This window comes from Bufo bufo, chromosome 2 (genome assembly GCF_905171765.1).
Source record: "Bufo bufo chromosome 2, aBufBuf1.1, whole genome shotgun sequence".
Taxonomy (NCBI): Eukaryota; Metazoa; Chordata; class Amphibia; order Anura; family Bufonidae; genus Bufo; species Bufo bufo.
The window spans coordinates 696,411,086-696,555,264 of record NC_053390.1 but is presented as its reverse complement, the minus strand read 5'-3'; positions in this window follow the sequence as shown (position 1 = coordinate 696,555,264).

The following is a 144,179-nucleotide window of genomic DNA, read 5'->3' as shown; positions in this document are numbered from 1 at the left end:
TACAGAGTATGTCTTGCAGCACGGTAGTTATCTTATCCTAGGGGCCAGAAAAGCTAGATTCCCAAAGTAAGGGTGTGTTGTATACATGGTAATAATTGTGGGTATTGGATTGGCCTAGACAGAGGGCAACATAGATCTAGATGCAGTTTCTTGTAAAAAGGGAATGAAGTCCAGATTTCCCATCTAGACTTATGTTTATTTGGGTAGTTGAAGGCTGAAGCCATCATTCCCTCATAACAGCACTGATCGTTCATAGATCTGATAGTACTAAAGACATGTATGGGGTCTTTTTGTTTCCATGAGGAAACAATTTTTTGTTTAACTGCAATTCACATATGTGTGATGATGGTGGTATGTAGGAAGGAGAATCCATCTATTCCTATTAAAAGGAGAGCTAGAGCTGGATCAGGGTCTATAGGAAATTGACACAATTTAGAAAGGATTAGGAACACTTGTGTCCAAACTTTTTTTTACGTAAGTGCAGTCCCACCAATTGTGAATGTAAGTGCCTTCATCTACCTCGCATCTCCACACTTGTTTTGAGGTATCTGGAAAAATATGAGAAAGGCGAGTTGGTGTAAAGTACCATCTATAAAACACCTTACGATGTGTTACAATGTGAGAGGTGCATTTAGAGAGTTTTGATATGGATGAAAGGGCTGCTAGCCATGGATTGTTCGAGAAGACCTGATTTAAATCACTGTGCCATTGGTTCCTAATCCTTTCGGTCCAGTCTCTTCCCTCCAATAACAGGCTTCTATAGCAAAAGGAAATGCTGTGTGCATTGGAATTGGGATTAGATATCCATTATGATAATAATGGTGAGCGTGGTGTAGTAGACATGATAGGAGTTTTGATTTGGAGCAAGTGTCTCAGTTGTAGATATATAAAATGGTCTAGTTCTGTTAAGCCATATTTCTCTGCTAGCCTGGAAAATTGATACGGATTGATACCTCCAATATCCCTCAAACATTTGATCCCTTTGGCATTCCAACCTAATATCGAGAAATTGGGGATAAATAACTTAAAGACAGATAAAGGTATATCTAGTATGTCTGGAGTATTGAAATAATCGTGGGTCATTGGTTCTAGCCACATATGTACTATAGCTAATGTTGTGGAGTGTTCTGCCCATATTGTGCATAGTAAATGTATGTAATGTGCTGAAAAGATTATACTGCTATGTTATGTTTGACGTTGCTGCCATCTAGTGGTCAAAGTTAGTTACTACCTTGCCAGAACTTTACAGGAAGTGTATTTTTCTCAGAGTCAGAGGCAGTAACCTTTAACCTGGAACTGTATTTCCTCCATTTCATGACTGCTCCTGGATCTAGCAGGCTGCATGCAGAGGAGCTCTTGATCTATTCCTGGACTTATGATGGAATTGTCTGTGAGTACTCTCACTGATGGAGTGAGGTGCTGTATAATGTTTAATGTATTGACACATATGTTTTGTTTATGTTTATGTTGTAGTTTTACAAAGTTATTCAGAAAAAAGAATACATACAGATCTGATGTCTCACGTTTCTTGACTTCTGAATTATTGTTAAGCTGTCTGACTAGTGTTATACAACAGTCAATAATGCGAAGCAGAACATGGAGGAAAGAGGAGGAGATTTACTGAAAGGTATAAAGTTAAGATGCGCATTTAGAAAATGCGAGATGTCGTGGTTTTTCAACATCCCCGTTTCAATCTGGACCCATCTGTTAGAGATATCCTTTATCTATAGAGATTTGAGATAGAAAAGAATCACAGATTTGTAATATAATGAGAGAGAGGGACAGTTCACTCCTCCGTCAATAGTGTGTGTGAAGAGAATATTAGCATTCACTCTGCCCCTCTTACCATTCCAAATAAACTTCATAATGATGTCTTGGAGGGTTTTGATATAGGAAGCTGGTACATAGATTGCTGCATTCCTAAATGTGTATAAGATTTTAGGAAGTATCATCATTTTACAACTCTACCAAGCCATGAAATATCAAACATCATGAAGGAGGACAATTTGCTTTTGATTTCATCCAGTAATATAAGGTAATTGTTTGAAAACATTAAGGAAGGTGGGTAGGTTAGCTGAATGCCCAGATATGGAAGATTGTTTTTGACCCATTGGAAGTGAAATTTTGATTTAAGGTTTTAAGATCCGTTTGTCCAAGGTTTATAGGAAGTATTTGAGATTTGTTTACATTGACCCTATAATAGGATACTGCACTAAATTGGTTTATTATTTCTGTAGCCGCTGGTAGTGAAACTTTGGGGTTTGTCATAATCAGGATGTTATCATCAGCAAAGAGACCAATTTTGTGACCGGTAATACAGGAGATATCTTGGGAAATTATAATACTCTCTGCTAAGGGCTCCATGATTAAGGCAAAGATCAAAGGAGACATCCCTGACGTGTGCATTTAGTGATGTCAAATGGTTCTGACAAAAAACCATAGGTGTAGACTGTCGCATTTGGTCTGGAGTATAAAGCAAGAAGTGCTGTAAAGAAGTTAACCTGGAACCCAAATTTCTGTAGTGTATCTTTCAAAAAGTCCCAATTAATTCTGTTGAATGCCTTCTCTGCGTCCAGGGAAAGGAGCAGAGAAGGCACTTTGCGTTAGTCGATAATGTCCAGGATAAATCTTCTTGTACCGTCTGATGTCTGCCTGTTTTTGATGAATCCCACTTGCTTGTTATTCACTAAGTCTGTAAGGATATTTATTAACCGATTAGATAATAATTTGGCAAAAATCTTTAGGTCTGAATTTAGGAGGAATATGGGGCGAAAGTTGGCCGGGGTATTGGGGGATTTAACTGATTTAGGAAGTGTCACTATCATGGCCGAAAGCATTTCTTTAGGTATGGGATGTCCTGTCAGAAAATGTTGAAAACATTCTTTCATATGTTTTGAGAGGACTGGTGAGAATACTTTATAATATTCGTTAGTCAATCCGTCAGGGCCTGGGGATTTGTTTAGATTGAGGGAGGCAACAACTTCCACTATTTCTTCGGTCTTTATGTCCTGATTTAAGGTCAAGAGTTGGGTGTTTGTTAGTTTTGGAAGTGATATCTTACTTAAGAAAGCATCAATTGTCTCAGGGGTGGGGTGTAGGGTCGTCGTGTTTTTGTTTAGGTTAAATAGTAAGGAGTAATACGTAGCAAATTTGTTCGCTATGTTTTGCGTGTTTATGATTTTTTGTTGGTTTGCTTTGTAAAGATAAGGGATTCTGGACTTGGCCGATTTAGTTTTAATTCTATTTGCTAGAGATTTATTAGCTTTGTTTCCGCAGTGATAGTACATTGATTTGGATTTACGGAGATAGAATTCAAATCGGGATTGCATTAGGATGTATAATTTGTGTCTGAGTTCTTTTAATTGGAGGGAGAGAGTTGCCTTAGGGTTTTTTTTGTTTTTGTTTTCTAATTGTATGATTTGGTTGGTGAGTAGTTCAGTTTTTTGGGTGCGTTTTTTCTTTTCAAGGGCAGAGTATGTTAAAAAAAAGACCTCTCATTACTGCCTTATGTGCACACCATAAGGTTGTCGAGGATATATATGGTGTTGAGTTTATTTTAAAGTATTCCTGTAAAGATTCATGGAATATCTTTGAGTATTCCGAATGATTGAGAATGAAGTTATTTAATCTCCAGGGTGCAAAGTGTGATTTGGAGAATTGAGTTTTAATAGCAATAGATGTTGGAGCGTGATCCGACCAGGATATGGTTTCTATGCTTGTTGCAGTAACATTTTGGAGTATCATGTCTATGCGGGAATATGAGTTATGGGGAGTGGAAAAAATGCATAGTCTTTTTCAGATGTGTGAAGAATACGCCAGGGATCAAATAATTCTTCTTTGTGCAGAAGATCTCTAAAAGAAAAATCTTTGTCTCGTGTGTCTGGTGGAGATTTATCCGATGAAGGATCTATAACTTTATTGTAATTCCCACATAATACTAAGAGACCACGTTTTAATGTTTTCAGGGACTTGTTCAGAAACCAGGTTTGAGATTTATTGGGAGCATATATAGAGGCAATTGTGTAGGTTTGGTTATCAATTGAGCAGATTATAATGATATATCTTCTATGAAGGGCCGCATGGGATGAGATAAGGTTAACTGAGATCGTGTCTTTTACCGCTATCATGACACCAGCATTTTTTTGGATAGAATGTGAATGGAAAATATGAGGGAATCTTTTATTATGAATTGTAAAGTTGTCCTTGGCCAATAGGTGTGTTTCTTGAATGCAGACTATGTTGAATTTTAGTTTATCTGTTTCTTTTCATAAACTGGATCTTTTGAAGGGGGAGTTTAGTCCTTTAACATGTAGGGAGAATATTTTGAGCACCATATTAAAAGTGTATTGGTGTGCTATGGTAGATCTAAGTGAATGTAAGGTGTGAGGCAATTTGATAATGACCTCTTGACTCCAAGAGTGTAGTATTGTGTCGTTCTTACAATTGGTACAATATACATACTGCCCTCATAACATAAAGAACCAGTAACAATTAAACTAAACATTGCAGGGAATCCACAGATTCCCAAATAATCGCCAATCCCCCCCACACCTACCATATCAAGGGTTGGGGAAGATGTGGAGAGGCGTGACGACCAACTACGTACAAAATATAAATACAGATAGTATCAGAACAATACTAAAGTAAAGTAATTTATATAAGGTTCTGTAGAACAGGTTCGGTTGGCTCTGGTCTGTCAATAGCCATATAGTCCAAGACGAGTGTTTCCCTTATTTGGGAAAAACCTATAAATCAGTTGTGAAAGAAGAAATATGTAAATGGGAGAGAGAATAACATAATCCCCGGAAGAAACGTAGGGGTGGGAGTCCTTGAGTTGAGGTAGAGTGGAAAGTACCTCAAAGAAGATCAAGACTTCTGCTTTCCTGGAGATCTGTCTCCCACTTGTGGTATATGAGGGAACCATTTCCTCAGTAGTTCTGCAGCTTGTGCGGGAGATAAAAGCACATGGTTAGAGTCATTCCTGGTGACTATCAATTTAACTGGGAAACCCCACCAATATGGGATATTGTTTTCTCTAAGTATGGCGGTGTATTTAGCAAATTCTCTCCTTCTCGCTAATGTTGCAGGAGAAAAGTCATCATAGAGTGAGATTTGTTTAAACCTCTCAGATATGTCTTTTTTATGACCTGCTTCCCTTAACAAGTTATTTTTGAAGTGAAAGAAATGCAGTCTCATTAGAACGTCGCTCGGTACATTTGGAGGCATTGATCTGGGTTTAGGGACCCGGTGGGCTCTATCGATGAGGAGATCCCTTTCAGGAGTGTCTGGAAGGATTGCATTGAATAGATCTATCAAGAAATCTTGAAGCATATCATTTGTGACAGTTTCAGGAATGTTCCTAAGTCTAATGTTCCTTCTGGAGTCTGCCAGCTTTGATTTAATGGCAGCTACATCATCTTGTGTTTCATTATATGAGTCCACCATAGAGTTGTGAGCTTCTTTAAACTCTTACATCTTTTCTTATAAAGGGCAGTGTGATCTCCAATCGCTGTAAAATCAGACCTAATGGTGTTTAAAGCTGATTGTATATCTAAATGTATGGAGCTTTTAAGGTCTGCCATGAGCTCCTGCATGACTGACGCTCCTGTGTGCTATCTGGTGGCACGCTTTTGCTGAGCACTTGGTGTGTCTGCAGTTTCCTCATTCAAGAAGCGGGCACCATCTTGGATCTGCACCGATGAGAAGGAGGTAAGTTTCGCTGGGGGACCAGCTGTTTTCTTCATCTTGGTCATTGTAAGGTCTCCGGAGAGGTGAGGAGACTGTTTGGGAGCTTTTGGGCTGCCTGTGATGGACAGAGTTTGTTTTCAGAGCTGTGGTATGGCTGTAGCTGCCGGAGCACGAGCAGGACACATCCTTTGAGCTCTGCATCAGGCCACGCCCCCCCAATAGGGAAATTCCCCCATCATTTAACCCCTCATCATAGTTGCTGCAAGGTTTTCTTCAATCAAGACAGTAGCAGACAGGGTAAATGAGGGGGGACTACAGGATCACCACTTTCCATCATTTCATCTGCTCCATACAATGGAAAGCATTTTGCGATGAAGTAATTTGTAACAAATCAAATTTCTTGTCAAAATTTGGTGAAGCTGAAATCAAATTTTTCAAAACATCTTTCATCTCTAGCTATATACTGTACCTAATGTTCTATTGAAATAAACAAGCATTATGAGGTAACACAGTATGTCAGATATTATGTGATTCATTAATGCTGAGAACATTCGAGGTTAGAGTGATGGATTTAGGAAAGCTCATTGGCAGCAGGCCATTGTGCTTCTCCCAATGTCATTTTAGCTTGGCACCAGGCACCACATATACAGTATAGACTGTATAGACACCATTGTCTATGACAACAAAAAAAATATTCACATCATGTTTATGGTTCCCATTTTACATATAAGGAGGCATGTAAAGATGTGTCCACTATTACTTTTACTCAAATTTGGTTAAGGATTCCAATTCCTCTTGAAACAGTGAACAGAATAGACATCTTTTGACAGAATATCGCAAAATCATGTTTTAAAAAAGCTTATCATCTTATATCACACATCTCAGGATATGTTGAGCCAACAAGAAAGATGCTGTTGTATGAAATAAGGTAGTCTACTACACTGTTCCATACTGTCTTTGTGGTATACTGATCTATAACTACTAAGGGCCAGAAGAACACTGCCCCATCGGGCTAAGGTACTGAATGAACATTTTAGCATGTGTTTGAAGTTTACCAGATGTACATGCCAAATGTACATCACAAACATGATGTGAACTCAAGGCAAAAAGGTGCAAAATATTTCCTACCATGGGTAATTTTGGACAGCAAGACTGAAAATAATGTACAAGATTGATGGACTATTTAGTGTAAGCTCCCTGATGCCGTAATTAAAATGTGACTCTTTATATAAGAAGTCTCTCTCTCTCTCTCTCTCTCGATATATATATATATATATCAGTGTGATACTCTTGTAGAGTTACAGTAATGGGTATACCAACTAAAAAAGTCTTTCAAAATGTCCAATGGGTGGCTGAAAGAGAATACTTGGCTCTGTGAAGTCACAGTATTTATAAGTAGTTTGTATAGACTTTTTCCATTTTGTTATGAACTCTAAATTCTACTTCAGTCCACATGATCAACCAAAAGAGGAACATATGTTCAAGTAGTGCATAACTATACAGAAGAGCATACATATCATGCATATAAATATACTATAGAGATGTGCCCTTTCTTAGCTTTCCCCTTAACCTTGAGAAATCCCAATATGAATGATTTGAGGTGACCAGCTGTGAAAAAAATGTGTCATTCTGATTAGCATTGGTTATGCTGTACAATATATACATAAAAGTCTGATGGATGTGGGTCCCACCTCTGGCTCCTTTTCCTATGTTAAAGCGTCTTTCTCACCTCGTTATTTCATGGCTAGTGTTGTTCTCTAGCCCTGATTGTCCTTCCACTTAGGTGAGTGTTGACTAAAAGCTTGATTGATGGCATAGGCAAGCGGGGCTAGGATAACCTAATCCCGCCGCTTGCCTATGCATGTTCATTCCCGAGTCTGCTGGTGAAAGATTTTCACTAACAGCTTTAGCATCAAGGAACCTGCTAGAGAAGTAGCTGTGCAAAACTCCTCCAGGGTGACTATGCATGCTCTGGAGTTGTTTTACACAGTTTGCAGTCTACAGTTACAAGGTTTCTGAGATGGAAGCTGCTGAGCTTGTAAACTGACAAAAGGAATATATTAGTGAGGTATATTGACGTTTTAGCTATCATAAAAGCAATTTCATGAGGTGAAACTACCCCGTTAAGAACACAGAACTCCTGCATACTGCTTGGAATGGAAAGGAAGTCACATAGCTATCTTTATTCACTGCAATGGTTGTATGAGTTAATTTACTTAATTATTTTCAGAAAGCAGAAAATGGAGAGAGCTGTGAATGCATGGCCTTCTCTTCATTGCCACTGGTGCAATGGGGCCCTTTTCTTGATACAGGAGCGGGTGCCAGAGGTGATTGTTCAATAAATGTTCAAATAGAACAGCATAAGGCTACTTTCACACTGGCATTTTGGCTTTCCGTTTGTGAGATCCGTTCAGGGCTCTCACAAGCGGTCCAAAACAGATTAGTTTTGCCCTAATTACATAGTTACATAGTTACATAGTTAATACGGTTGAAAAAAGACAAACGTCCATCAAGTTCAACCAAGGGATAGGTTGGGACGCGAATCCCAGAAGGAAGTGAGACTCAGATTTCTACACGTTTTCATAAGCATTTATATTTTTTACTTTTAAGAATTAGTCTAAAACCTTTTTGAAGCTGTCCACTGCTCCTGCTGTGACCAGGTCCTGAGGAAGTCTATTCCACAGATTCACAGTTATCACAGTAAAGAAGCTTTGACACTTCTGGAGACTGAACTTTTTTTTCTTCAGTCGGAGGCAGTGCCCCCTTGTCTTTTGAGCACATTTTACATGGAACAGCTTTTCGCTGTATTTTTTTTATGGCCCATTTATATACCTGTACAGGTTAAGGCCTCATGCACACGACCGTATTCTTTTGCGGTCCGCAAAACGGGGTTCCGTTTTTCCGTGATCCGTGACCGTTTTTTCGTCCGTGGGTCTTCCTTGATTTTTGGAGGATCCACGGACATGAAAAAAAAGTCGTTTTGGTGTCCGCCTGGCCGTGCGGAGCCAAACGGATCCGTCCTGAATTACAATGCAAGTCAATGGGGACGGATCCGTTTGACGTTGACACAATATGGTGCAATTTCAAACAGATCCGTCCCCCATTGACTTTCAATGTAAAGTCAGGAGTTAATATACCATAGGATCAGAGTTTTCTCCAATCCGATGGTATATTTTAACTTGAAGTGTCCCCATCACCATGGGAACGCCTCTATGTTAGAATATACCGTCGGATTTGAGTTACATCGTGAAACTCAAATCCGACAGTATATTCTAACACAGAGGCGTTCCCATGGTGATGGGGACGCTTCAGGTTAGAATATACTAAAAGAACTGTGTACATGACTGCCCCCTGCTGCCTGGCAGGTGCTGCCAGGCAGCAGGGGGCAGCCCCCCCCTGTAGTTAACACATTGGTGGCCAGTGTGGCCGCCCCCCCCCCCTCCCTCCCCTGTAGTTAACTCGTTGGTGGCCAGTGTGGCCGCCCCCCCCTCCCCTGTAGTTAACTCATTGGTGGCCAGTGCGGCCGGCCCCCCTCCCTCCCCTGTAGTTAACTCGTTGGTGGCCAGTGGGCCCCCCTCCCTCCCCTGTAGTTAACTCATTGGTGGCCAGTGGGCCCCCCTCCCTCCCCTGTAGTTAACTCGTTGGTGGCCAGTGGGCCTTCTCCCCTCCCTCCCCCTCCTAATTAAAATCTCCCCCCTATCATTGGTGGCAGCGGAGAGTACCGATCGGAGTCCCAGTTTAATCGCTGGGGCTCCGATCGGTAACCATGGCAACCAGGACGCTACTGCAGTCCCGGTTGCCATGGTTACTTAGCAATTTGTAGAACCATTATACTTACCTGCGAGCTGCGATCTCTGCGTCCGGCCGGGAGCTCCTCCTACTGGTACGTGACATGACCTGTCGGAAAATGCGCCGTTTTGCAGCAGAGACTGTGATCCGTGTATCCTGTCCGTCAAAAAAATATGACCTGTCCTATTTGTCCTATTGACAAACTCAGCTCTGAAAAACTTCCATGCAGACGGATCTTCGGATCCGTCTGTATAAAAGTAACCTACGGCCATGGATCACGGACACGGATGCCAATCTTGTGTGCATCCGTGTTCTTTCACGGACCCATTGACTTGAATGGGCCTGTGAACAGTTGTCCGTCAAAAAAATAGGACAGGTCATATTTTTTTGACGGACAGGATACACGGATCACGGTCTCGGCTGCAAAACGGTGCATTCTCCGATTTTTCCACGGACCCATTGAAAGTCAATGGGTCCGCGAAAAAAAACGGAATACGGCACAACGGCCACGGATGCACACAACTGTCGTGTGCATGAGGCCTAATCATGTCCCCCCTTAGACGTCTCTTCTCAAGACTAAATAAATTCAATGATTTTAATCTTTCTTCATAACTAAGACCCTCCATGTCCCTTATCATTTTTGTCGCTCTCCTCTGTACTTGTTCCAGCTGCAGTGCATCCTTTCTATGTACTGATGCCCAGAACTAGACTGCATATTCCAGATGAGGCAGCACTAGCACTTTGTAAAGTGGTAATATTACATCCCTGCCCCGCGAGTCCATGCCTCGTTTAATGCATGACAATATCCTGGTGGCCTTAGAAGCAGCTGATTGACATTGTATATTATTCATTCTGAATAGAATAGGATCAGCTCAGAATGCATCAGTTTGCCTCCGTTCTGTCTACATTCCGCTTTGGAGGCGGACACCAAAATGCTGCTTGCAGCGTTTTGGTGTCCGTCTGATGAAACTGAGCCAAACGGATCCGTTCTGACACACAATGTAAGTCAATGGGTACGGATCCATTTTCTATGACACAATCTGGCACAATAGAAAACGGATCCGTCCTCTATTGACTTTCAATGGTGTTCAAGACGGATCTGTCTTGGCTATGTTAAAGATAATACAAACGGATCCGTTCTGAAAGGATGCAGACGGTTGTATTATCTGAACGGATCCATCTGTGCAGATCCATGATGGATCCGCACCAACGCCAGTGTGAAAAGTAGCCTAAGAAAATTTGAAGTAGTATAAAAAAATTAGAGCAGCATTTAGCCTTTTTTACACACTTTTTATTAAAATTAACAAGTTAAAGCCAGGTAATTAATTAAGTAGTTACTACGTAAAGATATAAATATTACAAATTTTGGACCCTTTCTCTCAATATGCTTGAGGGTTGAGAGCTTCGCTTATCTGGTGCTCCATTTAGTCAATAAAACAAGGTCAATAACATTGAGTTCTGATAGAAAGCTAATGTGTTAAATTATCGAATGTGATTTTTCAATGGCTAAAGTAATTAATGGACAACAAATTGTTTCAATATATTTTGACAGAAACATATTGTATAGTGCAAGTAGGTGATTTAGCATCATTATTATTTAAAGGGCTTTCTTAACTATTAATCATATGACAAATAGCTCAGTGTAATAGTTGATTTTTGTGTTAGCTATAAGGCATTAAAGGCCAATCCTAACCTTTTACTGATCAGAGTGGTTTGGTTCTAAATGACTAATGGCCCTAAATTTTAAGGTTTGTGACCTTTTTCATGACCCATAGGTCTGTTTTAAAAATGCTTTTTTCTTGAAATGTTTATTTTATTTGTTAGCTTTATTAGGGGTAATGTGCACAAAATGTAGATAAAAAATCTTTATTGTATAGTTCATTTATTTTATTTTTTTAATTGCTAATGTACACTAAGCTAAACAATTAGAATGGGTTCCCAATTTTGTTACGGTCAGATTATGGGGTTGCTATTGAAATGGTTTGATTGGTGCAGGTAAAGTCTTTTTCTTTATTTGTATTTAAGTTTAGTAATGTTTTTACTTATTTTTGAGTGCATAGTTTTAACAAAATATGTTCCCCATAATGTCATAAAAGACCTATTGGGAACTAAATCTTTATATATAAGAAAAAAAAAATGTATATTGATGTAAAGTACAGACCAAAAGTTTGGACATATCTTCTCATTCAAAGAGTTTTCTTTATTTTCATGACTATGAAAATTGTAGATTCACACTGAAGGCATCAAAACTATGAATTAACACATGTGGACACAAGTGTGAAACAACTGAAAATATGTCATATTCTAGGTTCTTCAAAGTAGCCACCTTTTGCTTTGATTACTGCTTTGCACACTCTTGGCATTCTTTTGATGAGCTTCAAGAGGTAGTCCCCTGAAATGGTTTTCACTTCACAGGTGTGCCCTGTCAGGTTTAATAAGTGGGATTTCTTGCCTTATAAATGGGGTTGGGACCATCAGTTGCGTTTAGGAGAAGTCAGGTGGATACACAGCTGATAGTCCTACTGAATAGACTGTTAGAATTTGTATTATGGCAAGAAAAAAGCAGCTAAGTAAATAAAAACGAGTGGCCATCATTACTTTAAGAAATGAAGGTCAGTCAGTCAGCCGAAAAATTTGGAAAACTTTGAAAGTAAGGGCTATTTGACCATGAAGGAGAGTGATGGGGTGCTGCGCCAGATGACCTGGCCTCCACAGTCACCAGACCTGAACCCAATCGAGATGGTTTGGGGTGAGCTGGACCGCAGAGTGAAGGCAAAAGGGCCAACAAGTTCTAAGCATCTCTGGGAACTCCTTCAAGACTGTTGGAAGACCATTTCAGGGGACTACCTCTTGAAGCTCATCAAGAGAATGCCAAGAGTGTGCAAAGCAGTAATCAAAGCAAAAGGTGGCTACTTTGAAGAACCTAGAATATGACATATTTTCAGTTGTTTCACACTTGTTTGTTATGTATATAATTCCACATGTGTTAATTCATAGTTTTGATGCCTTCATAGTCATGAAAATAAAGAAAACTCTTTGAATGAGAAGGTGTGTCCAAACTTTTGGTCTGTACTGTATAGAGATATGGTTCCTACAAGATTCACCTTAAGGAGGACAATTCCTTAGGAGCAAAATGGCAAAGGCTCAAGAAATAATTAATTAAAGGTGAACTCCACAGGGACTTATGCAGTGACTGGGTTTGGGGTAGGCCCCAACTCTACGTTGGGTCCACCCTGACAACGTCGAGGTGTCACCACATGTTTCTGCTCTTTCCGGAAGGGATGGTTGTTAAGGTGTGGTGCGCCCCAATGGGAAATAAGTCCAGAGAGTCAAGGTCTGAAGTAAATTAGGGTGCTTCTTTACTGGGGAAATTCAGGTACAAAACAATACAGGGCTGGCTTCTCCAGTCTCCTCCCTGGCAGAGGAAGGGTTTGATGATGCAAAAAGGCCTGGACTAGCTGTCCCTCTTTTTCTTCAGTAGGCTGGATCCCTGGTCCGAGGCTGGAGATCTAGGGTCTGTGGCAGTGTATCCCCGTCTCAGCGTCTGCTTCTGGTCACTCAGTAGTATGGCAGAGTCTCCTCTTCCAAACACTGTTGCCTAACTGCAGCACACTAGGGGCTCTGATTGCTCTCTGTATATACAGTTTTTGATTGACTAGAACCTTCTAGTGGGAGGGGTGAAGTGGAGAAACTCAGCACAAACAGAGACATTGTTTCATCTCCCATCTGGTATAGACTTACATTAGAGCATCAATGATACTCAATGGCAATGACACAGCAGATTTTCAAGACAAAAACAAGTTTCCAGACAAAACAGAGCTAAAACCAGACATTTAAAAGGTCAGGCTGTCTGCTTTTTGGTGGTAAGCAAGTCTGGGTTTTTCCCTCCAAAACATGGTCTTCTTTAAAACCTATGACAGCTGTGGAAAATTACCAGCTTCTCAATCGAAGACCAACAGTCTCCCAGTATTCATTAATCATTTCCACAGAGCCATGTAAATACAGTGATAATGAATAGAGATGTTGTGAACATAAAATTTTCCGTTCGCGAACGGCGAACGCAAACTTCCGCGAATGTTCGCGAACGGGCGAACCGGGCAAACCGCCATAGTCTTCAATAGACAGGCGAATTTTAAAACTCACAGGGACTCTTTCTGGCCACAATAGTGATGGAAAAGTTGTTTCAAGGGGACTAACACCTGGACTGTGGCATTCCGGAGGGGGATCCATGGCAAAACTCCCATGGAAAATTACGTAGTTGACACAGAGTGTGGTAAGTTGAATTCGCAATGCGATTAATATAACCTGTATTAATCGCATTGTGATTACAACTTAGATCTGAGTTCCTAATGGTTGTATTGCTAGAATTGACGAATATAACGAATATAGCCTATATTCTCAATCTTCGTTATATTCTGGCAATACAACCATTAGGTTGAATTCGCAATGCGATTAATATAACCTGTATTAATCGCATTGCGATTACAACTTAGTCAAATTTGTGAATCTAAGATGGATGCTGTCCTTGCTTTTTGATAGGAGGTGGGAGGGTCTGGGAGGGAGGGTATGCTGATTGGCTGGAATGTGTCTGCTGACTGTGAGGTACAGGGTCAAAGTTGGCTCAATGATGATGTATAGGGGGCGGACCGAACATCGCATATGTTCGCCCGCCGCGGCGAACACGAACAACCTATGTTCGCCGGGAACTGTTTGTCGGCGAATAGTTCGGGACATCTCTAATAATGATTAGGATATATATCACAACTAGTGTTGATCGAGCACCAAAGTGCTTGTGTGCTCTGGCCGAACACATTGGTATGCTTGTGTGCTCTACCAAGCACCCGAGCACAATGGAAGTCAATGGGAGAACCCCAGGCACCCCCTGCTCGGAAGAGAAGAGGGTGTCTGGTTCACAAAAAAAGGTTAGAAATTCATGGAAACCCCATCAAAATGGTTTGAAAACAGCATTAAGAGGATTGCTGGATGCGTCTTGGACTCCTATTATCTATTACATACAATAGACAACCACACAAAGACTATATGCCAAAAGCCAGGTATGTGGAAGCCAACAATCTATACATGAGACAGATAACAGTCAACATACCTTACAATGGCAGCCTTGTGCGCTATGAAACATTCCAAACTAGCTTTTTTTTTTTTCAGATAGGAATATTTACGATCTAGTAACATAGTACATAAGACCGAAAAAAGACATTTGTCCGTCCAGTTCGGCCTGTCATCCTGCAAGTTGATCCAGAGGAAGGCAAAAAAAAAACCCTGTGGGGTAGAAGCCAATTTTACCCACTTTAGGGGAATAAAAAATTCATTCCCAACTCCAATCAGGCAATTAGAATAACTCCCTAGATCAAAGACCTCTCTCTAGTAGCTATAGCCTGTAATATTATTACACTCCAGAAATACATCCAGGCCCCTCTTGAATTCCTTTATTGTACTCACCATCACCACCTTCTCAGGCAGAGAGTTCCATAGTCTCACTGCTCTTACCATAAAGAATCCTCTTCTATGTTTGTGTACAAACCTTCTTTCCTCCAGACGCAGAGGATGTCCCCTCGTCACAGTCCTGGGGATAAATAGATGATGGGATAGATCTCTGTACTGACCCCTGATATATTTATACATAGTAATTAGATCTCCCCTCAGTCGTCTTTTTTCTAAAGTGAATAACCCTCATTTTGATAATCTTTCAGGGTGCTGTAGTTGCCCCATTCCAGTTATTACTTTAGTTGCCCTCCTCTGGACCCTCTCCAGCTCTGCTATGTCTGCCTTGTTCACAGGAGCCCAGAACTGTACACAGTACTCCATGTGTGGTCTGACTAGCGATTTGTAAAGTGGTAGGACTATGTTCTTATTACGGGCATCTATGCCCCTTCTGATGCAACCCATTATCTTTTTGGCCTTGGCAGCAGCTGCCTGACACTGGTTTTTGCAGTTTAGTTTGCTGTTTATTAAAATTCCTAGATCATTTTCCATGTCAGTGTTACCGATTGTTTTACCATTTAGTATGTACGGATGACTTGCAATATTCCTTCCCATGTGCATAACTTTACATTTGTCAGTGTTAAACCTCATCTGCCACTTATCTGCCCAAGCCTCCAATCTATCCAGATCCCTCTGCAGTATTATACTGTCCTCTTCAGTGTTAATTACTTTACACAGTTTAATGTCATCTGCAAAGATTTATATTTTACTATGCAAGCCTTCTACAAGATCATTAATAAATATATTGAAGAGAATAGGGCCCAATACTGACCCCTGAGGTACCCCACTAGTGACAGTGACCCAATCTGAGTGTGTACCGTTAATAACTACCCTCTGTTTTCTTTCACTCAGCCAGTTACTTATCCACATACAGACGTTTTCTCCCAGTCCAAGCATTCTCATTTTATATACTAACGTTTTATGTGGTACAGTGTCAAATGCTTTGGAGAAGTCCAGATATACGACATCCATTTATTCGCCGCTGTCAAGTCTAGAACTTACCTCCTCATAGAAACTGATTAAATTAGTTTGGCATGACCGATCCCTCATGAAGACATGCTGATATGGCATTATTTGCTTATTTCCGTTGAGATGCTCTATGATAGCATCTCTTAGAAAACCTTCAAACAGTTTACCCACAACAGATGTTAAACTTACCGGCTTATAGTTTCCAGGCTCTGTTTTTGGACCCTTTTTGAATATTGGCACCACATTTGAATACGCCAATCCTGTGGGACATTTCCTCTCAGTATAGAGTCCGCAAATATCAGAATTAAGGGTCTGGCTATGACATTACTTAATTCCCTTAGGATACGGGGTTGTATGCCATCTGATTCTGGTGATTTGTCTATTTTAATATTTTTAAGTCGCTGTTGTACTTCTTCCTGGGTCAGACAGGACACCTTTAATGGGGAATTTTATTTTTACATTCAGCATTTCATCTCACAGTTTATTTTCCTCAGTAAATACATTGGAGAAAAAAATATTTAACAGCTTTGCTTTCTCCTCGTCGCTCTCTGTGACTCACCCCTCATTACTCTTTAAAGGACCGACACCTTCAGATTTATACTTTTTAACATTTATATAATTGAAGAACATTTTAGGGCTAGTTTTACTCTCTTTGGCAATTAATCTTTAGTTTGACCGCTTTTATTTGTTTTTTACATGTTCTATTTTTTTCCTTATAGTTTTTCAGTGCTTCCATGCTACCCTCCTGTTTTAGTGATTTATATGCTTTCTTTTTGTCATTTATTGCTTTCTTTACAGTTCTATTTATCCACATTGGTTTCTTTTTGTTCCTTAACCTTTTAATCCCATATGGTATGTACCTCTCACAATGAGATTTAAGGATGCTTTTAAAGATATTCCATGTTGTGGCTGTGTTTTTATTTTTGAGGACTTTGTCCCATTTAGTTAGGCCTATGGCCTCTCTTAGTTGGCTATATTTTGCTTTTTTGAAGTTTGGCATTTTTGTTCCTCCCTGTAGAAACGCTCTTTTGAATGATAATTGGAAGGTTATTACTTTATGGTCACTATTTCCCAGGTGTCCCCCAACCTGCACATCCGTTGTTCTGTCAGGCCTATAGGTTAATACTAAGTCCAGTATGGCTGACCCTCTAGTCGGGTCCTGAACCAGTTGGGAGAGGTAATTGTCTTTGGTTATTGCCAAGAACCTGTTTCCCTTATGAGATATACAAGTTTCCATTTCCCAGTCTATATCTGGGTAGTTGAAGTCCCCCATAATAACCACCTCATTATGATTTGCTGCCTTGTCTATCTTGTTTAGTAGTAGATTTTCTGTGGCCATTGGTATATTAGGTGGTTTACAGTGAACTCCTATTAGTAATTTATTATTGTTTTTAGCTACATGTATCTCTACCTACAGTGATTCCACATGTTCATGTCCCTCACTTATATCTTCCCGGAGTGTGAGCTTTAGACAGGATTTTACATAATCTATCACTCATAAACGTTACATCCCATCACCATCGGACTTTATTGAAAACTTTCTTATCAAGTTCTATCATTCCTAAACATGTAGGGAGTGTGATCGCAATCTATTTAGTTGAAAAAACGTTTCAAAGACCCAAAAGTCCTTTTAAAGACTATTGTGTGTGGTGGCAGCAATATAATATAACCATCATTTGTTTTCCTCATACTTTTCAATACTTTTTCTATAGACGGTGTCTGCAGTGACTTGTGACATCTGTGCAATACCTCCTGTGTGTCAGGGCCAGAGATAGGAAAAATATAAGTGAAAACTAGAATATTTTTTCCAGACTTTTCAATACTTTTTCTATAGAGGGTGTCTGCTAGTGATGGACGAACATCTGCCGGGACGTTTTTTCCATACTTTTCAATACTTTTTCTATAGAGGGTGTCTGCTAGTGATGGACGAACATCTGGCGGGACAGTTCGCGAACGCGATCGTGTGAACGCGATCAAATGTTCGCGACCCGCAGGGCGCGGCGTGTCACATTCATTTTAATGGCAGGCGAACCTGAAAAACCTTTAGCTCATATTTGTAGCCAATAAATAATTACTAGAAGTGCACAAATAGTCCCACAACATGGACAGTGACATAAGAGATGTATTATTTGAATTTGCGATCTCCATTCATTATTTTTTTCAATGCCAAATATCGGCAATATTTGCATGCGCAAATGCACTATAAAGAAAGTATATTGGTATATAATACCCCGCTTCAATCAGTTTTTTGGGGGGACGAATGGTATATCACACCAGTAGAAATTATTTGTTCCAATAACGCTTGTCCCTCTATATACCTGCAGTATCGCAGAAGAACCGCACACAACTGCCGCACAATACAAATGCACTATAATATACTTTCTAACATAGAAAGTATATTATAACATTGTACAAGGAAGGCAATTCATTAGAATATACATAAAGATAAAACGTAACCTTTAATAATGTTACTATGAGGATCCATTCATATGTCCGTAAGTGTTTTGCGGATCCGCAAAATACGGACACCGGCAATGTGCATTCCGCAATTTGCGGACCGCACATCGCCGGCACTATAATAGAAAATGCCTAATCTTGTCTGCAATTGTGGACAAGAATAGGACATGTTTTTTTTGTGGAAATGGAAGCACGGATGCGGAAGTGCGGATCCGCAAATGCGGATGTGAATCCGCAAATGTGCATGCGGACAGCACATTCCGGCCCCATTGAAAATGAATGGGTCTGCACCGATTCCGCAAAATTGCGGAACGGATGTGTACCCATTTTGCGGACGTGTGAATGGAAAAGATATCCTCAAAATGAAAATAAATTTAATTATTAAAGTTAAGCAAAAAGCATAGATGTGGTAGGCAATAACAAGTGCGCAGCGGCACTAAATCAGGTGCTCGGCGGCACCAAACATAAACCATATGTCCTACCACAATCCGGGGGGTTTCAGTGCACAGCCATGAATCCAGGAGGGAAAGCAAAAACCATCTATCCCTGGGCTAGATGATGATGTGGTATTGAAGGACAGGTTGGGCAAAGAACTGTCCCTGATTTTGCCCTACATTGGGGTGCTATTCTGGCCTTGATAGACTAACCACAGACCACCCGCCCTGATAAGAGCGACTCCGTCCGGAAGCTTACCCTATATAAAAATGGCCCCAGTAAGCCCCTAGTCCCTAGGCCCCTGACCTCCAGGTGATCATTATATAGATCTATGTGTTTTTGAATCATTATAAAAGTATATTATAAGTATATTGCACCCCTCTGTGTATCACACATATCGATAGCACACCTATACCAGTCCTTAAAAAGACTTTTGTGGCCCTATTAGCTAGCGTTTGGTGTCCCTAACAGCCTGTCCCTGCTCCATACAGCAACCTCTCTCTACACTGGCAAAAAACTGAATGTAAAATGGTGGCCAGATCAGGTTTATTTATAAGGTATGGGGTATGTCCATTGGCTGAAACGTCTCAATTGGCTGTCCTGTACCACCTGATGGATGTGTCATGGGTCAAAGTTCTTCACAATGTAAAAGAATATGGCGGGCGAGAATATCTCCATATGTTCGCATGTTTGGCGAATCGCAAACACGCAAAGTTTGCCGCGAAACGACTGCCGGCGAACCGTTCGCAAGGCCATCTCTAGTGTCTGCAGTGACTTGTAACATCTGTGCAATACCTTCTGTGTATCGGGGCCAGAGATAGGAAAAATATAAGTGAAAACTACTATATTACAAGTTCTGGTGGCCAGGGACGCTGCATTTCCCTGACCGCACACTGGGTGAATGTTGTGGAGGCTAGGAGCGAGTCGTACCCTGGGATGGCAGAGGTACTACAGACGCCGAGGATTGCGGGCCCTAATTCCATCAGGGTTTTTGCCACCACCTATGTTATTGGCTCCAACTCCCACTTCTCCTCCTCTGCCTCCTCTTCCACTTCCACATCCGAATTATCCGCGTGCAGCACCAGTCAGCCATCAGCCGGTAGCTGGAAGAAGTGTATCACTGCAGTGGGGAAGATTCAACAGGCTGTGCTGAAGTTGATATGCTTAGGGGACAAACAGCACACCGCCGCAGAGATTTCGCAGGAAATAAGAGACCAGACTGAGCTGTGGCTTTCGCCACTCAACCTACAAACATGCATGGTTGTGTGTGATAATGGCCGTAACTTGGTGGCGGCTTTGGAGCTTGGCAAGCTCACACACATCCCATGCCTAGCCCACGTCTTCAACTTAGTGGTTTAGTGGTATCTCAAAACCTACCCCAATTTGCATTAGCTACTGGTGAAGGTGCGTCGCGCGTGTGCACATTTCCGCAAGTCGTCGTCAGCTTCAGCCTGTCTGTCAATGCTGCAGAAGGGCTTTAAATTGCCAGCTCACCGGCTGTTGTGCGACATGAGCACGCGCTGGAACTTGACGTTCCACATGTTGGCCAGGCTTTGTGGGCAGCAGAGGGCAGTAGTGGAATACCAGCTGCAACATTGTCGTCACTTTTCCAGTCAGCTTCCGCTAATCAGAAGCGAGGAGTGGGAATGTCTGACCTCTGTGAGGTTTTAAGAAACTTTGAAGAATCAACACAGATGGTGAGCGGCAATAACGCTATTATCGGCGTAACCATCCCACTTCTGTGTCTCCTAAAACACTCGCTGCTCACAAGGACGACGCTTTGCATGTGGAAGAGGTAGAAATGGGGGAAGAAGACATTACACAGGGTGATAGCCAGACCACCCTCTGTCTGTCTTCTCATCGCGAATTGGACGATGAAGAGGAGGAGAAGACGGTTGCCTTCGCTACAGAGGGTAGTACCCAAGGAAGTTTAATTCCATCTGTTCAGTGTGAGTGTTCAGAAGAGAATGAGGAGATGGACAGTCATCCTCCTGATGACGACAGCGAAGTCTTGCCTGTTGTTACTCTGGCACACATGGCTGACTTCATGTTAGGCTGCCTTTCCCGTGACCCGCGCGTTATACGCATTTTAGACAACATGGATTACTGGGTGTTCACTCTTCTTGACCCTCTCTACAAAGAGAACTTCTCATCTCTCATTCCTCAGGTGGAGAGGATGAGAAAAACGGTGCAATATCAGAAGGTCCTTGTTGAAAATTTTTGGAAGATGGTGAAGGAGTACGTAGCAGATCGTGTCAGCGTCCTCAGTGATCCCTCAGTGCATTACAACTACTGGGTGTCAAAGATTGACACGTGGCACAAACTGGTGCTCTACGCCTTGGAGGTGCTGGCCTGCCCTGCCGCCAGCATTTTGTCTGAGCGGGTATTTAGTGCTGCTGATGGCATTATAACAATTAAGCGCATCTGCCTGCCAACTAAAAATGCTGACAGGTTGACTCTTAGAAAAATGAACAAGGCCTGGATTGCCCCAGGCTTCTCGACTCCACCAGAGGAAAGCAGATGAACAAAGGCACTTTAAATGTGTTGTTTAATGTACTCAATACACTGTATTCCCATGCACCCCTTCCACCACAAAAAAGGGTATATGGTTAAATATTCATTTTCTTATCCTCCTCCTCCTCTTCCATCATATCAACATGCTTATTTGTCGCATATAATGCCCTCACATATATGCCCTTGCATATAATTTTGTACAGGGTCAGCTCACCTGCAGGCCCTCACATATAATTTTTTAGAGGGCCTGCTCACCTGCAGGCCCTTGCATATAATGTTTCCAGGGTCAGCTCACCTGCAGGCCCTCGCATATAATTTTTTTACAGGGTCAGCTCACCTGCGGGCCCTCGCATATAATGTTTTTAAGGGTCAGCTCACCTGCAGGCCCTCACATATAATGTTTTATAGGGTCATCTTAACTGCAGGCCCTCACATATAATGTTTTACAGGGTCAGCTCACCTGCAGGCCCTCGCATATAATGTTTTACAGGGTCAGCTCCCACGACCCGCACGTTATACACATTTTAGACAACACGGATTACTGGTTGTTCACTCTTCTCAACCCCCGCTACAAAGATAACTTCTCATCTCTCATTCCTCTGGTGGAGAGGACAAGCAAAACGGTGCTATACCAGAAGGTCATTGTTGAAAAATTGCTCCAAAGTTGATAGAGCAGACATCCAAATGGATTGTCACATCACGGGGATGTGCGATCGCCTAGTCATTATCTAGAGTCAACAAAGCAGCAGCAGGCCCTCATCTACAAATCCAGTCTCAGCAGCCGAGAGTCTGGTCAACACAATCCTCACCATGACGGCACACTGGGTAAACGTTGTGGAGGCCGGAGCAAGTAGGCTGCTGGCACCAGACTTGCCCTCCAATAGATCCTTATTAATGGAAAGTGTACTCATTCCAATAACAGGGCCTCTTGTTATTTATCGTCACTACCTCCCCGAGTCGGGAGTGGGTAATTGCTGCGCACCTGCTGCCTTCCCTGGATGCTTGTGCTTTAATAACTCGACCCACCCTCTCTGGGTGGTTCACAATTAGGAAAAAAGGGGGCAGGGCAACAACAGCCAATCTGATTTCAGCCATTGACCTCCCTTGGATGTGGTAGCCATTTCTCAGGCTCCCTCTCCGGCATCAAACCCTGATTCCCATCATCACCATGGTAGGCGCAGAAAAGAACATCGAAAGTTGATAGGGCAGACATCTGAATGGATCGTCGCCGTCACTGGGACATGCAATTCTCCAGAGGTTATCTAGAGTCACCAATGCAGCAGCAGGCCCTCACCCTAATTTCTTAGATGGTTAGATCAGCAGGCCCTTGCTACAAATGTTTTTGAGGGTCACCAGCAGGCCATCAATCATAATTTTTCAAGGGTGTGTATGATGCCCTCCTTTATGTGTAACAAAGGGTGTTTTGAAGTGCCAGTTCCTTGTAATTTTTGGCAACCCATTCACATAGTAGATAGGCTTTATGAGTGTAGGAGTCCCACTACCTGAACAAAGCAAAGCAACTATTGTAACAACTATTGTAACACAATGTGAATGAGGCCCTCCATTATGTGATATTCAGGTTGTATCGGAGTACCTCTTCCTTGTAATTTTTGGAAGCACTTGCACTTTATATACAAGTAAATATATAGGAAAGAATGTTTCTTAACAATTTTTCTCTAAAATAGATTTTTTGTCATGGCGTACTAGTCGGACAACATGGTTCCCAGCAGCAACCTGGGAGTCCAAGATGCATCAAGACATCCTCCCCATGCTGTTCCTGAACCATTTCATTGGTTTCCATCAATTTCTGACCTTTTCATATGAACCACTTTGGTGCTCGATCAACACTATCGAGCACCCGCAGTATTCGGCCGAGCACTGTAATGTGCCTAGCATAGCGATGCTATGGCCGAGCATGCTCACTCAACACTAATCACAACATATATATATAAAATGCATTTACACAGTATAAAACACTTCAAGTTAACCCTTTTAGGTTAAATAAACTAAGAAGTTTTAACTTAGGGGAAATAGGCAAATGTCCAAAAATGTCCAAATGTCAAAGTACTCTCTGCTCCAGGGCACTACACTTATACATAATTACTGTTATTTAATAAAATGACACATAACAAAAATCCCACAGACATTGTGTAGATACCCAGAAAAGTTCCTGATCAGGAGAGGCCGACTCAAACAGGTGATTCTAAAGAGACAGCACCTCCCAGCATGGTCCTAAAACATTTCCTCAATATTTTTGGTTCTCAAGAAGACTGTTACAAGGACAAAATATACAATACAAAAAATAAATAGCTTAAAATAAACATTTATGGAAAACCACATCTAAAGATGGATCCACGAGTTTGATATAGCTTAGGAGCTCATTTAGCAGTAGTATAGTCCATATGTCTATTGGTGTAGGTCTAACAGTGTTTGCTGAAATAGAAAATCAATAAGTGGAACCTTAACCCTAAGCAGAGACTCCTAGAGATAATGTGGACCTCCAATGCATACACATAAGATGTTTATTTCTTCTTCTGGCAACATTGACATAGATAATACCATTCTATGGATATTGACAGTATGGACATCATTGTAGATATATTTATTAGATGACCTGCCAAATAAGCAAAAAGAGCCAGGACTTAGCTGTATATCCAACAATGTGGTCATTTCATTGAGACACAGTGGCTCAAGTGGCCATAAGGAGATTAAAAAAAAACACTGGTTGAAAACATGGGATGGATTCCCATTAGTCATGGGAAAATGCTGCTGATTTCCATGTGCAGGTTAAAGTAGTGTTTGTTATTTTGAGGGGCTATCGCTCCTCAACAGATCAACACTTCAGGATGTGGCTCAGATGAAAGATAAGACTGACGCTGCACATCATGGCAAAAGGGAAAAGACAGACATAGTTATAAACAGGAGTGCAAAACTACTCAACAAAGTAACTTTGCAATGGTAAGGGTGATTTATTATGGCACCTGTCCTACTCTCTTAGGAACTATGTAGAAGGGTGAGAGAGTATAGACATGTATTGGATTTGAACATCTATCTATTCATCTATCTATATCTATCTATCTGTCTACTAAAGAAACTGTAACTGAGTATAGTTTACTAACATTCTGGGATGTACAGTTTATACAGTTTAAAGGCTTTCTATGGAAATACAATATATTAGGTATTATAATAAAACAGCGTTAAAGAGGTTATCTTATCTTGAGGATATAAAGAATGATTGCACAACTATGGAACCGTCACCAATTAGGACAATGAGGGTCTGATCATCATACAGTTGTATATCTATGGAATACATTTAGTGTTACTCTTGAAACATACATGCTGAATCTAAGCCGATACATAGTGTGAACCTATTTTCATTGGCCAGCCATACATATAGCAGAGCTGTTGGCTGAATTCTTGTCCAGCAACTATCACAAGATCCCTTCATATATACTGTATGACTGCTTGGCTTGACGAAATAAGCTTGTGCTCTTAGTACAAATGAAAGAGAGGAAGGAAGCCAGTGGAGTATGACGGTGGCTTAGCTATCTGAAAACTAAAGGCTCAAACTGCTAATTCCTTATCTCTCCCAACATCTGCCATTGGGGAGAGTTAGGATGCCCCCATAAACATTGTATGTGCTGCTGGTTCTGCAAAATTTGGTGGCTTTGGTCTATAGAGCTCCCTCTGTTCAAGTCTTATACTTCTTTAAACAAATGTTTGCCAAGAGATTTGTGTCTTGAAGTTGGAGGTGTTTGCGGCAATTTTTAGAAAACAATTATAATGAAAAAATACTAAAAACCAAGTAAATATGAAGCTAACTTATGATACTCTCTTCACCATATGCTTCAGCTATCAACTATGCTATCAACTATTCAGAGGTGACTGGCAGAATGAGTCTTTGAATTGCTGAAAAGAAAACACAACTGTGGAACTAAAACAGAAATAAGAGATTTTCTTGGGCCAAGAAACACAAGGACATTAGGCAGTGTAAAACTGTATTTTGGTCTGATGAGACAAAATTTTAGATTTTTAGTTTCAACCACAATGCCTTTGTGAGACGCAGATAAGGTGAGCGAATTGTTTCTACATACATGGTTCTTACCACAAAACATTGAGGAGCAGGTGCAATGTTTTGACAGTGCAGGTGACACTGTTGGCGATTTATTTGAAATTCCAGAAATAGCATGGCTACCACAGCATTCTACCATCTTATCTGATATGCTCCTAGTGGGACCATCATTTGTTTTTAACAGGACAATTACTCCAAAGACACCTCTAGGGTATGTAAGCTCTGTTTGACTGTTTGACCAAAAAGGAGAGTGATAGATTACTGCATCAGATTATATGGTGCCTCTAACCCAAATGAGCTGGTTTGGGATGCTGCACTGCAGAGTATAGAAAAAGCAACCAACAAGTGCTTAGCACCTCTGGGAACTTGAAAACTATTCTAAGTGACAACCTCATGAAGCTGATTGAGAGAATGCCAAGAGTGTGCAAAGCTGTCATAAAATCAATAGGAGCTACTATGAAACATCTATATATTCTAATTTGTGTAACACTTTCTATCTCCTTAATTCTATATGTGTTCCTTCATCATTTTCATGTCTACAATATGAACCTACAATGTAGAAAATAAAATAAAACAAGAAAATCCATGAAATGGAAAAGATGTGTCCAAACTTTTAAATGGTACTGTAAGTAATTAATATGTGGTTTTATATGACCCTTTGGTGCAGAATACAACAATTTATCTGAAGAAAAGTATATTACTAGTGATGAGCGGCAGGGGTCATATTCGAATTTGTGATATTTTGCAAATATTTTTTAGAATATTCGTCATATATTTGCGAATTCGTATATTCGTTATATTCTACATTCTTTTTTTTTACGTAAAAATCGGCAAGGTAATGATCGCGTAATATATGCGAATATTGCGCACTCAATACAGACGTGGGTCAAAAATGAATATATAGCACTATAGAATGACGAATATTCGTCATTTTTTTCCAGCTGAGCACATGATTCCTCCCAACTTCTTGCTTGTGGGCCAATGAGTCATTGGCCCACAAGCAACTTAAGCAGGGAGGAATCATGACTTCATATGGAAAAAAATTATGAATATTCTAAAAAACAAATATATAGCACTATATTCAATATAGTGTTATATATTAGTTTTTTTGAATATTTGCAATTTTTTTTCCATCTGAAGTCATGATTCCTCCCTGATTAAGGCCGAGTTCACACGAACGTGTGTGAACCGTGCCTGTGCTGCGGCCCGCAAATAGCGGGCCGCAATGCACGATCGCCGGCCGTAGGTCAGCCGCATCGGATTGCGGACCCATTCACTTTAATGGGTCCGCGATCCGGCCGTTCCGCTAAAAGATAGGACTTGTTCTATCTTTTTGCGGAACGGAAGTACGGGACGTAACCCCACGGAGGCACTCCGTAGTGCTTCCGAGGGGTCCCGTCCCGTGCGCCCGTTCCGCGATTCCGGATTTGCGGACCCATTGAAGTGAATGGGTCCGCATCCGTGATGCGGAATTCACACGGAACTGTGGCCGTGTATTGCGGCCCGCGATTTGCGGGCCGCAATACGGCCACGGATCACACACGTTCATGTGAACTTAGCCTAAGTTGCTTGTGGGACAATAACTCATTGGCCCACAAGCAAGAAGGAGGGAGGAATCATGTGTTCAGATGGCAAAAAATGACGAATATTCGTCATTACGAATATATAGCCCTATATTCAAAATATTCTCGAATTCTCGAAGTGCCGATATTCGAGATTAAAATTTGCTTTTCGAATATTCGCGCTCAACACTATATATTACCCATCATCAAACAATATAATCTGTCCTCTGGCCAGCTTTACTGTCATCTTCAGGATAGGACATCAGTATCTGATCAGTAGGGGTACAACACCCTGGATGCACGCCGATCAGCTGTTTGAGGGCGCTGCCTTCTACAGCTCTTCCTGAGCCAGCTCAGCCCCATAGAAGTGAATGGAGCTGTGCTGTGAAACCAAGCACAGCCTTTGTACATTGTACGTCTCTGTGTTTGGTAAGGAGCGCCACTGACTTCTCAATCGGCCAGATTTTGTAAATTTTTTAAGCTACAACTCTGAAGTTCAGGGCAACATAAATGACTTAAAGGGTTTCTATCACTTCGTTTCACATATTTAGCTGTCAGACACTAGCGATCCGCTAGTGTCTGCTCTGCTCAACCATCCTAATATAATTGCTTTTGGGGCAGCCGTTTTGCTAAAAAAATAACTTTTATTAATATGCTAATGAGCCTCTAGGTGCTATGGGGGCGTCATTAGCACCTAGAGGCTCCGTCTACCTTCAGAAACTGCCGCCGCCCAGCGCGTCCCTTCAGCCCGCCCATCTGCGATCCTCCCTGTGAGCACCTGTATTCGGCGCATGCGCAGTGAAAGTCTGACCGCTTCCCTGCTCAGACATCTCCACTGCGCCTGCGCGATGACGTCATAGTGCTCCGAGGAACAGGCGCAGTGGAGATGTCTGAGCAGGGAAGCTGTCAGACATTCACTGCGCATGTGCCGAATACAGGCGCTCACAGGGAGGATCGCATTCAGGAGGAGATGGGCGGGCTGGAGGGACGCGCTGGGCGGCGGCAGTTTCTGAAGGTAGACGGAGCCTCTAGGTGCTAATGACGCCCCCATAGCACCTAGAGGCTCATTAGCATATTAATAAAAGTTCTTTTTTTAGCAAAACGGCTGCCCCAAAAGCAATTATATTAGGATGGTTGGGCAGAGCAGACACTAGCGGATCGCAGTGTCTGACAGCTAATTATGTGAAACGAAGTGATAAAAAACCCTTTAATGTGTCACAAAATCTCTATGTTATATGTGTCTACTGGTTGTGTTGTGCACTGTAGTCTATCAAGAGTTTTGCTAGCATGTTACAGCATTGTGTTGAATTTTTTTAATGAGAAATTGAACCTTAACCAAATTCTAGAGCAAGGTAAAATTGAACACAAATGTGTGTCATTTATAGTGACTGTGGAAAAATTGCAGAAGGTCATGGGACTTTTTGAATTTGGTTCATGACAAAAAATAGGACATTTTTAAAGATTAAATAGTAACAGGCCAATAAGAGTGTTATTTTTTTATTATTCATAGCATCTCTTTATCTGAGCAACCACAGAAAAATATTTTGTCTCTTATATTTAAAAAAAAACATAACATTTACTACAATACAATATTCATATAAAGACAAATTTTGCTAAAGAAACTGCTTCTTTCTTAAAGCAACCAAGAAACAATGCCAACAGAAAATTGGGTCTAATCATAGCAGGAGGTAAAAACTGTGCCAATTACTATTGAGTTATTAAAATGTACCATATTTTTCAGCAAATATAAAATCTACGGTATGTAGATAAACTCTTAAGAAACACTAGCTACTGCACTCAAATGTTTGTGTTTGGCATTTTATTTGCTCCAGATGGTAAGTTACAGTACCATCTTGCTATAATTAAAAATATGGTTAACTATTACGTTTCTCATATTTTTTGCTATTAGTGTCACAGTGCAGTTCACTGGTTGCCATGTAGGCTGGCTGCATGCGCTCTCACATACTGGCTGCAGGCTTTCCCCTGTGTATGCTGGTTGCTTGGGGCTGCGTGCTGGCTGTGGCTAGGGATGAGCGAATCGACTTCGGATGAAACATCTGAAGTCGATTCGTTTAAAACTTTTTTAGAATACTGTATGGCGTGGGAGCTCCGTACAGTATTAAAATGTATTAGCTCCGATGAGTCGAAGTTATTACTTCGCGAAGTGTTGCGAGACTTCGGGTAATTACTTAAAAAATGTATTTATACTGTAAAAAAACTTTTACCGAACTTGAGTTTGGTTCCAAGGTACCACTTGTGGTGGATCAGCAGGAACAGAGCTGGGTTATTATAGTTAGAGGGAGTAGAAAGGGATCCCAGAAGAGGAAGACCAATGTATTTTTGTGCCTTCAAGCTAAATATCTAAGATGGGCGATCATACAAGGGTGTTACTTTCAGAAATAGCAGCCCTAGCAGATACTGTTGTCCCTAACAGCCAGAAGAACAGCTTAGCTAGTAGTCAGGGAGATGGTAGTACAGGTAGAACATTTAGTCGTTATAGAGGATTCTATAATCAGGAAGACAGATAGAATAATTTGTCACCAAGACCACCTAAACTGAATGGTTTGCTGTGGTGGAACAGGTGGGTGAATTACTGGGGGAGGCTGGGGATGAACCAGCTGTCATGGTCCACGTTGGTACCAATGACAAAATAAATGGTAGGTGGAAGTTCCTTAGAATTATTTAAGAATAATTTAAAAACTAGGCTCCAAGCTAAAGGGAAGGACCTCCAAGGTAGTATTCTCTGGATACTGCCTGTGCCTTGTGCTACACAGGGCCATCAGTGGAGCTTAGGGAGTTAAATGCATGATTAAGTCTTGGTTTAGAGCAGAAGAGTTTGGGTTAATAAACCAGTGGGCTGACTTTTCACTGGGGTACAAACTGTTTTCTGCAGATAATTTGCACCTCATTGGAATGGGAACTGCTGTGTTGGGGGAAAGAATTCTGGCTGGGGTGGCAGTGCATTTAAACTTGGGACAAGGGGGGGAGGATATGGCTATAAATATGGAGGTTAGAGAGGTGTCAGTATAATTTGGTGGGGGAGGATTAGAAAAGTGGATAAGTAGATTAGTGTTGAGCGAAGCGAAGAATTCAAAGAAGAATTCTGTCTGAAAATTAGGAAAACATTGATTCACAACTAATCTGACTTTTTACATGCATCGTGGTAACAAATAGTGATGAGCAGCAGGGGCAATATTCAAATTTGTGATATTTTGCTAATATTTGGTAGAATATTCATCATATATTCACAAATTCGCAAAGTCGAGATTATTTTCTTGATCGCAAAAAATCGGCAATGTAATATTTGCGTAATACGTGCAAAATACAGGCGTGGGTCACTATAGCTACATTTTTCAAGCTGCTAGAAGTTTCCTGAGACCGGAGAAAATGGTTGGCACGGCAGAACATTACAATAGCTTTATATGCAGATAGAGTGCTCCAATATATTTGCAATTGCGAAATCGGCACTAATGATGCCAATATTTTGGCGTAATACGTGCAACTTCACATTTTAACAGATCTGACTACTTATTAGTAATTGGTGCACTAAGTATTGTTGTGAAATTGTGACATCACAGCACTATGTATGTATGTACTGTAGGTAGCATGCATGTATGGACAGCAGAACCTATCAGCTACACTATATCACTATCTAACCTACACTGACTATCTCCCACTAACTATCTGTATTATATATACACTATATATATATATATATATATATATATATATAAGCTAACTAACTAGCTATCTAATGTAATGACACAGGAAAGCAGAAAGCACAGCAATAACACTGCTGTCTTTCTCAGATCTGCAAAATACTGCATACAAGGCAACTAGGCAACTTTCCTATTGGTTGCTAGGGATGTTGCTAAGCTCTGACAAAGACATTGCAGCCTTCTCATTGGCCCACAAGCAAGAAGAGAGGTTACTGATGAAAAAAAATATCTAGAATATTCAAAATTACGAATATATATCACTATATTCTAAATATTCGCAAATTCTCGAAGTGCCTATATTCGCGATTAATATTCGCGCCCAACACTAGTAACAAATGAGTTTTTTCTAAAATGACGGCTGCACGTGCTACAAAGATGAAACTAATTGTAGAGGATACAAGTCCGCAAGATCACCCATAATGCTATGCAGCCAGCCAATCTACACATAGCAGTCTCCTATGATGTCACAGCACTATAAAAGCCTTATCCCGGATGATCTCCACCATTGTCCTGTCAGCTGAACATAGGGAGAGACATAGCAATTTGGCAAGTGCTCATGCACTAGGGACAGTGTTGCTGAAAACGATTAAAAGAAGAATTCAATACCAATAAGATAGAAGCCTTTATTATTCCAGTGCCCAGCATGCCAACCAATATCATCCAGTCTGTAACCCTTTAGGGGGCCAGGTCTTAATGATGGCTATCTTTTGCTGGATTTATTTCCTAGAAAAGTCAGCAAGATGCAGAGAGAGGAGGAGCAGGATGTTCCTCATGACATATTCTCATTGATATTAGATGATGTGGAATAGGTGGAAGAGCAGATGGCAGAAGAAGTACTCCTACCAGTAGGGCAGGAGAGCACTAGGGTTGGAGAAGTGGGTATGCCAGCATATTGTGTCCTCACCTAACCAGCCAAACCCCATACCAGCAACAGCCCCTGTTTAAAGGTCCCGCACAGCCATTAACAATGAAGACTGACTATACAGTGCAGTCTACATTAACATAGTAACATAGTAACATAGAAACATAGTTTATAAGGTGTCCATCCAGTTCAGCCAATTTTCCTCACTTTAGGGGAAAAAAATTCCTTCCCGACTCTAATCAGACTATCAGAATAACTCCCTGGATCAACAACCCCTGTCTAGTACAGTAACTATAGCCTATAATATTATTACACTCCAGAAATACATCCAGGTGCCTCTTGAACTCTTTTAGTGAACTCACCATCACCACCTCCTCAGGCAGAGAGTTACATGGTCTCACTGTTCTTACAGTAAAGAATGCTCTTCTAAATTTGTGTACAAACCTTCTTTCCTCCAGACGCAGAGGATGTCCCCTTGTCACAGTCATAGTCCTGGGGATAAATAGATGATGGGAGAGATCTCTGCACTGACCCCTGATATATTTATACATTGTAATTAGGTCTCCCCTCAGTCTTCTTTTTTCAAAAGTGAATAACTCTAATTTTGATAATCTTCCAGGGTACTGTAGTCCATCCATTCCTGGTTATTACTTTAGTTGATCTGCTATGTCTGCCTTGTTCACAGGAGACCAGAACTGTACACAGTACTCCATGTATGGTCTGACCAGTAATTTATAAAGTGGTAGGAATATGTTCTCATCACGGACATACATGCCCCTTTTGATGCAACCCATTATCTTACTGACCTTGGCAGCAGCTGCCTGACACTGATTTTTACAGCTTATTTTACGGTTCACAAAAATTCCTAAGTCCTTTTCCATGTCAGTGTTACCCAGTGTTTTACCATTTAGTATGTACTTATGACTTTCATTATTCCTTCCCATGTGCATAACCTTACATTTATCAATGTTAAACCTCATCTGCCACTTATCTGCCCAAGCCTGCAATCTATCCAGATCCATCTGCAGCCGTTTACTGTGCTCTTCCGTGCTAATTACTTAACACAGTTTAGTGTCATCTGCAAAAATGGATATTTTACTGTGCAAGCCTTCTACAAGATCATTAATTAATATATTGAACAGAATAGGGCCCAATACTGACCCCTGTGCTATTCCACTAGTGACAGTGACCCAATCCGAGTGTGTATAATTAATAACCACCCTCTGTTTTCTATTACTGAGCCAGTTACTTACCCATATAAAGACATTTTCCCCCAGTCCAAGCATTCTCATTTTATATATTAACCCCTTAAGGACTCAACTTCACCTTAAGGATTGGCCATTTTTTGCAAATCTGACCAGTGTCACTTTAAGTGCTGATAACTTTAAAACGCTTTGACTTATCCAGGCCATTCTGAGACTGTTTTTTCATCACATATTGTACTTCATGAAACTGGTAAAATGAAGTAAAAAAATAATAATTTTTATTTATAAAAAAATATCTAATTTACCAAAAATTTGTAAAAAAAATTAAAATTTCCAAGTTTCAATTTCTCTACTTCTATAATACATAGTAATACCTCCAAAAATAGTTATTACTTTACATTCCCCATATGTCTACTTCATGTTTGGATCATTTTGGGATTGATATTTTATTTTTTGGGGACATTAGAAGGCTTAGAAATTTAGAAGCAAATCTTAAAATTTTTCAGAAATTTTCAAAAACCCAATTTTTAGGGACCAGTTCATGTCGGAAGTCACTTTGCGAGGCTTACATAATAGAAACCACCCAAAAATGACCCCATTGTAGAAACTACACCCCTCAAGGTATTCATAACAGATTTTACTAACTTTTTTAACCCTTTAGGTGTTCCGCAAGAATTAATGGAAAATAAAGATACAATTTCAAAATTTTTGGCAGATTTTCACTTTTTAATATTTTTTTCCAGTTACAAAGCAAGGGTTAACAGCCAAACCAAACTCAATATTTATGGCCCTGATTCTGTAGTTTACAGAAACACCCCATATGTGGTCGTAAACTGCTGTACGGGCACACGGCAGGGCGCAGAAGGAAAGGAATGCCATACGGTTTTTGGAAGACAGGTTTTGCTGGACTGTTTATTTTTACACCATGTCCCATTTGAAGCCCCCCTGATGCCCCCCTAGAGTAGTAACTCCCAAAAAGTGACCCCATTTTAGAAACTACAGGATAGGGTGGCAGTATTGCTGGTACTAGTTTACGGTAAATATGATTTTTGGTTGCTCTATATTACACTTTTTGTGAGGCAAGGTAACAAGAAATAGCACCGTTTTTATTTTTTGTTATTTACAACATTCGTCTGACAGGTTAGATCATGTGATATTTTTATAGACCAGGTTGTCACGGATGCTGCGATACCTAATATGTATACTTTGTATACTTTTTATTTTTATTTATGTAAGTTTTACACAATGATTTCATTTTTGAAGCAGAAAAAAATCATGTTTTAGTGTTTCCATAGTCTGAGAGACATATTTTTTTCAGTTTTTGGGCGATTACCTTGGGTAGGGTATGATTTTTTCGGGATGAGTTGACTGTTTTATTGGCACTATTTTGGGATGCGTATGACTTTTTGATCGCTTGCTATTCACTTTTTGTGATGTAAGGTGATTTAATTTATTTTTACGGTGTTCATCTCAGGGGTGAGGTCATGTAATATTTTTATAGAGCCGGTTGATACAGATGCGGCGATACCTAATATGTATACTTTTTTTTATTTATGTAAGTTTCACACAATAACAGCTTTTTTAAAACAAAAAAAAATGATGTTTTGGTGTCTCCATATTCTGAGCCATAGTTTTTTTTTATTTTTTGGGCGATTATCTTAGGTAGGGTCTCATTTTTTGCAGGATGAGGTGATGGTTAGATTGGTACTATTTTAGTGGGCAAATGCCTTTTTGATCACTTGCATTTGTACTTTTTGTGATGTAAGGTGACAAAAAAATGGTTTATTTAGCACAGTTTTTATTTTTTATTTTTTGTGGTGTTCATCTGAGGGGTTAGGTCATGTGATATGTTTATAGAGCCGGTCGATACGGACACAGTGATACCTAATATGTATACTTTTTTCCCCCCTATTTTTTACCAATTTTTTTTACTTTAGGAAAATGACGTTTTTGTTTATTTTTACTTGAAACTTTACATTTTTTTGGGGGAAAACTTTCTTTTTTCTACATTTTTTTTACTTTATTTTTTTTGTACCACTTTGGGACTTTTGGGGGTCTAATCCCCTTTACAATGCATTCCAATACTTCTGTATTGGAATGCATTGGCTGTTTGAGTAATACAGTGTGTATTACTCATACAGCTTCCGGCCTGTGAAATCGGATGCCTCAGGAAGGAATCGCGCTGCCTTCCATGCCATCGGGTCACCCCTACAGCCGCATGGGGACCCGATGGCACCGCTGCCCGCCAGATAAGGTAAAACTGCAGGTCTGAATTGACCTGCGGTTTGCGGCGATCGCCGATGCAGGGGGGTCACATGACCTCCCCCGGCGTTGTAACAGGATGCCCGCTGAAGGATTTCAGCGGATATCCTGTTGCGATTAACCCCCGCCGCAATGCCGTTTTAAAGGTAGGACGTATCGGTACGTCCTGAGTCCTTAAGGACTCGGCAAACATGGCGTACCGGTACGTCCTAAGCCCCTAAGGGCTTAACCTTTTATGTGGTACAGTTTCAAATGCTTTGTAAAAGTCCAGATATACGTCATCCATTGATTAGCCACGGTCAAGTCTAGAACTTACCTCCTTGTAGAAACTAATTAAATTAGTTTAACATGACCGATCCCTCATAAAGCCATGCTAATATGTAGTGTTGAGCGCGAATATTCGAATCGCGAATTTTAATTGCGAATATCGCCACTTAGAGAATTTGTGAATATTTAGAATATAGTGCTATATATTTGTATTTGCAAATTTATTGCAAATTTATCGCAAATATATTACATTGCAAGTAAACAATGACTGGAGAACACAAATTTTCGAATTTGCTAATTTATGTCAGATATTCGGCCAAAATTTTCACGAAATATCGCAATTTTGAATATTGCCTATGCCGCTCATCATTACTAATATAGCATTATTTGCTTATTTTCATTGAGGCACTCCAATATAGCATCTCTTAGAAAACTTTCAAACAGTTTACCCATGACAAATGTTAAACTTACCGGCCTATAGTTTCCGGGCTCTGCTTTTGGGCCCTTTTTGAATATTAGCATCACGTTTGCTATGCGCCAATCCTGTGGAACACTCTCTGTCAGTATAGATTGCTTAAATATAAGAAATAAGGGTCTGGCTATGACATTGCATAATTCTCTTAGGATACTGGGGTGTATGTCTGGTCCTGGCAATTTGTCTATGTTAATCTTTTTAAGATGCCGCTATACTTCTTCCTGGGTCACACAGGGCACTTTTTATGGGGAATCTACTTTTACATTCTGCATTTCATCTGACTGTTTATTTTCCTCTGTGAATACAGTGGAGAAAAAAAGATTTAATAGCTTTGCTTTCTCCTCATCGCTCTCTGCAACTCCCCCCTCAATACTCTGTAAAGGACCGACACCTTAAGATTTATACTTTTTACCATTTATATAATTGAAAAATATTTTAGGGTTAGCTTTACTCTCTTTGGCAATTAATCTCTTGGTCTCTAGTTTGGCTACTTTTATTTGACTTTTACATATTCTATTTGTTTCCATATAGTTTTTAATGCTTCCTCGCTCCCCTTTTGTTTAAGTGATTTAAATGCTTTCTTTTTGTCATTTATTGCTTTCTTTACAATTCTATTTATCCACATTGTTGTTTTTTTTTGTTCCTTAACCTTTTATTCTCATACGGTATGTACCTTTTACAATTAGATTTTAGGATGCTTTTAAAAATATCACATTTTGTGGCTGTATTTTTATTTTTGAGGACTAAATATAGTTTTTTTGAAGTTTGGTATTTTTGTTCCTCCCTGAATAAACACTCTTTTGAATGACAATTGGAAGGTTATTACTTTCTGTTCACTATTTACCAGGTGTCCCCCAACCTGCACATCTGTTGTTCTGTCAGGTCTATTGGTTAATACTAAGTCCAGCATGGCCGTCCCTCTAGTCGGGTACTGAACCAGTTGGGAACATGTTGAGACATGGCTGGACTCTTCTCATGATTGGGCTGTAAATCTTCAAGGTTTTACACTCTTTTGAAATGACAGGGCTAACTGCAAAGGTAATCGTATGTGTCTGTATGCTTGGAGTGAAATGAAAGTAAATGTGAAAGAAACAATTGTGGATGACGGTTGAGACATTGTGGGTGGAATTATAGAGGGGAGAAAATAATGAAAAGAATTATTCTTGGTGTGTGATCGATGGAACCCCATTACCCCACATATCAGTGAGGAGATAGAAGATCAACTGTATTTGCAAATGGAGCAAGCAGCACAGGATGTCACAGTGGTGATAATGGGAGATTTTAACTATCCAAACATAGATTGGGAACATGGTTCTGCCTATGCTGTAAAAGGGAGAAAATTCCTAGCTTTTTGCAGGATAGTTTTATGGGCTAGTTTGTAGAAAATCCTACTAAAGGCAATGCTCTGCTGGATCTAGCAATTTTTAACAATGCAGAGCTTGTGGGAAATGTCACTGCCCATGAAAATCTTGCTAACAGTGACCACAATGTAATTATATTCCAACTAAAATTTAAAAAACAAACTCAGGTCAGTAAGGCAAAAACACTTAGGTGTTCTTAATAAGACACTGTTCTTAATAAGGCCTGGTGGAGCCGCCGCAGTTATGTAGAAGCGACGGCCTCTACATACAGTAACTTCAGCGGATTAACCGCAGCTTCCAAATGTAAGACAGCTTCCTACACAGACCTATTGAAATTAATGGATCGGGATTCAGTGATGCTATTCGTTCACTACACACATTGCAACCAGATGAAAAACTTGCTCATGTGAAAAAGCCCTTACACCACATGGGAGCCATAATTTTACTAGCTTCAGAGGCAATAGCAATAATGTACACTATGATGCCTAGAACCAATATAGAATATGATATCCTCTATACTGTTTCTCCTTAATTTAGCTAAAAGAGGTGCTTGATCTAATATTATGCATCAGGAGAAGGCCTCATGCACACAACAGTGTTTTTCCACTGTCAGTGATTTGGCTTCAGTGGTCCGTGTCCGATTTTGCTTCAGTTGTGTTTCCTTGTGTCTTCTTTTCAGGGGAATAAAAAGGAAGGTTAATGAAAAGTGTAATTTTATTGCACCAAGGTCTTTTAGAAAAAAACGGACATGGACGCGGACATGGATGACATACCAGTTGCGCATCCATTTTTTTGGACGTACCCATTGACTTGAATGGGTCCGTCCTCCGTTTTCCACTGACAAGAATAGGACAGGTTATATTTTTTTGATGGACTGAAATCACGGATCACGGACGCGGAGAAAAAAAAACGGAGGACTATCAGTTTTTTTTCACAGCTCCATAGAAATTAATGGGACCTCCGCTAAACTGTGAAAAATGACGGAACGGACGCGGATGCACACAGCGGTCGTGTGCATGAGGCCGAATACTGCTAAATAGGTGGAATGTTTGCTGCCACAATTTTGGTGCAATTTTAATGAATTTTTGTGTCAGAGCTTCAGGTGTACAATAAAAAGAAATAAAAAAACCCAAATGAGTTTGTCTGTCACTGGGAAATTACACCAGCAATGTTATTATTACTATTATTATTTTTATTCTCTCCTTGAAGCAATGTTTTCTCAGCAGAATACCATAAGATATTAGATAAAGAATTTTTAGGTGCTATAATTTGGAAGTGTACAAGTCAGATCTGAAACTTGGTTGTGTGCATCAGGCCTAATATCCCGAGGCTGTAATAGATCCTTGATTTACTGTTACACTAGTTTCAGGAAGGGGCTAAAACAAAAAGGTCCTGTCCAGCATTTTATTATCATCCATGTAACCTCCATATTTCACTCAGATCTTAGACATTTCCCTTTGTCCACCTCTAGATCGCAAATAAGTAGAACAACTGACACTGTCTAGGCCATTGAAACTTTTACTTTTGATAACCATCTCTGTTAAAGTACTAACGCACTACCTCATGTGTTCCTCTTTATCCCTTTTTATGAAATTGCGATGGTACATATTGTCATGTTGAGTGTGTGGATGATTGATTAAAGACATCACATAGTCCGGGAGATTAAATATATAGCCAGGAGTCTGGATAACTTGTGTGAATGTACAGATAAGTGAGTGATTGAACCTTGGCTTCTGGGTGAGCGGGTAGAATAACTGAGGAAACACTTGATATATTTATGCACATTATATCGAAAGGTACTAGAAACAACAGGCTACTCTAACAATGCTGGTTGTTCACAAGACTTCAGAACTGGACTTCTGTAGCAGTCACCTATCACAGGTGCTGACTGTGTACCCAGATACCCCAAGGACTTGCAGCAGAGATGAAATGGATAACAACCGGATCGATCAGGTCACCAGCAAATATATTATGACACATATATTAACACTGGTGAACAAGAACGCAGAAGTAAACTCACCTATGGATTACAGGAATTGAATCATGACGGCAAACGGATGAATGAGATAGTAGTTTGTCAATAGATAAGATGAAAGTGCTGAAAAACAGGTTGAGAATGGATGAATGACAGTGAACAGTGATAAAGACACTAATACAACCTAACCCTGATCAGGAATATAAATAAATCCAGCAAGACAGCAAGTGACAAACTGATAAAGAAACTCAGCAAATTGACAATATACAGAATCTTAAGAGAAAGAAAGGATTCAATGCTGGCAGCAGTGAAAGTTAGGTAGACTACCAATTCCTAGGTACACTGAGACAACACAAATAGACTACAACAGGACACAAGCAATGCAAGGATTCTGGCTATATATGTACAGAGCTTTTGCTATATTTAGCAACAAAAAAGCTGAAAACATGAAAATTTAAAGCAGTTACCCAATAAAAAAAACTCCTCCCTAAATCAACCAGGATGAGCAAGGTGATCACCTGACCAGAAATTAAGTGAAAGGCAGTTACACAGTAACTAAGCCACCCATGCAAGTCAAACAGGCAAACCTGAGGCAGCAGGGAAATCCCCGTTGCTCCTAAAAGTTATCTATCAGGGCTCATGCACACAACAGAAACATCGGGTCCGCAATATACGGGCCCCGGCCATTTTTGCGCCACATCACAGATGCGGACCCATTCACTTGAATGGGTCCACAATCCGAAAATTCCTGTGTGAAACAGAGGCTATGGAGTGCTTCCGTGGGGTTTCTGTCCGTGCCTCCACACCGCAAAAAAGTAGAGCATGCACTACTTTTTTGCAGTGCAGGCCATCTGATGAGGATTGCGGAACCAGTGAATGGGTCCACGTCTGCATGCGGTTGCCCTACGGTCGGTGCCCGTGCATTGTGGACCGCAATTTGTTGTCTGCAGCATGGACCCGGCCGGCACACATTTGAGGTAAATTATACCAAGCACAAACCTTCAATAAACCAAGAATTTCTTAAATCAATGAAGAAAATTAATGTAAAAAAGGTAATGGCTTTTCTAATTGCAGCATAATAATGTTTATTTGCCTATGCAGCCCTGGAAAATTCAGCAGTTGACAAAATGTATCTAATCCTCTTTACAGAAATTGTTAACTTCCAAAGTAGAGCTTTAGCTTTTCACACTCAATGTCTTTACACTTGTAGGAATATGCAGGAAATTTCTATTACTTTGTCTGTGATCTCCCTGGTTTTCCTGCTGTACAAATGAATTACAGTTCTAATGGCTACCAGCAGGTATTTCAGGTAAGTACAAAATGATCAAAAGTGAAATGTTTTTGATAAATTTCTATGACATTAACAACTCCTGTGCCTTGTAACTATAAAGAATTATGTATAAGACATTTTGAAATATAGGTTAGAACTCCTTTTTTCACATGCTGGATATCTATTTGTACAGTAACTGCACTGCAGGAAATCATGGAAAGTGAATGAGTTCTGGAAATGCTCTTGGAAATCTGTTTGACTGTACAACATAAAACATGCTGCAAGAACGATAACCAAGCCTACACACTTGCATACAAATTATTTGTAACATTATAGCAAAAGGTTTATAGAGTTGTATTAAAAAATACATTTGCATAATCTTGTATGGTACTTATTATATAAAAAAAAAAAAAACATTTTTGTGTGAACCATTTACATTTTCGAGTATAGATACATAGCGCAGTGAGTATGCTTTGTGTTTGTATATATCCCAATCTACCACATACCAAGCAAACAACATAGCACACAATTTAACTAGAATACAAAGCAATTAATGTATTAGATTGTAATATACAAGACGAAAAATAATATCCTTCTCCTTCCTAAATCAGCCCATGAGGAGAGTGTCATACCCCAGACCTGGTGGTAAAACAATTTTGTATATAGCTTTGCATTGTTTTATATTATATTGTTATGTATTTTGTATTGTATTATATGGTCATATCTACCAGTATGATACGAATAGTAAGGATTAGACAGGAACAGGGCTAATCACCCTGTTCTTCCCCTCTTAGTAAGAGTTGGCTGGTCTTGTTTCCTACCAGAAGGGGGAGTTCTTTTGAGGATGTAGTGTGAAGAGGAAGCAGAAGTCAGAGCTCCTGCTCCTGGAAAAGATTGTTTTACACTGGGCTAACTTTACACATCTTCCAGGAGGTCCTGGAGAAAGAGCTCAGGAGCATAGAAGTAGATAGTAAAAAACAGAATAATTCCAAAAATCTTAATGTGTCCCAAGCCCGAGCACTCCAAGAATTACAGGAGTGTGATTCCCTGGTCATTAAAATGGCGGACAAGGGGGGGGCGGTGGTCGTGATGGACAAAGAGACATATGGCAATCAATTACGGGATATGTTGGCAGATACATCCACGTACAGTAAATTACCAAAGGACCCATTACGGGAGTATATGGATAATTACCTGTCATTAATACTGAAAGGAAGGGAGATGGGTATTTTCAGTGACGGTGAATATAGATATCTGTGCGTAGATGCCCCGGTCACACCCATTATTCATGCATTGCCAAAAGTCCATAAAGGCCCCCCCCCCCCCCCCCCTTCGTCTTATAGTCTCTGGCATAGGCTCACTAACAGAGCGTCTGGGTAGTTGGTTGGATCATCTCCTCCAGCCCCTAGTCAGACGTATACCTGGGTTCTTAAAAGATACAGGAGATGTACTGCGAGCTATGTATGATTTCAAGTGGGAACAGAATTATATTTGGATCACGGCTGAGGTAGTTTCCCTTTATCCGTCTATTCCCCACGGGGTTGCTCTGATGGCAATGGAATACCACCTCCATCGATATACCGGACTCAGCACCGGTTATATCGATTTTGTTTGTGAAATTACAGCATATTTATTGACTCACAATTATTTTGTGTTTGATGGTGTGCATTATCTTCAGACCCGCGGAGTGTCAATGGGAGCTAGATTCTCCCCATCCTTGGCAAATTTGACGATGTCATATTGGGAGGAAAAATACATTTACAACCTGGATAACCCATTTATGCCTGGTTTGGTCTGGTACGGCAGGTACATCGATGACGTGCTCATGGTGTGGGCCGCCGGTGCATCTGCCGTCCCAGACCTCCAGGCATATCTAAACCATAATAACTACAATTTGCGGTTCACGTGTATTGCACATGAGTCTCATATCAATTTCCTCGACTTGACACTCCGCGGGGTCCCTGGTGAGGTTGTGCAGACCGTCACCTATAGGAAAGAGGTGTCAGGAAATTCCATCCTGAATGCCAAGAGTCACCATCCAATGCATACTGTCAGAGCAATCCCCGTGGGTGAATTTATCCGTACTGTCAGAAATTGCAGTGGAGTAGACAGATTAGAGGAAGAATTTGACAAAGTGGAAAAGAGACTGAGGGACAGAAATTATCCGGATTGGATGATTAATAGAGGAAGAGTGATAGCATTGCAAAAAGAGAGAAAAGATATGCTGTTTGGGAAACCAAAGTACAAGTCAAATATGAAAACCCCTGCTGGCAGTGTGGAGACACGGGCAGACGGTGACCGGGACAGTGTTCCTACTCTTTCCTTGACATATAGCAGTGAATTCAATACAATTAGTTCTGCAATAAAGAATTGCTTACCTATTTTGTTTGATGACGATATCCTATATCAAGCACTCAAATCAGGTTGCAGAATTGTCTCTAGAAGGCTCCTACCCTGTCCTGTTCGCTGTCCCCGTCTCTTTACACTGCCAGCAGCAGTGGTACAAACTTCAAGCCAAGTTGGCTCATCTACAAGGGATTTACGAAATGTGGAAACAATCGCTGTAAGACCTGCGACTATGTACTCCTTACGAGATCATTTGACAATGCAGATCATTCATGTAATTTTCCGATCCGTACGTACATTAATTGTAATACGGAGGGTGTCATTTATGTCATCCGATGCACCCATTGTGATCTGATGTACGTGGGAAGCACAGCTCGCAAGTTTAAAAGCTGAGTTCTTGAACATCTTAATTATATCAGCAACCCTAATATTCTAAATATTTCGAATATAGCGAGGCATTTCATACAAGCACATGCCCGCCAGGTATCATTTTTTCAGGCTTACGCCATTGAGAGAGTTTTGGCCCCTAAAAGGGGCGGAGACCACCGGAAGAAAATTCTTCTTCGTGAGGCCTACTGGATCTATAGACTGGGCACTAGGGTTCCAGTGGGTCTCAACCTGAAAAAAGAACTCATATACATTTATCAGTAAACCACTTGGTGCACCTAGTGGTGTGCTATTATTGTATATCACTATTAACATCTTATGTTTACCATACCAATATTTTAGTGGGTGTGCCCCTAATGTACATCACATTAATATCAAATGTGATAGGACAGTTTATCATGATCCGTGTAATATTATGTAATGCTTGGGTGTCTATATTACCTGGATTCCCACGCATCTCTGTTCATCTGCTTTCTAGAACGCTGGCCAGATAGGGCGGTTTCTCCCATTCATCCTGGTTGTGCATGATAATTTTCAATATAGCGCACCCAGGATCTTTTGGCAATCAGCTATTTCTATCTGATACATATACTCAATCTGTAGCATTTGTAGGTGGCAAAACTTTCAGCCTGTTATTAGGATTGCAGGGTTATTGCATTTCTATTATTGCTACTTATTATCAAATGTTCAGATAAGTCCGACTTGGGTTGCTGGTATCAGATAATGGACTTGAATATGTCGGGAGGCAAGAGGCCATTTGTGTTTGTGTTTGTCATTGCATTTTTTGTATTTGGTTTTTATATACACTATATGTTTTTAATTGATGAACCAATGGAGCATACACACTGTGCGGCTTTCTTGCTATTAAATGAAGACACGGGGCAATCCGGGGTTAACAAGCCTGAGGAATGTCCACACAGTGTGTCATCAATTACAACCTGATTGATGCAAAAAACGAAAAAAGGTGTGTCTAGGTGTGCTGCAACCGATGTTGTTTGAAATCAGTTCCTCCCTATTGGAGGAGGGGTGTTTTCAACTCCTTTATATTGAGGGGCCACACTCAGCAATTTGTTACGACTAAGGGTACTCAACCGAAACGCGTCAATGTTCCTGCCGTGTACCTGATGGTTATGTCTGTCAACTGCTTATGAATAATAAAGAAGAGCTGAAAGAGGACTCTATTTGTCTCCGGTATCCTTCCTTAACTTTTCATTGCCTGCTACGGGAACACTTCCCCAGGGCCTCTGGAGCCGGGACTATACACATGACCAGAAAGGTGAGCTGGAATAATCTTTTCCTAACTTTACACTATCTTGGCTTAGATTTACAAAAAAAAATGTGCCAAAATGATCAGTATTTGATAGTAAAAAAAAAACTCTATTACATTTAATTCTGGTCTCATTCTTCAATACTATATTTCCACTGCAATGATCTCCAGGGAGCAATGACCTGAGGGTGTACACTGTGACACAACAGTTTATCAGGGCCACTTCCACTGCCATCCTCTGCACAGGCTCCCCCAGGGCTTGCTGTAAGAGCACTTAGGGAACTTTCACACTAGCATTGTTCGGATCCAACAGGAAGTGAACTGCCTGCCGGATCCGGCAAACCGTATGCAAACGGAAATATGCTAGACGGATCCGCTGATATACCAGATCCATCTCATCCGGTATCATCCGGAATAACAGATCTGGTATTTAATTTTTTTTAAAGATCAAAAGCAAAAAATAGCTCCTCCTATGTCCCGGCGCATACTCAGACTGGAAAACCGGATCCGGTAACGAGTGTCATGGTCTTACCTTCTTGCTGTTCTCCTTCGTTTGACATGTGCTGGCGGCCATCTTGGTTTCTGGGTTTCTTGTAGCCTCCCACCCTGCGGCTCCTCCTTCCCACTGGGAGGAGCTGGATGCCTAGCTCATATATATAGGAGGTCTGTGGCTTCAGTTCCTCGCTTGGTCCTCCTGTGTTCACATGCTTCTAGTCTGCTGCTGCTTCTGGTTCCTGATCCTGGTTTCGTCCGACTACCCTGCTGGTTCCTGATCCTGGTTTCGTCCGACTACCCTGCTGGTTCCTGATCCTGGCTTCGTCTGACTAGCCTGCTGGTTCCTGATCCTGGCTTCGTCTGACTACCCTTCTGGTTCCTGACCTCTGGCTTCGCAAAGACTCTGCTTCGGTTTCGCCATCCGTTTGGACTTTTGCTTTACAGCTTTATTTTCAATAAAGCCTTCTTATTTTCACTTATCCCTTGTTGTACGTCTGGTTCATGGTTCCGTGACAACGAGGCAATTTTGCAGAAAACTTGGTACCGGATCCGGCATTAATACATCTCTATAAAAATTTATGCCGGATGGGGCAAGTGCGGTAGTTTTCTGGGATTTTGTCCGGTCAAATACAGTACAAAGGACGGAACAGAATACATCCTGATGCATACTGAACTGATTTCATTCCATTCAGAATGCATTAGGACAAAACTGATGCGTTTTTTCCGGTATTGAGACTCTTTATCGGATTTCAGTACCGGAAAAGAATAACGCTAGTGTGAAAGTACCCTTAATTATATATGTATCTCATTCAGACAGTAAATACAAAGTATTATTGTAACGGACCGTTTCAGAAGACAAGGGGTTAAAATCCGTTTAGGCGATAAGCCCCTTTCTGAGAGACAGGCACAGCTACTGCAGGACACCAACCTCCAGAACTGGATACAAAGTAGCACTCCAAACTGGAACCTCACGAATAGCTGCTAGCAGACGAACAGAAACCAGCTTACCCTCCTGGCAATCAGTCTCTAACAGCATACAGCGGATCCCCCCAATAACGAGACAAGGCTCCGTGTTGAGGGTCAAGCAGTGGTCTGAGGTGCTGGCACACCCAGCCTGGTTTTTATTACAGTTGTTTGCAAATACAGGTCCGCCCACAGGGAGGTATAAAACAACCAAGCCCATCCGGTGTACACGCCCCTAGGGGACCAGAATGAAGACTGTGACATAGGACAGATATGCAGCACTGTAGGATACACAGAGACAATACATCCCCACAATGCATCATGGTTTCCTCCTCTCTGCCCTGGAGACACCCGAGGCGTAATCCAATTATCTCTCAAGACAAAGAGAAATCACCAATACACACGTGCAGACAACAGGACAGACATCACCCTTTAAACACACAATGGGACAATGGCACAATAGAAACACACCCAGCATTTTCCTCCCAAGCTGACAAGTTACACTTATTATAAATTGTTACAACTTTGTGAGTTTACATTGGCCATACATATAACTTACATCAATTTAAACAGTATAACTTGGGGACAGACCTATCCAAAATTCACTTGAATAGGTTCAGGGGTTTAAAAGTTAGTATGGGCCATAATCCTGAGGCAAGAGGCTGATAAACAGGCCTCTCCAAAACCCAGTGGCGAGGTTGGTTTAGCCACAATTATAAAACGCCATATGGAAGAAATTACAATGATAATCATACTTTTGTAGGTCACATTACATTCTGATGATCATATAGTAAAAACGTCCTGTATAATCATCGCACAGTCAGCAAGATTAACCCCTTCCCAACCTATGACATACTACTACGTCAAGGGAACCACTGCGTTCCCGCAATTTGATGTAATAGTACGTCATAGTGATCGCGCTGGCACTGGAGCAGTGAGCGCGCGATATCTGCAGGGGCCCGGCAGTCCGTGGTAGTCGGGCCCCTGCTATATCCGCCGGCATCGCTGTAAAAGCCGATGCTGGCAGAATAACCCCTTCTATGCCGCGGTCCACGCTGACTGCGACATAGAAAGGGTTTGTGTCGGGTGAGTAATCGCATTGAGTCCACGCGCTGCAGTGGCGGGGACCCGATGCATCACAAGTCAGCCCGATGCCATGCAGAGGCTGCTCAATGCCTTGCACGGCATCGGGAACTGCATTCTACGGGTGCCGAGGAGATCCAGCCTCAGGCTGCGTCTCCTAGGCAACCTGTTAGTGTATGACTCAGTGTCATACACAAACAGGCAATGCAATACAATACAAGGGGCGTTTTTCTTTCTTTTTCACTTTAATTTCATTACTTTAGTAGAAATTTTATTAAAAACACATTTTTTTTACTTTTTTTCTTTACTTTATTTATGATGTTCACTTTTGTGGGTCTGATCCCCCCTGCAATGCATTACATTACATCTGCAATGCATTGCAGGGGGATCAGACCCACAAAAGTGAACATCATAAATAAAGTAAAGAAAAAAAGTAAAACAAAAGTGTTTTTAATAAAAATTTATAAAGTAATGAAATTAATAAAGTGAAAAAAAAAATAAAAAATGCCCCTTTCCACTTATTTTATAGTAAAAAAAATAAAAATAAATGAAAAACACACATATTAGGTATCGCCACATCTGTTTTTTTTAATGAATAAAAATGTTTTTTTTTTACTCATTTTTACCACTGTCATGAAGTACAATATGTGACAAGAAAACTGTCTCAGAATGGCTTGTATAAGTAAAAGCGTTTTAAAGTTATTACCACATAAAGTGACACATGTCATATTTGCAAAAAATGGCCTGGGCAGGAAGGTGAAAACAGGCCCGATGTTGAAGGGGTTAAAATGCCTGAAGTACGGTATATGGAAAACATTGTTGACTGAAAGATTGAAATGTGCAACCAAGATTCTAGTGAGTATACAAAAATAAAACCTAAGATAATCCCTTAAAAATATATGTTATTACAAACATATTGTCACGGGTCAAGTTTGCAGATAGCTGGAACTTATGAATAAATGAGCGACTGGCTTGATCCCAAACTAAGGAGCTTATAGGTGAGCCCTATAAAACCCTAAGAGCTCTCCCTGACCGCTATGCACATGCAAGGGTCTCGATGGTAGACCATTGCATGCCCACGTACCTAAGTCTGTGTGACTGTACTATTTTGCACTTGTTTGTCATCTCTTTGTTTATGTTTTTAACCATATGTCTAATAAAAATATACCTTTTTAGCTTAATAGTTCTCAGTGTCGCTTTGTAGGTTATCTAGTTATTTACTGAGTTAAGCTCTAGTTAGGGGCTTCATTGCTTTTACATGCCACTCTTCACGTAACCTATTTCTGTACTAACTAAGTCTGTGTGACACCTGAAAACCCTATAATAGTGAGGGGACACGACCACCGTGTCCCGGCACTTAATACGGACGGAGTCAGGGTCACCTAGAATCAAGCCAGCAAGGACACACAATAAAGTAAAGGACTTATCTGAGCAAACAGCAGAAGCAGCCTCCAGCAGTGAACACTTCATCCAGGAAGTAGTATAAACCGCAAAGTGAGGCAGTATGGGAGGGAATATAAAGGAAGACGATTAGTCTAAATAAGTGACACCTGGCAGAAGGAAAGGAGATGAGAAAGTGAAACCAAAACAAAGAACATCATACAAGAGGTAGAGAAGAACGTCTGCCAGACCTTCTCACAGAACTGGCGGTGACAGTACCCCTCCCTCTACGGGTGGACTCCGGACACTCAAAGCCCACCTTCTCAGGATGAGACCTATGGAAAGCCCTGATGAGACGAGTGGCCTTAATGTCCGCCACTGGGACCCACATCCTCTCCTCAGGACCATAACCCTCGAGAACGAGGTACTGAAGAGAACCACAGATAATGCGAGAATCCACAATCTTAGAGACCTGAAATTCAAGATTACCATCAACAACAATCGGAGGAGGAGGCAAAGAGGAGGGTACAGTGGGTTGGACATAAGGTTTTAATAGGGACTTGTGAAAAACATTATGGATCTTCCAAGTCTGAGGAAGATCAAGACGGAAGGCAACAGAATTGATGACGGACAAGATCTTGTAAGGCCCAATAAACTTAGGACCCAACTTCCAGGAGGGAACCTTCAGTTTGATATTCTCTGTAGACAACCACACCAGATCACCCACATTCAGGTCCAGACCAGGCACACGTCTCTTATCCGCCACACGCTTATATCTCTCACTCATCCTCTTCAGATTACCCTGAATCTTTTGCCAAAAAAATGACAAAGACGAGGAAAATCTCTCCTCATCAGGTAAACCAGAAGACCCCTCTCCAGAGAATGTCCCAAACTGCAGATGAAACCCATATACACCAAAAAATGGTGACTCCTGGCGACGGTTACTTAAAGCAAACTCAGCAAGGGACAAAAAGAATACCAATCCTCCTGATTCTCCGCCACAAAACAGCGCAGATATGTCTCCAGATTCTGATTGACGTGTTCGGTCTGACCATTCGACTGCGGGTGAAAAGCAGAAGAGAATGACAACCGAACCCCCAAGCGAGAACAGAAGGTCTTCCAGAATCTTGAAACAAATTGCGTGCCCCTATCAGAAACGATGTCTGAAGGAATGCCATGCAATTTAACAATATGATCAACAAAGGCTTGCGCCAGCGTCTTAGCATTGGGTAACCCAGGAAAGGGAATGAAATGTGCCATTTTGCTAAAACGGTCCACTACCACCAGAATCACAGTCTTCCCCAAGGAACAAAGCAGGTCCGTAATGAAGTCCATGGACAGATGCGCCCAAGGACGGGAAGGAATGGGTAACGGGAGGAGAGAATCCAATGGCCGTGAATGAGGGACCTTGGCACAAGCGCAGGTCTCGCAGGCTGCCACAAAACCCTCAATTGTCTTACGAAAAGCCAGCCACCAGAATCTCCGAGCAATGAGATTCACTGTGGCTCTACTCCCCGGGTGCCCAGCAAGGACAGTATCGTGGTGCTCCTTAAAAACCTTGTGTCGTAAAGCGAGAGGCACAAACAACCTCCCAGGAGGACAAAGATCAGGAGCCTCTGCCTGGGCTGCCTGAACCTCGGCCTCCAAATCAGGATAAAGAGCAGAGACGACCACCACTTCAGCCAAAATGGGACCCGGGTCTTCAATGTTCCCCCCTCCAGGAAAACAATGTGACAGAGCATCCGCCTTCACATTTTTAACCCCGGGGCGGAATGTAACAACAAAATTGAACTTAGAAAAGAACAAAGACCATCTGACCTGTCTCGGGTTCAGACGCTTGGCCGATTCCAAGTAGGCCAGATTCTTATGGTCAGTAAACACGGTAATAGGGTGTCTGGCTCCCTCTAACCAATGGCGCCATTCCTCAAAAGCTAATTTGATGGCCAACAACTCCCTATCTCCCACATCGTAATTTCTCTCTGCAGAGGATAGTTTCCTTGAGAAAAAGGCACACGGTCGCCATTTAGCAGGAGAGGGACCCTTAGATAAGACCGCACCCACACCCACCTCAGAAGCATCCACCTCAACAATAAAAGGTAGAGAGACATCAGGTTGTACCAAAATGGGAGCGGAAGCAAAACTCTCTTTGATACTAGAAAAGGCTTTAAGCGCATCTACCGACCACAAGGAAAAATCCACCCCTTTTTAGTCAGTGGCTTAACAACAGAGGAATAATTCTAAATTAACTTTCTGTAATAATTGGCAAAACCCAAAAACCGCATCAGCGCCTCCTGATTCTCAGGAAGCTCCCAATCAAGCACAGCGCGGACCTTCTCAGGGTCCATCCGAAAACCAGAAGCGGAGAGAAGAAAACCAAGAAATTTAATCTCCGGAACTGCAAACACACATTTTTCTAGTTTAGCGTACAATTTATTCTCCCGCAGAATCAGCCTGACATAGGTGGTCCTGATGAGTCTTGAAATCAGGAGAAAAAATAAAAATGTCATCTAGATACACCAGTACAAATTTACCCATTGAATGATAAAAAATGCTGTTCACAAAATGTTGGAAGACGGCCGGTGCATTCATCAAACCAAAGGGCATAACAACAATCTGGTTAAACAGGTCTGGGATCAGAGGTAGCGGATATGGGTCACGAATAGGGATGAGCGAACCCGAACTGTATATTTTGGGGTGTCCGTGACACGGACCCGAACCCGAACATTTTCGTAAAAGTCCAGGTTCGGGTTCGGTGTTCGGCGCTTTCTTGGCGCTTTTTGAAAGGCTGCAAAGCAGCCAATCAACAAGCGTCATACTACTTGGCCCAAGAGGCCATCACAGCCATGCCTACTATTGGCATGGCTGTGATTGGCCAGTGCACCATGTGACCCAGCCTCTATTTAAGCTGGAGTCACGTAGCGCCGCACGTCACTCTGCTATGATCAGTATAGGGAGAGGTTGCAGCTGCGACGTTAGGGCGAGATTAGGCAGATTAACTCCTCCAAAAGACTTGATTCTGTGATCGATCTGCAGCTGTGGATCATTGAAGTGCTATTATTGACTTGCTCACTTTTTTGAGGCTGCCCAGAGCGTTTTTAGATCACTTTTTTTCTGGGGTGATCGGCGGCCATTTTGTGACTTGTGGTGCGCCAGCACGAGCTACCACCAAGTGTATTTAACCATCGATAGTGTGGTTATTTTGTGCTATATCCTACATCAGCTGCAGGCTGAGCCTGTGTCACCGAAGTGCATTTAACCATTAACAGTCTGGTTATTTTTTGGCCATATACTACATCAGCTGCAGGCTGAGCCTGTGTCACCCAAGTGCATTTAACCATCAACAGTCTGATTATTTTTTGGCCATATACTACATCAGCTGCAGGCTGAGCCTGTGTCACCCAAGTGTATTTAACCATCGATAGTGTGGTTATTTTGTGCTATATCCTACATCAGCTGCAGGCTGAGCCTGTGTCACCCAAGTGCATTTAACCATCAACAGTCTGATTATTTTTTGGCCATATACTACATCTGGTGCAGGCTGAGCCTGTGTCACCCAAGTGCATTTAACCATCAACAGTCTGATTATTTTTTGGCCATATACTACATCTGGTGCAGGCTGAGCCTGTGTCACCCAAGTGCATTTAACCATCAACAGTGTGGTTATTTTTTGGCCATATATTACATCAGGGGCAAGTTGAGCCTGTCACCCAGCGCCTAAAAAATAGACCTGACATTTCTATTCAACCAAATCTGCACAGTTTTAGCTGGTCAAGTTATTTGTAGTGACCGTAAAAGCAGACTTTTTGTTCTGGGTTGAAAAAGCATTCCCAAATTTGCCATTGTGAAAATAACTAGTTTGTGGTATTTGAGGCCTACTTGAAATCTATCCCAAAAAGAAAATCTTACATTGAAAGTATTGATCGTGTCATTCAGAAAAACCTAAGACACACGCTAGCGTGCTGATAGAAGTGTCATTCTGTGATTAAACCTATAACTGTCACACAGCGCAAAAAAAAAACAGGTCTCACATCTCTATTCAACCAAATCTGCACAGTTTTAGCTGGTCAAGTTATTTGTAGTGACCGTAAAAGCAGACTTTTTGTTCTGGGTTGAAAAAGCATTCCCAAATTTGCCATTCTGAAAATAACTAGTTTGTGGTATTTGAGGCCTACTTGAAATCTATCCCAAAAAGAAAATCTTACATTGAAGGTATTGATAGTGTCATTCAGAAAAACCTAAGACACACGCTAGCGTGCTGATAGAAGTGTCATTCTGTGATTAAACCTATAACTGTCACACAGCGCAAAAAAAAACAGGTCTCACATCTCTATTCAACCAAATCTGCACAGTTTTAGCTGGTCAAGTTAATTGTAGTGACCGTAAAAGCAGACTTTTTGTTCTGGGTTGAAAAAGCATTCCCAAATTTGCCATTCTGAAAATTACTAGTTTGTGGTATTTGAGGCCTACTTGAAATCTATCCCAAAAAGAAAATCTTACATTGAAGGTATTGATAGTGTCATTCAGAAAAACCTAAGACACACGCTAGCGTGCTGATAGAAGTGTCATTCTGTGATTAAACCTATAACTGTCACACAGCGCAAAAAAAAAACAGGTCTCACATCTCTATTCAACCAAATCTGCACAGTTTTAGCTGGTCAAGTTATTTGTAGTGACCGTAAAAGCAGACTTTTTGTTCTGGGTTGAAAAAGCATTCCCAAATTTGCCATTCTAAAAATAACTAGTTTGTGGTATTTCAGGCCTACTTGAAATCTATCCCAAAAAGAAAATCTTACATTGAAGGTATTGATAGTGTCATTCAGAAAAACCTAAGACACACGCTAGCGTGCTAATAGAAGTGTCATTCTGTGATTAAACCTATAACTGTCACACAGCGCAAAAAAAAACAGGTCTCACATCTCTATTCAACCAAATCTGCACAGTTTTAGCTGGTCAAGTTCTTTGTAGTGACCGTAAAAGCAGACTTTTTGTTCTGGGTTGAAAAAGCATTCCCAAATTTCCCATTCTCAAAATAACTAGTTTCTGGTATTTGAGGCCTACTTGAAATCAATCTTAAAAAGGATATCTTACATTGAAGGTACTGATAGTGTCATTCAGAAAAACCTAAGACACACGCTACCGTGCAGATAGAAGTCTGATTCTGTGATTAAACCTTAACCTGTCACACAGTGCAAAAAAAAAACAGGTCTCACATTTCTATTCAATGGTCTGCCTGGTGTTCACTCCAAGGTCATGGAAGTCACGCCTGCGGCCACCCCGTTCTCCGAGGGATATGTCCTGAAATCCAGCTGAAAGCTGCAGAACATCAGTCGGAGGTCTCTCCACTACTGGCGGGCCTCTCTGGCGCCCTCTTCCCACAAGCAAAGGCTCGGCTGGTGGCTGCTGGGGTCTTTCAATGCGTCTAGGTTCTTGAGCCTCTTGCTCCTGTCCAGGCTGTCCTTGGCTGGGCTGCCCCCTGGCACGTGCTCTTCCGCGGGCTCTGGCTCGTCCACTCATCTTCTATTCCTGAGAGGATATAAACCGCTAATAAGGTCAATCTGCCGCCTAGCAGCTCCGCCGTTGCACAATCACCTCAGAACTCGCACACTGGTGACTTTAGGTATCTTCACTGGTCACTTTGAGCAGAATGATGACATCCGAGTCACGGCACCAAATGTAACCCTCTTTTCCTTGCACCATCTGCGACACCTCCAGCTTTCACACTCACTCGGTCACCAGCTCCTCCAGGCATAAACTCTAAGTGGACTCTAAGAGACGACACTCAGGTCTTCTGTGGTTTAAAGATTTATTGAGGTGTAGTGCACTTGGCTGGAGCCTGTAATACAACAGGGAAACACTGCCACTATGTGGTATACAGCCAGGTCACCAGCCCACCTATATCATAACAGGCAGTCATTATATTACATTCCCACATACATGTTACAGGATATAACACAGCATACAGAAAAATGAACAAGAGAAAATCATTTACAAAGATATTGCAGCAGGGTGACCTGGAATACAGCATGTCTTGCAGCCATTTTAGGAAGAACACATGTCTCTTTAACTGTACATCATCTACTCAGCCTAGCATGTGCTGCAGGGTTTAAAGGCTGCTAAAAAAAACATACAGTCACCTCTTTAAATTCTACAGAACTATTATGGGTATATATTATAACTTTTTACAATAGATAAATGAACTTTAGCTTTAGAGAACTTAGACAGAGATCCTACCTCCTTCACAGTAAATGTTTGCACTGAGGAGACCAAACCAAGTAGCAGAATACACAGGGGGCTTTCTGGAAGAGTCCACTGTAAAGACTCTGTCTGTTAAAACTTTCCTCAGTTATCTAATAGCACATTTGAAGAGGTTTATTTAGCATGTCCTGACTCTCTGCTAACAGCTTATGAATATATGGAACTATATTTAACAAGTGATCATTGCTGCAGCTCCTGTATATTGGTATGACCCTATTGCAAACCTGCAGACTGGATATTTGGTGAAACTTCATGTGGTTCATATCGACTGTACTACACCACTGACTTGGTGCCTGGGCCTAAATATGTGACAGTGGCCTGTTCCAGTGGTGGGTGACGTGATGCCCGATTCTCTGCTATGACATGAAGACAGATTCTGTGCTGACATAAGGTCAGATTCTCTGTTACGGGACCTCTCTCCTCTGCCTGGGCCTAAATGTGTGACAGTGGCCTGTTCCAGTGGTGGGTGACGTGATGCCTGATTCTCTGCTATGACATAAAGACAGATTCTGCGCTGACATAAGGCCAGATTCTCTGTTACGGGACCTCTCTCCTCTGCCTGGGTGCCTGGGCCTAAATGTGTGACAGTGGCCTGTTCCAGTGGTGGGTGACGTGAAGCCTGATTCTCTGCTATGACATGAAGACAGATTCTGCGCTGACATAAGGCCAGATTCTCTGTTACGGGACCTCTCTCCTCTGCCTGGGTGCCTGGGCCTAAATGTGTGACAGTGGCCTGTTCCAGTGGTGGGTGACGTGAAGCCTGATTCTATGCTATGACATGAAGACAGATTCTGCGCTGACATAAGGCCAGATTCTCTGTTACGGGACCTCTCTCCTCTGTCTGGGTGCCGGGGCCTAAATGTGTGACAGTGGCCTGTTCCAGTGGTGGGTGACGTGAAGCCTGATTCTCTGCTATGACATGAATACAGATTATGCGCTGACATAAGGCCAGATTCTCTGTTACGGGACCTCTCTCCTCTGCCTGGGTGCCTGGGCCTAAATATGTGACAGTGGCCTGTTCCAGTGGTGGGTGACGGGAAGCCTGATTCTCTGCTATGACATGAAGACAGATTCTGCGCTGACATAAGGCCAGATTCTCTGTTACGGGACCGCTCTCCTCTGTCTGGGTGCCGGGGCCTAAATGTGTGACAGTGGCCTGTTTCCAATGGTGGGTGACGTGAAGCCTGATTCTCTGCTATGACATGAATACAGATTCTGCGCTGACATAAGGCCAGATTCTCTGTTACGGGACCTCTCTCCTCTGCCTGGGTGCCTGGGCCTAAATGTGTGACAGTGGCCTGTTCCCGTGGTGGGTGACGTGAAGCCTGATTCTCTGCTATGACATGAAGACAGATTCTGCGCTGACATAAGGCCAGATTCTCTGTTACGGGACCTCTCTCCTCTGCCTGGGTGCCTGGGCCTAAATGTGTGACAGTGGCCTGTTCCAGTGGTGGGTGACGTGAAGCCTGATTCTCTGCTATGACATGAAGACAGATTCTGCGCTGACATAAGGCCAGATTCTGTGTTACGGGACCTCTCTCCTCTGCCTGGGTGCCTGGGCCTAAATGTGTGACAGTGGCCTGTTCCAGTGGTGGGTGACGTGAAGCCTGATTCTCTGCTATGACATGAAGACAGATTCTGCGCTGACATAAGGCCAGATTCTCTGTTACGGGACCTCTCTCCTCTGCCTGGGTGCCTGGGCCTAAATGTGTGACAGTGGCCTGTTCCAGTGGTGGGTGACGTGAAGCCTGATTCTCTGCTATGACATGAAGACTGATTCTGCGCTGACATGAAGCCAGATTCTTTGCTATGGCATGAAGAGACTGATTCTCTGCTGACGTGAAGCCAGATTCTCTGCTATGGGACCTCTGTCCAATTGATATTGGTTCATTTTTATTTTTTTAATTTTAATTTTAATTCATTTCTCTATCCACATTTGTTTGCAGGGGATTTACCTACATGTTTCTGCCTTTTGCAGCCCTCTAGCTCTTTCCTGGGCTGTTTTACAGCCTTTTTAGTGCCCAAAAGTTCGGGTCCCCATTGACTTCAATGGGGTTCGGGACGAAGTTCGGTTCGGGTTCGGATCCCGAACCCGAACATTTACGGGAAGTTCGGCCGAACTTCTCGAACCCGAACATCCAGGTGTTCGCTCAACTCTAGTCACGAATCGTGATACGGTTCAGCTCCCTGAAATCCAGACAAGGTCTTAAAGAAGCATCTTTTTTCTTAACAAAAAAATAAAACAGCGGCAACAGGTGACTTCGAGGGTCGGATGTGTCCCTTTCTCAGGCTCTCAGAGATATAAGTACGCATAACGACCCTTTCAGGTTGGGAGAGATTGTATAGTCATGATTTTGGCAGCTTGGCGCCTGGGATGAGATTAATAGGGCAGTCGTACTCCCGGTGAGGGGGCAACTCCTGGACACCAGTCTCGGAAAACACATCTGAAAATTCAGACAGAAAAGATGGCACAGTCTTGGTAGAAACCTCTGAAAGAGATGCCGTGAAGAAATTCTCTCTGCAAAACTCACTCCAACCATTTATTTGCCGTGCTTGCCAATCAATGGTGGGGTTATGTTTAGTGAGCCAGGGTAGCCCTAACACTAGAGGAATAGGAAATCCGCTTAGGATGAAACATGACATATCCTCAACATGAGCGTCACCCACAGTCAAACGGATATTGTGAACTATGTCCTTTAACGATCTTTGAGAAAGTGGAACGGAATCGATAGCAAAAACAAGTATATTCTTTTCCAAAGTGCATACCTGGAAACCATGCATTGTTGAAAATAGATTATCAATGAGATTGACAGCTGCTCCACTATCTACAAAAATCTCACAATGTTCTTGCTGTCTAGCGCCACCCTGGCAGGTAGGAGAAAACAGGAACTACAAGCAAACGGCAAACCTTCAATTTCCGCATGAACCTTGCCAATAGCAGCAAATGGAAAGGTTTTAGCGTTTTTTTTTTTTGTTTTTTTTTTATTACCCTCAGAAAACTTCATGAATCTCCTAGAGGGGCAAACATTAGCTAAATGATTTATACCCCCACAACAGAAACAAACCCTCCTCTGAGAGCTGAATCCTCTACTATCAGAGGCAAGCAAACCCAGCTGCATGGCCTCCTCCTCAGACGGGATTGAGACAGACTAAGACCCCTGCGCACTGAATGAGAAAGCCCCACTGTCCTTGGGCTGAATATGACAGGAAAGAGTAGTCTCCTCTCTCTCTCTAAGACGCCTGTCAATATGAACAGCTAGAGACATGGCTGACTCTAACGACGCTGGTTTCTCATGAAAAGCGAATGCATCTTTTAATCTTTCCGAAAGACCATGGCAAAATTGACTTCGGCGTGCAGCATCATTCCAACCAGTATCAGCTGCCCATCTCCGAAATTCAGAACAATATATCTCTGCGGAGTTTTTACCCTGGCATAAAAAACGCAGTTTAGATTCAGCCAGAGCAATACGATCCGGGTTATCATATATCTGCCCCAGGGCTACAAAAAATTAATCCACCGATCGGAGGGGCCGTGCCCCCACCGGCAGCGAAAGGGCCCAAGACTGAGTGTTATCCCTGAGCAGCGAGATGATGATCCCCACCCTCTGCTCCTCATCACCAGAGGAATGGGGAAGTAGGCGAAAATGGAGTTTGCAAGACTCTCTAAAGCGAACAAAATTCTCACTACCCCAGGAGAACGTATCCGGAAGCGAGATCTTAGGCTCGGAACAAACTCCATGAACACCAGCAGAACCGGTCACCTGAAACTGAGACACAGTTTTACGGAGATCGGCTACCTCCAGCGAAAGACCTTGCATGCGGTCAATCAAGGCTGAAACCGGATCCATGCTTAAGACGGTTATGGCGGTTTATAATGTCACGGGTGAAGTTTGCAGATAGCTGGAACTTATGAATAAACGATCGACTGGCTTGATCCCAAACTAAGGAGCTTATAGGTGAGCCCTATAAAACCCTAAGAGCTCTCCCTGACTGCTATGCACATGCAAGGGTCTCGATGGTAGACCATTGCATGCCCACGTACCTAAGTCTGTGTGACACCTGAAAACACTATAATAGTGAGGGGACACGACCACCGGCTCCCTGCACTTAATACGGACGGAGTCAGGGTCACCTAGAATCAAGCCAGCAAGGAAACACAATAAAGTAAAGGACTTATCTGAGCAAACAGCAGAAGCAGCCTCCAGCAGTGAACACTTCATCCAGGAAGTAGTATAAACCTCAAAGTGAGGCAGTATGGGAGGGAATATAAAGGAAGACGATTAGTCTAAATAAGTGACACCTGGCAGAAGGAAAGGAGATGAGAAAGTGAAACCAAAACAAAGAACATCATACAAGAGGTAGAGAAGAACGTCTGCCAGACCTTCTCACAGAACTAGCGGTGACACATATTTGATACATGATTACAACAGAGAAGGAGAGGACATCCAGGAAATTATAAATTCCAATTTAATAAATATGGATTAAAGTGATGCACAGTTGTTTTTTTGTCCTGAAATTGGTGGTTTGGCACCACTTGTTTTACCTATTACATTTTGATTTCTAATTTCCTACTACTTGGTGCTGGATGTCACCCCCTTCCTTTATATCTTCCTGGGATTGCTCAGCCTTGTCTGCCTACCAAGCAATCTGGAGTAAACATTCATCATAAAACTTTACTCATAAATGGACAGCGAGTTGATATATTTTATTTTGCCAGATTACCACAGCACAAGGAGATTTTTGGGTGTCAGCAGAATTTGAAGTGCACATGATCAGATTTGTATAGGTTTGTAAAAATCTGATTGTGGTAGATTTACTACTGGAGTAGATGGACTGCATTTATTAAGTGCTGTAGACACTTCAATATACATTTTTACAGCTCTCCCAACAAGGGGGAGTAGATTTGGGTGAAAGGGATAAGGGCTTAATTGCAAAGACATGCACCAAAAAATGCTGCAACATTTGGGCACATTTAGTGATTAAATCTAAGCCAACTAATATATGGTGTAAAGTTAGCCCATAAAGTGTAAAGATCTGCCAGATTCTTTATTAATATACAGCATATACAAGTCTAGTTTTATCAGTATATACAATATAGATATTACATGATTTGCTATTCAAAATTAGTGACTTTTAAAAATACCTTTATTTAGTTATAGTGCGGGTATAGGTATGCATATACCAACAGAGTGTACTACAATTTCAAAAGGATTATATATAAATTTCTTTTGACAGGGGAGTAGTGACCCCTAGCTAAAACGTATGTTAGTGACACAAAAACTATCAGTAAACTACGGCGGTTCGAGGATCAAAACAAAAATTAGTACATGGTCTGAGGAGAAAAGGGCAGGGCAGACAAGATGCTTACCCTAAAGGCCCTAAAACCTGCTCATCCCAGGGTAACCCCCTGATGGTGGAGGTTCCCTGTCCCCGAACCTAAAACTGTCAAGTCCCTAGGTTGACCCTAACCGGGGAAAGGTAATAGATATACAGTAACGGTATCAAAAAGAATATACCGGAGGGAAAAGGTGGTTCAGATAGCCAGGGTCGCCACCTGTCCTCTCCGAAATTCAAACAATACATATAATGAATACAAAAAGTGAGTGGAAGGGGGTCCAGATATTCGGGGGATCACCATTCCTCTCCAGTAAACAGTACGCACATTTTAAAATATACACATCTTATAACTCAGACCTCAACGCGTTTCACCTGTATAGAATCAGGCTCATCAGGAGGTAGATAGAAATTTGGACAAACGTCCAGCAATGATATAGATGTGACCAATGATGCGAAAGCGATAATATAATAAACCGATACTTAGCTAAAGATGTTCAGACGGAGGGAGCATAGATATAGCATTACCAGAAGGCAAGATAACTACATCAACACGTGATACCTAGAAAAATGTATATATAAAGGGGACACTTCAGTATAATATAAAGTAGCCACTCACAACTCTATAGAAAGTTCTCACCAATTAGAGAGATAAATCAGGACTTACATAGTGCTGGTGCTGGCCAATTTGCTGGGCCATTTTAACTATGGACCCTGACCTAACACAGGTGATTAGGAACTATCCGCAGGTAACTTACCGAAAAGGGAGAAGCCTGCGAGATCGGTTAGTCCATAGCCATTACGAAGGCCCAAAGAGAGAAGGCACATGGCTAGACCGTAGGCCCCTTGGTGTCTTCAAGTGCGGTTCCTGCAAAGCGTGTAACTTCATAAATCCATCTAAAACAATAATCTGCTCGGTGACCCGACGATCCTTTGCGATTCGTGACTTCGCCAACTGTAAAACCAAAGGCGTCGTCTACATTTACCAATGTAGTTGCCCCCTCGACTACATTGGCAAAACTAAGAGGGAATTACGGAGAAGAATCTGTGAACATCTGAACGATATTAAAAAATCGAAGGATACCCCGGTGGCTCATCACTTTAATAATTGCCACAAGGGAGATGTGAGCTCGGCTCGTTTCTCGGTATTGGAGGTGGTCCCTTTTCCCGAGAGGAGGGGCTTTCAATCCCAGTCCCCCCTCGGTCTCAACGAAAGACTCAATTTTGCATGTTTTATTTAATACTCTCCCTGTCTTGTGTTTAATTTTTGACGCTCCTCAGTAATTTATCTTCCAAGTATCTCTGGTATGTGACCCATGGTCTCTGTGCCGATCAGTGCGGAAAGCACCACGTAAAAAAGGGGGTTATTCAAGACTGATTCCCCATATCTTTAAATGCTACCTGTTACCTCTCAAACTCTATCAATATTAATGAAGAGGCAGGTTTTTGTGTATCTTGGTTGTTATCCTTTATTATTATATATCGTTTGCTCTGTGATTCATTTCTGTCTCATTGGGGGTCTTTGCTGAAGGTTTTCCTTAAATAACTGTGCCCCCAGGTTATAGTCTTCTCTATCGGCTAGCACAGCTGTATTTGGGACATGCCTACTCATAACCGTTACTTTCAGTGTTAACATACTGGCCGCTCATTCAACCTAAACCCCCTAGGATCAAAGCTGCATTGACAGCACGGCCTCTGCTGCCTTCCGGCGCCGGCATCAGGCCCTATGCGGCTCACGATGCGTTCCACGGCGCCGGAAGTGACGCAAACCGGAAGCGCCTTGCGTTCCATTATGCGTTCCAGGAGACCGGAAGTGCTCTTCCGGCGTCCGGACGCACTGATTAAGACCCTATAAATGGGTTCTATTCTCACTGGCACCTCACCTGGGCCCAAAGCAGGCTACTGGGGGAGGTATTGGCCAGCACCAGCACTATGTAAGTCCTGATTTATCTCTCTAATTGGTGAGAACTTTCTATAGAGTTGTGAGTGGCTACTTTATATTATACTGAAGTGTCCCCTTTATATATACATTTTTCTAGGTATCACGTGTTGATGTAGTTATCTTGCCTTCTGGTAATGCTATATCTACGCTCCCTCCGTCTGAACATCTTTAGCTAAGTATCGGTTTATTATATTATCGCTTTCGCATCATTGGTCACATCTATATCATTGCTGGACGTTTGTCCAAATTTCTATCTACCTCCTGATGAGCCTGATTCTATACAGGTGAAACGCGTTGAGGTCTGAGTTATAAGATGTGTATATTTTAAAATGTGCGTACTGTTTACTGGAGAGGAATGGTGATCCCCGAATATCTGGACCCCCTTCCACTCACTTTTTGTATTCATTATATGTATTGTTTGAATTTCGGAGAGGACAGGTGGCGACCCTGGCTATCTGAACCACCTTTTCCCTCCGGTATATTCTTTTTGATACCGTTACTGTATATCTATTACCTTTCCCTGGTTAGGGTCAACCTAGGGACTTGACAGTTTTAGGTTCGGGGACAGGGAACCTCCACCATCAGGGGGTTACACTGGGCTGAGCAGGTTTTAGGGCCTTTAGGGTAAGCATCTTGTCTGCCCTGCCCTTTTCTCCTCAGACCATGTACTAATTTTTGTTTTGATCCTCGAACCGCCGTAGTTTACTGATAGTTTTTGTGTCACTAACATACGTTTTAGCTAGGGGTCACTACTCCCCTGTCAAAAGAAATTTATATATAATCCTTTTGAAATTGTAGTACACTCTGTTGGTATATGCATACCTATACCCGCACTATAACTAAATAAAGGTATTTTTAAAAGTCACTAATTTCGAATAGCAAATTATGTTAAAACCCATGTGATAATATAATCTAATAAAAATCAAATTACTAGGCAATTTATAGATATTACATGCTTTAAATACAAAGAGAAGATGGGAGGAAGTCTATAATCACTGAAAATTCAGACAATCAAACAAGCTTGTATCTATGAAATGCATCTAGTTACCAAATTGAACAAATTAAGGCAGTACCAAAATATAAAACATAAAAGCACTCAAGAGAAATGTCAAAATGTCAGCTGCAGCAGATGTTATGGAATGTTATGAGGGAGGCTTAGATCAGAAATCAGGTGAAATCCTCAGTGAACAGCCAAAGTACCAGTTGAAAATATATACGGTACAGACCAAAAGTTTGGACACACCTTCTCATTCAAAGAGTTTTCTTTATTTTCATGACTATGAAAATTGTAGATTCACACTGAAGGCATCAAAACTATGAATTAACACATGTGGAATTATATACATAACAAACAAGTGTGAAACAACTGAAAATATGTCATATTCTAGGTTCTTCAAAGTAGCCACCTTTTACTTTGATTACTGCTTTGCACACTCTTGCCATTCTCTTGATGAGCTTCAAGAGGTAGTCCCCTGAAATGGTTTTCACTTCACAGGTGTGCCCTGCCAGGTTTAATAAGTGGGATCTCTTCCCTTATAAATGGGGTTGGGACCATCAATTGCATTGAGGAGAAGTCAGGTGGATACACAGCTGATAGTCCTACTGAATAGACTGTTAGAATTTGTATTATGGCAAGAAAAAAGCAGCTAAGTAAAGAAAAACGAGTGGCCATCATTACTTTAAGAAATGAAGGTCAGTCAGTCAGCCGAAAAATTGGGAAAACTTTGAAAGTAAGGGCTATTTGACCATGAAGGAGAGTGATGGGGTCCTGCGCCAGATGACCTGGCCTCCACAGTCACTGGACCTGAACCCAATCGAGATGGTTTGAGGTGAGCTAGACCGCAGAGTGAAGGCAAAAGGGCCAACAAGTGCTAAGCATCTCTGGGAACTCCTTCAAGACTGTTGGAAGACCATTTCAGGGGACTACCTCTTGAAGCTCATCAAGAGAATGCCAAGAGTGTGCAAAGCAGTAATCAAAGCAAAAGGTGGCTACTTTGAAGAACCTAGAATATGACATATTTTCAGTTGTTTCACACTTGTTTGTTATGTATATAATTCCACATGTGTTAATTCATAGTTTTGATGCCTTCATAGTCATGAAAATAAAGAAAACTCTTTGAATGAGAAGGTGTGTCCAAACTTTTGGTCTGTACTGTATATGGTGGGATAGCCTGTGCATGATGAGCAGCCCCAAACAATATTCCATCCCCTGCCATGAGAGAGAGGCCTGGTGAGATGTTTATATCATTTAATGTTTTTTTTGTAATTTTTCATGAAATACTATATTATATATATTTTTACTGTATCAATATATAACCAAGGAAAATATATTAAACAGCATACAAAGGTATTATAATACACTTGCATTTATTGACAACTCAATACATGAAGTGGAAGAAGTACTGTGGGGGACGATTTTGAAACCTTGTTTGCCAGAATAGTGGCCCCGAAAAAGTATTTTTTTTGTGTGTGTAAACCATTGTCTTTTCAATTTTACCATTTTACCCTTTTACACACCAGTTGCCACTTTTGTAAAAGGTAGATGGGGTGTTGGTTTGAGGGGATAGAGCCTAGACAGCTAAACATATTTATTATAATTTATGACTGAAAACTGGTGTAAATTATACTTGAAATCTACACCAGCTTTTAGATTTCAGTTCTAGAATATGGACAGCCTGAGATACACTACAATTATTGAGTTATGTGTATGTGATTAATTGTTGCACCTTATACATCAGAAGATCACAAATTAAAGATTAAAAAGGTTATTCCAATTTCCAAGACATTGGTGACCTATCCTAAGGAAATATTTGTCGGAATCTGAATTTCAACTCCCTGATGATCAGCTGTTTAAAGGGCTATGACACTCCTGTGAACTTTGTTTTCTCTTCCGTGTTTACCTGCATTCTGTCTATATTGTAGCAGCGGTGCAGTGTAATGAGGGCTTTCTCTCAAATATTAAGTTCCAGCTAAATTTAATTACATTGATATATTGGGGTTGAAAAGTTCATCTATGTTCCAGCAAAAAAGCCTCTAAAATCACAGTTTTATTAGTATGCATTAAAAAAGATCCAAGGAGGACCTCCGATACACAAAAAAAAAATAAAAAAAATTACAATAAGGTGGTTTACTATATAATTAATATAATGGATTGCATCCAGATGAGTGATAATGATGCTGGGGAAAGGGGAATAAATTGTCCCTATACTTACCCCTATCCTAAAGCCTCAGCCCATGGAGGACCCCTGATGGTGGAGACCCCCTGTCCACGTTCCTAGGCTATTATTAACCCTGCGTTATCCCTAAGGGTTTTAGATGTCAATAGGATATGAATACCCCCGGGTATAGGGCAGGGATAAAAAGTACACAAATACTGGATGATATAGGCAAAGTGCATATACATATAATCAGGGTTAACCATATAGTCAACACCTAGAATAAACCTCGACACGTTTCCCCCTAGTCAATACTATGGGATCATCAGGAGGTAAAGATATCAATCCAATATAGAATAATAATCTGTCAAGCACTGATGTAACACAATATATGCTGGGGCAACACCAGGTTACATAATAAGATAGCCGCTATGCATATAGTCTCAATGGGGAGCAATCTGAGACTAATCAACTTAGAATATAGCACCGTTCCAATTCAACCACAGATGTGGCAATGATATCGGTGCTGTAGTCGCAGGTGAAGGCCGGAGAAAAGTGTGTTCCACTGAGGCTTTAGGATAGGGGTAAGTATAGGGACAATTTATTACCCTTTCCCCAGCATCATTATCACTCATCTGGATGCAATCTATTATATTAATTATATAGTAAACCACCTTATTGTAATATTATTATTTTTTTAGTGTATCGGAGGTCCTCCTTGGATCTTTCTCTCAAATACAAGTGACTTGGATGAAAAGCTCTAATTATAATGCATTGCTACTACAATATAGATGGCATGCAGGCAAACATTGAAGAGGAAGGGGTAGTCATATGATTGAGGGAGTCTCATCAAACAGCTGATCAGTAGTGGTGCTGGGAGTCTGACCCCCTACTGATCTGATGTTAATGACATCCTGAGGATAGGTCACCAATACTTAATAAATTTCCCCCTGTATGTTTAGATAAACTTAGAATGGAAACAATTGCTCTAAAAACAGGTACAGTAATTGTATCTTTAAATATAAAATGTTTTAAGGATGCTAGAGATATTTAGTTCTTATCTTAAATATTTCAAGTTCTAGAGTGTTAAAAGATGTGAAACAATGATGTGATCTTGGTTTTGCACATAGTCTTTTTCAGAATTTCTTAGAGTTTTGTCACATTTTTTCATATTTTATTGCTCTACATGCTAGTTTAAAGTCTATAGCGAATTATGAAATTCACTACAAAACTTTTTTCATAGTGTTTTTACTTTTTAATGTTTTTGACTAGGGTTAAGCGAACCCAAACTGTAAAGTTCGGGTTCGTACCGAACTTTAGGGTTTTTTGTACCCGGACCAAAACATTTTCATAAAAATTTGGGTTCGAGTTCAGTGTTCGGCGATTTAATGGCGCTTGTTGAAAGGCTGCAGGGCAGCCAATCAACAAGCGTTTAACTCGAGTGCCCTTAGAAGCCATGCCTACCAATGGCATGGCTGTGATTGGCCAAGTGCAGCATGCAACCCGGCCTCCATATAAGCTGGAGTCACGTAGCGCTGCACGTCACTCCACTCTTACTAGTTGTAGGGATAGGATGCTGCTGCTGTGAGGGAGAGATTAGGAAAGACTCTGATATCTGCACTTGGTGTGAAGTCTGCAATCTACAGAGTTTTTTATTTGGGGGTCCAATGCAACATTTTTGCACCCTGCCCTGAGCCCAGTGAAACTGAAAAACAAGTTTTAATCATCTGTTAGTTAGGTGGGCGTCGGCGGCCATCTTGTGCAACAGCAGTGCACCAGCACTGCATATGTGCCAGGGACAATCATTTAATCCTGTTCTTGCACTGCATATGTGCCAGGGGAAGGGAAAATAATACCGTCTGTGAGTTCAGGGACCCAGGGAGTGAGATATCCCCATTTATTTCTGTAAAGTACCCCTGTGCTGCATTTCTGAGAGTTAAATATTATCAGTTAAATCCATCTGTTCCATTGTGGGGTGACATATTTACATTTTTTGTTGTAAAGTAGCTCTGAGGCCTGCACTGCATATGTGACAGGCAGGCACATAAATTCAGCAAATCCATCTGTTCCATTGTAGGGGTGACATATCCACAATTTTTTATGTAAAAAAACCCTGTGCTTCATTTGTGAGAGTGAAATATAATCTCAGTTAAATCCATCTGTTTCATTTATGGTTAAAGAAACCCTTATTTGGGGGCAATAAAGTACCTTTTTGCCCTGTACTGCATTTCTGACAGTCCAATAAAACCGCCTAATATTGCAGTTACATTTTTTGTTGAAAAATTCTAATTTTTGTTGCTAGAAAGTACATTTGCGGCCTGCGCTGCATTCCTGTCAGTCCAATAAAACAGCCAAATACTGCAGTTAAATTTTTTGTTGAAAAATGCAAATTTTTGTTGATAAATATTTTCATTTTTTGTTGTAAAGTAGCTCTGAGGCCTGCACTGCATATGTGACAGGCAGGCACATAAATTCAGCAAATCCATCTGTTCCATTGTAGGGGTGACATATCCACCATTTTTTTATGTAAAAAAACCCTGTGCTTCATTTGTGAGAGTGTAATATAATCTCAGTTAATTCCATCTGTTTAATTGTGTGTGAGAAAAAAAACTTTATTTTGAAAAAAAACTACTTTTGCTGCCTGCACTGCATAGCAGACCGGTTAAAATTCGTCTGCTCCATTGTTGGGTGACATTAACCCATTTTTCTATCAAAAAAACCCTGCTCTGCCTAGGTGACAGGGACCTAAATTTCTAAAATTCGTCTGTTCCATTGTTGGGTGACATTAACCCATTTTGGCCCTCAAAAAAACCTTGCTCTGCATTGTTCACAAGGAACTTAATTTAGCAAAAATGTCTGTTACTTTGGTGGGTGATCGCAAAAAATGAGGAGAGCGTCAAACAAGGGACGTGGCCCTGGTCGTGATACTGCTGGTGTTGGTGGAGCTCCTGTTACAGGGAGAGGATGTGGTCGATCTTTGCCAGCTACACGCCCAAGTGAAACACCTTCCTCAGGTGCGAGTAGGCGACAGAACCTTCCGCATTATTTGGTAGGGCCGAATGCGACTCTACGAATGGTGAGGCCAGAACAAGTACAGACGATAGTAGATTGGATGGCTAACAGTGCCTCCAGTTCCTTCACATTTTCTCCCACCCAGTCCCCTGCTAAAATCTCAGAGTTGGCACCTACAGCCCATGGCCATCTGTCTTTCATCTCACCCCCTTACAAATCAGGCAAGCAGTCTGAGCCCCATGTCATGCAGCATTCTCTTCTGCTCTTTGATGACTCTGCTGGCAGGGTTTCCGGGGGCCATCCACATAGCCTTGCCCCAGAAGTGGAAGAGATTGAGTGCACTGATGCCCAACCACTTATGTTTCAGGATGAGTACATGGGAGGACCACCGCAGGACGTCTCAGATGATGATAAAACACAGGTGCCAAATGCTGCGGCTTTCTGCATTGTGCGGACCGACAAGGAGGGCAGGGGTGAAGACTTGGTGGAAGATGATGCGGAGGACGATGAGGTCCTCGACCCCACATGGAATCAAGGTCATGCGAGTGACCTGTGTAGTTCGGAGGAAGAGGCGGTGGTCGCACAGAGCCTCCAGCACAGCAAAAGAGGGAGCAGAGTGGGGAAATTAATGGAAACCATACTTAAGGAGAGGATTGTGGAACATCTAAAAACCCATGGATTGAAAGATGAAAAACAGCATGGGTTTACTTCAGGAAGATCATCTCAAACTAATCTTATTGATATTTTTGATTGGGTGACTAAAATAATAGATGACGGAGGTGCAGTAGACATCGCTTGTCTAGACTTTAGTAAGGCTTTTGATACCGTCCCACATAGAAGGCTTATCAATAAATTGCAGTCTTTGGGTTTGGACTCCCATATTGTTGAATGGATTAGGCAGTGGCTGAGGGACAGACAACAGAGGGTTGTAGTCAATGGAGCATATTCAGACCAAGGTCTTGTTACCAGTGGGGTACCTCAGGGATCTGTTCTGGGACCCATATTGTTTAATATCTTTATCAGCGAAATTGCAGAAGGCCTCGATGGTAAGGTGTGTCTTTTTGCTGATGACACAAAGATTTGTAACAGGGTTGATGTTCCTGGAGGGATACACCAAATGGAAAAGGATTTAGGAAAACTAGAGGAATGGTAAAAAATCTGGCAACTACAATTTAATCTTGAGAAGAAAAGGGTGGGTTATTGGTGGCTCACCTGATCACTGCAATGTGTAGGTGCTCTGGTTCTGGACTGATTCACCCAATCAGGAAAGTAGTTTATAACAATAAAGGTATATAATGGAAAACCGGCACTCTACATCTATCAATAATGCTAAGGAAGCAATATACACAGGTGATAGTAAAAAATATATATTTATTTTTAGGAGGATGGGTTTAAGAGTGGAGAGTAGGAGTAGACGTTCTAAAAGTTCTAAAAAATGGGGTACTCAAGGAAAAAATGTTGATTTGCAATATGTGGCAGTGGGGGTGCACAGTAAAAAATTGTGTGCAAGGTGGGGGTATGACAATGCTGTGATTGTCTAGTGATGATAGCCCCCTTTCAGCAGGTACAGTGAGTAGCTGTGTCCATTAGTATACAGTCCATAGAAAATTGTCTTTATGTATTACCACATAGAAAAATATAGTAAAAAATATATAATATGGATAGAACAATAAAAGAATAAAAGGTAAAAATAAAGATAAGTGGTATGTCAGTCGGGTGCTGTACTTTAGTGTGGCATCCCACACATTTAGTAAAGACTGCACCCTGACTGTGTACCTTCTTTGTGGGGTATGGATCTCCTGGCTGTTGGAGCGGCCTTACAGCGCTCAGCGATGTCTGTTTCCCGGTCTTCTCGGCGTGCCACGTGTGTGTGACGTCACTTCTCTGGCGTCTCGCGTGTCTTTGCTGGGTTCGGTATTGGGATCTTCGCTGGTGGTTTTTTTTTCGATCCAGGGGACTTGAATGGAGTCGGTGGTGTGGAAGCGCTTCCAAAATAGAGTTCTTTAGCAGGTTTTTAGAGGGAAGTCACCAGACGCGTTTCGAAGGACTGAGCTGCCTTCTTCATCAAGTGATAAGTGCAAGATAATGCACCTGGGGCATAAAAATCCAAGAGCAGAATATAAAATCTTTGATACAGTCCTAACCTCAATATCTGAGGAAAGGGATTTAGGGGTCATTATTTCAGAAGACTTAAAGGTAGGCAGACAATGTCATAGAGCAGCAGGGAATGCTAGCAGAATGCTTGGGTGTATAGGGAGAGGCATTACCAGTAGAAAGAGGGAGGTGCTCATGCCGCTCTACAGAGCACTAGTGAGACCTCATTTGGAGTATTGTGCGCAGTACTGGAGACCATATCTCCAGAAGGATATTGATACTTTGGAGAGAGTTTAGAGAAGAGCTACTAAACTAGTATATGGATTGCAGGATAAAACTTACCAGGAAAGATTAAAGGACCTTAACATGTATAGCTTGGAAGAAAGACGAGACAGAGGGGATATGATAGAAACTTTTAAATACATAAAGGGAATCAACAAGGTAAAAGAGGAGAGAATATTTAAAAGAAGAAAAACTGCTACAAGAGGACATAGTTTTAAATTAGAGGGGCAAAGGTTTAAAAGTAATATCAGGAAGTATTACTTTACTGAGAGAGTAGTGGATGCATGGAATAGCCTTCCTGCAGAAGTAATAGCTGCAAATACAGTGAAGGAGTTCAATCATGCATGGGATAGGCATAAGGCTATTCATAGTATTCAGTATATTGGGCAGAATAGATGGGCTAAATGGTTCTTATCTGCCAACATATTCTATGTTTCTATGTTTCTAGAGTGCAAAAGCATCTGTTACATTCTTCGGTGACATTTTACCATTTTTGCCTTATACAAACCCCTGCTCTGCATAGGTGATCTAAATTTTGTAAAATCGTCTGTTCCATTGGTGGGTGACATGAACCTAGTTTTGGCATGAATAAATACCTGCTCTGCATAGGTGACAGGGACCTAAATTTCTAAAAATCGGATGTTACATTCTTGGGTGACATTTTACAATTTTTGCCGTATACAAACCACTGCTCTGCATAGGCGACAGGGACCTAAATTTAGTAAAATCATCTGTTCCATTGGTGGGTGACATGAACCCAGTTTTGCCGTGAATAAACCCCTGCTCTGCATACCGTAGGTGACAAGGACCTAAATTTCTAAAAATCGCCTGTTACATTCTCGGGTGACATTTTACCATTTTTACCGTATACAAACCCCTGCTCTGCATAGGTGACAGGGACCTAAATTTTGTAAAATCGTCTGTTCCATTGGTGGGTGACATGAACACAGTTTTGCCGTGAATAAACCCCTGCTCTGCATAGGTAAGAGGGAACTAGATTTCTAAAAATCGCCTGTTACATTCTCGGTTGAAATTTTACCATTTTTGCCGTATACAAACCCCTGCTCTGCATAGGTGACAGGGACCTAAATTTCAAAAAATTTGTCTGTTACATTGATGGTTGACATTAACGCATTTTTGCTGGTGAAAAACCCCCGCTCTGCATTGCTGACAGGGAACAAAATTTAGTAAAAAACGACTGTTACTGATCGGAATATGTGTGACTACAAGTGGACGCTGGTAGACGTGCTGCTGATGGCATTCCCACCTGACAGTGGGGGCTCAGTGGAAGCACTAGGCAAAGGCTGAGGAGGAGGAAGAGGTCGCAAACGCAGCTGGGGCACCGTCAGTGCCTCAGAAGGCAGGTTTAGCATGGCCGAAATGTGGAAAAGTTTTGCCAGCACACCACAACAACCAGCACCACCAGATGATATAAGACGTCTTAGCAGGAGGCAGCAATTCAGCAAAATGGTGGAGCAGTATGTGTGCACACGCCTACACGTACTGACTGATGGGTCTGCCCCCTTCAACTTCTCGGTCTCCAAATTGGGCATATGGCCTGAGTTTGCCCTTTTCGCCTTGGAGGTGCTAGCCTGCCCTGCAGCCAGTGTATTGTCTGAACGTTTGTTTAGCATGGCAGGAGGGTGTAATCACAGATAAGCGCAGCTGCCTGTCCACAGCCAATGTGGACAAGCTCACGTTCATTAAAATAAATCAGACAGTGATCCCACAGGACTTGTCCGTACCTTGTGCAGAATAGACATGTATACCGGCCTCACCCAGCCATTGTTGTACTCCAGCGCACTTTCTCTTTGTTTTTATTTTTTATATTTCCCAATATTTTGGGGTCTACCCAAATTTAAACAAAAAAAAAAAAAGAAAATATAATAAGAAAAAAAAAACAGTGTTGGCTACCTCCTCCTCCTCCACCACCGCTTCCATCTACACCGCCACATCCACCGGCTCCTCAACCTCCTACTCCATATGACTTTAATGGGGTTTGGGTTCGGGGTCAAGTTCGGGTCCCGAACCCGTTGAACCCAAACTTCCAGGTGTCCGCTCAACTCTATTTTTGACAAAAAACAGCACACTGGTGTTATGGCAGTTTTTAAGGTATTTTTCCTATTTTTTTTTTTGCTGAAACATGTGGAGAAAAAAAACATTTAAAGAAAACAAGATTTCAAAAATCTAAAAATTCAACAAAAAATAGAATTTGTTTTTTTTTACCACCCGAATAATTGTAAAACAATGATTATGGGCCAAATTTACAAATGTGTCTGCACACCAGATTCTGTCTTCAAAGTGGCACAGGTTGGTGCAAATTTTGCTGTAACAAGGGTTTTACAACTTTTTCTGACTCGTTTAAAAAGGGGGTAGGGCTTCATGGATAAAGGTGCATAGCCTAAGATGCAATGTTTTGGACCAAATTGTGCAAAATATTCTGTCTCGAAGTAAGCCAAGCAATAGTTGATTCAGAGCTAGACAATTGCCTATTTATGTACCAAATAGATTGTCCAGCCTTATTCACTGTGTTAAATCGGATACAAGTCTAGACAGTCAGTCTAGGTTTACACCATCTATAGGTTTAGTAAATCTGCCCTAATGTGTGAAGGAAGTCTAAAGGTCACAAACCATCTATAAATTATCAAGTCTATAGAAATGTGTCCTGGAAGAATCAATAGTTATAAAGCAGTAGTCTGAAAGTTAATTTTAAAGACACAGTGAAGACAGCACCCTAAGTAATTATCTATCTATCGATTGATCTGCCTTTCTGGTTATCTCTGTCTATCTACGGTATCTATTGAACCTATTTTTCTATCTGCTATATCTGTGTATTTATCTATCAATATAATTATTTTAGTTTACAGTGTATTATAAATAATAGAAAAAAAAAGATAATGCAGTGAAATCAAATTAAAATAGTAATAATTCCTTCCTATGATAAATTTGACATTTATTGTAATAAAATATTTTAACCAGAAAGTAAAGCTGATGGGAAAGCTAGAGAGATGGAAGAGACGAGATCTCACTTTGGAGCTACTGCAATTACTTTTATGGGATTGAAAAAGGCGTAGAGACTTCAACACCATGCATGTGCATTTAGATTTATTTTCTCAAAGGGATATTGTATGTGATGAAAGCATAATGTGTGAAGAAACACAAATCATTGCACTGCAGGAGACGCTGAAGCTTTTATTCCTAATTTACAGAAAAAGCCCATGTGAACATATATCAGTGTAGTTTCTGATACAGTTCTTCCTTCACCAGTAGGTGTAGGAAACATGACAAAATAGAAAAACATCAGGCTATTATATTTGTAAAATTTGAATATCCTTTGAGTGTTATTCTTTCACATAAGTTTTATTAGATGAAAATAATGGCTACAATACCAACCATTATTCTTGATAATTGTATTTAATATGTCTAACATTACACAAGATGGGGTCACTTAATGAGCTATTTATATTCTGAGCATTGTGGACCAATATATTTTCTATGTATTTAAGTTTTAAACTATAGCATAAATTTTACTATGAAAATACAGCAAGGTGCTTTTAAGAGCTTATATTGTATATAATTAGAGTTGAGCGGACACCTGGATTTTCGGGTTTGACAGGTTCGGCCGAACTTCGGAAAAAAATTCGAGTTCGGGACCCGAACTTGACCCCGAACCCCATTGAAGTCAATGGGGACCCGAACTTTTGAGCACTAAAATGGCTGTAAAAATGTCATGGAAAGGGCTAGAGGGCTGCAAATGTCGTCAAAATGTGGTTAAGAGCATGGCAAGTGCTCTGCAAACAAATGTGGATAGGAAAATAACTTTAAATAACATAAAATATGTAAAAAAAAAAAAAAAATCTTGATCTAGGAGGAGGAGGTCCATATGGAGTAGGAGGTTAAGGAGGCGGTGGATGTGGCGGTGTAGGAGGAAGTGGCGGTGGAGGAGGAGGTAGCCTACACTGCTTTTTGTTTTAAAATGAATTTTTATTTTTTTAAATTAGGGTACACCCCAAAACATTGGGAAATATAACCCTCCAGTCGTGCTAAACACACGTTCAGACAATATATTGGCTGCAGGGCAGGCCAGCACCTCCAAGGTGTAAAGGGCAAGCTCAGGCCATGTGCCCAATTTGGAGACCCAGAAGTTGCTGGGGCTGACCCCTGTCAGTTAGTTCGTGTAGGCATGTGAATACTTACTGCCCCACCATGTCGCATGTCCCCGTGATGTTCACGATCTAATTTGATATCTGCTCTATCAGCTTTCAATGTTCTTTTATGCGCCTACCATGGTGATTACGGGTGGCGGGGAATCAGGGTTCGAGGCCGGAGAGGGAGCGTGAGAAAAAGAGACCAAATTTAAGGGAGATAAATTTATTTTAAAAAATTGGGATCGAGAAGAAATGTGCGAAAAGCTATTGAGGCGCAAATGTGGGACAAATTACAGAAGCCCAAATGTGGGCCAAAAGAGTCAAGCGGAATTGTGGGAAAAGCTATTGAGGCGCAAATGTTGGCCAAAAGAGTATAGCGGAAATGTGGTACAAAGTATTGAAGCTTAAAGGGAACCTGTCACCAGGATTTTATGCATAGAGCTGGGGACATGGGCTGCTAGATGGCCGCTAGCACATCTGCAATACCCAGTCCCCATAGCTCTCTGTGCTTTTATTGTGTTAAAAAACCGTTTTGATCCATATGCAAATGAACCTGATATGAGTCCTGTGTCCAGAGATGAGTCAAGCGGAAAGGAGCCCAGCACCGCCCCGCGTCCTCCGAATCTCCTCCTTGCTGGCTGACGTCACAGAGCTGGAGCGCCAAAATCTTGCGATGCGCGAGCTAGCACATGCGTAGTTCGTTCCCTGTGCTGATGCCAGCACAGGGAATGAACATGATGCCGACACTGCGCATGTGCTAGCTCGCGCATCGCGAGATTTCGGTGCTCCAGCTCTGTGACGTCAGCCAGCAAGGAGGCGATTCGGAGGACGTGGGGCGGTGCTGGGCTCCTTTCCGCTTGACTCATCTCCGGACACAGGACTCATATCAGGTTCATTTGCATATGGATCAAAATGGTTTTTTAACACAATAAAAGCACAGAGAGCTATGGGGACTGAGTATTGCAGATGTGCTAGCGGCCATCTAGCAGCCCATGTCCCCAGCTCTATGCACAAAATCCTGGTGACAGGTTCCCTTTAACTGTGGTACAACTTGTTTAAGTTTAAGCATTGAATCAAAGGAGGTGGCGCGCATCAATTAAAGAAGCATTTCAGAAATTGTATTCCCTGTCACCTATGCAGAGCAGGGGTTTATTCACGTCTAAAATTGTATAATGTCAACCCAAGAATGTAACAGAAAAATTACAGAAATTAATTAACCTGTCTACTTTTTAGAGCAGGGGTCTATGACAGAAAACAATTGTTTATTGTCACCCAAAAATGTCAAATACAAATTATTGAAATATATTAAGCTGTCAATTAGGTAGAGGAGGGGTATATTACACCCAAAAATTGGTGAATTTGACCCTAAAATGTAACTGACAAATGTTTTTTTTTTTTTTTTTTTTTTTTTTAACGGTCTACTAGGTATAGCAGTGGTACTTCACACCCAAAAATTGTTGAATTTCAACTGAAAATGTAACTGACAATTTTTAATTTTTTTTTAACCGGCCTACTTGGTATAGCAGTGGTACATCACACCCAAAAATTGGTAAATTGCACCATAAAATGTAGCAGACAATTTTTTTTATTGTTTAACCTGTCTACTAGGTATAGCAGTGGTACTTCACATCCAAATATTGTTGAATTTAAACTGAAAATGCAACTGACAAATATTTTTTTTTTGTTAACCGGCCTACTAGGTATAGCAATGGTACTATACACCCCAAAATTGGTTAATTTCACCAGAAAATGTTTATGACAATTTTATTTTTATTTTTTAACCGGGCTACTAGGTATAGCAGTGGTACTATACACCCAAAAATTGGTGAATTTCACCCGAAAATGTTAATGACAATTTATTTCACCCAAAAATGTTAATGACAATTTATTTTTATGATTTTTAACCGGCCTACTAGGTATAGCAGTGGTACTATACACCCAAAAATTGTTTAATTTCACCAGAAAATGTTAATGACAAATTTTTATTTGTTCTTTTAACCGGCCTACTAGGTATAGCAGTGGTACTATACACCCAAAAATTGGTGAATTTCACCGGAAAATGTAAATGACAAAGTAGTGAAATGATATAAAATAAAACACGTACAAAAAAAAAATGGATTTATGAGGTGGAGTTCCATATGGAGTAGGAGTTTGAGGAGGCGGTGGACGTAGCGAAGTAGGTGGAAGCGACGGTGGATGAAGACGAGATAGCCAACACAGGTTTTTGGTTTTCATTTAATTTTGTAAAATTAAGGTACACTCCAAAAGAGTGTGAAATATCCAAAATACAAACATGAGCAATTGCGCTGCAGTATAACAATGGCTGCTTAGTGCCGGTATACATGTCTATTCTGCACAAGGTACGGACAAGTCCTGTGGCATCCATGCCTGGTTCATTTTAATGAACGTGAGCTGGTCCACTTTGGCTGTGGACAGGCGGCTGCGCTTGTCTGTTATGACGCCCCCTGTCGTCCTAAACACATGTTCAGAAAATACACTGGCTGCAGGGCAGGCCAGCACCTCCAAGGCGTAAATAGCAAGCTCAGGCCATGTGCCCAATTTGGAGACCCGGAAGTTGAAGGGGGCAGACACGTCATTCAGTACGTGTAGGCATGTGCACACATACTGCTCCACCATGTTGGTGAAATGCTGCCTCCTGCTAAGACGTTCCATATCAGCAGGTGGTGCTGGTTGTTGTGGCATGCTGACAAAGCTTTTCCACATTTTGGCCATGCTAACCCTGCCTTCTGAGGTGCTGGCGGTGCCCCAGCTGCATTGGCGACCTCTTCCTCGTCCTCTGCCTTCGCCTTGTGCTTCCACTTTGTCCCCGCTATCAGGTGGGAATGCCACCAGCAGAGCGTCTAAAAGCTTGCGCTTGTACTCGCGCATCTTACGATCACGCTCCAGTGATGGAATTAAGGACAGTACGTTGTCCTTGTAACGGGGATCCAGCTGTGTGGCCACCCAGTAATCAGCACAAGTTAGAATGTGGGCAATTCGGCGGTCGTTGCGGAGACACTGCAGCATGTAATCGCTCATGTGTGCCAGGCTGCCAAGAGGAAACGAAAAGCTGTCCTCTGTGGGAGGTGTATCATATGTGTCCTCTGTATCCCCCCATCCACGCACCAGTGATGGCCATGAGCTGGTCTGGGTGCCACCCTGCTGTGAACATGGTTCCTCCTCCTCCATCTCCTCATCCTCCACCTCCTCATCCTCCAGAACTGTGCCCTGGCTGGACAATTGTGTACCTTGGGTTTGTGGGTGCAGGAACCCACCCTCTGAGCCACTTGGGAATGACTGGCCGGAAACCCTACGAAATGGTCCCTCTTCCTCCTCCTCCTCCTCTGCCACATCCTCCTCAATCATCATCAGGAGTGTTTTTTCAAGGAGGCATAGAAGTGGGATAGTAACGCTGAGAACGGCGTTATCGGCACTGGCCATGTTGGTGGAGTACTCAAAACAGCGCAACAAGGAACAAAGGTCTCGCATGGAGGCCCAGTCATTGGTGGTGAAGTGGTGCTGTTCCGCAGAGCAACTCACCCGTGCATGCTGCAGCTGAAACTCCACTATCGCCTGCAGCTGCTCGCACAGTCTGGCCAGCATGTGCAAGGTGGAGTTACACCTTGTGGGCACGTTGCATATGAGGCGGTGAGCGGGAAGGCCGAAGTTACGCTGCAGCGCTGACAGGCAAGCAGCAGCTGGGTGAGAACGCCGAAAGCGCGCACAGACGGCCCGCACTTTGTGCAGCAGCTCTGACATATCGGGGTAATTTTTAAGGAATCTCTGCACCACCAAATTCAGCACATGCGCCAGGCAAGGGATGTGCGTCAAACCGGCTAGTCCCAGAGCTGCTACGAGATTTCGCCCATTATCGCACACCACCAGGCCGGGCTTGAGGCTGACTGGCACAAACCACTCATCGGTCTGTTGTTCAAGGCCCGTCAACAGCTCCTGCGCGGTGTGGGGTTTGTCCCCCAAACAGATAAGTTTTAAAACTGCCTGCTGTCGTTTACCCCTGGCTGTGCTGAAGTTGGTGGTGAAGGTGTTACACTGACCGCATGAGGAGCTGGTAGAGGATGAGGAAACAGAGTAGGTGGAGGAAGCAACAGGAGGCAAACTGAAGCGCCCTGCAATCCTCGATGGTGGAAGGACATGCGCCAAACTGCTATCCGCCTCAGGCCCAGCTGCCACTGCATTTACCCAGTGTGCTGTTATGGAGATATAACAGCCCTGACCGTGCTTACTGGTCCACGTATCCGTAGTCAGGTGCACCTTGACACAGATTGTGAAGGGAAGGGATGGCTCGCCTTGAAAAGTAGTGGCGGCTGGGCACGACGTACTGTGGGACAGCCACCACCATAAGGCCTTTAAAACTATCCGTCTCCACCAGACAGAATGACAGCATTTTAAAGGCCACTAATATAGAAATGCTGGCATTCAGGGCTAGGGATCGCTGGTGGGTAGGGGGGTACTTCCTCTCCAGCGTTTGAGATGTGGAGAGCTGAACGATTCCGTGGGACATTGTGGAGATGCTTGGTGACCCAGGTGTTGGTGCTGCTGGCAGATCTTCTGTTTGCGTGGTGCCAGGTGGCACTGTCACTCCAGAGGTGGATGAAGAGGCCGTGACGTGACTGCAGCAAAAGAGGAAGCAGGAGGATCCAGAGACCTTATTTGGTTTTTGAGGTGTCTACTCCACTGCAGCTCATGCTTTGCACTTAAATGCCTGGTCATGCAGGTTGTGCTCAGGTTGAGATCGTTTATGCCTCGCTTTAGGCTCTGATTGCACAGCGTGCAAACCACTCGTGTCTCACTCCTTGGAGCTGGTTTTGGTGTGCTCGGTCCCTTGCTGCGGTGGGCAGTAGGATGTGTACTGTCTAGAGGACGGCCACTCCGCTTTTGCACCCTGCTCCCTCTTCTGCTGTGCTGGTGGCTTTGTGCGACCACCGCCTCTTCCTCCGAACTACATCGGTCACTCGCATGACCTTGATTCCATGTGGGTTTGAGGACCTCATCGTCCTCCACATCATCTTCCACCCAGTTTTCACCCCTGCCTTCCTTGTCGGTCTGCACACTTTCGAAAGCCCCAGCAGTTGGCACCTGTGTTTCGGCATCATCCGCGACGTGCTGCGATGATCCTCCCATGTACGCATCTTGAAAGATAAGTGGTTGGGCATCGGGGCACTCAATCTCTTCCACTTCTGGGGCAGGGCTAGGTGAATGGCCCTGGGAAACCCTGCTAACAAAGTCATCAAAAAGCATAAGAGACTGCTGCATGACTTGGGGCTCAGACTGCTTGGCTGATTTTCAAGGGGGTGAGGTGAAAGACTGATGGACATCGGCTGTAGGTGCCAACTGTGTTCTTTCAGCAGGAGACTGGGTGGGAGACAATGTGAAGGAACTGGATCCACTGTCAGCAACCCAATCTACTATCGCCTGTACTTGTTCAGGCCTCACCATTTGTAGAGCCGAATTTGGCCCGACCAAATACCGCTGCAGGTTCTGTCGCCTACTCGCACCTGAGGAAGGGCTTTCACTTGTGCGTGTAGCTGGCACAGATCGACCATGTCCTCTCCCTTCAACAGGAGCTCCACCAGCAGCACCACGACCTGGGCCACGTCCCTTATTTGACGCTCTTCTCATATTTTTCGAATTTAGTATCTTGCCCTAAATGGGTGTTTAATTAATTGTAGAATAGAACGACAGTATGTAAAGGGTGTATCTCACACGGGCTGAACCAGACTAGGCCTAAATTTAATATTTCTTTGCACAAAATGGCTGTATTTCAAATGGCTGTATTTTAAATCCCTGAATCAAACCCCTGTATGTAGAGGGAGTATCTCACAGGGCCTGAACCAGTGTAGGCCTGAAGTAAATATTTCTCTGCCCAAAATGGCTGTATTTCAAATGGCTGTATTTCAAATCCCTGAATCAAACCCCTTTATTAAGAGGTAGTATCTCACAGGGCCTGAACCAGTGTAGGCCTGAAGTAAATATTTATTTTCCCAAAATGGCTGTATTTCAAATGCCTGATTCAAACCCCTGTATGTAGAGGGGGTATCTCACGCGGTCTGAACCAGTGTAGGCTTGAAGTAAATATTTATTTGCCCAAAATGGCTGTATTTCAAATGGCTGTATTTCAAATCCCTGAATCCAACCCCTGTATGTAGAGGGAGTATCTCACACAGTCTGAACCAGTGTAGGCCTGAATTCAATATTGGTGCACCAAATGGCGGTATTTAAAATCTCTGAATGTAACCCAAATGTATTAAGGGTGTATCTCACAATGACATCTGCATCAAAGGCTGCCAATTTTTTGTGCCCAAACGAGGCCTGTAATTTCACACGTGCTGATGCTGCAAGGCCTGAAAATAGTGTTTTTTGTCAAAAATGTGTGTTTTTCAAACCCCAAAAAATGATGGGTGTATTTCTAGCTTAAATTGCACACTGACTAATCAAGATGTTGTAGATTGCCAAAAAAGTGTTTTTTTTTGGTAACAGAATATGAAAGTTGTATAGATCAAACTTGAATTTAACACTTGCAGATATTGAAAATACTGTTTTTTGAAAAAAAAAGTGTGTTTTTCAAACTCCAGAAAATTATGGGTGTATCTCTAGCTTAAATTGCACACTGACTAATTCAGATGTTGTAGATTGCCAAAAAAAGTCTTTTTTTGGTAACAGAATATGAAAGCTGTATATATTAAACTTGAATTTAACACTTGCAGATCTGGAAAATACTGTTTGTTTGTTTTTTAAAGTGTGTTTTTCAAACCACAGAAAATGATGGGTGTATTTCTAGCTTAAATTGCACACTGACTAATCAAGATGTTGTAGATTGCCAAAAAAGTGTTTTTTTGGTAACAGAATATGAAAGCTGTATATATTAAACTTGAATTTAACACTTGCAGATCTGGAAAATACTGTTTTGTTTTTTTTTAAAGTGTGTTTTTCAAACCACAGAAAATGATGGGTGTATTTCTAGCTTAAATTGCACACTGACTAATCAAGATGTTGTAGATTGCCAAAAAAGTGTTTTTTTGGTAACAGAATATGAAAGCTGTATATATTAAACTTGAATTTTACTCTTGCAGATCAGGAAAATACTGTTTTTTGGCAAAAAAAGTATGTTTTTAAAACCCCAGAAAATGATGGGTGTATTTCTACCTTAAATTGCACACTGACTAATCCAGATGTTGTAGTTTGCCCCAAAAAAATGGTGATTTGCAATGTCCCAAAAGCTCAGATGCAGTGCTGGTGCACTGAGCTTGCATAAAATGGCCGCCGCCACCGCCACCCACCTAACTAACAGAATTATAAAAGTATTTTTTTTTTTTGGTCAATGGCCTCAGGGCAGGGTAAAAAGATTGTGCCCTGCACCCACACAACTATTTCTCTGTAGATCGCTGATTTAGATTCTCTCCTATTCTCTTTCTGAAATCACAAGTCCAGCAGCATCCTCTCCCTTCACTTGTAACAGCAGAGTGACGTGCAGTGCTACGTGACTCAAGCTTATATAGAGCCTGGGTCACATGCTGCTCTGGCCAATCACAGCCATGCCATTAGTAGGCAAGGATTTGATGGCTTCTAAGGTCAGACAGTTAACCGCTTGATGATTGGTTGCTGTGCATCCTTTCAAAAAACGCCAAAAAAGCGCCGAACACCGAACCCGAACTTTTACTGAAATGTTCGGGTTCGGGGTTCAAAAATCCTAAAGTTCAGTACGAACCCGAACTTTACAGTTCAGGTTCGCTCAACCCCATATATAATAGATGTACTTCCAAATTTCGACTGATATAACATAAAAGAAATAGCATCTGTATTTTATTTTAAGTATAAAGTATTGAGAAAAAGATCAAATAAAGACAAAATGTATTTTATAGTTTCAGTTCATTAAAAAATGAAAATAAATGTCAGTCAGTGAGTAACATAAAAGTTGAACATCTTGTTCCACTCACAATAGGATGTCAAGTTGAAATGTGAACTAAAACACATCTGGCTCTTTTGTGTTATCTTTTTCTGCCTTTATCTACTTTGTTCTCTGCTTGTTGATATACAGGAAACAGATTAATATACTTACCATGGTTTAACATTTTAAAGATAACCAAAGACATTGGCTTTCATGAAGCAGAGTACATATAAGTTAAGTCAATTCACTATGAAAAACAATATGGGGGTTTACGTTCCACACTAATATCCTATCACTGCCAAAAAGAACGTTTGAAATATAATACTCTTAATCATTATTAAATATCCACTTAAAATAAAGTAACAGACAGAAAGAATTGATCCTAAATCAATCAGAAAATGAATAAAAAATATTAATGACAACTGGGATAACGCTGGAGGAATTCAGTACTATCCGGGTGAGTAATAACCAACACTCTCCCACGGAACGTTCACTTGGTATTCTTGAAACCAGACCCCATTGTCATAAATAACTTCCCACAGTTGATGTGCCTGTACTTAGTACAATGTAGAAAGCTATGAAGTGCTTGAGATTACCAGTTTACTGTAGCGCTCATTAACTGGTATCTACCTTGTTGTTACTATGTGACATCAAATCAGCCGTGGGTGCTGCTGGAGTGTAAAAAATGAACATAAGGTGTGGACTTGACCAGTTAAATATGATATGCAAGTGGCCTAGTAGTAACCCACTAGCGATATCGCCACACCTATGTCCTTAACATATATCAAGGAGCTCCAGTAGCAACTAATTTAGAATTGCGTCTTCTTTAGCAGCCCATAACTAACTAATCATGTATATGTCTTCCCTAAGACGCGCTTACTCTAAGTGTTTGCCCGCTTGGCTCATCAGGAGCTATCAAAGTGTAGGGTGTAGACAAACAAACATATAGCTAGCCGACCACTTCCTGTGGTGAGGTGGCGGCATAGGCTCTAGGGTGGTCGTAACACGGCCGCCGATATCAGCTGATTATAAGAAGGAGACTCCTCCCCTCCCTATGATCCAGCACCCAAGCCAGCCAATAAGAGCCCCAGAGACGTGGCATAGCCATCTCTCCCTCCCGCCCACCTGACAGGCTTCCTTTCAGAGGCGATCGCGTTAAGAGTGTAAACACACTCTGAATATACAGGGACTACATGGCTCTTATAGAATACAAGGCAGGAGGGTTGCATTAAGACAAAAACTTTCTCATTATTGTGACGAAGAATGTATACATATGCAGTAGAATGTGGCGATCTCTATAGCTCTAAATGAATATATTTCTTTATTAGCTCCAAAATAAAGGAAAAAGCATAAGAAAAAATAAGAAAAAAATCAAAAAATCAATCATTTATCAATCTTCCTAGAATATTGGGAAATATGGAGGTGACAATATAACAAAACAATAATAAGGACAGGTGCACTCTGCAGTCTCACTAGACCCTCAAACTGATTTTAAAATTGAGAGATTAATCAACATGTCCTACGGTGTAGAACATGTCTAAGCCCGGACACCTCGCCAAGGTTTCTCAAATAGCCCGGGACCTAACACTCTCCTACCTTTAGGGGAGCAGGATTTGCTCCCCTATATATATGCACAACTGCATGTGGGTTTGAGCACCTCCTGCCAATGCCAAACTGTCCTCTTAGTTTGTATATATAGATTTCTGGAGGTGTATAAACTCCAATTTAAATGTGCCTGTTTTCCATCTACAGGCCACATTTAGGTGCACCTGTGAGGCCTGGGACATATCAGCCAGTCTTGAGTGGGACTCACAGACTCCTCCCTCCTCCCATTGGAAGCATGGCTACATGCTGGAGGTAACTGGTGAGCTGTTTGTGAGTCGGCCTTATGCTCCTGTAATTTGCCCACTGGCTCCTGGTATCGCCCATACGGCTCAGGTAGGAGAGTGTTAGGTCCCGGGCTACTTGAGAAACCTTGGCGTGGTGTCCGGGCTTAGACATGTTCTACACCGTAGGACATGTTGACTAATCTCTCAATTTTAAAATCAGTTTGAGGGTCTAGTGAGACTGCAGAGTGCACCTGTCCTTATTATTGTTTTGTTATATTGTTATATTAATTATGACATCCGCACTTGTTATCTTGTGTAGGATGTCTATTGTGGTACTTGTGGTTCGCCGCGGGCATCCTCCATTGTATGCATTTTGCTGGGGATTGCCATTAGCAACGGGCCACAAGTGCAGGATTTGCTCCCCTATATATATGCACAACTGCATGTGGGTTTGAGCACCTCCTGCCAACCTGTCCTCTTAGTTTGGAAATATGGAGGTGCTAGTATCTATGTTAGCAGGTCTCTCTCACAGATGTTTAATGCTAGGAGAACGGCAGTCTCAATAAGAGGACTATGTCATGATGTGTTACTGTGTTACTATGGCGCAATAGGAGGGCCGCAGATAGATGTCAAATGAAACATACATAAGAAATATGTTCATTCAAGCCCTCTGGATATACTGTAAGCAGTTTAAAAATCCATTGCGTTACCTTTTGTAGCAACATCTTATCAAAATCACCCCCCTGGGGGGCCTTCTGACCACCTCTACACCTTGGAATTTCCTCGCATCAATGTCGCTATCATGCACATTAGCCACATGACGTGCGATAGGAGTGTCCACATAATCGCGAATATCATTAAGATCCTCACCAATCCGCCTGCGAAACTCCTAAAATGTCTTGTCTACATATTGTTTACCGCATTTACATGTGGCTAAGTAGAAGTGGTTCTACAATTGATGAACGATCTGATGATAAAGATTGATAAATGATAGATTTTTTTCTTATGCTTTCTCCTTTATTTTGGAGCTAATAACGAACCCCCCCCCCCCCTTTGGAATGTAAATTACCATTCATTTAGAGCTATAGAGATCACCACGTTCTACTGCATACAGTGCCTTGCAAAAGTATTTACCCCTTGATTTTTTTTTTGTATTTTGGTGTCTCACAACCTGGAATTAACTTTTTTTTTTTGAGGACTTGCATCATTTAATTTACAGAACATGCCCACAACTTTGAAGATGCCCACATCAATGTGCATAACTATTTACCCCCCTAAAGTCAATACTTTGTAGAGCCACCTTTTGCAACAATCACAGCTCCAAGTCGCTTTGGATAAGTCTCTATGAGCTTGCCACATCTTACCACTGATATTTTTGCCCATTCCTTCTTGTAAAACTGCTCCAGCTCCTTCAAGTTGGATGGATTGAGCTTGTGAACAGAAATCTTTAAGTCTGACCACATTTTTTATTTTTATTTTTATAAATTTTTATTGTACAATCATGAAGGAAGCATAAATTGTACATAGTCATTAATAAATTGTACAAGGTTGGTAATTCGGATATAAACAGAAACAGAAAAGTGAACCTGTAAAGTGGACACATATGTTATTGTGTTTACATTAAGTGCAGTAATGTAAACACATTCCTATGAGAATCTGAAAGGAGAATATGCTTGTATTCCATTACTTTTTTAATTTGTTAATTAGATGACTATTTTCCAATTCTCTACTGACTGGAGAGTACCGTATATATTCCTATTGGCAAGAATTGCCTATTTGATAGGGATAGTTTGCCAGTGGTTAGAGTGTCTGTGTTTCACCCAATTATCCCATCTACCTTTAAATTTTTGGTAGTTGCGCGCTTCAGCAGCCGCTAGCTCTTCGAATCTGTATATTGTATCAACCTTTTCCCTCCATAGATCTGGGGATGGAAGTTTGGCTGTAAGCCAAAAATGGGGTAAAAGAAGGCGTGCAGCCATGAGAAGGGTGTAGAATAGTGGAGGAATCCTAGAAGTAGAGTCTGACGGTGGAAGACTTAACAAGGCTAATTGGGGGTTTGATGGTATTGAGGTTTTGCATATTTTGTTACTTAGGTTGAATATATCTTCCCACCATCTTAATACTTAGGGGCATAGCCACCAAATGTGGAGAAAGGTGCCCCTTGTTTCACTGCCCCTCCAACATTTATCTGATCTAGAGCTTTCGTATTTGGATGTGATGTCAGGGGTTTTGTACCACCTTGTTAGTAATTTGTAGCTGTTTTCCTGAATGAGGACACACCTTGAAGATTTATGTGGGGTAATAAATAGTTTGTTTAGGTCTTGTGATGAGAAGGAGATTTCCAGATCTCTTTCCCATAATCCTACAAAAGCTGGTTTTGGCATGTTAATAGGAGTATTCAGTTTTTTGTATAATTGAGAGATCGGCTTACTAATTGTAGTTTGGATACAGATCCATCCTTCAATGATTGGTCTGAGAAGTGTTTGAAGGGGGATATGTTTAATAATGTAAGTGTGAAGGAAAGATATTGGAGAAGGGATTGAATCGGAGATGGAGAGTAATGTGGCAATTTCTTTTTTGTTTGCTAATTTCCCTTCTACATCAAACAGTGATATAATAGGGATTTGGGATGTTTTAAGTGATTTGGGAAGACATTGTTTCAATTCCAATGGGGCCAACTCCAGCACATTTCTCACTTGGATCAGAGGTGATGGTAAGGGAAAACCCCAACTGGAGTCTTGAAACCATTTCCATACTTTGAGCGAGGAATTTATAATCGGGTTGGTGTTGGAAAGAGAGGTGAATTTTTCCCTATCACCCGTCAATAGTGCCCTGAATGAGAATTGGACTATGGAGGACTCCATTTCCACCCAGGATTTATGAGATGGGTTACGAAACCAATCTAGAACTCTGGACAAATGGATAGCTTTGTTGTAAAGTTGGGGGTTGGGAAGACCTATACCCCCCATGTCCCTGGGTTTCTGCAAATTAGTTGTCGCCAGTCTCTGGCTTTTTTGTTTCCAGATAAATCTACGGACCATTTTTATCAAGGTAGTGAATTTTTTTTTTTAAATTGGGAAAGGATGTACTTGCTGCAAATAGTTAAGTCTAGGAATGATTAGGGAGGTGACTAACTTTTTCCTACCGAACCACGACAGCGTCTGAAGGTCTAAATGGTGGAGTTGGTCAGAAATAGACTGAAGTAACAGGGTATAATTAAGGTTGAAGACATTGTTGGGATTAGAGCCTATTTTAATTCCTAGATAGGTGATATAAGGGTTATCCCAATTAAAGGGTGATTTAGCTTTTAGGGAAGTTATCGTGGATAAGGGAATGCCGATACCCATGGCTTGAGATTTGTTCATATTAATTTTGAAATTGGACAGGGGACTGAACTGTTCCAGTAAATTGTATATAACAGTTAAGGAGGTTTGTGGATTTGAGGTGAGGATTAAAAGATCATCCGCAAAGGCCGCAGCCTTGTGTTCTTGTTTTCCCAATTTTTATTCCCGCTCTTAATCTGCTTTGTGGGATGTTAAACAAAGTTTGGTAGTATTCTTGAAACTGAAGAGCTATTTCCTTAGAGGTTATGGCCATACCTCCTTCTTTTTTTATTAATTTCACTAATATGGTTTTGGTCTTTCCTAATTTTTATGAGGCCCATCATTTACTTTGAAGCTTTGTTGCCATGTGCAAAGTATTTAAATTGGGAGTGTAAGTAAAGTCTGGCTGATTTTGTATTGAGGAGGTTTTTTAGTTCTGATCTGAGATCGTTAAGTTGGGAGAGGTTTGAAACTAGTAGAGTCTTTTTGTGGATCTCCTCTATTTTCTGGATTTCTAAGAGAAGCTGTTCCACCCGCGCCATCCTCTTTTTTTTGAGTTGAGTTCCAAGTTTGATAAATTGTCCTCTTATATAAGCTTTGTGAGCATCCCACACCACATGAGCGGAGGTCTCAGGAATGGCATTCAGGTGGAAGTACTCCTCCAGGAGATTTTGTACCTGATTTTTAAGTTCGGGGATAGTAATTAGTTGTTCGTTTAATCTCCATTTGAATGCTTTTGGCGTATTCTGGGGGATGGTAATCGATAGATAAATGGGGGAGTGGTCTGAGAGGTGTATGGATCCAATTTTGGCATTAGTGCAATACTGGAGGTGTTCTTTAGAAATAAAAAAAGATAATCCAATCTATGGTAGGATTGATGTACATTGGAATAAAAAGTATAATCTCTACATAGGGGATTTTAAATTCTCCATGCATCCACCAACTGAAGAAAATGGAATTGTTTGGGGATATTCCTGAGATTTTTTTGGGAGAGAGAGGATTTTTGGGAGGTGGAAACTAGTGTAGGTTCTAGTGAGATGTTAAAATCCCCACCCATAATGACTATACCTTTTTTAAACTTTTCCACTATTGGAGAGAGTGCAGTAAACCATTTATTTTGATGGGTGTTGGGGGGCATATATGTTGATAAAAGTGTACAACTGATTTGCAAAAGTACCTTTCACCATTATGTAACGGCCGTCAGGATCTTGAATGTGGGAGCCATACTGGAATGGACTACCTCTTTTGAAACCTATGCTGACTCCCCTGGAGGCTGAAGAATCGGATCCACTATGATACCACACTGGAAAATTAGAAAATGAGAGGTTGGGATAATAGTCAATTTTCTAGTGTGTCTCTTGAAGGAAAATAATAGAGCAGTTCTCTTTTTTCAGTAGAGAGAAGATTTGGGCTCTTTTGGAAGGTGATTTGAAGCCTTTGACATTGTATGAGGAAATCTGGAGATGTCATGGCTTAAACATGAAGAAGTATCTCAGGCGTGCTACGAGGGCTTGGGTGTGAATGGATTCCAAGTCTCCAGCCTCCAGAGGAGCCGCCAGCTCACTCACATGACATAAGTTTTCCCCATTACTCAGATTCTGTATAGCGCCACAGTGTCCCTTTAAACTAACAGTAACATGAACAAGAAATGAGCAATATGCCCGGGTTAATGTATGAGCCATTGCTGAACAATACAACAAAATAACTTTTAAAAGTAAGTTAAGTAGTAGTAGTTAGAGGATTCAGGACCCGGGAAAACCGGGTATGAAGAGCGGGTGGGGGGGGGGGAGGACTTGGTTTTTATTTGGATCACCCTATGAAGAGGTTAGTAACCATCTAGAATACAATAGGTATATGACCATAGAGGATATACCATATCCTTAGAGAAGCAAATTGACATGAGAGGAAAACAAGATAGAGGGATAGGAAAAAGTAATTAAATCAGTATGCATCTAGTAGTGTATACTTAGCGGCGGTCATCGGGGCATCAATTGTCTACTGACAGACGTCTTGGAGATGGGCCGTGGATGTTCCTCCTATGTCTTTGGGATCACCCTATGAAGAGGTTAGTAACCATCTAGAATACAATAGGTATATGACCATAGAGGATATACCATATCCTTAGAGAAGCAAATTGACATGAGAGGAAAACAAGATAGAGGGATAGGAAAAAGTAATTAAATCAGTATGCATCTAGTAGTGTATACTTAGCGGCGGTCATCGGGGCATCAATTGTCTACTGACAGACGTCTTGGAGATGGGCCGTGGATGTTCCTCCTATGTCTTTGGGATCACCCTATGAAGAGGTTAGTAACCATCTAGAATACAATAGGTATATGACCATAGAGGATATACCATATCCTTAGAGAAGCAAATTGACATGAGAGGAAAACAAGATAGAGGGATAGGAAAAAGTAATTAAATCAGTATGCATCTAGTAGTGTATACTTAGCGGCGGTCATCGGGGCATCAATTGTCTACTGACAGACGTCTTGGAGATGGGCCGTGGATGTTCCTCCTATGTCTTTGGGATCACCCTATGAAGAGGTTAGTAACCATCTAGAATACAATAGGTATATGACCATAGAGGATATACCATATCCTTAGAGAAGCAAATTGACATGAGAGGAAAACAAGATAGAGGGATAGGAAAAAGTAATTAAATCAGTATGCATCTAGTAGTGTATACTTAGCGGCGGTCATCGGGGCATCAATTGTCTACTGACAGACGTCTTGGAGATGGGCCGTGGATGTTCCTCCTATGTCTTTGGGATCACCCTATGAAGAGGTTAGTAACCATCTAGAATACAATAGGTATATGACCATAGAGGATATACCATATCCTTAGAGAAGCAAATTGACATGAGAGGAAAACAAGATAGAGGGATAGGAAAAAGTAATTAAATCAGTATGCATCTAGTAGTGTATACTTAGCGGCGGTCATCGGGGCATCAATTGTCTACTGACAGACGTCTTGGAGATGGGCCGTGGATGTTCCTCCTATGTCTTTGGGATCACCCTATGAAGAGGTTAGTAACCATCTAGAATACAATAGGTATATGACCATAGAGGATATACCATATCCTTAGAGAAGCAAATTGACATGAGAGGAAAACAAGATAGAGGGATAGGAAAAAGTAATTAAATCAGTATGCATCTAGTAGTGTATACTTAGCGGCGGTCATCGGGGCATCAATTGTCTACTGACAGACGTCTTGGAGATGAGCCGTGGATGTTCCTCCTGTGTCTTTGGGACTTTGGTGTATGCTGTTTTTACCAAGGCTCCAATTTGGGTATCTCTGGAAGCTCCAAAAGATCTTGAACAGGATCCCAGTTTTGGATATTTAGAGGGCCGCAGCCCAGCAGATCATATAATGACTCTAAGTCCTGGTATGAGGTGATAGACAGTCTGCGTCCTTCAAACATAAACGAGATCCCAAAAGGAAAAGACCATCGGTAGAGAATCTTCTTGGACTTAAGCCAGTCTGTAAGAGGTTTAAGTGCTCTCCACTTCCTCAGGGTGGACTGGGCCAGGTCTTGAAATATGAAGATATCTTTCCCCTCCCATTGAATGGGGCCCCCGGATCTTGCTTTATACATGTTTGCTTCCTTCACAGGGAATGCCAGGAATTTACAGATCATGTCCCTGGGGGGATCAGATGGGGAAGGTCTGGGCTTTAAAGCTCTATGGGCCCTCTTCAGGATAACTTTGTGAGCTGTGTCAGGACCCAGAAGCATGAGGCATATGTGTACTACTGTATAGGGAAGATCACCTGCGGCTACAGATTCGGGTATGCCACGAAAGCGAAGGTTATTACGCCTACCTCTGTTCTCCTGGTCTTGAATTGCGCTAAATATGCTGTTAAGATTTTTTTGAATCGAGGAGACGCTGTTTGTAATCGCTTTCTGATGCTGAATGACGCTTGTCTGGTTTTCTTCCAGGGTCTCTACTCTTCTCCCTATCTGCTTCACATCTAGCTTGATGGACGACAGGTCAGAGCTGATCGGTTCTAGCGCTGATGCAAGTGAGGACGCCATGGCTTCTTTCAGAAAGGATCTGGACATAGGTAAGCTGTCTGTATCCTCCCCGCTTTCCCATTCTTGAGCTGGGGGTTCCGCCTGTCTGCGGCTTGAAGTGTTCGGGGTGTCCGGCGCCATTTTATGTTCTCTGGCCACGGCAGTTGCGGCTGCTTTTCTGATGAATTTGTCCATCTCACCGCTTGTTGGATTCGATTTTTGCTGACCAGCCGATTCCCCAGCTTTTGAGCCACCGATTTTTACCATTTTGGTTAATCCAGGCTGTATTGCCACGCTGTTAGGGTGTATAGTGGATCGGAGCAGCGAGGTTAAGCCATCTCGCTCTGGCGCTAGCTCCGCTCCGGAACTTGTTTTTTAGGTTTTAAAACAACCTGTGAATGAGGCTAGACATCTTCTGCCAAGTTGGACTAACAACCGAAATAGGTCACTGACTCTTTAAACAAGTGTATTCAAGGAAAGCAATCCTTAAGCAGCCTATATTTCTCCAGTATTAGCAACGATCTGCCAGAGGGTCAGGTGAGATGTAAAACACTGCTGCCCAACACTTAGCAAGCTCCTTATAGCTCTCAGATCCCTGCTATTAACGGGATGTGACCGTGGCTGGAAGCGATCTTACAGCTTTTTGACAGGCAGCACTTGAAACTGTCAGGCTCCAGTAATAGAGGTCTCACACTGGCTAATAAGCGCTTTATTTATTAGATACCAGGGATTACAGATGCCGCTGGTGACAAGCCTTCTGATTGCTATGTCCGATTTTCAAGATGGCGCCTGCAACGGGAAAAACAGCTTTCAAAATGGCGCTGTGACCCTCTATGCTGCCGGACTGAGGTAGGCACGGTTTATGGGGTAGATTACCTTGTGTCAGACTTGCGATAGTGTTATTCTTTCAGATTGAGACAGGGGTGAGTCTCTAATGTTGCCTGCGCTCCGTTACAAATCTAGGCCGGGGATTCTTCCTCCGCTAGGCCTCACTCGTAAATCCGGGTCGGAGCGGTCTTTCGGTCACAGAAAGGACTCAAATCGGAGCAGATGTTAGTCAGAGTCGCTTGAGATCTGAGATGAGGTCTGTAAACTTTATATAGTGGACGGATGAGGTTAGATTTAGTTTGCTGTGACAGAGCTGCTGTGAGAGACGTCTTCCTCAGTCAGCAGCTAGCCACGCCCCCCAAGTCTGACCACATTTTATATTGGATTGAGATCTGGGCTTTGACTAGGCCATTCCAACACATTTACATGTTTCCCCTTAAACCACTCAAGTGTTGCTTTAGCAGTGTGTTTGTGGTCATTGTCCTGCTGGAAGGTGAACCTCCGTCCTAGCCTCAAATCACGCACAGAGTGGTAAAGGTTTTGCTGAAGAATATCCCTGTATTTAGCACCATCCATCTTTCCCTCCACTCTGACCAGTTTCCCACTCCCAGCTTCTGAAAAACATCCCAACAGCATGATGCTGCCACCACCATGTTTCACTGTTGGGATGGTGTTCATTGGGTGATGTGATTTGTTGGGTTTGATCCAGATATAGCGTTTTCTTTGATGGCTGAAAAGTTAGATTTTAGTCTCCTCAGACCAGAGCACCTTCCTCCATACATTTTGGGAGTCTCCCACATGCCTTTTCGCAAACTCACAACGTGCCTTTTTGTTTTTAGCTGAAAGTAATAGCTTTCTTCTGGTCACTCTGCCATAAAGCCCAACTCTATGGAGCGTACGGCTTATTGTCATCCTATGTACAGATACTCCAGTCTCTGCTGTGTAACTCTGCAGCTCCTCCAGGGTTATCTTAGGTCTCTGTGCTGCCTCTCTGATTAATGCCCTCCTTGCCCGGTCCGTGAGTTTTGGTGGGCGACCGTCTCTTGGCAGGTTTGCTGTTGTGCCATGTTCTTTCCATTTGGTTATGATAGATTTGATGGTGCTCCTGGGCATCATCAAAGATTTGGATATGTTTTATAACCTATCCCTGACTTAGACTTCTCAATAACATTGTCCCTTACTTGTTTGGAGAGTTCCTTGGTCTTCATGGCAGCATTTGGTTAGTGATGCCTCTTGCTTAGCTGTTGCAGCCTTTGGGGCCTTTCAAAAAAGGTGTGCATATGTATTGACAGTTAATGCGACACTTAGATTGCACATAGGTGGACATCATTTCACTAATTATGTGACTTCTGAAGGTAATTGGTTGCACCAGAGATTTTTATGATCTTCCTAACAAAGGGGGTGAATACATACACACATGCCAATTTTCTGATTTCTATTTCTAAACAATTGTTTTATTTACATATTTTTCTTATTTCAATTCACTAACTTAGTCTATTTTGTAATAATCCATCACATAAAATTCAGATTTAAAAAAACATTGAACTTAACCCCTTAGGGACCGGCCTCATTTTCACCTTAAGGACCAGGCCATTTTTTGGAAATCTGACCAGTGTCACTTTATGTGGTGATAACTTTAAATTGCTTTGACTTATCCAGGCTATTCTGAGATAGTTTTTTCGTCACATATTGTACTTCATGACACTGGTAAAATGTAGTAAAAAAAAAGAAAACATTTTTTTTTATTAAAAAAATGCCAAATTTCCAAGTTTCAATTTCTCTACTTCTATAATGCATAGTAATACCTACAAAAATAGTTATTATTTTACATTCCCCATATGTCTACTTCATGTTTGGATCATTTTAGGAATGACATTTTATTTTTTGGGGATGTTACAAGGCTTAGAAGTTTAGAAGCAAATCTTGAAATCTTTCAGAAATTTTAAAAAACCCACTTTTCAAGGACCAGTTCAGGTCTGAAGTCACTTTGTGAGGCTTACATAATAGAAACCACAAGAATTAATGGAAAATAGAGATACAATTTAAAAATTTCACTTTTTTGGCAGATTTTCAATTTTAATATTTTTTTTTCCAGTTACAAAGCAAGGGTTAACAGACACACAAAACTAAATATTTATGGCCCTGATTCTGTAGTTTACAGAAACACCCCATATGTGGTCATAAACCGCTGTACGGGCACACGGCAGGGCGCAGAAGGAAAGGAATGCCATATGGTTTTTGGAAGGCAGATTTTGTTGGACTGGTTTTTTGACACCATGTCCCATTTGAAGCCCCCCTGATGCACCCCTAGAGTAGAAACTCCATAAAAGTGACCTCATTTTAGAAACTACGGCATAGGGTGGCAGTTTTGTTGGTACTATTTTAGGGTACATATGATTTTTGGTTGTTCTTTATTACACTTTTTGTGAGGCAAGGTAACAAGAAATAGCTGTTTTGGCACCGTTTTTATTTTTTGTTATTTACAACATTTATCTGACAGGTTAGATCATGTGGTATTTTTATAGACCAGGTTGTCACGGACGCGGCAATAGCTAATATGTATACTTTTTATTTATTTATTTATGTAAGTTTTACAGAATAATATCATTTTTGAAACAAAAAAAAAACATGTTTTAGTGTCTCCATATTCTGAGAGCCATAGTTTTTTCAGTTTTTGGGTGATTATCTTAGGTAGGGTCTCATTTTCTGTGGGATGAGATGACGGTTTGATTGGCACTATTTTGGGGTGCATATGACCTTTTGATCACTTGCTATTACACTTTTTGTGATGTAAGGTTACCAAAAATGGCTTATTTAGCACAGTTTTTATTTTTATTTTTTTACGGTGTTTATCTGAGGGGTTAAATCATGTGATATTTTTATAGAGCCGGTCGATACGGATGCGGCAATACCTAATATGTATACTTTTTTATTTATGTAAGTTTTACACAATAATATCTTTTTGGAAAAAAAACATGTTTTAGTGTCTCCATATTCTGAGAGCCATAGTTTTTTCAGTTTTTGGGTGATTATCTTAGGTAGGGTCTCATTTTTTGCGGGATGAGATGACGGTTTGATTGGCACTATTTTGGGGTGCATATGACCTTTTGATCGCTTGCTATTACACTTTTTGTGATGTAAGGTTACCAAAAATAGCTTATTTAGCACAGTTTTTATTTTTATTTTTTTACGGTGTTTATCTGAGGGGTTAAATCATGTGATATTTTTATAGAGCCGGTCGATACGGATGCGGCGATACCTAATATGTATACTTCTTTTATTTATGTAAGTTTTACACAATAATATCTTTTTTGAAACAAAAAAAAAATAATGTTTTAGTGTCTCCATGTTCTGAGAGCCATAGTTTTTTTCAGTTTTTGGGCGATTATCTTAGGTAGGTCTCATTTTTTGCGGGATGAGATGATGGTTTGATTGGCTGGTGGTTGGTGACTTTTAAAATAACGAACCACCAGCCATATAACACATTATATTTATAAATATAATGTGTTAAATGGCTTCTGTGCTCTCTGCTGGGTCCTTTTCGTCGGTTGGTCCCAGCAGAGAGCACAGATCACAGTGAGTACACCAAGCACTACATATTTAGCCCCAGATCACCCCCCATCACCCCAATTAACCCCTTGATCACCCCTGTCAATCACTAGTGAAAGGGAAAAAAGTGATCAGTGTAAACTGTCACTTTTTTTTCCCACCAGTATTGACTGTTAGGTTTAGGTTAGTTTAGGCCCCTTTAGTAGGTAGTTAGCTTCAGTTAGCCCCCAGCCCACCACACCGCAGTCACTGATTCGCTGATTAGCGTATCGCTAATCAGCATTGGTACTTTATAGTATCTGTAATAGTCAGATCTATAATAGTATTAGTGTCACCTTAGCTCGCCCTCCACCCAAAAAGCAGTGTTTGCCCGATCGGGCCTGATCGGTCGCCCACACGTGCGTTCACCAACGCCCGCCCCACCGCAGTGACAAAATTAGAATTCTTTTTTCATCACTGCACAATCACTACACAAGCGCTGCGGCGATCAAAAAAATCAGTTTTTATATTTTTTATCAATCGCAGTGGCTTCCTGTACTTCGCTAGCCTCCCATTTGTAAGACAGGCTTGCTTTTTTTCTTGGGTAGTCCCAGGGAATACCCCCTAAATTTAGTTGACCAAAAGGCAAATAAGGGGTATTCTTCTGAAGAGGCCTACAGGCTTCTGACCCAGTCGGATGAGGAATGGGAACCCTCATCTGATGAATCCAGCGGGTCAGAATATGAACCTGTAGAAAGCAGTGGCAGTCTGACCCAAAGTTCGGACGATGAGGTTGAGGTCCCTGATACCACCAGGCGTACCCGGCCCCGTGTTGCTAGACCACAGGTTGCGCAGGATCCGCTTCAAGGGCAGCAGAGTGGGGCTGGCGCTGTCGGATTACGTGGTGAGGCATACACCAGCAGCACAGCCCATCCTGGACCTAGTACCAGCACTGCCGTAGAACATGGTGAAGTGGCGAGCACCAGAAGGGCAGTTGAAGTTGGTACGGTGGCACGTGCAGTAGTTCCCCTGTCGCAGCTACCGCACAGACAGGCCCATAGAGCCCCTAGAGTCCCTGAGGTGCTGGCAAACCCTGATTTGCAGCCCCCATCTTCAGCCGCACCAGTAGTTCCCCCTTTCACCGCCCAGTCTGGAGTTTGGGTTGAGATAGCTCAGATCGGATCGGCACTGGGGTTTTTTGAGCTGTTCTTGACTGCGGAGCTCTTTGACTTAGTTGTGGCAGAAACAAACCGGTATGCCACTCAATTTATAGCCGCCAACCCGGGAAGCTTTTATGCCCAGTCTTTCCGGTGGAAACCCGTCCAAGTTTTCGAACTTAAGACTTTTCAGGGCCTCCTCCTCAACTTGGGCCTGCGTTGCTGCCTGTTTTTTTTTTTGTTTTTTTTACCTTCTAGGTGGACCAAGCGATCAACCAGCTGCAGCACTGATGTGCATTCTGACAGAAGCATTGCGCTGCTGTCAGATTACACAAAAGTCGGTGTATGCGGCGCTGCAAGACGAGATTTCTCCTCTGCAGTAAAAAAGATACGTTTGCCGAGGCTTATGAGCTGAGGGGCGGTGTTCATATGCTTTGGCAAACACTTTGTATATAAAAAAAACTTAAAAAAATTCCGACAATGATTTATTCATCCACATCGATTGATGTGAATGGAGAAATCGGGTTTGCCAGGGCATACGGGCTGAGTGGATTTGGATGTTGGGCGGAGCTCCTATGTCCTGGCAGACGCCTTTCCCCTCTTTTTTTTTTTTGCACATTTTTTGGCAGAGATTTTTTCATCCACATTGATCAATGCGAATGAAGAAATCTGTGTCGTTCATTTTTTCTTTCAGCCCAGAGGCTGAACGGAAAAAAAAATCTCATTACCCGTATGCTCAATATAAGGAGAATAGCAGAAACTCCTAATGCTGCCCACACATGTAATGATTGCGGAGACCCTCAAATGCCAGGGAAGTACAAGGATCTACTTTTCAAACATTATGTCCAATTGCCATCTAAATCTTTGCAACTGACCCAAAAATTTTCTGAGCTTATACTCAAATTCTCCATGGATGCATTTTGTAGTGTAGTGATCCGACCTACATACATGTGTATTTCTCCTTGATCATATAACTTATCCCACTGTAAGGATAGGTTAATGTATCACCCTTTAGCATATTACCACAATTACAGCATCCCAGACATGGGAAGTTCCTTTTCTAGGTTGAATTAGGAATGTTTGACCATCCCTTTTCATAGACCCAATATCAGATTTAAAGGGCTTGTCCGGGTTCAGAGCTGAACCCAGACATACCTCAATTTTTACCCCGACAGCCACAAATGACCCCATTTTGGAAAGAAGACGCCCCAAGGTATTCGCTGAGGGGCATATTGAGTCCATGAAAGATTGAACTTTTTGTCACAAGTTAGCGAAAAGGGAGACTTTGTGAGAAAAAACAAAAAAAAACAATTTCCACTAACTTGTGCCAAAAAAAAAAAAACTTCTATGAACTCGCCATGCCCCTCACGGAATACCTTGGGATGTCTTCTTTCCAAAATGGGGTCACATGTGGGGTACTTATACTGCCCTGGCATTTTAGGGGCCTTAAAGCGTGAGAAGAAGTCTGGAATCCAAATGCCTAAAAATGCCCTCCTAAAAGGTACTCATTGGAATTTGGGCCCCTTTGCGCACCTAGGCTGCAAAAAAGTGTCACACATGTGGTATCGCCGTACTCAGGAGAAGTAGGGCAATGTGGTTTGGGGTGCATTTTTACATATACCCATGATGGGTGAGAGAAATATCTCTGTAAATTGACAACTTTGTATAAAAAGATGTAAAAAGTTGTCATTTACAGAGATATTTCTCACACACAGTATGGGTATATGTAAAAATACACCCCAAAACACATTGCCCTACTTCTCCTGAGTATGGTGATACCACATGAGTGCCACTTTTTTGCAGCCAAGATCCGCAAAGGGGCCCAAATTCCAATGAGTACCTTTAGGATTTCACAGGGCATTTTAACGCATTTGGATTCCAAACTACTTCTCACGCTTTAGGGCCCCTAAAATACCAGGGCAGTATAAATACCCCACAAGTGACCCCATTTTAGAAATAAGACACCCCAAGGTATTCCGTGAGGGGCATGGCGAGTTCATAGAAGATTTTTTTTTTTTGGCACAAGTTAGCGGAAATTGTTTTTTTTTTTACAAAGTCTCATATTCCACTAACTTGTGACAAAAAATTTAATTTTACATGAACTCACCATACCCCTAACGGAATACCTTGGGGTGTCTTCTTTTTAAAATGGGGTTACTTGTGGAGTATTTATACTGCCCTGGCATTTTAGGGGCCCTAAAGCGTGAGAAGTAGTTTGGAATCCAAATGCGTAAAAATGCCCTGTGAAATCCTAAAGGTACTCATTGGAATTTGGGCCCCTTTGCGCATCTTGGCTGCAAAAAAGTGTCACTCATGTGGTATTGCCGTACTCAGGAGAAGGAGGGCAATGTGTTTTGGGGTGTATTTTTACATATACCCATGCTGGGTAAGAGAAATATCTCTGTAAATTGACAACTTTGTATAAAAAAATTTAAAAAGTTGTCATTTACAGAGATATTTTTCACACACAGTATGGATATATGTAAAAATACACCCCAAAACACATTGCCCTACTTCTTCTGAGTACGGCGATACCACATTTGTGACACTTTTTTGCAGCCTAGGTGCGCAAATGAGCCCAAATTCTAAAGAGCACCTTTAGGATTTCACAGGGCATTTTTTACACATTTGGATTTCAAACTATTCTCACACTTTAGGGCCCCTAAAATGCAAGGGCGGTATAAATACCCCACAAGTGACCCCATTTTAGAAAGAAGACACCCCAAGGTATTCTGTGAGGGGTATGGTGAATTCATGTAAAATTTTATTTTTTGTCACAAGTTAGTGGAATATGAGATTTTGTAAGAAAAAAATAATAATTCCATTTCCGCTAACTTGTGACAAAAAATAAAAACTTCCATGAACTCACTATGCCCATCAGCGAATACCTTAGGGTGTCTACTTTCCGAAATGGGGTCATTTGTGGGGTGTTTCTACTGTCTGGGCATTGTAGAACCTCAGGAAACATGACAGGTGCTCAGAAAGTCAAAGTGCGTAAATTAATTTTTTTGCATCATAGTTTTTTAAACGCTATAACTTTTACCCAAACCAATAAATATACACAAATATAGGGTTATTCACGTTAGAAAAAAGACGACTGAGGGGAGATCTAATTACTATGTATAAATATATCAGGGGTCAGTGCAGAGATCTATCCCATCATCTATTTATCCCCAGGACTGTGACTGTGACGAGGGGACATCCTCTGCGTTTGGAGGAAAGAAGGTTTGTACACAAACATAGAAAAGGATTCTTTACGGTAAGAGCAGTGAGACTATGGAACTCTCTGCCTGAGGAGGTGGTGATGGTGAGTACAATAAAGGAATTCAAGAGGGGTCTGGATGTGTTTCTGGAGCGTAATAATATTACAAGCTATAGCTACTAGAGAGGGGTCGTTGATCCAGGGAGTTATTCTGATTGCCTGATTGTAGTCGGGAAGGAATTTTTTATTCCCCCAAAGTGAGGAAAATTGGCTTCTACCTCACAGGGTTTTTTTGCCTTCCTCTGGATCAACTTGCAGGATAACAGGCCGAACTGGATGGACAAATGTCTTTTTTCGGCCTTATGTACTATGTTACTGTTACTTATTGCATTTTTTTTTATCAAGACATGTAGAACAATAAATTTCGAGAAAAATTTATATAGAAATGTAGTTTTATTTGAAAAATTTTACAACAGAAAGTGAAAAATTTCATTTTTTTGCTGAAATTTCGGTCATTTTTGATTAATATAAAAAAAAGTAAAAATGTCAGCAGCAATGAAATACCACCAAATGAAAGCTCTATTAGTGAGAAGAAAAGGAGGTAAAATTCATTTGGGTGGTAAGTTGTATGACCGAGCAATAAACCGTGAAAGTAGTGTAGTGCAGAATTGTAAAAAGTAATCTGGTCATTAAGGGGGTTTAAGCTAGGGGGGCTTAGGTGGTTAAGGAAGCCTGGTCTCAAGATGAATTAAGTTTTCTTTAACATTATTTGTTCAGATATAATTTGAGAAGCATAATAGCTTTGGATGTGGATAAAACATCTATATGGGTTATCTATCCACAATATTATACATAACTGGACGCCGGGATATAATTAAATCAGCCAATCTAGCACTATACTCAGTCCCTCAATACAGTGTTGTCCTCAGGGTTTTTATTTTGATAACTTTAAGATTTCTAACAGCACAAAGTCACAAATACTAAATATAATGATAGACTTTGGAACAAAATTCCTATTGCCGTGTTATGCATATTGCTAGAAAAACAATGATAGCACATACTTAGGAATAATTTTAACCAAGGATCTACTTTTCAAACATTATGTCCAATTGCCATCTAAATCTTTGCAACTGACCCAAAAATTTTCTGAGCTTATACTCAAATTCTCCATGGATGCATTTTGTAGTGTAGTGATCCGACCTACATACATGTGTATTTCTCCTTGATCATATAACTTATCCCACTGTAAGGATAGGTCAATGTATCCCTCTTTAGCATATTACCACAATTACAGCATCCCAGACATGGGAAGTTCCTTTTCTAGCTTGAATTAGGAATGTTTGACCATCCCTTTTCATAGACCCAATATCAGATTTAAATGGCTTATCCGGGTTCAGAGCTGAACCCAGACATACCTCAATTTTCACCCCGACAGCCCCCCTGACTTAAGCATCGGAGCAGTTCATGTTCCGATGCTCTCCTTTGCCCTCCACTAAATCGCTCATGGCAAAGGCATTTTTTGGAGATCCAGTGACGTACCAGGGCTCTCCATGGGGCTTCCAGGAAGCTCGGTGATGTCACCGGCACTGATGGGTGGGATTTAGCGGTGCCCTAGCCAATAAAAGTTTCCGCCCGGCAGTGTGTTATTGGAAACCAAAGAGACCTTGCCCTGCACGATTTTGCTCAGGGCAAGGGAACGCAGTGGAGCATGAGATGCTCCGATGCTAGCCTCAGGGGGGCTGCCTGGGTAAATATAAGGTTATGTCCGGGTTCAGCTCTTAACCCGGCCAACTCCTTTAACTAATCTATCCTTCAGATTTCTATTTCACCTTACATCTGCCTCCATTGTTTTATCCTCTTTGTATGTTAATGCCCATGTACCAAGTATGTCCAAATGGACCCCAGGGTATCCTTGCTGTGCAAACTTCGCACATATTTCACTTTTCTCATCCGATACAATCTGCCTCACCCTCAACAATTGACTCCAAGGTAAGTAGTCAATAATATGTTTTGGGTGGTTACTCTGGTAATATAGCATATTGTTCGTATCTGTTGGTTTGACAAAAATGTCTGTTTTCACTATCCCTTCCTCTATGTAAATCTAAACATTCAAAAATTGTATTGCTTGCTGGGACTTAATGAAGGTCAAACCTTTTAGGCTACTTTAACACTAGCGTTTTTACTGGATCTGGCAGGGTCCAGCAAAAATGCTTCCGTTACTGATAATACAACCATCTGCATGCATTATGGATGTGTCTGGTTGTATCATCTTTAACATTTCTTTAACATTGCCAAAACGGATCAGTTTTGAACTCCATTGAAAGTCAATGGAGACGGGATCCATTTTCTATTGTGGCAGATTCTGGCAGAGAAAATCCGTCCCCATTGACTTGCATTGGGGGTCATGACGGATCCGTTTTTCCCAGGATGGAAAACAAAATACAACGTGTTGCGGTTTTCTTTCCGGTCTGGGAATGCAACTAATTGGAACGGAATGCATTTTGGAGCATTCCGTTCTGTTCATTTCAGTTTTGTCCCCATTGACAATGAATGGGGACAAAACTGAAGCGTTTTTTTTTCCGGTATTGAGCACCTATTACGGAACTCAATATCGGAAAACTTTAACGCTAGTGTGAAAGTACCCTTAGCAAGTTAGTGTTGAGCGAATCCAGCTTAGATCCAAAATCAATTTGCTCAAAACTTTGTTTGAATGGTGTATGAAGATTTGTCCAAATGTATTGGCTGCGGCAAGAGAAACTAGTAATTACTGAAGTCTCGCAGGACTTCGTTGAGTAACTTGGGGATTAGATTTTTTAACTTGAAAGCCATTTTAAAACTTTGTACCGAAGTCGACTTTACTTTTGTAAAATGATTTTGAAGTTTAAAAATCTAACGCCAAAGTTATTCATCGAAGTCTTGCGAGACTTCGGTGATAACAAATTTCAACTAGCCAGAGACTGGCCTCTGTACAGTATTTAAGCAATGTTTTGAGCGAATCGAGCTTTGGATCTATGATCCGAAGCTCGATTCGCTCAACACTACAAGTAACCATGAAAGTAAACAAAAAGTATTGCCACTCCTTATGGTGTGCACTTACACAAATTGGAGAGGACTATCTGTTCTCTGTTCAGTGCTGACGATAAGCATTATATCTCATGTTGGAATATGCTAATAACCCAGCCAAGCAGGCACAAAAATGCACAATATAATAAATAGATATGCAGATGTACATGGCCATAATTACAGACAAAATCATACGAACACTTGTTAGAGATCATCTTCACGATTATCTGCAGTTGGAATATAAGTTTAAGTCATGTAGAAGAAAAGGGGGGGTAGAGTCATAAAGACATCCAATTGATACATATGAAAACATGACATTACATTGTTGCATACAGTATATTACTATAACTCATGGACGAGAAATGTGTTGGTGTAAAGGAACTTACAAGCATGTCCAATTTTCCTTCAACATGAAATTTTTTTTACCATTAGAGATGGCCTTGCGGTTGGCCCGGCGGTCGTTTCGCGGTGAACTCTGCGTGTTCGCGATTTGCCGAACATGCGAACATATGGAGAAATTCGCGCCCGCCATACTCTTTTACATTATGAATAACTTTGACCCATGACACATCCATCAGGTGGTACAGGACAGCCAATTGAGACATTTCAGCACATGGACATACCCCCTACCTTATAAATAAACCTGATCTGGCTGCCATTTTACATTCAGTGTTTTGCCAGTGTAGGGAGAGGTTGCTGTTTGGAGCAGGGACAGACTGTTAGGGACACCAAACGCTAGCTAATAGGGCCACAGAAGTCGTTTTAAGGACTAGTATATGTGTGCTATCGATATGTGTAACACACAGAGGGGTGCGATATACTTATAATATACTTTTATAATGAGTCAAAAATACATAGATCTATATAGTGATCACCTGGAAGTCTAAGGGCTAGGGGCTTACTAGGGCCATTTTTATATAGGGTAAGGTTCCGGACGGTGGCTCTTATCAGGGCGGGTGGTCTGTGGTTAGGCTATTAGGGCCAGAATAGCACCCCCTGTAGGGCAATATCAGGGACAGTTCTTTGCCCACCCTGTCCTTCAATACCACATCATCATCTAGCCCAGGGATAGATGTTTTTTTTGCTTTCCCTCCTGGATTCATCGATGTGCACTGGAACCCCCGGATTGTGTTAGGACATATGGTTTCTCATTTGGTGCCGCCGAGCACATGATTTAGTGCCGCCGAGCACTTGTTATTGCCTACCACATCTATGCTTTTTGCTTAACTTTAATACTTTAATTTATTTTCATTTTGAGGGATATCTTTTCCATTCACACGTCCGCAAAATGGGTCCACATCCGTTCTGCAATTTTGCGGAACGGGTGCAGACCCATTCATTTTCAATAGGGCCGGAATGTGCTGTCCGCATCCGCATTTGCGGATCCGCACTTCCGCATCTGTGCTTCCGTTTCCGCAAAAAAATAGAACATGTCCTATTCTTGTCCGCAATTGCAGACAAGATTAGGCATTTTCTATTATAGTGCCGGCGATGTGCGTTCCACAAATTGCGGAATACACATTGCCGGTGTCCGTGTTTTGCGGATCCGCAAAACACTTACGGACGTGTGAATGGACCCTCATAGCAAGATTATTAAAGGTTAATTTTTATCTTTATGTATATTCTAATGGATTGCCTTCCTTGTACAATGTTATAATATACTTGTTTATTCTATCTATGTTAGAAAGTATATTATAGTGCATTTGTATTGTGCGGCAGTTGTGTGCGGTTCTGCTGCGATACTGCAGGTATATAGAGGGACAAGCGTTATTGGAACAAATAATTTCTACTGATATACCAGTCGTCCCACAAAAAAAAACAGATTGAAGCGGGGTGTTATATACCAATATACTTTCTTTATAGTGCATTTTGGTACTGTATAGTGCATTTGCGCATGCGCATACGCGAAAATTATATTGATGATATTTTGCATTGAAAAAAATTATGAATGGAGATCGCAAATTCGAATAATACATCTGGTATGTCACTGTCCATGATGTGGGACTATTTGTGCACTTCTAGTAATTATTTCTTGGCTGCAAATATGAGCTGAAGGTTTTTCAGGTTCGCCTGCCATTAAAATGAATGGGACCCGCCACAAACTTGCGGTTCGCGAACATTTGATCGCGTTCGTGCGATAGCGTTCGCGAACCGTACCGGCAGATGTTCGTCCATTACTATTTACCATGCGCTTCCGCACTATGGCCCATTTTACAAAGAACTGGGGTATATGGCTAGCATTTATTGTTTATAACAGTTGCTATTTATTCTGTGTTAGCTCTCTTTGTCAGATGACTTGGGATTGGGCAGTCTGTATCTCTTAAAGATTATACAGTTGATATCTGGGGAATATGCTGGCCATTAGACATTTTGTACATGTATTGGGGAGATTTATTAAGACCAGCATTGTGTATGCCTGTCTTATTATGTCTTGTCATGAGATGCACCACAATCTGTGCCCTAGAATTGAAATCTACTATAGCTAGGAGCTGGCATAGATTTCTGCTATAAATTATAATTAATGAGTAGGACTGCCTAGGAGCTGGAGAAGACTACAGGTGTAATGTGAACCACATATTTGTAAACATTTTGGACCGCAGAGGCCCTAACCCTGGCATATAACTCACCCACTTTTTACAAAAGTGTTGAGAGTTGCAAATTTTGGTGTAAACCAGAACGTGTGCAGATATTTGAAACATTTCTATGCAAGAACACTGGTATGAAAGCCTAGTAATTATCTCCTAGATTGTCTTTAATCTCATGCCTCATTCCCAAATGGGATATGGACTAGTTACTAATGCATTTTGCTTTACCAGAGTAACAGAGGATCGTCTGGTGGGCCCAAGCTCTGACAATGATGGACCCCTAAAAAAACAGGACTCTTAAGGTCCTATGTACACAAAAGGTGAGCACTCAGAAACATTTCCTCTAGTGGGCCAAAAAGACGTCAGTCCAACTCAGATTTTTAGCAATCTGTGAGCTATATAAATAAAATGCATGATAACTTATTTTCATAGTGTTTTTTTTCATTGTGATTTTTGGTTTGTTTGCAATTTTTGCCATCTAATTGCCATCTCTTTGTAATGTTTAAAATATTTAATAACATTTCTAAATATAAAAGAAGAAAAACAAGTCTGTGTCATGGAGACCCCTCTCACAAGTTAAAGGGGTATTCTCTTGGTTAAAAGTAACTATTCTATCGGTGAGGGTCTCAGTGATTGAGAATGTGGGCTCCTTAACCCCTGCAGCACCCCTGAAATGACCAAAGCAGCCAGTCGCACATGTGCGCAGACACTTCATTCATTTCTATGGGATTTCCAGAGATAGAGGAAATGAATAGAACCCCGTTCTCATGACCTGATAGTTGTCCCCTATCCTGTGGATAGGGGACAACTTTAATCAACCAGAAGACCCTTATAAGCCTTAAAGTAACTGCTATTAAAATCCCGCTGTCAGATACCATAGGACACCTTCAGACGTCTTATACAGTCTATGCCTAAAATGGTCAGAACTATTTTGGTGGCATGATGGAGAACCAAATAATACAATCTATAGACAAAGCCCTATACACAATATTGCTTTGTTTTCTTTAAATATTATTTACTTGTTTGAAATTAACAAAAAAACTGCATCATTTTCTTTTTGGGATTATGCTGAATGTCATGATTATTTGTCATGATTGTGTGTTCATTTGTTGTCAATATATGGTGACAACTTCTTTTTCACCTGTCATAATCTGTCCATCCTAAAGCAGCGCTGAAAAGCAATTTTCTGCCTCAGAAGCACCATTTTTATTGTTGTCTTTGGACAATTTTTAGGTTTAAAACAGCTGCACAAGTATATACATACAAGAGAGGCCTTTAATAGGGTAATTTCTTGCTCTTAAAAAAAAACAAAAAAACATTTAGCTGAGAGTGCATCTAGCACTAACAGGCAGGAATATGCAGAGACAGTCTGTCGTGACACATATCCATTTTATTTAAATAATGGACTCTTGCTGAATCCTATTTCCATACACTATATTCGTTTCATGCCCTACAGTTCACTGAATAATTCTTTGTACATAAACTTGTACTGCTGCTTCGTATATAAAGGTCTGCCTTATAGAACATAGCAATGCTTAATGTATTCTTAATATGTACTTTTATGTCTGCTTTATACCACCATATTTTTTGCTTTATAAAATGGGGAGAAAATGGCAGTGTGTCTTATAAAGCAAATACTAGTGATTACATCCATTATGGAAACGCTCACCAGTATGCAATAGTTGCAGGGGGTGAGGCACTGTGAGCTCTGCCTGTACTCGCCCTTCCCTGGTTTTTCTCCCTGGGACTGTGCTACCCTGGCCTGACTGTGTGCAGCATCAGGATGTAGTATGCGCACTATGACCTGACACTGTATGCAGTCAGGTCATAGTGCAGCGTGGCCAGAAAAGACCTGGGAGCTTGACTAAAACAGGAGAGGTAAGTTAATTTATTTATTTTAAGGTCTGATCTGAGGTCTGCCCTGGGGGTTCTGATATGTAGGCCCAATGTGGGTCTGATCTGAGGTCTGATATAGAGTTTTGAAATGCAGGTCTAATAGGGGTCTGATCTGATGTCCTGATATGGGGTATAATCTGAGGTCCTGATATGGGGTATGGTCCAAGGTCCTGATATGGGGGTCTGATCTGAAGTCATGATTTGGGGGTCTGATTTGATGATCTAATACAGGGGTCTGATCTGAAGATCTGATATGGAGGTCTGATCTGAGGATCTAATATGGGGGTCTGATCTGAGGATCTGATATGGGGGTTTAATCAGAGGATCTGATGGGGTGTCTGATCTGGGCATCTCATATGGGGGTTTGATCTGAGGATCTGAAATTGGGATCTGATCTGATGATCTGATATTGGTGTCTGATCTGAAGATCTCATATGTGGGTCTGATCTGAAGTCTAATATGGGGGTCGGATCTGAGGTCTGATGTAAAATACGGTATTTCCAGAAATTTGTAATTGTTTTTAAACATTGAAAATTGTAATTATACAGATGTAGGAAACCAGTATGTTTCTTTCTTAAGTTTATTTCACTTTTAATACCAGCATTACATGCTGTTATTTTGTCTATAATGTAAAAGTATTCCTCTACATAACAGCTGTAGCTCAAGTTTAATATGGACTGTAACAACTCGGGTTACTTAGCTCTCCAGAATCACTAGCTTCTCAGCTTAGACAGTTGACAGACCTGAAAATGCCACTCCAATATTGCAGATTTGGGTGCAAACTGACCACTACCAGCTTTATTGCAATTTTTACAGCAGTCAAAATATAAACCATAAACATAAATCCTAGGCCGTCTGGCCATTAACAACACAGTAGATTTCCCTCTCTTTTTAGATCTGGGTCTACCACCCAGCTCTCCAAAACACAACTCAGTGCCTACCCAACACAGGGTTATAGTTCCTGTCTCCCACAGGCCTTAGCGCAGCCTGCTTCCTTCCCAGAGTGGGAGACCTATTTGAGGATATCAGCCCATACTTCACTGTTCTCCTCAGCTGGCTGCTAATTATCCTCATTACAAGCCTAGCTGATGCAGACAGAAGGAAAACCCTCTTTTCACAGCCTTTCTTGTTCTCACCCAGCTTCCTCTGGGTGAGATAGACCATTTTAATGGTCCTCATATGGCCCTCTGGCAGCTCCACTGCCACAGTACCTATGGATGTCAATTAATAACACTGACTTAAAACTAACTATAAAGTGAATATCGCTACACTTACCTCTTTATTCAGTAGTAGTCATTCGCAGCCTAAAAAACAAATAGAATAGGTTTCATTGCAATGTTATTTAGCAGTTATATGAACTTTTAGTATCAAAATGAGAATAAAGCCTCATTCACACGTCAGTATTTTGGTCAGTGATTTCCATCAGTGATTGTGAGCTAGAGATAAGGTATAAGGGAAAAATCTGCACCTGTTCTGTGTTTAGAGCTGCACCTGGTTTTGGATCACAATCACTGATGGAACTCACTGACCGAACACTGATGTGTGAATGAGAGGCATAACACAGAAATGAAATATTAAAGAGGTTGTCAGAGTTATGTTAAAAAAAATAAAAACACTGTAAATCTGATGTCAGCTTTCTCTCTCTCTCTCTCTCTATATATATATATATATATATATATATACAGTTGCAAGAAAAAGTATGTGAACCCTTTGGAATGATATGGATTTCTGCACAAATTGGTCATAAAATGTGATCTGATCTTCATCTAAGTCACAACAATAGACAATCACAGTCTGCTTAAACTAATAACACACACAGAATTAAATGTTACCATGTTTTTATTGAATACACCATGTAAACATTCACAGTGCAGGTGGAAAAAGTATGTGAACCCCTAGACTAATGACATCTCCAAGAGATAATTGGAGTGAGGTGTCAGCCAATTGGAGTCCAATCAATGAGATGAGATTGGAGGTGTTGGTTACAGCTGCCCTGCCCTATAAAAAACACACACCAGTTCTGTGTTTGCTTTTCACAAGAAGCATTGCCTGATGTGAATGATGCCTCGCACAAAAGAGCTCTCAGAAGACCTACGATTAAGAATTGTTGACTTGCATAAAGATGAAAAGGGTTATATAAGTATCTCCAAAAGCCTTGCTGTTCATCAGTCCACGGTTAGACAAATTGTCTATAAATGGAGAAAGTTCAGCACTGCTGCTACTCTCCCTAGGAGTGGCCGTCCTGTAAAGATGACTGCAAGAGTACAGCGCAGACTGCTCAATGAGGTGATGAAGAATCCTAGAGTGTCAGCTAAAGACTCTGGCATTTGCTAACATCCCTGTTAGCGAATCTACGATACGTAAAACACTAAACAAGAATGGATTTCATGGGAGGATACCACAGAGGAAGCCACTGCTGTCCAAAAAAAACATTGCTGCACGTTTACTGTTTGCACAAGAGCACCTGGATGTTCCACAGCAGTACTGGCAAAATATTATGTGTACAGATGAAACCAAAGTTGAGTTGTTTGGCAGAAACACACAACACTATGTGTGGAGAAAAAGAGGCACAGCACACCAACATCAAAACCTCATCCCAACTGTGAAGTATGGTGGTGGGGGCATCATGGTTTGGGGCTGCTTTGCTGCGTCAGGGCCTGGACGGATTGCTATCATCGAAGGAAAAATTAATTCCCAAGTTTATCAAGACATTTTGCAGGAGAACTTAAGGCCATCTGTCCACCAGCTGACGCTCAACAGAAGATGGGAGTTGCAACAGGACAACGACCCAAAGCATAGAAGTAAATCAACAACAGAATGGCTTAAACAGAAGAAAATACGCCTTCTGGAGTGGCCCAGTCAGAGTCCTGACCTCAACCCGATTGAGATTCTGTGGCATGACCTCAAGAAAGCGATTCACACCAGACATCCCAAGAATATTGCTGAACTGAAACAGTTCTGTAAAGAGGAATGGTCAAGAATTACTCCTGACCGTTGTGCACGTCTGATCTGCAACTACAGGATACGTTCGGTTGAAGTTATTGCTGCCAAAGGAGGTTCAACCAGTTATTAAATGCAAGGGTTCACATACTTTTTCCACCTGCACTGTGGATGTTTACATGGTGTGTTCAATAAAAACATGGTAACATTTAATTCTTTGTGTGTTATTAGTTTAAGCAGGCTGTGATTGTCTATTGTTGTGACTTAGATGAAGATCAGATCACATTTTATGACCAATTTGTATAATGAATGGCAGCACCAACCTTTTGGAAAAGAAAATTGGGTGCAAGCTCCAATAGGAAAAGCGTCCCTGGATAATAGAAAATAAAAAGTAGAGCAGCACTCCAGTTGTGTTGGAGCCGAAACGTCACGTCATTACTGGGTGAATAAACAGTTTTCTTTTTTCACCACAACTGGAGTGCTGCTCTACTTTTTATTATATACATATATATATATATATATATATATATATATACACACACACACACGCTAAGTAAGTTTTAGGGAACAAAATCCATGCTTACGTATTTCCCTATTTCTGTTCTGGCCCTTTGTTGACATGCAGTTGCAGAGCTATGGGACTGTGTAACAACAATCTCTGAGGTTTTACTCATGAATATTTGTGAGTGTCAACAAAGGGTGCCTTTCCCCTCCTCCTGCTCTGCAAAGGGACCTCCAGCAGGCTGTTCTGTTAGGTGAACAGCATGTCGGATCCGTCCTGCCGCTAGTGACCGTGTGCCCCCGGACTGCCGCTCCGTCCTCATTGACTATAATGGGTATGGGGCGGAGTTCCGGCAGAGGCGCAGTTTTATTCCGGCAGCCTCTAGCCATGCGCTGCCGTGCCTCCACCGGAACTCCGCCCCCGCCCCCATTATAGTCGATGGGGACGGGGCGGCAGTCCGGTGGCACACGGTCACTAGCGGAAGGACGGATCCACAGGCTGTTTACCCGATGGAATGGAATAGCCTGCCGGAGGTCCAGTGTGAAAGTAGCCACCTTTATATTACAATGGCATTGTTGATACACACAGGATTTTCCCCCTACCTGTTCTTGTGCAATGTTCTGCTGACACTTCTTCACAACTGGCAGAAGAGTACAGAGGAGAGAACTCCTTCAGCCTTTGTCAGCTTTGTGTTTGCAGGGTGAGGAGGGAAAATTCTGTGCACATAATTTGTCTCTTCATTGCCTGGAGAAGAGGAATACCTAAAGCTGCTCAGTACCTGAGGCAGAGCCTCCAACACTGAGTCTGTGCTTCTTATGGTAGAGGTTTAAAATGTGCTGAAGAATCCAGTGGGAGGGGAGACACAAGGAAGACAGTTCAGCCAGCAGATCGGCAGTCCAGGGGTGTGTGGCATGTCTCTACAGCTAGCCCAGCCTTCACAGTGACTTTCTGTGTACAGAGGCAGACCTGCTCCCTCAGGATACTTCAGGCTTGTGTACGAAAGTAGGCTTGAGCGAATCAACCTTCATAGATCATAGATCTGGAGTCTATTTGTTCAAAAACTTTGATGTAAGTGCTGTTTCTGTACAGCATTAATATGTATTGGCTCCAAAGAGCAAAACTTTGTCTCCCCTACAAAATTACTACTATATTGATATCTTCGTATTTAAAAACAATTTAAAATAGAAATCCAAAGTGGTCTTTGGTACTGGCTGGTACCTCGGTACGAAAGCCAACTTAAGATTCCAATTTTAAATTGTTGCAACTTCAGGCGAGATGAAGTTTGGCTCCACAAAGCCAATATATTTTAATGCTGTACGGAAATAGCATTTATATCAAACTTTTTGAACAAAACGACTTTGGAGCTCCAAAGGTCAATTTTCTCAAGCCTACACGGAACCTTATCAGAGCAGGTAAATAAGCTAACATCACAGGTCATGTGATGCTCGGCTAACTAGGAGAATAGGGCCAATGTAGATGACGTAGGCGAATTGAAAACCCCTTACATTTGCTTAGTTAGAAACATGCACAGAACAAAAAATAACTTGAACCTTTAAATGCCATATTGATATATTGATTTATTTATCTGTTGACAAACACGGGACAAATTCTACTTCTTTATTTGAATAATTCCGTGTAAAGTTAATTTTTAACTGGCGCTTATTTTTAAATCTATTATAATAGTATTATTTTCTCATAAAAACAAATACACAAACATTATAAAGCGGCTATAGACACTGTATTTTCTTATTTTAATGGCAGTACATGTGAACAATTTCCATAATTATACATTCTATAAAATCCTCCAGGAGGCCAAGGGTCTGGCAAAATAATGGGGCCTCTAAAACAATGAAGCCTCAATGAGTAAGAAGAATATAGCCCCATTTGGAGCTTTTCCACATTTTATCATATTACACCAACACAGTTAAATGTGTTTTATTGTCATTTTATGTGATAGACTAACACAAAGTAGAAAGTATGTAGGAAGTGAAAAGAAAATGATACATGGTTTTCAAAATTTGTAATAAATAAAAATCTGAAAAGTGTGGCAAGCCTTTGTATTCAGCCCTATGTACTCTGATAACCCAAAATAAAATCCAGTGTGACCAATTGCCTTCAGAAGTCACCTAAATAGTAAATCCACCTGTGTGTAATTTCCTCTCAGTATAACTACAGCTGTTTTGTGATGGCCTCAGACAGCATCATGAAAACAAAGGAACACACCAGACTGGCAGTAGCGTAACTAGAGTTCTATGGGTTTCAGGGCAAACTTTGGAACGGGGCCCCCCTTCCCATAATATGTTTGAATGCATTGTAGTACACAGTCTATTTTAAACGCTGCCACTGATCACTACACAAACCCACAGCATCTACACCATGTGTGGACTCCCCGACCTTTACAAATTAAATTATGCTCCCAATTTATAAAATATAAATGACCTGCTTTAACATCTCTTACTCTAATGTAATCCATGTGATGAAATTAAGTTTAATATTCATCATTTTTTCCACCTGAAGTCATTATTCCTCCCTGCTTAACCCCTTCAGGCCTTATTTCACCTTAAGGACCAGGCCATTTTTTGCAAATCAGACCAGTGTCACTTTATGTGGTGATAACTTTAAAACGCTTTTACTTAGCCAGGCATTTCTGAGATTGCTTTTTCGTCACATAGTGTACTTCATGACACTGGTAAAATTGAGTCAAAAAAATTCATTTTTATTTATAAAAAAATACCAAAAATTTACCAAAATTTTTGAAAAATTTGCAAATTTCTAACTTTCAATTTCTCTACTTCTAAAATACATAGTAATAACTCCAAAAATAGTTATTAATTTACATACCCTTATATGTCTACTTCATGTTTAGATCATTTTTGGAATGATATTTTATTTTTTGGGGATGTTACAAGGCTTAGAAGTTTAGAAGCAAATCTTTCAAAATTTTTAGAAATTTAAAAAAAAAAAAATTCTAGGGACCAGTTCAGGCCTGAAGTCACTTTGCGAGGCTTACATAATAGAAACCACCCAAAAATGACCCCATTCTTTGAACTAAAACGCTCAAGGTATTCAAAACTGATTTTACAAACTTTGTCAACCCTTCAGGTGTTCCACAAGAATTAATGGAAAATAGAGATACAATTTAAAAATTTCACTTTTTTGGCAGATTTTCCATTTTAATATTATTCTTTTTTACTTTTACAAAGCAAGGGTTAACAGCCAAACAAAACACATTATTTATGGCCCTGATTCTGTAGTTCACAGAAACACCCCATATGTGGTCGTAAACTACTGTACGGGCACACGGCAGGGCGCAGAAGGAAAGGAATGCCATACGGTTTTTGGAAGGCAGGTTTTGCTGGACTGTTTTTTTTTACACCATGTCCCTTTTGAAGCCCCCCTGATGAGACTCTAGAGTAGAAACTCCATAAAAGTGACCCCATCTAAGAAACTACACCCCTCAAGGTATTCAAAACTGATTTTTACAAACGTCGTTAACCCTTTAGGTGTTCCACAAGAGTTATTGGCAAATGGAGATTAAATTTCAGAATTTCAATTTTTTGGCAAATTTTCCATTTTAATCCATTTTTCCCCAGTAGCAAAGCAAGGGTTAACAGCCAAACCAAACTCAATATTTATGGCCCTGATTCCGTCGTTTACAGAAACACCCCATATGTGGTCGTAAACCGCTGTACGGGCACATGGCAGGGCGCAGAAGGAAAGGAATGCCATACGGTTTTTGGAAGGCAGGTTTTGCTGGACTGGTTTTTTTGACACCATATTCCATTTGAAGCCCCCCGATGCACCCCTAGAGTAGAAACTCCATAAAAGTGACCCCATTTTAGAAACTATGAGATAGGGTGGCAGTATTGTTGGTACTAGTTTAGGGTACATATGATTTTTGGTTGCTCTATATTACACTTTTTGTGTGGCAAGGTAACAAGAAATAGCTATTTTGGCACCGTTTTTATTTTTTATTTACAACATTCATCTGACAGGTTAGATCATGTGATATTTTTATAGACCAGGTTGTCACGGATGCGACGATACCTAATATGTATACTTTTTATTTATTTATGCAAGTTTTACACAATGATTTCTTTCTTGAAAAAAATCATCTTTTAGTGTTTCCATATTCTGAGAGCCATAATTTTTTCAGTTTTTGGGCGATTATCTTGGGTAGGGTATGATTTTTGCGGGATGAGATGCCGATTTTATTGGCACTATTTTGGAGTGCGTGTGACTTTTTGATCGCTTGCTATTAAATTTTTTGTGATGTAAGGTGACAAAAAATGGCTTTTTTTACACCTTTTTTTTTTTTTTTACGGTATTCACCTGAGGGGTTAGATCATGTGATATTTTTATAGAGCAAGTTATTACGGACGCTGCGATACCTAATATGTATACTTTTTTTTTATTTATGTAAGTGTTACACAATAATATCATTTTTAAAACAAAAAAAAAATCATGTTTAAGGCTGGGTTCACACTTGAGCGTTTTACAGCGCGTTCAAACGCGCTGTAAAACGCTCAACACATGAAAACCAATGCTTCCCTATGGCCCTGGTTCTCACTTGAGCGTTTTACAGCGCATTTGAACACGCTGAAAAAGTCCTACGCTCAAACAAGTTCTTGAGCTTCTTTGGGGCGTTTTGACGCGCGTTTGTGGCCATAGGACACTGCAGTCAATCACACAAACGCGCGTCAGACGCACGTTTACTATTGCAAAAAACGCGCATAAAAACGCGCGACAAAAACGCGCGTTAAACGCGCATATCAAATACGCTCAGGTCTGAACCCAGCCTTAGTGTCTCCATATTCTGAGAGCCATAGTTTTTACAGTTTTTGGGCGATTATCTTAGGTAGGGTCTCATTTTTTGCGGGATGAGATGACAGTTAATTGGCACTATTTTGGGATGCGTGTGACTCTTTGATCGCTTGCTATTACACTTTTTGTGATGTAAGGTGACAAAAAATAGTTTATTTAGCACAGTTTTTTTTTTTTTACGGTGTTCATCTGAGGGGTTAGGTCATGTGATATTTTTATAGAGCCGGTCAATACGGACGAGGCGATACCTAATATGTATACTTTTTTTTTATTTATGTAAGTTTTACACAATAACAGCTTTTTAAAAAAAAAAAAATGATGTTTTAGTGTCTCCATATTCTGAGCCATAGTTTTTTCATTTTTTGGGCGATTGTCTCAGGTAGGAGCTAATTTTTGTTGGATGAGGTGACGGTTAGATTGGTACTATTTTGGTGGGCAAACGCCTTTTTGATCACTTGCTGTTGTACTTTTTGTGATGTAAGTTTACAAAAAAATGGTTTATTTAGCACAGTTTTTATTTTTTTATTTTTTACAGTATTCATCTGAGGGGTTAGGTCATGTGATATGTTTATAGAGCCAGTCGATACGGACGCGTCGATACCTAATATGTATACTTTTTTTTTTCCCCCTATTTTTTACCAATTTTTGTTTACTTTATTTGGGGAAAATGACGTTTTTGTTTATTTATACTTGAAACTTTAAATTTTTTTGAGGGAAAACTTTATTTTTTCAACTTATTATTTCCCTTTATTTTTTGTCCCACTTTGGGACTTGAACTTTTGGGGGTCTAATCCTTTACAATGCATTCCAATATTTCTGTATTGGAATGCATTGGCTGTATGAGTAATACTGTGTTTATTACTCATACAGCTTCTGGCCTGTGAGATCCAGGGGGCTGGATCTCACAGGCTCGTCACCGTAAGGCAGCACGATGCCTTCCTTAGGCATCGCACTGCCTTCCATGCCATTGGTTCCCCCCTACAGCCGCATGGGGACCCGATGGCACCGCCGCCAGCAGCCGCAAACCGCAGGTAAAGCCGCAAACTGCAGGTCTGAATTGACCTGCGGTTTGCGGTGATCGCCGACACGGGGGGGGGTCACAGGACCCCCCGTGCATTTAGCCAAGGTGCCTTCTCAATGATTTGAGCAGGCACCGGGTTCCGATCACCGCCCACCGGGCGGCGGTGATCGGAAATAAACAGGACGTACCCAAACGCCCTGTGTCCTTAAGTACCAGGACATCAGGGCGTACCGGTATGCCCTGTGTCCTGAAGAGGTTAAATTGCTTTTGGGCCAATGACTCATTGGCCCACAAGCAAGAAGCAGGAATCATGTGTTCAGATGGAAAAAATGACGAATATTCTAAAAACTAATATATAGCACTATATTCTATAGTGCTATATATTCGCTTTTGATCCACGCCAGTATTGATCGCATAATATTCGCATATTACGCGATCATTACCTTGCCGATTTTCGAGTAAAAAATATAATGTATAATATAACGAATATTCAAATTTTTGAATATTTGACGAATATTCTACAAAATATTTGCGAAATATTGCGAATTTGAATATTGCCCCTGACGCTCATCTCTAGTAATAAAGTCCACCATAATGCCCCACAGTAGTAATAATTATCTTTATAATATGACAGTAGAAAAATCCCCCCTTAAAATGAGCACCAGAACAAAAATAACCCCCTTATGTGTGCCAGTACAAAAATGTTCCCTTATAATGTGTTCCAGTGCAAAAAATGCCCCCTTCTAATGTGCACTATTGCAAAAATACCCCTGTTCTGTGTGTACTGTACACTAGTACATAAAATACACCTTCTTAGTCACCCCCATTGAGCTACTGTCCCCATAGTGCCCCCATAATGTGTGCCAGTATAAAATACCCCTATATAAGGCCCCCAGTAAATGCCCCACCCTTAGTGCCCCATAATGTACCAGTATAAAATGCCCCTATATAGTGCCCCTAGTAAATGCCTCCACAGTGCTTCTCTCCCTCCTTCCCCAGTGTCCCATACTCTAGTATAAAATGCTCCAATATAGTGCCCCCAGTGCTCCCCCAACCCCATAGTGTTTCCCATATGTGCCAGTTTAAGATACCCCCACGCCATAATGTACGCCATAGTGTACGCCATAATGCGCCAGTATAAATGCTCCTTTTTAGTGCCCATAAAAGATGCCTCTATAGTGTTTCTGACCTCCCCTTGCCCATAGTGCCCCTCATAATGCGCTAGTAAATAATGATCCTAAATAGTGATCCCATAGTGCTCTACCCCACAACAGCATTGTGCCAAAGGAAAAAAAAAAACAGATTTATTTACCTCCATGCTTTGTCAGTGATGCGGTACAGCCTCTTCCGGCCTGTGTCCCGCACTGTATGCTGACATCATCACGCCACCTGCACCATACTCTGATAAGTTGCAGGTACTAGGCCTGCAGCCTATTGGGGAACAAGGAAGTGAGACAACTCTCTCCAGCCCTGCGGCAGCAATCATCTATATACAGATAAATGTAGAGAGATGAGCGCTTCCCCAATAGAAGTGCTCGTTTCCCTCAGCCCCCTTTTTCCAGCTGGGCCCAGTCATTATGCCCCTGCAGACAGGTCAATGATACAGATGTGAAGCTATTTGATAGCAGAGTTAGGTTATAAAAAATATTCCATTCCCAAGTCCTGCACATCTCTCAGAGAACTGATCAATCCATAATCTGAAAATGGAAAGAGTATGGAACAACTGCAAACCTACCAAGACATGGCTGTCCACCTAAACTGATAGCCCAAGCAAGGAGAGCAATAATTAGAGAAGCAGCCAAGAGGCCATTATCTCTCTGCATCTGTAGAGATGCACAACTCAGGTGGGAGAATCTGTCCACAGTACAACTATTAGTTGTGTACTCCACTACACTGCTCTGGTCAGGTGAGACCAAAGTGAGGCCTAAATGCAAAACACTATGTGTGGCGGAAAACACTGTACATCACCCTGAACACACAATCACCCCTGTGAAACATGGTGGTGGCAGCATCACGCTGTGGGGATGCCTTTCTTCAGCAGGGACAGGGAAGCTGGTCAGATTTAATGGGAAGATGGATAGAGCTAAATACTGGGCAATCCTGGTGGAAAACCTAGTAGAGTATGTAAAAGACTTGAGACTGGGGCCGAGCTTGACTTTCCAGCAGGACAGCGACCCTAAACATTCAGCCAGAGCTGCAATTGAATGGTTTAGATCAAAGCATATTAGAAAGGCCCATCAAAAGGTTGTCCTACAAAAGTATTGTCAGGGGGGCTCAATACAAATGCAAGCCACGCTTTCCAGATTTGGCTTATCTCCCAAGAGAACAAAAGGATATCATTTCACCTCATCCTTGTCTCCCTTGACATTATCTTTTAGGAGAGAATTGGGAGCTCCCCACACACATTAATGTGTTGGACAAACTCCCCGTTATTGGTGGGTTTGACCGACAAAAGTATAATGTGTATGGCCAGCTTTAGTCCTTATTAATAATTTGTTCTGGCTGTGTGAGGATAGCAACAAAGTTTACAACGCAGATGAAATTTAGGTGAACATTTTCTGCTCCATTTATCTTAGGCTACTTTCACACTAGCGTTTTTCTTTTCCGGCGCTGAGTTCCGTCCTAGGGGCTCAAATCCGGAAAAGAACTGATCAGTTTTATCCCCATGCATTCTGAATGGAGAGTCAGTCCTTCAGGATGCATCAGGATGTCTTCAGTTCAGTCTTTTTGACTGATCAGGCTTTTCAGAAAAACGTAGCATGCAGTATTTTTACCTCCGGCCAAAAAGCCTGAACACTTTGACTGAACGCCTGATCAGGCCTTTTTCCCATTGACTTGCATTAACGCCGGATCTGGCACTGTGTGTTCAGTCAAAACGGATCCGGCTTTTGCATGTTAAGCCCGAAAAATGTGAAAAAAAAGTTAAAGTCCATAAATGGCGGATCCGTTTTTTCCAATGCATTTTTTCATTGTGATCAAAATCCTGATCAGGATTCAAATGTAATCCGTTTTCACACGTTTTTCCGGATCCGGCGGGCAGTTCCGGTGTCGGAATTGAACGCCGGATTAAAACAACGCTAGTGTGAAAGTAGCCTTAGTAAATATCTCTCAACATCTTTACTCAAAAAATGCTTCTATAAACAATCATGCATACGTAATATGTGCTTAAAGGTAAACTCTATACTAATTATAGCTAGATCTGTGTCAATAATGTGTCCATTTCGTTTATACCTTTATCCCAATCTACACAAATTGGTTCAGATTTATCTAAACTGTTTAACAAAAAGAAACTGGGGTCAATCATTAAGACCAATGTTTTAGATGCTGGTCTTAATAACCCCTGTGCTGCAGTGGATCTGCCAAAGTTATGTAAAAGAGCTGGACTTTACATAACTTTGGCGCATCCACTGCCAGTCTAAATCTACTCCAACTTCCTTGCTAGTGTAGAGTTAGAACATTTTCTAAATCTAAAACAGGCATAGAAAATTATAAATGAGACGGGCCTGCCGACCTGTCCCCTTAATCGGCCAATCCACGCCCCTTGTTTAAGACCTGGCATGAGTGAGGAAAAGTTGCAGATTGCAGTGCAAATATATACTATATATACTTATATACTATGTTACTATGTAAATAACCTTTGTGATGCAATCTACAACAGATATACGCCAGAAAACTGACTTATATCCCCCCGCTCCCCGTCTAATGGAAACCAATGAAAGAAAAACTGCACTATGATTGACTACTAAGAGAAACAATCACAGTTGTGATAAATTAGGCCAAATGTTTATATTGTAATTAGAAATGTAACAAAATATTAAAGTTTTCCAATCCTTTTGCATTAATGATCTATCCTCACCCCACCTATTAGCTGTTCTGCAATAGCTCAGGCACCAGAACTTGGCAACGCTACTGTATCTCTATCCATTGGCCAAGATTTACTAATCCTATAAATGGTGTAAACATAGGCTGTCTACATTTGCTCAGATTTATCATAGTGGCTCTGGCTGATGATGACTGTGGTGCAGGGATAGACACTTTTGTCTGACTCTAGACCAACTATTGGTTATATTGGTTGACACTGAAATTTACACCAGAATTGTGGAGCTAAATGGTGCATCTTAGGTCATGCTCCCTTCCTACTGAACAGTGATGGCCAGTTCGCCATGTTCGCCCGCGAACACATGCGGGCTGCCATCTTAACTCACAAGTCCGGCGATGCACAGGTAAGCCCTTACCTGTGCCTGTGCGCGAGCGTGAGCCGGTCTGAAACAAATGGGGAAGCAGGCAGTTCTGAGAACAGCCGCTGGGGGCCTTCATCGGGCTGTTCTCGGAACTGCCTGCTCCCGGTGACCACATTTGTTTCAGACCGGCTCGCGCACAGGCACAGGTAAGGGCTTACCTGTGCATCGCCGGACTTGTGAGTTAAGATGGCAGCCCGCATGTGTTTGCGGGTGAACTGACCATCACTGCTACTGAAGACTCACTCTTTTCTGGCCCCTTTCTGATAAGACTCAACCTTTTCAAGCAAGTCAGAAAAATATAATAGCCCGAGCTGCACCAAATTGTGAAAAAAATTTCCAATTTTCACAACATTTAGACAGATTTTAGTCGCAGACAGATTAGTAAATTTGGGTCATTGCATGTAGTGGATGGAGCTGATTACTGCAGAGCTGCTCCTATTATAGTGAATTGTAACAAAGCTGCAGTAAATAGTTCCATTCACTACATAGAATGGATTGAGCTATAGTTCCAGCTACAGTTGTCATTTGTACAACATATTTCTAATGATATTTTTAATACAAATGTGCATATATTAAGTTTGTGGAACTAGATAAGTTCTCAAAGTCATGGGACTGAGACACATACAAGAGTTTTTTTATATAAAATAGGTCACACTGTCAATTTAAGCAGCATACATGAGGTAATTTGGAACTGCATATAAACTTTTAAAACTGATTACATTAATAATGCATATTAATCAAATCCAGTGGATGGCTATCATAAAAATATTTAAGGAATCAACCTTGAAGTTTATTTAATTACCCCCTATGAGGTAAAAAAATAAGGTGATTTTTTATTTTTCTGTGTTTTTATAGAGGGTCACAAGAATTTTTTATGATGGCTGAATATTTTCCTGAGCACTTTATGTCCAATGTTATATTCCACTACTTTACGAATATATAACTTGCAGTTCAGATAATAATATTTATATTAAATAGATGCACCACTCCACTTGGCTTGTGGGTGAAATTTTAGGATGAAACTAAAATGCACTCTAACCTTTACAGGTGAAAGCAATGTGACCTACTCTGAACAATTGAATCCACATGTTCAACTGTTCAATGTTTCAGTACTTTTTGCTAAACTTGCTAAGCTCTAACAAGGAGCTTAACGGCAAAATTCACAACAGGTGTTTGATCCATGAATCATCCAATAAATTTCCTGGTTCAATTAGAATTGGTATTTAGACAGTCCTCCTCATTATGCTGTTTAGTGATGAGCGAATTGCGAATATCGTCACTTTGAGAATATTTAGAATATAGTGCTATATATTCGTATTTGCGAATAGTGTTGAATATTCTAATCGTTAATTTATCGCAAATATATTACATTGATATTTTCACAATCAAGTAATCAATGATGAGATCGTGAATTCTCAAATTTGCTAATTTATGGCGAATATTCGGTCAAAAATTTGCGAAATATCACAAATTAGAATATTGCCTATGCCGCTCATCACTAATGCTGTTCACATTTAGACAACATGAGACCACGATGACACCTAACAAGTAATCAACAGTACCACGCCATTGTGAGGCTTCAAGCAGGGTGTTCTCAGATGGAAGTGGCCACTGAGCTTAGAGTGTCACAGAGTGTCATCAGCAGGTCACAATACAGATATAGAAAGACTGGAAGAGTCACAGAAAAGCATAGAAGTTGACGACCTTTGGCCACATCCCACACTGATGACCACTTAATTGTGAACAATGCCCTGCAGAACTTGATGATGAATGCCACACAATTCCAGGTACATTTAAGGAAGGTGAGAGGCACCCAAGTGTCATGTCAGACAATTCAAAACCATTTACATGATAATGGTCTGCATGCTAGACGACCTGCAAGGGTACCTGATCACATTAATTGTCTTGCATGTGCCAGGGAGCATCTACGCTGGATGAGGGACCAGTGGGCCTCAGTATGGTTCACTAATGAAAGTCAATTCACACTGAGCAGAAATGATAGCCGCCAACTATGTTGGAGACATCAAAGAGAGCGCTATGCATCAGCCACAGTTTACCTTTGGTGATGGTTGTGTTACAGTGTGAGCAGGTGTGTCTAGTCAATACAGAACTGTGCTACACTTTGTGAATGGTACAGTGACAAGCTCATACTACTTAAATAACATCATTAATCCAGTTATTGTGCATCTGCATGAACAACACATGCCTGATTTCATCTTCATGGATGACAATGCGCAAGCTCATCGAGGTCACATCATTAAGTAATGGCTACTGGAGACTGGGGTACCTCAAATTGAGTGGCCTACACTTTCTCTAGACCTGAATCCCATTGAAAACCTGTAGGATCAGCTGAGTCGCCGTCTAGAGGCTTGTAACTCTGTACCCCAGAACCTCAATGATCTGAGGGGCGCTCTTCAAGAAGAGTGGGATGCCAGCAGACAATAAGTCAACTTGTGAACAGCATGAGACGTCATTCTCAAGTTGTAATTGATGCTCAAGGCCACATGATAAGTTATTGAGACATTGACATTTGTGTGTGGTATACCCACCACTGTTGTTGGCTTTTGTTTCAATAAATTGTTTGAGATGAGGAAATCACTCTTGCATGCTTCTACTTAAAGGGCTTCTGTCACCCCACTAAACACTTTTTATTTTTTTTTGTTACTTATAATCCCTATACTGCGATTTATGCATACATACTGTAATTAATCATTTTGGTTCAGCAGATTCTGTTAAAAACGTACTTTTAAAATATGCAAATTACCTTGCTACCAGAAAGTAGGGTGGCTACTTGCTGGTAGCAGCCGCATCCTCCTATCCTAAAGACGCCCCCTCCGCATGAGGATTGACAGGGCCAGCGGACGGGATCTTTCTCTGCTGGCCCTGTTTGCATTCAAATTCTGGCGCCTGCGCCGTACCTGTCTTCAGTCGGCGCAGGCGCACTGAGAGGAGGACGCTCGCTCGGCCGCTCCTTCCTCAATGCGCCTGCGCCGGGTGTAGATGTGACGTCATCGGCGCAGGCGCATTGAGGATGGAGCCGCTGAGCAAGCGTCTGCCTCTCAGTGTGCCTGCGCCGACTGAAGACAGGTACGGCGCAGGCGCGAGATCTTGATAGCAGACAGGGCCAGCAGAGAAAGATCCAGTCCGCTGGCCCTGTCAATCAACATGCGGAGGGGGCATCTTTAGGATAGGAGGATGCGGCTGCTACCAGCAAGTTGCCGCCCTACTTGCTGGTAGCAAGGTAATTTGCATATTTTAAAAGTACATTTTTAACAGAATCTGCTGAACCAAAATGATTAATTACAGTATGTATGCATAAATCGCAGTATAGGGATTATAAGTAACCATAGTGGGGTAACTGTTTAGTGGGGTGACAGAAGCCCTTTAAATGCCCTACTTTTTTTTTTATATAATATCACTGTAGTGTGAACTTTTTACGTTTTTTCAATAAATTGTAGCCGAAATCCAAAGATCCCTAACTTTTTGGTGAGTAGTGTATTCCTAAATAGATATAAACACATTAACTAAAGATAGTTAGAAATATTAATTGATATTTTATGTTATAGTTTGTATTAAAAATAAGTTTAATTTGTAGTATAGGCATTTGATTAGCCTTAGATAAGGCAAAATGCTAGTAAGAACCCTGGTGGATCCTAACATCTCCATTCTATACAGGTGGTTGTCTGCTCTGTAGATTCTATTAATACACAATTATCAAAACCTTACAAACTCCCATATCTCTGATGGAGTCCATCAGGAGCTGTAGTAACTTATTGTCCTATGACCCATTTTCTACTTCTAAGATAGAAAGAAAAGTGGAAATCAAAACACAATGGAAACGCAGCCTAAGATGGCTACCAGTACCAAATACTTCAGTCAGGAGGTGGACGTATAATGCAATAGAAGTAAAGACCCTAAAGACTATGTATAACTTTGTGGGCAATTTATTTTTATAATTGTGTTCTACTCATTTTGGGCTAAAATCATCTTTTTCAGATGGTCTGTCTCAAAGCGATAATTGTTTGCCTAGTAGTGTGAATTACACTTTCACTTAGTGCAGTCATATAAAAAACCTTAAAACCTAAATTACTAAAAGGTCAAATAATATGTTTTAGCTCAAAAGGAGTGCAATGCAATAGTAAAAAACAAACAAAAAAATAATACTTTATTATGCAACAGGTATAACAGGTACAATGTTAGAACATAACAGCATTACACACTATTTGGGCTCATGGCTGTGGCATTACCATACATCAAATCCATATGCTAACTGACATTGTACAATGCAGCCTGATAAGATAACAGACACAATGCACTAAACATGTGTTACATTCATTAGCAGAAACCCGGCGAGTATGACGCCTGGTGCACGTGCGAGCGGGCGCCATGTTTAGGGACCAGACTTATGCCATATATGTACTTAAGAGGTTAAACCACCTATGCACAAGGAGTTTTAGAGAAAGGAGGTTGTACCTATTGCATAAATAGTAATAGCACCTAGTTGAAAGTGATGATGTGTCACGGATGTTTAAGTGAATGGGGGTTCAAAGTATCATCAAGAGAACTAGTGCTGGGACCCCTACTGATCAGTCACAGATATATCTGAGCAACATGCCTTCAATGTCATTCATCAGAAAATCTCTTGAAAATGAGTTGTCCCATTATAATAACTTATCTCCTATACACTGGATAATAGACAAGTGTCTGATCAGAGTGGTTGCCCCTACTGATCTGTAGAATGGAGGCTTGTGTTCCCCCATTTGAATGAAGAGGCATACATGCATTCTTGCTGCCACTCTATTCAGCTCTATAGAACTGCCAGAGATAGCTGAGTACAAGTCCTAGTCTAGCTCAGGCAGCCCCATAGAGTTGAATGGAACAGCAGCACACACGTATGTCTACCAGTCCATGCAAACAGAGGAATACAGACTCCTATTCCAGTGCTTGACAAGGACCCAGTGGTCAGACCCAACTGATCAAATATCAAAGTTATTGCAATGGGACAACCCTTTTGACAAAGTACTTTTCAACATGTAATTTGGACATCACCAATTCAAGTGGCTATTATGCATGCTACATGTATATAAATAAAGTAATACAGCTATGGCTACTTTCACACTTGGGCAGATCCGTCATGGATCAGCAAAAACGGATCCGTTACAATAATACAACCGCATGCATCCGTCATGAACGGATCTGTTTGTATTATCTGTAACATAGCCAAGACGGATCCATCATGAACTCCATTGAAAGTCAATGAGAGACGGATCTGTTTTCAATTGTGCCAGATTGTGTCAGAGAAAACGGATCTGTCCCCATTGACTTACATTGTGTGCCAGGACGGATCCGCTTGGCTCAGTTTTATCAGTTTTGTCAAGCGGACAGCAAAACGCTGCAGGCAGTGTTTTGGTGTCCGCCTCCAGAGCTGAATGGAGACTGATCGCAGGCAAACTGATGCATTCTGAGCGGATCCTTTTCCATTCAGAATGCATTCGGGCAAAACTGATCCGTTTTGGACCGCTTGTGAGAGCCCATGATGGATCTCACAAACGGAAAGCCAAAACATGAGTGTGAAAGTAGCTTATGTTATTTTACTCATCATGAAATTATCTAAATGGAAAATAGCCAGCTATGAACTTTTACGTTAAGTAATTTAACCCTAGTGAAAAGATGCCTGTCTCACCTTAAAGTTCGAAATGCAACATTGTGTTCAGCAGAACATATAAATAAATCAAACCATAGTGATGTAGCTCTAAATCATCTTTATAACTTCACCATTCTTAGAAAAGGGACATTCATTCTTGAAAGTCTTACAATTCAGTTTGTGGGCTTAAAATCATTGTGGGTCTTCCAAGGAATAGATGCCCGGTTGCAATTTATAGATTGTCATCTTGTACACTATTGTTCCCATTTGAAGGGTTTAACAATCTCATAAAGTGATGCCACTTAGAAAGGCTATGCTTTCACTTTTTGATCAGTTGGGATCCTCACTGATCCTTAGAATGAAGAACCCACAGTGCTGCAAAATGTACCATTCACAAGTTACATACATTTTAGACTCCGGGAATAACAACCCCTATATCTGGCAGTGGATTGCCGGAGTTATGAACAGGCACTGGCCTCTACCTAAATTTGGTGCATTCAGCGCCAGTCTAAACGTAAAGCCAGCTGGCTTAAATTTACACAATTTTCTATGCCTAAAAACCCCACGCGCAACAACCTTTTTTAGACCAGGCATGAGCAGGGAAAAGTTGTGATCTACGCCAGAAATACACCTAATATCGGCGAATTTCTGGTCAACAAATGAACCCCTAAGATTTCAGGTAGATTTCTTGATTTCTATATTAATAAATATAGTTTAAAATGTAACAGAAATGTTGGCCATACATAGTAAAATATGGTAGTAGCCAAGTGCAAATAGCTTTTAATTCATGTGTTATTTTTAATTTGATTGATCAATGTTCATACACAGAGCAGGTGCATATGGGCTGCCATATTTATTTCCTGTTGTCCCACCCCCTTCAAATAAAGGACAGCTATCAAACTGTGAAAGAAATATTGTTAGGCACTCAGAAATGTTATCAAAGAACATAAAGTCCAAAGCAATCAGTGGGACATTAGTTATGTATTTGAGAGTGATTAAATCAGAATTCTGACATACAGCTATTTACATTTTTAGTTCCTGTGGTGAACTAGTTTTCCCCAGTTGTAGATTAAAGCCCAGGTACATCAAATGAGAGATGTCACATCTAGAGACAAGTAAGTTTTAATAGAATTGTTAAAGAATGATGTGCATATGCACTGATGGGTTATAGCGCACACATGCTTTTGCTGTTCAGTTGTATCATATTGTGTTTTATACAGGTAAACTTTTGTGGTGTATATCTGGCGCAGATTCTGTGACACGCCAGGTGCGGTAGAATCTGCTACTTCTTCCAAGCTCACTCTAGGTCTAAAAAAATTGAATGTGGTGTGGGAGGGGAAGAAGATGGCTTGGAGGCCCGTCTCCTTCATCATTTTCTATGCCTGGTTTATGTGTAGAAAATGGCCTAAATGTGAGACAGCTGTCTTACATTTAGAAGTGGCGGTGGATCCGATGCCTCTACATAACTTTGGCGATCCACCGCCAGCTATAGGGCTTATAAAGACCGGTGTCTAAACGCCATTCTTAATAAATGTGCCCTATAGTTTTTATGCTGAAAAAGATTATTATATAACTTCAAGTGTCCAGCAAAATAACAAAATTCGGTACAAAATAAATGAGAGTTGGAGAAGGAACATCAAGGAGCCCTAATCTTTTGTCAGCATAGGTACTAGATACTTCTAACCAGAAGCCCAGTCTGAATAGTCTCTAATGGAAATGGATATACATAAGCAGACTACAAGATTGGTAGGCCGGATATCTAGGCTGGTGAAGCAACAGTACATAGGTAGATAAGTTGTAACTGAGTAAGTTAGGTACTAAAAATAAGACAAACATGCAGTGGTCAGTAGCACATACACAGGACATTATGTGAGCAAACCAAAAAACAACATTGTGCTCAATAAAGTATATAAATAAATCAAACCATAGTGATGTAGCGCTAAATCATCTTTAAGATATCACCATCCTTAGAATAGGAACATTAATTCTTAAAAGTCTTACAATTCAGTTTGTGGGCTTATGTACAGAGGTAATATTTCTTTGGAGTTGTAACCAAACATCTATATTTGACAGAGATTAGGAGGGGGTGGTTTGAGGTAAAAGTGGAAAAACAATACAATACAAAACATAAAATTGGTTTGATAAAAAAATATCTAAAAGCACTTAATTGTATTAAGATGGCTATTCTTTTTCTGCTTTTAATATAGTAGTATCTAAAGGTTATTCAGAAAAAAAACTGGCAAATTCTTTCCTACCAGCATTTTATGGAAATCCTAGTACTGTAGCTCAGCAGCAGCAGGAACAAAAAATACTCTGTAGTCACTTTTTACTGAGCAGAATATTTAATCTTACATTTACTAGACATTGTATATCCTTATAATCAAGCTTTCTCCATGATCAACTGATAATTCCAAACATATTACACTCAGTAAAAGAACAAAACTGGGTCCAAAATAAATGAGAACTACTGAAGGAACATCAAGGGGCTTTAATCTTTTGTCTGCATAAGGACTAGGTACTTCTGTCTGAATATTCTTCAATGGTAATGGATAGAGATAAGCGAATTAGATTCTGCCATTACCGAAAAGATTCAATTCAATCAGAATTTATTTGAGGCGAATCAAATTAAAAACTGCTATTTATCGGCTGCAGAGAGCTTGTATAGTGGTGTAGAGCAATGTGCCTTGCAGTAACACGCATAGGGAGTCTGCTATGGTAGTGAAACAATACTGTGAGTCAGTATGACACGCACATAACAAGTGTCACTCTTAGAATCACTGCATACTTCACTTATTGGGGCAGTTACTGGGCTAAAACTGTCAAAATAACTCAAGTGTGAACGCAGCCTTACAGGTCGATGTTAGCCCCAGGTATAAAGAACCGTGCAGAGGCCCAAGATCCTATTATAGCGTGAAAGAGCGCACACCTTTTAAACCGTCATCAGCTGATTCCACATAGATGTCAACAGAACCTGTTCCATTAAATGCTCATAAAAGTAGAGCCCCCCTGACAGAGTGGAGAGGATGTCAGCAGTAAGTTTGTGTTGATGTCACTGATTATTTTGCCCTTCCTCTGATCTGTCAGAACAATAACCCCCAAAAAACACGTATCCTGTCTGTTGACCATACACCTTTACTAGGTGAGGATTTGATCAGTAATCCTAAAGCAAAAAAAAAAACAGGAGTGGATCCAAAACAGAGATGACACGTGAATTAAATATTTGCATGTCTTCTGTGTTTTGTACCCACTCCTGCTTTTGGCTACCAAATTATAAGCCAATTCTGATGAGACCATACAGACTTTACAGCTGCTACACAGACAGGATCCGTTGTGTGTCTCATTTTTCCTTCCTTCTGACAGATCAGAAGAAAAGTCAAATAAATGATGATGTCAACCAGGCCAAAAAGGCAAAATAGAGGCCCAGTCACAGAGTGGGGAGGGTGGGATAACAGCTTAAGAAGTCCACAGAGTGGCCCAATGACATAGTGTTGAGGTAGCAGCAGCATGAGGAGACCACAGAGTGGCCCATTCACATAGTGGAGAGGTGGGTGACAATAACAGTACCCGCTGGCAATGGTGGGCATAAGAAGGAGCACTTGGCATCAGATTGTGTGGCATCAGACGGGTAGCAGCATTAGAATAGAGGCAAGTAGCCAGAAGAAACCGATAACTTTTGTCAAGGTTTGGGTGAGGCAGCATTGATGATCCAATCTGATGCATCAGGCATTGGTGGATGAAAATCCTGGCTGATTCACGCCTGATTCATCTTCACAAAGGTCAGTCTCTCCACATTTAGGGTGGACAGGCGAGTTCTCCTTCGGGTAACTTTGGCCCCCACCACACTAAACACCTGTGCTGATGCCACGCTACTGGCCGGGCAGCTTTTACAGGGCAAACTCGGCCAGTTGTTGCCACAAATTCAGTCTGGCTGCCCAGTAGTCGAGTGAATCTTCAATGTGGGGTGGCAGGGTGCTGTCGAAGTATGCCACCACCTGCTGGTTAAGGTTCTGCTCCAGGTCTAGCTGCTGTTGCTGGTGAGTAGTTTCTTCACTATGTGGGTGAAGAAAGATTTTCATCAGCGACTCTAGACTCAGGCTGCTGCTGATGGAGCTGGTACTGCTCCTGCCACCTCCTTCCACAGCAGCCATGGCAGTGAAACATGAGTGCAGAGGGCCCCCCGGTCAGACCTGCGAAAGGATGGACGATGGCGCAGATAGGCAGCAGCCAACTGACTACATAGGATGTCTCTATAGTAGTTCAGTTTTTCTTCCCTCTCAGCGGGTGTAAAAAAGCCCCCCATTTTGGACCTGTAGTGAGGGTCCTACAAGGTGGAAAGACAGAAGTCATCTCTCTGCCGAATGGTGACAATTCGGCTGTCACTACCCAAGCAAACGAGCATGCAGCAGCCCATTTGCGCAAGTGACTCAGAGCGACTCCCTGCCTCCATCTCCACTACATACTGACACAGTGTGCCTGGGTCATCTGTCTCGTCTTCCTCATCTCCCTCTTGCTCCTCCGGCTGTTCCTGTTCCTCCTCTCCTGTCACCTGTGTAGAAAAACCACCCATTACGCTACACATTGCTTGTGCTTCAATGTCCTCCTCCTCCTCCAGTTCAGTCCCCACAGGGCTCATGTGGCTTTGAGATATAGGTGCCACGTCTCCAGTCCCCTGACCAGCCAGATGTACCAGCATCTGTTACTGGATATAAAGCAGTGGAATAACATTGTTCATCCCATAGTCCTGATGACTGAGAAATAACGTGGCATCCTCAATGGGCCTGGGCAAACGGCAGGTGTCACGCATGAGCTGCCACTGGCTGACATCAAAGTTACACAGGGGAGTACTCCTGTCTGCTTGGATCATCAAGAAATCGCTTATGGCTAGGGTTGAGCGAACCCGAACTTTACAGTTCGGGTTCGTACCGAACTTTAGGTTTTTCGGCACCTGGACCCGAACATTTCCGTAAAAGTTTGGTTTCGGGTTCGGTGTTCGGCGCTTTCTTGGCGCTTTTTGAAAGGCTGCACAGCAGCCAATCAACAAGCGTCATACTACTTGCCCCAAAAGGCCATCACAGCCAGCCATGGCTGTGATTGGCCAACTGCAGCATGTGACCCAGCCTCTATTTTAGCTGGAGTCTCGTAGCGCCGCCCGTCACTCTGCTCAGATTAGTGTAGGGAGAGGCTGCAGCTGCTGTCAGGGAGAGATCAGGGAGAAATATTATGAAGAACGGCCTTTTTACTCAGCGATCTACATCAAATGTGTTTTGTGGGAGCAGTGCACAATTTTTTTAAGCCTGCACTAAGCCAACTACAGACAAACAATTTTTTTTTACTTCAGTTTGTCAATATCAATACATAATCGGCAGCCATTTTATGCAACGATAGTGCACCAGCACTATCTATCTGTATGTCTGCTAGTCCAGAAATACAGCGTTTTGCTTACTGTGCTTGAAAAATTTTTTTTTTTCATATAGTGCACATCTAGGATTAGACGTGCATAAGTGACTGTCACATTTAGGCCACAAATAAGGCTTTTAGGATACTGTGGTGAAAAATCCCTCCGATATACTGCACATCTGGGATTACACGTGCATAAGGTACTGTCACGCTTAGGCCACAAATACTGCTATTAGGTTACTGTTGTTAAAAAAAAACTTTTTTTCATATACTGCACATCTGTGATTACACATGCATAAGGTGACTGTCACATTTAGGCCACAAATAAGGCTTTTAGAATACTGTGGTGAAAAAAAAAAAATTTATGTTTTCATATATTGCACATCTGCGATTACACTTGCATAGATGACTGTCACATTTTGGCCACAAATATGGCTATTAGAATACTGTGGTGAAAAAAAACCCTTTTTTTCATATACTGCACATCTGTGATTACACGTGCATAGGTGACTGTCACATTTAGGCCACAAATACCGCTGTCATATAGAGTAAAAAAAATAAATATAGAGTGCAATACCCTACATCAGGGTTTATATTGGCGGTTAATTATTTTTAACATACTTAACAACTTTTTACTTTGCGAATGCTAACTATGAGGCAAACATCTAATAAGGGACGCGGTCATGGTCGTGGTGGTGGTGTTGGTGGACCCTCTGGGGCAGGGAGAGGACGTGGCCATTCTGCCACGGCTACACGACCTACTGAAACTACTACCTCAGGTCCCAGTAGCCGCCAGTGATATTTGGTCGGGCCTAATGACGTTCTAAGGATGGTAAGGCTTGAGCAAGTACAGGCGCTAGTCAATTGGGTGGCCGACAATGGATCCAGCACGTTCACCATTATCTCCCACCCAGTCTTCTGCAGAAAGTGCACAGGTGGCGCCTGAAACCCATGCCCATCAGTCTGTCACATCACCCCGTGCATATCGGGGAACCTGTCTGAGCCTCAAGTCATGCAGCAGTCTCTTATGCTGTTTGAAGACTCTGCTGGCAGGGTCTCCCAAGGGCATCCACCTAGCCCTTCGCCAGGGGTGGAAGACATAGAATGCACTAACGCACAACCACTTATGTTTCCTGATGAGGACATGGGAATACCACCTCAGCACGTCTCTGATGATGACAAAACACAGGTGCCAACTGCTGCGTCTTTCTGCAGTGTGCAGACCGAAAAGGAGGTCAGGGAGGAAGACTGGGTGGAAGACGATGCAGGGGACGATGAGGTCCTAGACCCCACATGGAATGAAGCCCGTGCCACTGACTTTCAGAGTTCGGAGGAAGAGGCAGTGGTGAGACCAAGCCAACAGCGTAGCAAAAGTGGGAGCAGGGTGCAAAAGTAGAGCAGCCGTCGCCAAAACAGTTCACTTGCTACTGGCCACCGTCACCAGGGACCGAGCACACCAAAGGCAGCTTCAAGGAGTTCCCTGGCATGGCACTTCTTCACACAAAGTGCTAATGACAAGACCCGAGTGGTTGGCACGCTGTGCCATCAGAGCCTGAAGCGAGGCATTAACGTTCTGAACCTTAGCACAACCTGCATGACCAGGCATCTACATGAAAGACACGGGCTGCAGTGGAGTAAGCACCTTTAAAACCAAGAAAGTGCTCAGGACCCTCCTGCTCCCTCTTCTGCTGCTGCCTCGGCCTCTTCCTCCGCCTCTGGAGGAACGTTGGCACCTGCAGCCCAGCAAACAGAGGCCACCAACAACACCACCTCCATCACCAAGCATCTCCACCATGTCACACAGAAGCGTTCAGCTCTCCATCTCACAAACCTTTGAGAGAAAACGTAAATTCCCACCTAGCCACCCTCGATCCCGGGCCCTGAATGCTAGCATTTCTAAACTACTGGCCTTTGAAATGCTGTCATTCAGGCTGGTGGAGACGGACAGCTTCAAACAGCTCTTGTCGCTTGCTGTCCCACAGTACGTCGTTTCCAGCCACCAATACTTCTCCAGGAGAGCCGTGCCCTCCCTGCACAACCAAGTATCGGATAAAATCAAGTGTGCACTGCGCAACGCCATCTGTGGCAAGGTCCACCTAACCACAGATATGTGGACCAGTACGTACAGGACATCATTCTTTGCCTCCTACCACCTCCTCATCCGGTCAGCGACAGACCTTCACCACCAACTTCAGCACAGCCAGGGGTAAACGTCAGCAGGCCGTTCTGAAACTTAAGTGTTTGGGGGACAGGTCCCACACCACGTAGGAGTTGTGGCGGGGTATAGAACAACAGACCGACGAGTGGTTGCTGCCAGTGAGCCTCAAGCCCGGGTGAAATCTCGTTGCAGCTCTGGGACTAGCCGGTTTGATGCACATCCCTTGCCTGGCGCATGTGCTGAATTTGGTGGTGCAGAAATTAATTTACAACTACCCCGACATGTCAGAGCGGCTGCGTAAAGTGTGGGTCGTCAGTGCGCGCTTCCGGCGTTCTCATCCTGCCGCCGTTCGGCTGTCTGCTCTACAGTGAACTTCGGCCTTCCCGCTCACCGCCTCATATGCGACGTGCCCACCAGGTGGAACTCCACCTTGCACATGCTGGACAGACTGTGCAAGCAGCAGCAGGCCATAGTGGAGTTTCAGCTGCAGCACGGGTGAGTCGCACTGCGGAACAGCACCACTTCACCACCAATGACTGGGCCTGCATGCAAGACCTGTGTGCCCTGTTGCGCTGTTTTGAGTACTCCACCAACATGGCCAGTGGCGATGACGCCGTTATCAGCGTTACAATACCACTTCTATGTCTCCTTGAGAAAACACTTAGGGCGATGATGGAAGAGGATGTGCCCAGGATGAGGAGGTGGAAGAGGGGTCATCTCTAACACTTTCAGGCCAGTCTTTTAGTAAGTGGCTCAGAGGGAGGTTTTTTGCAACAGCAGAGGCCAGGTACAAATTTGGCCAGCCAGGGCGCACTACTGGAGGAGGAGGATGAGGATGAGGAGGAGGATGAGGATGTAGCATGTTCACAGCGGGGTGGCACCCAACACAGCTCGGGCCCATCACTGGTGCGTGGCTGGGGGGATACGGAGGACGCAGACGATACACCTCCCACAGAGGACAGCTTGTCCTTACCTCTGGGCAGCCTGGCACACATGAGCGACTACATGCTGCAGTGCCTGCACAACGACAGCAGAGTTGCCCACATTTTATAGTGTGCTGACTACTGGGTGGCCACCCTGCTGGATCCCCGTTACAAAGACAATGTGCTGTCCTTAATTCCCTCACTGGAGCGTGATTGGAAGATGCGTGACTACAGGCGCGCGCTGGTAGACGCGCTCCTGAGTGCATTCTCGACTGACGCTGGGGGACAAGTGGAAGCACAAGGCGAAGGCAGGGGAGGAGGAAGAGGTCGCCAACGCAGCTGTGTCAGCGCCAGCACCTCAAAAGGCAGGGTTAGCATGGTCGACATGTGGAAAAGCTTTGTCACCTCGCCGCAACAACCGGCCCCAACTGCTGATATGGAGCGTGTTAGCAGTGGGCAGCATTTGAACAACATGGTGGAACAGTACCTGTGCACACGCCTACACGTACTGACTGATGGTTCTGCCCCATTCAACTTCTGGGTCTCCAAATTGTCCACATGTCCAGAGCTTGCCCTGTATGCCTTGGAGGTGCTGGCCTGCCCTGCAGCCAGTGTACTCTCTGAACGTGTATTTAGCACGACAGGAGGCGTCATTACAGACAGACGCAGCCGCCTGTCCACAGCCAACGTGGACAAGCTCACATTCATTAAAATGAACCAGGCCTGGATCCCACAAGACTTGTCTGTACCTTTTGCAGAATAGATATTTATACCACCATCAAACATACATTCTTGTACTCAAGTCAAGTGCAATGATTCTTTGTTTTCTTTTCTTTTTTTTTGTCCCAATATTTTGGGGCTACCTACCCCAATAAAAAATAAAAAATAAAACATTGTTGGCTACCTTCTCCTCCTCCATTTCTGCCTCCACCTACAACACCACATTCACTGCCTCCTCAACCTCCGACTCCATATCCACCTCCTTCTCTGAGTTGCAGGTTAATAATTTGTAATTCTTAGTTATTTTATTTTATTTTAAGTTATTTCCCTATCCACATTTGTTTGCAGAGCAGTTGCCATGCTCTTAAGCACATTTTACTGCCTTATACATCCCTCTAGCCTTTTCAAGGACTATTTTAGAGCCATTTTAATGCAAAAAAGTGCCAATTTTAGTGCCCTAACTTGAAAAAAATCTTATTTTCAATTGTCGGGTGACATTTTACCATTTTTGGCGTATACAAATCCCTGCTGTGCCTGGGTGACAGGGGCCTAAATCTCTCAAAATCCTCTGTTTTATTGTTGGGTGACATGAACCCTCTTTTGCCGTGAATGAACCCCTGCTGTGCCTGGGTGACAGGGGCCTAAATCTCTCAAAATCGTCTGTTCTATTGCTGGGTGACATGAACCCCCTTTTGCCGTAAATGAACCCCTGCTGTGCCTGGTTGACATGGGCCTAAATCTCTCAAAATCCTCTGTTCTATTGCTGGGTGACATGAACCCGCTTTTGCCGTGAATGAACCCCTGCTGTGCCTGGGTGACACGGGCCTCGTTCTCTTAAAATCCTCTGTTCTATTGCTGGGCGACATGAACCCCCTTTTGCAGTGAATGAACCCCTGCTCTGCATTGCTGACAGGGAACTAAATTTAGTGAAAACATCTGTTACTGATCGGAAGATGCGCGACTACAAGCGCACGCTGCTGATGGCATTCCCACCTGACAGCGGGGGCACAGTGGAAGCACAAGGTGAAGGCAGAGGAAGAGGTCGCCAATGCAGCTGGGGCACCGCCAGCACCTGAGAAGGCAGGGTTAGCATGGCCAAAATGTGGAAAAGCTTTGTCAGCCTTGGAGGTGCTGACCTGCCCTGCAGCCAGTGTATAGTGTGAACGTGTGTTTAGCATGGCAGAGAGCATTATCACAGGCTGCAGCCAATGTGGACAAGCTTACGTTTATTAAAATGAACCAGGCATGGATCCCACAGGACTTGTCCGTACCTTGTGCAGAATAGACATTTATACCAGCCTCAATCATCCATTCTTGTACTCAAGTGCACTTATTCTTTGTTTTATTTTGTTATATGTCCCAACATTTTGGGGGATACCCCAATAAAAATAAAAAAATAACACAAATCAGTGTTGGCTACCTATTCCTCCTTAACCGCTGCTTCCACCTACACCGTCACGTCAACCTACACCGCCACATCCACCGCCTCCTGTATATAGCTCCGGTATATTAAGGCATCTGTGGATGCCACTATTAAGGGGTGGGGGATATGTGGATGGAACTGTTATGGAGGGGAGATCTGTGGATGGCACTGTTATGGGGGGTGATATGTGGATGGCACTGTTATGTGGGGGGTGATCTGTGGATGGCACTAATATGGGGGGGTGATCTGTGGATGCCACTATTATGGGGTGGGGGATATGTGGATAGCACTGTTATGGGATGGGGGATCTGTGGGTGACACATATATAGCAGTGCCATCCACAGATCCACCCCCCATAACAGTGCCATCCACAGATCCCCCTCCATAACAGTGCCATCCACAGATCACCCCCCCATAACAGTGCCATCCACAGATCACCCCCCATAATAGTGCCATCCACAGATCATCCCCCCATATCAGTGCCATCCACAGATCCCCCATAACAGTGCCCCCCTCAGATTCCCCCTATAACAGTGCCCCCCTCAGATCCCCCCATAACAGTGCCATCCACAGATCCCCCATAACAGTGCCATCCACAGATCCCCCCCCCATAACAGTGCCATCCACAGATCACCCCCCATAAAAGTGTCATCCACAGATCATCCCCCCATAACAGTGCCATCCACAGATCCCCCATAGTATTGTCATGCGCAGACCACCATTAGTTCAAAAGCACACCTTTTGGTTAAAAATATTATTTTTTTCATATTTTCCTCCTCAAAAACCTAGGTGCGTCTTATAGGGCGAAATATAGGGCGATTGACTTATTGACCTAATGTTAATATAAATACATAAGTTCCTTTTTTAAATTAAGTCCCATAGGAACTCGGGTGTTTAGTTTCAGGATCCAATATGCTTCACGCAGGATGATTTTACGCAGGATGATATGCTTGTAATCACCACCTCTAGGTGGCAAAGACACTTTTTCAAAAGCATAGGTATGAAAACTATTGTGCTTATTAATAAAATGATTAGCCGCATTATAGAAACACCCGTAGCATGGGGGTTGGTAATATAATTCAAATGCTAGCTAGCTTTAAATTTCCTGCTCGTACTGCCAACATACATAATATCATATGTGATGCATTTGATTACATTTGATTACATAAACCACCCCCTCCATATTACAGATAATATAACTTTTAATAGAAAAACTTTCTGTGTGCATAGCATCATCAAAAACCTTAGTTGGTTGAGCAAAGTTACATGTCTTACAGGGATGCTTCCCACATCTTGTGAAACCTTGATATTTTATCCAGGTATCAGACCTAGGATGGTGGGTATGGGAAAGAACTGAGGGGGACAACTGATTTCCTAGTGTGCTCGGTCTCCTAGATACAAACCTGCATCCATTTTTGTGTATATCATTTAAAATACTGTCCTCATATAGAATCGGGAGACATTTACGTACCACCCGTTCTATTTGGGGGAACTGTCTACTATAAGTAAGTACAAGTGTGGGTGTCTCCATATTCCCTACTTCCATTGTGACTGGTACTTTACCTTTCGATTTAAATAGTAAATCCCTTCTATCTTTCCTTTGTGCAATTTTGTGGGCCCTGGATAACATCCAATTGACATAACCCCTATGCTTCAGGCGATCCCATACTATCCGACATTCATTATGGAATGCGTCCACAGTACTAGAATTCCTGCGCGCCCGGATAAACTTCACCCACCGGTATGGCTTTTATTGTGTGGATATGGTGGTAACTGGTTTCTTTCAAAATCGTATTCCCAGAGACTTATTTGCGGTAAGTCTCGGTGCATATATACTGATCTACAATTCCAGTCAGCCTCAAATCTAGAAAATCAATCTTCATTCAGCAGGACCTGCGCTGACGTCACCGCGCTGAGCGCGATTACGTCATCAAAGGTCCATTTCCAGGTCCTGAAAGATAAAGAAAGAAGACGATGCCGGCTGAGCAAACAAGTGGATGGGGTGAGTTATTTATTTTTTATTTTTTAACCCCTCAAGCAACATTTTAGTAAGCATTCTATATTAAGAATGCTATTATTTTCCTTTATAACCATGTTATAAGGGAAAATAATACAGTAAATTGACTTTTATCAATTTACTAACATCATCTCCCAGCAACCATGCGTGAAAATCGCATTGCATCTGCACTTGCTTGCGGATGCTATGCGATTTTCACGCATCCCTATTCATTTTTATGGGGCCTGCGTTGCGTGAAAAACGCAGAATATAGAACATGCTGCGATTTTCACGCGTGTGATTGATGCGTGAAAATCACCGCTGATCTGCACAGCCCCATTGAAGTGAATGGGTCTGGATTCAATGCGGGTGCAATGCGTTCACCTCAAGCGGATTTCTCGCCCGTGTGAAAGGGGCCTGAGGGTCTATGATGTATGTTTTATACTTCTGGTACTGTAGCCTCTAGGCCAGCAGTTGACTGAAAATAATCAGTTATCAAACACTGATGAACTGATCCTCATGGTGACCCCACCACACCTTTCTCATATACTGCTCCCCATTGTGATCCCCCTCACTTTCTCACACTGCTTCCCATAGTCCCCTCTTTTCTCGCTAACTACCCCCATGGCTTTAATATAAGAACAAAGAGGTGGAAGTGGTCACCACAATTATAGGATCCATTGTGTATAATTAAGAATGGGGTTAACAATTGCAAGCAGTATGTGAGAAAGGGGGGAACCATCAGAAACAGTATGCACTTTAAAAAAAGATAGCCAAGTGTCCCACTTTAATTTTTCTCACCAAGGTTCAAATTTCTAGTGCAGGCCAGTTAACAAATGATTCCTTAAAGGGACACTGACAGGGCCAAAAAGCATATTTAGGTATATATATGACAGTACAGGTCTTATAAAGTGTATTAGAATCATCTAAGTATCCCCCTGTCCACCTTATAAATACAGTAAAATGAAGTTTTATAACCTGCTTGAATCGTCTTCAATCTGCCCAAGGGGCGGCGTTTCATCTCCACTTGCGCCCAGCCAGCCTCGCCACAACTGCCGTTTGAAGCACCGCCCAGCTCATCAATCTTCACTTCGCTGGGCGGCTACTAGTGTCCCCGACGCAAGATCCGGCGCATGCCCAGTACAATCCTATGGGCATCGGCCTCCGGCTCATCTTCAGTGCATGCGCCTGGCACCCTCACTGGCCGGGATCACATCGCGCCTGCGCACAGTCTGCATCTCAGAGGCCGATACAGCCTCTGCTTTATGCACATGCGCCGGGCACAGTTCAGAGCAGCGCTTCAGAGTAGCCACCCAGCAAAGTGAATATTGATGAGCTGGGCGGCGCTTCAAAACGGCGCAGTTGTGGCGAGGCTGGCTGGGCGCAAGTGGAGATGAAACACCGCCCCTTGGGCAGATTGAAGATGATTCAAGCAGGTTATAAAACTTCATTTTACTGTATTTATAAGGTGGACAGGGGGATACTTAGATGATTCTAATACACTTTATAAGACCTGTACTGTCATATATATACCTAAATATGCATATTGGGCCTGTCAGTGTCCCTTTAAATCCTAACCATTTTACCAGTCATATAATTCAAAATAATTTATTTAATTAATGTGCTGTAGACATCTGGACGCTTTCCGAGAATATTTAACTGCTAACTAAAGATGAGCAAATAGAATGTTGACGAAGTGGAATTCAATCTGAATTTCAGGACAAATTTGATTTGCACCGAATCCGAATTTCCACACGCTTCGTGGTAACGAATCACATTTTTTCCTAAAATGGCTGCTGCACATGTTAGGACATGGAGCAAAGAACTCTGGAACAAGAGATTACCCACAATGCCATGCATGCAGCCAATCAGCAGCCAGCCAGCCCTATAAATAGCCTCAGCCATCTTGGATTCAGCCATTTTCCAGTCTACCTAGTGCAGGGAGAGACGTCAGCAGGCGCTAGGGACAGTGCTAGGAAAGACTTTAAAACTTTTATTTTGATGAATAAAAGTTCAGGGAAAGATCATTAGAAGTGTAGAGAAAGGATAGGAGGAATTATTCCACACTATAAAAGGAGAACAGCGTCCAATAGGGGAGTGTACAGCCTGGGTAATAGGACCAATCCTATTACACCTTGCTGCATTGACTGGGGATCCAAATTGCCATTATACTGCTGCTTTCAGGTTTGCAATAGATGATACCTTTGTAATTCTAGCAAACTGTTCTCTTTATTGGGGTGCAAGTGCTGTGTAATACAGCCATTTACAGGGTGTATTACTAGGAAATATTTATATGTCTTATTAGCCCTTGTGCGGTGCATTTATATGCTCTAAAGCCTTTTTTGAAGTGTGTAAGTGGGAAAAAATGGGCTTATTTGCCATTCAGTGTTGCAGTTATATGTCATAAAGCCTTTTTTGATATCTATAAGTGGGGGGGAAAAATGGGCTTATTAGCCGTTGTGTGGTGAAGTGAGACAATTATAGCCCTTTTTTGGTGTGTATTAGTGGCAAAAAAGTATTATTTGCAGTTCAGCGGTGCAGTTATATGTTTTAAAGACTTTTTTGGCATGTATTAGTGGCAAAAAAGAGTATTATTTGCATTCAGCGGTGCAGTTATATGTTCCAAAGCCTTTTTTGGCGTAAATTAGTGGCAAAAAATAGTACTATTTGCCATTCAGCGGTAGAGTTATATGTTCTAAAGCCTTTTTTGGAGTGTATTAGTGGCATAGACCTTAAAGGTAGGAATATTCATATGTAGCATACCTAGGCCCTGTTTTCTCTATAAGGCCCTGGAATAAGTATAGGACCAGAGACAACCCATTCCTCCCCAGATGGACAAATGGAAGTCTCTGTCTCAGGTCCAGATACAAGAACAGGGAATATAAAAAATACAAACAAACGTGACACTTAACTTCTGTAGAGATGGAAGAACAGGAAAACCAGAGACGACCTCACACCAGTTCAGCCAAACCCAAATGAAGCTATCTACCGCATAGTCAGAAGGGTGAGTTCAGACTATAAAGGGTAGAAGTGATAACCACTGAGCAACAGCTGAGAAAAGGGAAGTGGTCATTAACCCTATCAACACTGAATAAAGAGAAATCAAGGAAGCAGTTAGATTCCTATATGCTCAGCCAGTCTCTCTGATCTCCTGACACCAGTCACCTGAGGGACCGTGACATATATGTTCTAAAGCCTTTTTTGTTGTGTATTAGTGGGGAAAAAAGGGCTTATTAGCCGTTATGTGGTGAAGTGAGAGAATTATAGCCCTTTTTTGCGTGTATTAGTTGCAAAAGAAAGTATTATTTGTCGTTCAGTGGTGCAGTTAACGTATTTTTCGCCCTATAAGACAATAAGACATACCGGCCCATAAGACTCACATAGGTTTTTGAGGAGGGAAATAGGAAAAAAAATTTTTTTAACCAAAAGGTGTGCTTTTGGTGGACTTTGAACTAATGGTGGTCTGTGGATGACACTATTATGTGGGATCTGTGGATGACACACTGTTATGGGGGTCTGTGGCTGACACTGTTATGGAGGATCCGTGGATGACACTGTTATGGGGATCTGTGGATGGCACTGTTATGGGGGATCTGTGGATGACACTGCTATGGGGGCATCTGTGGATGGCACTGTTATGGGGGCATCTGTGGATGACGCACTCTTATGGGGGTCTGTGGATGACACTGTTATGGGGATGTGTGGATGGCACTGTTATGGGGGCACTGTGAATGTCACTGTTATGGGACATCTGTGGATGGCACTGTTATCGGGCATCTGTGGATGGCATTGTTATGGGGGCATCTGTGGATGGCACTGTTATAGGGAATCTGTGGATGGCATGACACTGCTATGGAGGGATCTGTGGATGACACATATATAGCATCTTATGCTATGTGTCACCCACAGATCCCCCCCATAACAGTGTCACTGTGTAGTGAATGACCCCCAATACAGGGGGTGTGGGTAGGCATCTGGTTTTGTAATGGCAGTGGGGCCCGGACTGTATTATATTATACCGGGCCCCACTCATTGTAGTAATCATATATAACCTGTAGGCAATGTTAAACTATAGAAATCATGTGCAATCCAGCCTGTAGTACTTACTACAATCTTCCGTAGCAGGCAGGAGCCTGCGCCGCCTGCTTCATTCATAAAGTGGGAGGAGCATTTGTTGTGTATTAGTGGCAAAAAAGTATTATTTACTGTTCAGCGGTGCAGTTTCATGTTCTAAAACCTTTTTTTGGCGTGTATTAGTGGGGAAAACAAAAAGGGCTTATTAGCTGTTGTGTGGTAAAGTGAGAAAATTGCAGCCCTTTTTTGAGTGCATTATTTGCAGTTCAGCGATGCAGTTTTATGTTCTAAAAGCTTTTTTGACGTGTATTAGTGGCAAAAACGTATTATTTGCCGTTCAGCGGTGCAGTTTTATGTTCTAAAGCCTTTTTGGGCGTGTATTACTGGGGAAAAAAGGGCTTATTAGCCGTTGTGTGGTGTAGTGAGAAAATTACAGTCCTTTTTGGCGTGTATTAGTG